The sequence below is a fragment of the Zootoca vivipara genome, chromosome 8, assembly GCF_965207765.1.
Source record: "Zootoca vivipara chromosome 8, rZooViv2.hap1.1, whole genome shotgun sequence".
Taxonomy (NCBI): domain Eukaryota; kingdom Metazoa; phylum Chordata; class Lepidosauria; order Squamata; family Lacertidae; genus Zootoca; species Zootoca vivipara.
This window is the reverse complement of record NC_142591.1, coordinates 24,664,664-24,794,769: the sequence shown is the minus strand read 5'-3', so window position 1 is coordinate 24,794,769 and position 130,106 is coordinate 24,664,664. Positions and strand designations below refer to the sequence as shown.

Below are 130,106 nucleotides of genomic sequence, written 5' to 3'. Positions count from 1 at the left end.
ATAATATGTGATAGCATTTTGGTGAGAGTGCTGTGCAAAGCTCCCATGCAGCGGCGTTGTTGTTGTTGTTGTTGTTGTTGTTAAAATTATATACCACCCTTCATCAACAGATCTCAGGGCAGTTCACAGAATAAAATACAAGATAAAACACAAGTAAATAATTAAATCAAAACAACAACACAATAATACCCACTTCCCACAGACACATTTAAAAGGCTGCAGAATATTAATCAGTCAATGGCCTGGTTGAACAGGAATGTTTTTGGCTGATGCATAAAAACGTATAAAGAAGGCACCTGCCCAAGCAAGCCTCCCTGGGGAACAGCATTCTACAAATGGGGAGCCACTACAGAGAAGGCCCATTCTCATGTTGCCACCCTCCAGACCTCATGGGGAGGAGGCACACAAAGAAGGGCCTCAGATGAATGCAGAGTCTAGGGTGGTTTACATAAGCAGCACAGAGTTCCCAATAAACTGCCACATCTTTTGTTTATTTTTCTACGTAAATGATGCAGTAGCATCTCCCTTTGGGCAGTCTTTTAGATTGCACGACACGGAGGTGGTGCTGAGAACAAGAAATCACATTTTAAACTCTGTGTCACTGTCACATTAATCCCGAGAGTTAAAAGGAGGGAACCTCCCTCATTCCCTCCCTTACAATACGGTGGAGTGAATTTTGTTCCATAAAAGCAATTCTTTTAGGTATGCCTTTAAAGAATGGCTTTTATAGTCACATTGGATCTGAGAAGCTACAGTAAAGGAACTGAAATTACCCATGCCTGATGTGCGAATGAATAACAAAGATGTTATCATATGCTTCTTTTCTTTTGTTTGCCTCTCCTGGCCAGGCATACAAATATTTCCTTCCCACCTTTTCTAGAGGGGTAAAAATCTATGTGTGCACAAATCTAAAACAGGATTCTTTCATAAAGCAGCAAGCTTGTGTGTGGCTTCCAGTTGTGAAAAATAGCCTTTGTTAGGCTCAGGCTTGAGTTGATGCACTGAGGAGTATTTGATTTTGCCTTATGAAATATAAATCTAGTAAATCTATCCTTTATGGCAAGCCTCCAGTCCTGTTTAAATCTCAGTTTTCTAGCAGCTAGGCAGAACAGGACTGGAATACAAGGCAAAATAATTTTGAGAGCATTTCTAGGAGAAGCTGCTGTTGATGCTATGTTAAATTACCATTATCTCCCTAATGCGACCAAAAGAACCAAATTACAGTCATACCTCAGGTTGCGTCCGCTGCGGGTTGTGTTCTTTCAGGATACGAACGCGGTGTGTTTACTTCCGGGTTCCACCATGCGCGCATGCGCAGATGCATTCTGCGTGCTTCACGCATGCGTGAAAGCGCCGCTCGGGTTGTGGACCTTTCGGGTTGCCGGAATGAATTGGGTCCGCAACCCTAGGTACCACTGTACATATATCCTTCGTTGCTTCAGTTTCAGAAAGGATGCTCAGCAAACTTTATATTATGGCTACAAACGTTTCATAGTTTCAATCACAAAATGTTTTCTGCTGTTTTTACATGTTCTAACTGCTGGAAATTCTTCTGATTTATATTCTTTTCTTTTCTTTTTTGCATCTTGTGTTAATTATGAACTCTCTTTTTTGTGTGTGTTAATTATGAACTCTCATTTTTCTTCTTCTTCCACCCTCCCATCTCCGGTTATTGCAGTATTTTCATTTAGTGCAAAAGTTAAAGTTCAGTTTTTATGGAAAGAAGGAAGAGGAGAGAGTTAGAAATGTGGTCAGTTCAGCAACCCTAAGAGTATCATCTTAACACTGAAGGAAGAGCAATAGCTCAGCACAAGAACAAAATTACTGTATTCTTGTCTCACAATTTGAGGTGTTGAATCTCTTGCCCAGTGCTTTGGTCAATTCTTCAGCAGTCATTTCTCAGTTGGATGGCCTTTAATTTTGAACTCAGCTTGATCTTTTATTTCCCTTCTTTCTCCCCCCTCCTCTTTTTATGAAGATTAACCACTCTGGGACCCCACAGCTAATTCTCCCCTGGCCTCCTCGCTGGCCCAAGTAGGTCTAATTTAGCCAGGTAGCCCTGGTGACTATCTAATGTTTATTGCATGGATTTCCCCCAAATTGATTTTTGAACTTTGAATTTTATTGTTATTCATGCTTTTATACTGTATTTTATGTTTATACTGTATTTTATGTTGTATTACAATTAAGTGTTTTAAATTTGTTGTTAGCCACCCTGAGCCTAGGTTTCTCAACCGGGAAGGGCGGGGTATGTATGTATGTATGTATGTATGTATGTATGTATGTATGTATAAATAAATAAATAAATATTATTATTATTATTATTGTATGTCAACATTAGAGGTCCCTTGTCCTGCATATCTCTTATAAAGAAACCTGTTCTCTCTCCTTTTTTGAGGGGGGGGGGGTAATAATAAAGTACAGAAAGATTAAACTGGCTGGCAAACTCATGACCAAACTTTTTTCCAAATACATCCCACCCGATACTCTTTGTAAAGTGTTCAGAATGGTGACCCAACAATTCTTACAATACTTCTGGTTAAAAGAAAGCTGTCTGTATAGCATACCAGATGAGAAGCTGCTTTTTGGCAAGGAATGATGACAGCTAGAGAGTTTTTGGCATGTGCATTGGGAAAAGCGGAGAACAATAGCTAAGAATGGAGGAAAAAAAACTTCCATGGAAAAAAGCACACTCATGTCTTTTCAGTGGGCAATTTTCGAAAAGCTTGCTCCAGTTCATGAGAGGTAATCAATGAGGTTCTCTCCAGATGTTTTGGGCTACAATTCCCCCTATCCTCCAATAGCATGACCAATGGTCAGGATGAAAGGAACTATAGCCCCAAACATATGGAGGGCATGATATTGATCTCTCCTGGTCTATAGCACACACAAACAACAACAATAACCACTGGATGCCACCCCCTCATTAGGGTTAAATTGAAATCCTCGTCTTGATCGACCACACCTGCTGGTAAAAGTAAAAAAATCAACCATATCACATTGTAAAAACCCTTCTTTCAGTTACAGAGCATACCCTCCAACATTTCTCTGATGAAAATAGGGATGATGATAATAATAATAATAATAATAATAATAACATGGCCATCTGAGTGGGTCACCTAAATCACTCTGGGTGGCTTCCAATATATATAAAAACACAATTAAACATTAAACATTAAAAAACTTCCCTATACAGGGCTGCCTTTAGATGTCTTCTAAAGTTTGTATAGTTACTTATCTCCTTGACTCTGGGTTGCATAAGTCCATACCCTCCAACATTTCTCCGATGAAAATAGGGACGTCTTAAGGAAAAGCGGGGCATTCCAGGATCAAATCAGAAACCAGGACGGCTTCTGTAAATCCAGGACTGTCCTTGGAAAATAGGGACACTTTGAGGGTCTGACAAAGGACTCTGAAGCACCAAGTTCTAGACAGAAGGCCAGAATAAAGCACAGCCGATAGTTATTATAGCTTTAGTTTTACAAGGGGAAATTAGTCCAGGAGAGAGCAAGGTTTTTATTTTATTTTATGGGTGCTGGAGTGAAAGATATTCCTGGAAAAGGTCTATAAAGTCTTCCAGTAATCGTCCCCAATTGTGAATTGCTTGATTACTGCTTTTGTGTTTTATTTCATACAGTGAATGAAAGCCCCAGAAGAGGATAGTTGTTTCAACAGACTCAGAGTCACATTGCTGCTAGTGCCTCCTTGCCTTCAGTTTGGGCTGCCTCCACTGATGTCGACCTAGTTATTATAGACCCAAGGGAGATGAGATGCAGGTTTTGATCGGTGTCTCCACTTAGGGTACCACAAAGACAACCCACTGCCTCAGTAATCTGCATGCCAAGGTGTGAATAGCAGTGCCAATGCTTAACTAATTACAATTATTTATACGCCTGAGAATAAACCTTGAAACCTGCTCTGACACTGCACCGGCACTGTGTGTGTGTGTGACCTAGCTAAGCCTGGCAGGACAGCTTACTCTATGGTCTTAACCCCTTTCATGCATTAATTATAGGAGGCTGCTTACCCCACAATGCTTTGGACCACGACTCCCATAATCCTTGACCTTGGACTTGATGGGAGCTCTAGTCCAGAAACATATGGAAGGCACCAGGTTAAGGAAAGCTGGTGTAAACAAGACTAAGCTGGACCTGGAAACAGACTATGAGCCAGAGCCATGATTGATGATATCAAAAGAAGAACTGACATAGTCACACTCCTCCTGTCTCTCCTCCATCAAAGGGCATCCCACAAAGTAATCAAGGCAGTTTCATCCCAAAACTGGGCCTGATGCTCAAGTGAAATGGATCTATGGATCTAGAGATCTGTTTCATTCAAGAATGACTGCAATTGCCTGGCCTCTGCTCTCTCAAGACACTTGCCCAAGAAAGAAACAACACCCTTGAAAAATACTCGGAGTCGAGAGTGAATTTCATGCTCTTTATTCAGCTCATAGTCATCAAAGGAGAAGAAGAGAAGAATGGCTCTTTTCCCAAAAACATCTGCTTACATACATTATTTACACAATGGGCCTTGCGTGATTGGCTACTTCAGGGCTACACCTGTGGGCCAATCAGATTGTGGATTGACTTCTGCCAGCAGCCTGACTGGCTGCTCCTGCAGGCCAATCAGGTTGCTGATTCACTTCCACCTGGAGTTGGATTGGGTGGCTCCTGCGGACCAATCAGGTTGCTGATTCTGGATCCTATTGTTCTAGGGTTGAGCTCAGTACATAACACCCCTGTAGTTGTTAACATATTCTGGGGGCAGTTTCGGTTTCTTCAGGAGTGGGTAAAGAAACATTTTCTCTCTTGATAAGGAAGACCCCCTGAGCCAGCCAATCACCCCCTTCTTGCTAGATTTTGTAGAGTACACAAGTGGTTGGCTGGACTCAAAAAAGCACTTTGTCTAAAGTCCCAGTAACTGAAATTCACCCAAGAAAACTGAACCGGACAGTGCTCAGGACCATTTCACTAACGACACACTACGTGACACTAATTTGGGCGTTCTGTCCTTTCCTTAAAGAGATCTATCAGAGCAGTGTAAAATATGGCTAAAGGTATTTGTGTTTTAAGATATTATCAGTCTTGCTAATGGAAATGCTTCCCTTTTCTCTTGCACCAGGTGTACCCTTTTAAGTATGAAACTTGAAAGCGAATATATTTTTTAAGTCCCAAAAATGGAGCCAAGCAGAGTGCTTATTGGAGACATTTATCCTGCTAATGAGAAACTAATCAGGTTTGGACAGAAATTTGTTGGAGCTTTTACAGTTTTACACACTGGGAATACTGGCTGAAGCTATTTTTAAAGGAATTGGATGTGGAACCGCAATTGATTTTTGTAAATAATAATAATAAAATCTTGAAAATATCTTAATTACTTTTGGCTACAGTTCCTTCTTTTCAATATGCCTTCCAATAGCAATTTACTCTCCTTTGAAATTTCATTAATCTTTTTACAAAAGGACAAGACAAACCAAATCTGAAGGACTCTGCTAATTCCTTAGGCTTTATTTATTTATTTGAAGCAGCAACAGTGCTTCCCATAGAGATAGATTTGCTTTTCCTGAATAATTGTTACATGCAACATTTCTCATTCTCATTTCGGGGGAACAAAAAATATCCAAAATCTACTTCTTCTGACCAACCCACAAGATAGTGAGCAAGGAGTCTTTATCAAGCTGAAAATGTTAAGCAAACTCATGGCATAGCTGCCAAGTTATCCCTTTTTTAAAGGGATTTTCCCTTATGCTGAATAGGCTTCCTCGCGAGAAAAGGGAAAACTTGGCAGCTATGGCTCATGGGTAGGTGGGGAAGTTGGGAGGTGAGGAACTGACTTGGTATCGAAGCCATACTCCCCGCATTGGTAAAAAGTTACTTTTTATTGTACAGCCTTAGAAGATATGAGGTTATGGGAACCTGGGTATGGCAAGTATCTACACTTCAAAATTCACCATGACAAATTTTACAAATTCTAGAAAGCCATTCTGTGACCGGGATCAGGAATTCCGGAACTCTAAATTTGGAAGGCCTTTCATGAATACAGTAGATGGTTACACTAAAAACAGAATAGAGACACCCCCTATTTTGGTTACTTTGTGTACAGTTACTGTAGAAATAGTAACTTCTTCCAAGTAAGCATCCAGTTTATGAAGCCCCTAACACTATGGATAGGTAGATTGGAAATTCAGAGCCTTGACTGCGATTTTGGCATTGTTTCACAAGACCTTCAAATCAGACTCTTAGCTCACCAGTTCCTTCCCCTTCCTGCTTTTTTAAAAAACCCTTAGCTATGGATTCATTTATTTCGTTCCCCTTCTTATTCCTGTGGCTGACTATCATGTTTCAACTTCAGGAAAAGATAAGCACACTTATCTATTTCAACCCTTGCCCAGAGCTATAATTCTGAGTGGTTTAACAATCAGTCCTTTTTCACAGGGAACTCTGGGAATTGTAGCTCTGTGAGGGGAATTGGGGGGGGGGTCTCTTAACAACTCTCAGGGCCCTTAACAAACTACAGCTCCCAGAATTCTTTGGGGGAAGCCATGACTGTTTAAAGTGGTATCATAGTACTTTAAAGGCACACCTTTTCCTCCATCATCTCCCAACAACTTCTCAAGAAATATGTGACTAAGCATGGATTTCAAATCGCGCCTTAGTCAAATAATGCTGTTTGTTGGACCATTTCCATTTCCATGCTATGACTCCTTTACCACAGCAGCTTAATAACAAACAGAGGAACATCTGGGATGCTTTTGTGTTCAGGCCGAAACATAAGAATGAGCATTTTACCTATGTTGCTTGGGATTTCTTAGCCATAGTCTTCTTTAATGCACATGTATAAGTGAAGGAAAATCTCTTTTCCTTTTCCTGCTTAAATACCCAAATTAATCTTCTCAAACTTAACGGATATCAATGGGGGGGGGGGGGAACAGGTGAAATTAAGACTTCAATCAGAGCTGTTTTCCACATGCTTGCAGCCAAGTTTCCCTTGTTTTTAATTGATCTAATAGCTCTGTCTGGTGTAAAATAAAGGCCCTCTGGTTAATATTTTACACTCTGGAAAGGTTGGGATCAATATATCTTACTCCATCCTTTTAAAATTTAATTTCTACTGAGCCGCTCCTTTATCAGGGATGCCAATATTCCTTTACAGCACTACTGACCATTGGAGAAGAGTGCTGGAAACTGGAATTGATTTGTCTCTCCCATTTTTTATGTTGAAATTTTAAATATATTTCAATGAATCATATAGGGACACCAGGTTCGTCTCAGAGATTCTTAGTGGTGAGTAGGGTGCTATGGTTGTGGTCTTGGGCTTCTTAGAAATGCATGTATGTTTATCTGGTTGCCCGTATAAGCATCAATGCTCTGGAGAGGGGGGTCCAAATTATTGTTTTCAACTGGATGATCCTGCCATGATTCACATGTCTGTGCAAGGAACTTTTCTCACAATGCTGCTGTAGCTTGCTTGTTTGAAGCAACCCAGATACCCCTCTTTGTCTTCCAGGGAAAGACAACTCCACCAGTAAAATTTATAGATCTTGACCTTCAAAGAAGTTCACAATGACCAGGAGACTTGAGGGAGAAGCTATCTCCATATGTTGAGATGTTCTATATAGAGTGCCTTCTGTAGGTACCCCCACCATCCGAAGTGAGGGGGGGGAAAGGATCTTCTCAGTGGTGGCACCCTAATTATGGAATCCGCTTCCCAGAGAGGTTTGTCTGGCACCTGCACAGATGTCATTTTGGTGCTGGGCAAAGAGCTATTTATTTTCCTAGGGCGTTCTGCATGCATAGGTAGCACCAGATGTTCCACTTACAGGACAGAGAGTGTGCTCTGACTTCAGAGAGGGTTTAGAACAGGCACCCCCAAACTTTGGCCCTCCAGATGTTTTGGACTACAATTCCCATCTTCCCCAACCACTGGTCCTGTTAGCTAGGGATCATGGGAGTTGTAGGCCAAAACATCTGGAGGGCCGCAGTTTGGGGATGCCTGGTTTAGAACTACAGAAGAGATGTTGGATCCCTTCCCTCTGCAGCTGCTGCAGCTCTTACTCTGCCATCATTGGAGCTCCAGTATCAGCACAACTGAAAAGAGAAGGGAATCATTCAGATCTGATGCCTTCCCAATCCTCTGACATGTTCCCAAGCCATGGAGAACATGGTTGTAGTTTACTCCCAGCTGAGAAGTCACCAACTTTGGGCTGTTTGTCTTTGACGTTTTCCACTCCAGGAGGTTATTATAAGAACCTGTAGCCAGGAACTTAAACCTGAATCTGCTTATTCCCTCCTCCCTCCTATTTTCCTTTGGTATCATATCTTTAGAGATTGAAAGCCTGAATGCAGGGACTATCTTGTTTGCGCTGATTTAGAAGCCTTTCTTCGCTGAAGAAGAAGAAGAGTTTGCATTTGATATCCTGCTTTATCACTACCCTAAGGAGTCTCAAAGTGGCACAACAACCACTCTGAGAGACTTCAGAGAGAAGTGTGACTAGCCCAAGGTCACCCAGCAGCTGCATGTGGAGGAGGCGCGGGGACACGAACCCAGTTCACCAGATCACGGGTCTACCGCTCTTAACCACTACACCACACTGGCTCTCAAGATGGTATAGCAATTCTTTAAAGAAACAAATAAAAATATCAAGAGCCATGCTGCTTTGGCCCATTGAATCTACCTTTCTATTCTCAGATTTGCCAACTAGTTGCGTACAAGAAGCTCACAAGCACCTACCAGCATGTGCACAGAACCCAAAGTGAAAACGAACCTGTAGTGGGTTGCACTTGTTCCCGATATGTATTTGGCTTTGAATCTTCTCTATTGGAGCTCTAAGCCTTGAGATTACAAATGTATGTTGCTATCCTGTTGCTGTTTAGCCCTCACTTGCTCTATCATCCAGTGTACTGGAAGAAGCAAAGATCACCAGTGTCAAAGCAATGATTATTCAACATCAACTTCATTGGACTGGTCATGTTGTGGGGATGCCTGATTATCGTCTTCCAAAGCAGCTACTCTATTCTGAACTTGAAAACAGAATGTGTAATGCTGGCGGTCAACAAAAGAGGTTTAAAGACTCTCTCAAGGCAAATAAAAAAAAAAGTAGTATAAACAACAACAATTGGGAAACACTGGCCTGTGAACGCTCCAGTTGGAGAACAACCTTTACCAAAGGTGTCATGGACTAAGATGCTCGAACTCAGGATAAAAGGGAGAAATGTGCTGAGAGGAATGCATGCTTGGCAAACCCTCACCATGATCAACTCCCACCCGGAAACCTATCTCCCCACTGGTAAATTATGTGTCAAGGGGTGTGAACTGTGCAAGGCCACATCATCATGGTTGCGGCAGTTGTCGATTGGTGCCTTCCCTGCCTGGCGAATGTGCCTCATTGATGTGCATCATTGTGGTTGGTAGGTAATGGCAGAATTTTGAAGGGTGCTATGGGAGTGGCTGTCGCTGCTGCTATGTCACAACAGCTGTTGCTGTCTGCATTTGGATTACAACTCTATTACGCTGGTGTAAACCCTGGTGCAGCAGAAGCCCAGAATAGCAGCAAATAAAATTCGCTTGCTCATACGTCAGCGACTGATAAAGACTTGTCAACCAGTTCTTCCAAAGTCTTCCTAAATTATAAAGCTCCAAAATACAGGCCAAAAGAGAGCAGGTCTGGGAAGAGCAAGCCATACAATGGGCACCACCAGTGAAAAGGCCCTGCTCCATGTAGCTCCTGCCCTGTCATTTGCCCTCCTTGCCATGGAATGCTCTCTATTGGAGTCTCCAGGTCCAGTATAAAGATCATAAGAAGGGAGAGCAGGGACCTTGAAGTTCCCAACAGCTGTTGTGCTGGCCCTGTAAGCTAGGTGTCAGAGGGTCTTCGTGGCTACTCTAGAGTAGCTCTGCCTGAGTCCAGTTTGTCTTCAAAGACGTTTATTGTGCTATTTATTTACAGTGTAGAGACAGCTTAAAACATGATCTCTCATCCCAAATCAGAATCCGGCAATGGTGTACGTCTGTTCCTATGCCAGCAAAGTAGTCTGGGCACCCCAAAACGCCGCCCCCTTGACCTGCATTGCGGCGCTCTCCTTACTTCTGGCGCCGGAAGGAGTGATGCCCTTTCAGCTTCCTCCCTCAGCCATCGGTGCCCTGGCTCTGCAGCATCCCTAAGCGTCTGCCTGCATCCCTCTGCCCCCGAGCTTTCCCATTGTTCCTCCCTCTGATTTCTCTCCTCCTCCGAGTCTCCCCCTCCCCCTCTGGCTGCTTCAGAACCACTGGTGCTCTCTGTACTTGACGAGGTGGACATCAGGATGATGGGGGCTGGCTCCCTGTAGGAAGTCACCCTTACACTAGGGATCATGGGAGTTGTAAGCCAAAACATCTGGAGGGCTGCAGGTTGGAGATGCCTGCCCTAGACAGTGACAATGGAACCCAGTCTTGATTGTAACTGAAGAATTACCCACGTTAATTTTATACCACTTTAAGTGTTTTCGATTCCATCTAAGAACCCTGGGAATTGGGATTGGGGTGTTTATGTTTGTTGTGACTTATTTATTTATAACTGATAAATTTATAGGCTGCTTACAGTATATATAAAAAAATCTTAAGTGGTTTACAGTAGAAAGTCGATGTCGAAACATTCAATAAGGCAAAACCAGTAACACAACACCACAAAACCAAAGCTGTCTTAACCCCCCACTCTCCCCAAGTATCACAGAAACAGGGCAATGTGATCTAGTATTAATGGCTAGGAAATGGCAAGCAAAAATCTATGTTTGTGTGGCGATATGCCCTCCTTCCCCAGAATAAAGACTCATGACGCCAGGTTAAGATTTAATTAATTGGGTGGTTAAGGCCACAACTTTATTAAATATGCATGTAGAGCGGAATTGGCTTAGGCGTTGGAACCTACCAGACTATATCCGACTCCAACCCGTGTGTTGAAGTCTGTGAGAAGTTAACCACCAGAAAGGAGCCCCGCGACGTAGATCTACTAGAGCTCCTCCTGTGGCCACCGATGGGGCGTGCCTTACGGCCCAGGCAACTCCCGGCTCAGGACCAAGCCTCGCCCCCGGAATCCTTTAACGGAATTACCTCTCCAAGATAGGGCAGCTGATGACGTACTTGCCCCTCCTCCACTGATTGTTATGCAAATTTCCAACGCCTAACCGCCTAACCTAAGTTGTGACGACATGCTACGAGGTAGGCGAAAAACCCATCATGGCTAACCCAGTATGGGAAAAATCCTACCCAGCCCCCTGGCCAGCCAGGGCAACCAACTGACGTCCATAGCAGCGTCCCCTTGCCTCTTATTAAGGGGTGGGCGGGCGGGTGAATTGTTCGCTCCGGCGAACAGCGAAGGGAAGAGGAAGCTCTCCCGCCTGCGGGGGCCTTTAAACGGTGTGGCCCCGCCCCGACCAGCCTCATTGGCTGGTCGGGGTGTGACGCAGGCGGGAGCGCACCATCGCGCAGGGGCTGAACTCTCAGCCCCTACGCGATGGTACAGTCGGGCTGGCCCACAACCCCACCTCCGACGCAAGCGCGGAAGTGGCTTTGTGTGGCGATATGCCCTCCTTCCCCAGAATAAAGACTCATGACGCCAGGTTAAGATTTAATTAATTGGGTGGTTAAGGCCACAACTTTATTAAATATGCATGTAGAGCGGAATTGGCTTAGGCGTTGGAACCTACCAGACTATATCCGACTCCAACCCGTGTGTTGAAGTCTGTGAGAAGTTAACCACCAGAAAGGAGCCCCGCGACGTAGATCTACTAGAGCTCCTCCTGTGGCCACCGATGGGGCGTGCCTTACGGCCCAGGCAACTCCCGGCTCAGGACCAAGCCTCGCCCCCGGAATCCTTTAACGGAATTACCTCTCCAAGATAGGGCAGCTGATGACGTACTTGCCCCTCCTCCACTGATTGTTATGCAAATTTCCAACGCCTAACCGCCACTCGAGCCCACCCTGGCTCGCCGCCAATCCGCTCACATGTAGTCATCTCTTGCCAATTCGTGGGTATAACATAAACATTATTCAATTATTTAATATTATAACGTTATTAAGGGGGGCTGTGGTCCTAATCTCTTATTCGCCTAGTTATGTACACTAACATGTAGCCAATCGTGGATTGCTGTAATTATGTTTTCGAGCCAGATATCATTCCCCATAGGCGATAGATGCACACCGTCATGACGATACAGGGCTGCTTCACTCTGTTTTAGGGTTGGGTGCGAGACTACGCGGCCATTCAAGGCTAACACTCTGCGGATCACGAAAGAATTCAAGCGCCGCCTAGTTCTGTTCATAGCGATCGGGCAACGTCCATCGCGCCAAATGCGCCTCTCCAGCAAGGATGACCAAAGCACCGTCATCCCCGGGCAGGAATCCAATAGGGTATCAAAATCACGGAATATTTGCAACTTCAAGTCCACTGCGTTACGGTAGGCAAGGTCGTTTTCCCCTAACTGCAGCACAAGCAGGTCAGGGTAGCCAAGTGAAGCAGCCCGGCTTTCGAGGGTCGGCAACAGCTCGTTCCACTTCATGCCTCTCTTTGCAATCCAAGACACTCTCACGGATGCTGGGAGGCCCAGCCCGTGCCCCAGGCCCACTTCCATCGCCCTTTCGCGGGCCCAATGAACCACGCTGTGCCCGGCTATCCAAACGCGCACTATCCGGCCACCTGGAAAACAAAGTGACAACCTGGGATCAGCTGTATGCTACGTACGAATGTACTTTTTGTATGCGTTTGATTTCCACCTTCCCAGGTCCTGAATCCTCTCGGAAGAAAGGCCCAGGTGCATGGCTGAAGTAGCTGCACCAATCCTGAAGGAGTGGGGTGAGAATTCGGTAGGGTTATACCCGCAAGAGGCGATGGCCTTGCGCATGACCCTGGTGAACTGCTGGCGGGTAAGCCTGGCCTTGTCCGGGTGAATAAGGAAGGGACCTGGGCCTGCCGGACGCAGATGAAGGAACCTCCTGGTATCTTTTACTGGACACGGACCCGCGGCCCCTGTCGCAGGGAGGCGTACAACGGCACCCTTTCCCTTCTGGTCGGTCTTTGAACGTCGGATGTGTACTAGAACCTGGGTGTCGGACAGTGACACATCCCCTATTAGAATACCCCGTGTGACACCATCCGATTGGTCCTCGCAGACCACCTCCCCTACTCTGAGCGCCCCAAGTAGGCAATCGAAAACGCAGCTGAAAATAAGCGCGCCTCGAATTTCGACCAGCAAAGGATTCTCAATTGCTTGTGTATCTGAACCAACATGTCAAACGTGATAGGCCGCCTGTTGTCACTGGCTGGAGGCTGGAGCCGACGCCAGCCCTCCATAGCCCTGCGTAAGTGGAAGTTATCGCACGGGTCTATGAAATAAAGTGATTTTGAGAAGAATGTTATGGCTGCTGCGTGAATTTGAAGGGTCCTAGCGGCTCGCCCCAGATTCCTCAAATGCACCATGAATTGCATAACCTCTTCCTGGGAAGGCGGACCAGGAGAAGGACCCGTGGTTCCTTTCTGCCTAAACTTATTGAAATCTGACCAGGCCCGCTTATACGAGTTAAGGGTAGAGGGGGCAACCGACGCAAATACTCCCTTCAGAATTTCGCGCTCCCAAGGTTCCATAGATGTTCCGGGAACGGCTCTGGCCACAGGCGTGCCTCTGGTGCCAACGAGCGGAAGCGGTCCATCTGGAAGCGAGACAAAGCATCTGCGATATTATTGTTAAGCCCAGGCACAAATTTGGCTGAGAAATGCATGTTGAATTTCAAGCTGAGTAGGACAAAATGGCGTAAGAGAGATGACACTCTCGGAGATCTTGATGATTGGCGAGCGAGGACGCTGACCACCGCTTGGTTGTCGGTTCTGAAGCAGACTCGCCGATCCCTGAATTCCGCGGACCATAGGTGCACTGCTACAACTATGGGGAAAAACTCTAAGAAAGTTAAATCGCGTGTAATGTCTGTGCCCTGCCAGCTGGCCGGCCAATGCTGCGCACACCATTTACCTTTGAAATAGACTCCGAAACCCAAAGAACCAGCCGCGTCTGACTGTACCTGAAAATCGGAATGCAGAACCAAGCTGTCCTGCCACAGGGAAACTCCGTTATAATTCTCCAGAAATGTAAGCCAGGACTCCAGGTCAGCCTTAACGCCTCGAGGGAGTCGCTTCCTGTGGAAGGGCTTTGTTAAACCTGCCGTAAGTCTGGCTAATCGCAGGCAGAAGGGGCGGCCTGGTGATATTACCTTGCACGCGAAATTCAGGTGACCCAAGAGAGATTGGATCTGTCTAAGTGTAAGTTTTTTGCAGGGGATGAGCTGTCTAATAGTCTCCTTAAGGCCCTTAATTTTGTCCGCAGGCAAACGAGACGTTTGCTCTACTGTGTCTAATTCTATACCTAAATAAGTTAAACGTGAGACGGGCCCTTCAGTTTTATCTGCTGCTAACGGCACCCCCAGCTCGTAAGCAAGGGCCGAAAATGCTTGCATCAGGCCTGCACACTCCGTACTATTTGCCCTAGCCACGAAGAGAAAGTCATCCAAATAATGCGAGACTCCAGAAAGGCCAGTTTTAAAGCGCAGGGCCCAATCCAGGAACGTGCTAAAGGCCTCAAATGCAGAGCATGCCACGGAACAACCCATAGGCATGGCTTTGTCGATGAAATATGCCCCGTCGAACCTAAAGCCCAGCCATCTGAAGTCCTGTGGGTGAACCGGCAGGAGGCGAAATGCTGATTCGATGTCACACTTTGCCAACAAGGCACCCTTACCAAATTGCCTTACAAGCTTCACTGCCTGGTCAAAGGAGGCATATTTCACCGTGCAAAGCTCCTGGGGTATGCCATCATTTACGGATCTGCCCTTCGGATGAGAGAGATTATGAATGAGCCTAAATTCGCCTGGCGCTTTCTTAGGGACTATTCCCAAAGGGGAAATGTGGAGTTCGGGTATGGGAGGCACTGCAAAAGGACCCGCCACGCGACCCGCCGTAATCTCCTTGTTGATTTTCCTAATCGCTATGTCGGGTCTTTCCCTAACAGATTTCTGATTGGGGGGGTTGCTCGAAAGGGGTGGGATTTTTACTGGGATTCTAAAACCGGAGGAGAACCCCTCCCAGAGGTAGGTAGCCGCCTTTCTATTGGGATAGTGATCTAAAAGGAGTTTCAGGGGGCCGAGCTTTATAGGGGAGAGAGACAGAGTGAGTGATGTATTAGAACCGATTGCTGCCTGTTCCCTGGGGGGCGCCACCTGCGTGCCTGGGGCCCTGGTGAGAATTGCCTCGCCCGCCGCGAAAGGACTGCCTCCCTTTGAAACATGACACTCCAGGGTGCTGTCCTAGACATTTCTCGCATTCATGCGTATATTTACAATTGGGCCGCTGACAGATGCCCTTATTATATTCCCAGCAGACCCTGCGGCGCGGGTCCCTCCTGGGTTCAAACCTGCCAGACTTAGGGGGATCCGTCTGCTTCCTTTCCACGTATGGGACCACGTGGTAACTCCAAAAATGCTGGTTGCGCTGATCCCATCTGGTCTTTGGATTCTGAGACGCGTTCCTACGAAAGTCTTCATCGTAGTTTAAAGCCGCCGCCTCCCCGGCCATCTTATTTGCCAACCTAACGTCAGCTACATAGGCCCACAAGTGCAAGGCCCTCTTGGGGTATGCAGCAGAGATAACTGCCGCCCAGATGTGGATGCCATCTAACCAGTTTTCGAACGTACGGTCGGCGCGGGGGGTCTTATATCTGCGCCTACCGTAGTCCTTCCTCTTTTCGCCCTTTCCCAATGTGCGCGACAAAGGCAAAAGGGTGAAAACATCAATAAAATCCCCGTTCAAAATCTTTTCCCTCTTTTTATTTGACAAATGCGAACCCAAGAAAATGTCAGTGTCAGAGTTGGTGGAATATTTTGAATCTGGCACTAAGGCGCCATCCCTCCATTCTAAGGTCCCTCTAAAACCCTTGCGATGGGCGCTTGATCTCCGCCTATGTATCCAAAGAGGAAGGCCCGTCTGGTCTTCCGCAATCCCCCAATAATCCTCCATCGGTATGTCGCCATCCGATTCGGAGGTCGTACCTGAATCGTCCGAGTCGTCCTTGCTCCTCTTGCGCTTTTCGGTCTTCTTCCTGGCTTTCCCTCCTTGACGCTCTTCCTCGATCCTCGGCTCATTCTCGGTACCTCCTCCAGGTCTGGAAGTACCATCGTCCCCAGACGTATCGGAATCCCCGGGCCCCTGCTGCACCAGGGCTTGCTCAAGCTGGGCCGCCCGGTGACCTGCCGACGGCTGAGTGGAAGAACCTGCAGAATGAGACCCCTCCCCCTGCCCTTGTGAGTTGGAGGCATTAGCGCGCGCCTTCTGCCTTCGTGTCCGCGGGGCTTGGCTCACGTTGCTACCCCGGTCGGAACTAGAGCTGGAAAAAAGAGAAGCAGAGGTACAGGGCAAATCGCTTTCTGTCAAACCGGTGTCAAGGATGAAATCCTGCGACTCACCTGGCTCGTCCTGTAACTCGCGAGGATCCTCCTGTGTGTCGGTGGCCGCAGGCGCAAGCGTTTTTGCAATGGCCGCAAGCTGCTTGCAAACGTCCAGCTGAGTTTTTTGCAGTGTGGAGACCACTCGCACCAGGGCCTCGGTCTTGTCACGGGCCGCAGGGCCCTTAGAAGGGGCCTTAAGCTGCGCACGCTTAGGAGCCATGCTCGGAAAGGTGCTGGACCAAGCTCGCGAGAATTACGCCCAAACTTTCCTGATCTCCCCTATATGTGTTTGTGTATATGTGCTAGTGTGTCGGTGTGCGTGTGTGTATGCGTGTGTATGTGTTATGTGTGCCTGTGTATGTATTTATATATGTATATATGTGTATGTCTGCGTGTGTGTATGTGCGTGCCTTAATCTATATGTATATATATATATATAGTTATTTAATTTTTTTTTTTATTCTATTATTATTATCAATTTATTATTTGATTTATAATTTATTATTATTTAGTTATTATTTTTTTTTTGTTTATTATTTTTTTATTTATTTATTTAAATTTTATATACATATATTTTTTATTATTATTATTATTTTATTTATTTATTAAATTCACGCTACCTTGATAATTAATTAATTAATTAATTAATGTATCCGAGAAGTATGCCCAATCAATTATGCCTCATCCGAATAAATTCAAATTCTGAAATAATGAAATTCCGTATCATATAATTAGCAAATTACTACTTTAATTAGCAAATTTATTAGCAAATTAATACTTTATCTCACGATCAACTGGTAAGGTAATGCAATGGAGGCTTAACGTGAATTTAAAATTGCAAATCTAATTAAAACCATTAAGCTCAGCTACCCCTTAGAGAAATGCCACTAACTTAATTATATTCCGCCAAGCAATTCCTATGCAGACAGGGTAAACAGTTAATGTGTTTCCCCTGATAGCCTTAATCAAAACCGGAATCCAATCAAGGTTAACAAACTAATTTAGAAATTAAGTCCTACACTTGGCTTGAATTATTCAAAATTAGTTAAGGCGCAGAAAATGGGCTGCTGCCGATGCTGGCCACTCAAAAGCCGCACTCAAAATGACTGCCAAACGTGAGCCACAAGGAACTCCCTCTCAAAATGGCGGCCGCCAGTAGACGCACGTGGACACACTCAAAATGGCCCCCGGTCCCCTGTAGCTCACTAGCAAGCCATTTTTTATTTTGTTAAATCCTTAATTAGCTAATTTATAATCTGCAATTTAATTCCGCTATGGTAAACTCAAGGACTCACTTAATTTTTCTGATAATTAATTGAGCAATGTAATTAACCACTGATAAGATGCAATAGATCACCAACCAATTTAATCTAGGGTCACTAATTACTTCAAGGCTACAGCACTTATACCGATGCCTAGATCACTTTATTGTAATAAAGGTGAATTAATACGCGGGCAATGCAGGCCTTAAACCGAGATAGCTGCTGATGCCGGTAACAAAAGCTCCCAAGTACTGTTTCTTATTGTGGTAAATGCACGCCTCGATTCAAAGCGGCTACCGGGACTGCTAACAAAAGGCCACACTCAAAATGGCTGCCAGACCGAACTCTTAAAGCCTCACTCAAGATGGCGTCCGCCAGCAGACACACGTGGCCACACACGAAATGGCCTCCCAGGCAAAGACAGCACTCTTAAAGCCTCATTCAAGATGGCGGCCGCCAGCATACACACGTGGCCACACACAAAATGGCCTCACAGGCAGAGACACCACGCACACAGACCCACTCAAGATGGCCGACGGGACCCGGCGCAGGTTGCAAGGCTATGTTGGGGGTAATTTTAAGCAGCCATGCAATGAGGCTCCTAGGAGACCCAGGTAAGGGAAAAGAGAACCGCAAGCAGAAAGCGGGGTCGGAGCCGCACTAGCGCTGGAGGGCTTACCCTGAAGCTACGAAAAGGGGACCTGGAACTGCTGGGGGGGAGATTGGGGCCACAGAAGCGGCTGGCTAAGGCTCAAGGAAATAAAGTAATTCAAAGGGGGTTAACTAAAGGGGTGAGTGGAAATCTTCACCGCTAATGCGGCTAGCTCACCAAACCACGCGGGCAAAGGCTCCCAAGCACGACGTCGGCGCTGTAAACGTTGCGGGGAGGCAGCCGCCTCAAACCCAGCAACCGGATGAATGGATGAACTCCCTCAGACGCTTAAACAGCTGACGGGCGATTGCAGGAACAGCTGACTGGCGGTAGCCGGCTCCTCGGCGCTGTAAACGTTGCGGGGAGGCAGCCGCCTCAAACCCAGCAACCGGATGGATGGATGAATGGAGGAACCCCACCTCCGCAGGCAGGCTCCTCTCCCTCAGACGTTTAAACAGCTGACGGGCGATTGCAGAAAAGTAGCCGGCTCCCGCACGAAGTTGCTGCGTTCCTGTTAGAAACCTGCAAACAAAAAACAGCTAAGAAACAGGGGAGAAAGCAAACGCAAAAAGAAGGCAAATATAAAGGAATTGTTCGCTCCGGCGAACAGCGAAGGGAAGAGGAAGCTCTCCCGCCTGCGGGGGCCTTTAAACGGTGTGGCCCCGCCCCGACCAGCCTCATTGGCTGGTCGGGGTGTGACGCAGGCGGGAGCGCACCATCGCGCAGGGGCTGAACTCTCAGCCCCTACGCGATGGTACAGTCGGGCTGGCCCACAACCCCACCTCCGACGCAAGCGCGGAAGTGGCTTTTTAACAAATGCCAAAAGCACACACCGCACTTTGTGAAAATTTTTATCTGTGGTGGTGGTGGTGGTGGGCAGGTGAATATTCCAAAGGAATGCTGTTTCTAGATTGCCTCCCTAGTGCACTCCCTAGTGCCTCCCCAAGGCACCTGAGAGAAATGAAGGGCTCTTAAAACCAGTTTAAGTCAGCAGTACAGATAAGCCCAGTGTGGATAAGATAAGAGTTCTTATTGCATGATGTCATGCTGGTTGACATACAGTGTGAAAAGAAGCAGAAGTTGATCTCCTCATGTGGAACTCTTTCTTTCTTAGCCTCTTGGGAATCTAAAGCGGGAACAAAATCCCAAACTGGCCAGAAATAGTGTTATTTGGCTATATTCTATGCTAAAGGGATATTCCTCTATAGATAGCATTGATTAAGTGCTATATTGACGTTTTCCAGGCCTGGAAAGTATGCACAAACAGTCATACACAGCTGAATTTAATTCCTATATTTGATCTTTTCGGTATTCAAACAATGCGCAAATGCAGAAAAATGAAATGAAAGCAAGTATCGGGTGGACCTGCATAACTCAGGTGGTGTGTCACTTTGAGAAAAAAAACCATAATTTCGCAATATTTATAGTTTAAATAACAAAAATGTATAATTGTAATATATAACTGTATTTAATAAACCAAAAACTAATTATTTAACCAAACCAAAAACCCCTTATTTATCACAAAGTGCCCAGAGTTGTTGAGCTTTTTTGGGGAAGCTGCTGACCAAAGTTTTGGAGGTTTTTTGGGGGGGGGGGCAAAAGTTGCTTTTTGGGGGGGGCATGCCCCAAAGCTGCTGCACTTTTGGGGGGGGAAAGAGAACAGAAATAAATGACGAATAATACCTTCGCTGGAACTAACATGCAGCACCGACATAGTCTGCCAAAGCGCAAAAAAAAAAGACCCAACAGCACAGAACAGGTTAAAAAATGAACGCTGTTACACCCGATCATCGTCTGCCAAAGCGCCAGAAAAAACAACACAGAATGGGTTAAAAAACCTATCTCTGGTACAACAACAAAAAAGGATCTGGGTTTCGACAGCGGAGACAACGGGTTTTAACAGCGGAGACAAGCTGTAGCATGAGGAGGAGCGGGAGAACAAATGGGGGGGGAAACAACAACAACAGCGTGAATGGGCTGATGGGGTGTGTGCCAGCAGTGAGGGCTCTGCGTGTCACGTCTGACACGCATGTCATAGGTTCGCCATCACTGGCCTAGGTGGTATAAGCCCCCCCCCAAAGGTCATTCCAAGTGGGTGTGAAGGGTATATGGAGTGGGCAGGCAGTGGCAGACTTTGGGCTCACAAATGTCAGTGGAGCCCTGCGTGATGCTAAAATTCAGTGGCCCCTGCCTCTCATGCTCTGTTGTACAGCATTGTTGGGGCGCCCCCTTTAGCACAGCACCCAAGGTGGGCCAAACCGGTTGCCCTACCCTAAAACCGCCTTTGGGACAGGACAGGGCAAGAAGAAACATACATCTGTTTCAAACTCATTTCAGCTTCACCTAGCAAGCCAGTGGAACTAAGCCAGCAAAAAGTCAAATTCCTCCTGAACAGAGTTTGGAATAGGGGTAGCTTACGCCGGCTTTCTGTAGCAAGGGAGTGCTCTGTATATCTCATGTAACAGAATGCTGCCGAAAAAAATATCCTCTCCTCTTCTTTCCCCCATTAATTGGGCTGCCATACATCTGGGGTTTCTTGGATATATCTGGGATTCGTCCTTCAGAAATAGCGTTGGGGCGGAATTTCCAAAAACTGGGGAAAAAATGTCTGGGGCAACCTATGTCAGAAGTGCTGATTTTTTGGTGAAATTCCTCAAACAACTCAACAACTTTTGTCTCCAAATTTTCACTTTTTGAAATATGGCAACCCTACAATGTCCAGTAATGCACAATTTCTGTGATATGAATATGAAGTTGCTGTGCTCCGTTTTAATGACCCTAACTTCTGGGAGTGAGGAAACGCAAAGAAAAGCCCCACCTTGCCATCCACTTAGCATTATTAGGCCCTGGAAGGGGAGGGAGAACGGGACATTCCAGGCTCAAATCAGAAGCTGGGGTGCCTTCCATAATTCCAGGATGTCCTGGGAAAATTGGGACACTTGAAGGGCATGATACTGGTGAAGAACAGAGAAGAAGCAGGCCAGGTATGCATCATCTGAAATGTCAGCCTCCACACTCTAAAACCTATATGGTGGCTCCAGAGACTTACATCTTTGAATGTGGCACTAGTACCCAGGCAAGTGTGAGGTGGCACTTGCTATTTAAAGGACCAAAGAGGTACATGCATGCAGCAGCACCCCCCAACCCTCACCGCATGTCCCTCTTTGTCTGCCCCACACAAATGGGGCAGACCTGCCAGTCTGGGTCTTGGCAGCCACTCCATCCTGGTATAAGCGAGAGTTGCAGATGTAAATTTCCAGCGTGATCTAACTTTAAAAGGAAGAGAGAAGACAGTGAGTCTAGCTGGGCCCTGTGGTGGCCTGGACAGTAATGAAAACAGGAGCATGTTTGACACCAGTACTTCTAAGACACCCTTGGGATTTTTTTTAAAAAATGTGCCCTTTTTATGGTGCCAATAAATTTGTCAGTTACACAGGGAAACATTGTGAAAAACGACCAAGTTTTACTGCATTTGGGGTGATTGCACCATATTCAGGGCAGGATAATGGCCAATAAAAGTTTGCGGTAGATGATCTTGTTGTGCATTTCTGGAATACTTATTAAGTGCAGTTTTGGGAAATGTTACAAGGTGCTCCAGAAGTTGTGCATTTAACTTTCGGGGACTCAAAATCTGCAAGGTGTGTCTGTGGTCCCAGCAATTAAAGGCAGAATTAGTTCCTGATGGTCCTGTTGTTTGTGTATGGAACAAATATACATGCAATATTATTCATGGCAGTGTTATTTTTATGGTGAGTTTTCATGGTCTAATAATAGGACTGCATGAGATGCAGAGCAGCCCAAATCGGGTCCCGGGTCTGCAGTGGCTCCAAAGGGCATTTTTTTATGCGTGATGTTAAGAATGCTTTCAGTCTGGGATGCACGTCGCTGTTGAGTGTGGTGGATGCAATACAGAGTGCAGAGGGGAAGCCATTTTGTGCATGCTGGTAGATGTGGCGCTCTAGTTTTACGTGTAGGCACAGGAAATTTGGACACCTATTTTAGAGTCATTTGGGTGAAGACAGTTGTACCTTGGTTCTTGAATGCCTTGGTATGTGTACATTTTAGCTCCCAAACACCGCAAACCCAGAAGTGTGTGTTTCAGTTTGCTAACTTTTTTGGAAGCTGAACGTCCGACGTGGCTTCTGTGGCTTCCGCAGCTTCCGATTGAGTGCAGGAAGCTCTTGCAGCCAATTGGAAATCGCGCCTTGGTTTTCGAATGTTTTTGGAAGTCGAATGGACTTTTGGAACTGATTCCGTTCGAGAACCAAGGTATGACTGTACTCCAAAGGAAGTACAGTGGTACCTCTACTTACGAATTTAATGCGTTCCGAACGCACATTTGTAAGTTGAAAAAATTGTAAGTCGAATCCCATAGGAATGCATTGGGAGAAAAAATTCGTAAGTAGAAGCAACCCTATCTAAAAATTCATAAGTAGAAAAAATCCTATCTAAACTGCATCCAAGATGGCGGACGGAGCTCCATTCGTAAGTAGAAACATTCGTAAATAGATTTATTCGTAAGTAGAGGTACCACTGTATGGAGACTTTGGAGAAATGGACATTATATATTTCCCTGCCCACCTCCACTAAACCCAGTTGCTTTGCTCATAGATGTACAGAACTCCTTTTAAGGTGATGTGCAGCTGAGAGGAGGATCATTCCTCCCATTGAAGAAGATTTCCAGGCAGCCTCTCAATCCCTGTGTTAAAATGATAGGCTTGCACACCCTGCTAACCAAATGCCATACTTTGGACATGAGACTAGCAGAAGCAATGATGTCACAGACACTAGCCAATAAGGGCAAGGGCAAGAGGCAGCTCTACAGGACTTATCAAAGTGATAAGTGGCAATCTGAGAAGGTTTCTGGATGTGTAGGGTTTTTTGTTTGGAATGTTGTTTAGGTGCCCATTCTTCATTCTCTGTCATAGGCAACCGATAGGGATGCAGGTGGCACTGTGGTCTAAACCACTGAGCCTCTTGGGCTTGTCAATCGGAAGGTCGGCGGTTCAAATCCCCATAACGGAATGAGCTCCTGTTGCTCTGTCCAGCTCCTGCCAACCTAGCAGTTCGGAAGCACACCAGTTCAAGTAAATAGGTACTGCTGCGGCAAGAAGGTAAACAACATTTCTGTGTGCTCTGGTTTCCGTCACAGTGTTCCGTTGTGCCAGAACCAGTTTAGTCATGTTGGCTACATGACCCAGAAAGCTGTCTGCAGACAAACACCGGTTCCCTCGGCCTGAAAGCAGAGATGAGCGCCGCAACCCCATAGTCGCCTTTGACTGGACTTAACCGTCTAGGGGTCCTTTACCTTTACCATTACCCCATTCATCTCTCTGATAGATTAGTCACATCTACAATCACACCTATAAAAACCTCTGGCCTTCCAGATGTTGCCAGACTACAACTCCCATCATCCTGAACTATTATGGGCCATGCTGAGAACTGGGATCCAGTAACACCTGGAGGACAACAGCCCCCCCCCCAATCCCTGCCATAGACAATTGAAGTGCATAAGAGGCGAACTCTGATGAACCCAACCTTAAGAGGTTGAAAGGAGACCTCTTGCATGTGTAACCTGCAAGGCTGAGGGTCGGCTCCTAAATGGTAAGAGTAAACCAGAAGTGCACTGCTTGGAAGTTGAACTGAAAATTTATTGTTGAAGTGAAAGAGGGTAAAAGAGGTGAGGTGGGGAATCTGGGGAAAAGTACAAGGAACCCTGTTTATAAGCAATTTTAAGGAGTGGTTTAGGAAGTGGGGCAAATCTCTCTCAAGATGTTCCCCAGAGCTCACAAGATCCGATTTTAGATGTTAACATCAGGTTTTAACAGGAGCACACAGGGGTAACAGAAAATAGCTCTTGAACCCAGGATAAGTAATTGATATAGAATACAACCAAAACATGGCATAAAGAAAAATATGGATGAGCTCTTAGTTCAGATGTGAGAGTGGGTAAACAAATATTGCTAGCTGCTCTACAAATTACAGCGGTACCTCTACTTACGAATTTAATGCGTTCCGAACGCACATTTGTAAGTCGAAAAAATGTGTAAGTCGAATCCCGTAGGAATGCATTGGGAGAAAAAATTTGTAAGTCGAAGCAACCCTATCTAAAAATTCGTAAGTAGAAAAAATCCTATCTAAATCGCATCCAAGATGGCGGACGGAGCTCCATTCGTAAGTAGAAACATTCGTAAGTAGAGTTATTCGTAAGTAGAGGTACCATTGTATTCCTTGTTTTGTTTTTAACATAACCACTTGCACAACCATGGTCAGGATTAGTCAGGCTTCACACACAGATGTTCAGATGTCCAGGCGAAATGTATTTTTAATGCATTTTAAGATGTATTTTAGAAACATTTTGCTACCTCACCCCCTGCTCAAATCAAGTGAGCTGAATGCGCAGTTTACTTTAGATATCCTGTCATGTCTGCTCTCAGATCAGCTCTACTGTGACTAAAGTTTAATGGAGCCCAAACGCATGTAACTGAAACAACTGCATATCCTTTTCCTGCTGACGTCTGTCTACTGGTAGCAAGGTGACAGAAAAACTGACCAGGTGAAGCCAGAGCTAATGGCAGGCAGAGCCCACTCCCCCCCCCCGACTTTTTGTAAATAAGAAGACAGGCAAGCAGTGACTGATGGAGGGAAGACAGAAGTTGGTCTGTGCCCCATTTGCCCTAGATAGCAGACTTCTGCCAGCCCCTTCTCTGCTGTTCCCCACTCCCTGTGTTAAATTTAGATAGCAAGCTCCTTGGAGCAGGACCTGTCGCCCTTGTATTCTGTAAAGTGCCGTGTGTGTTGATTTGCGCATTAACTAACTAAATAATGCTAAGGAAAAGAAAGTTCCCCGGTACATTTTACAGCAGTTGTTCAATGTACATACCTGTATTACTTGAAATTCTGAGGAAGGAGGAGGAGGAGGAGGAGGAGGAGGAGGAGGAGGAGGAGAAGGAGGAGGAGGAGAAAGAGCACAATGTTTGGAGGTTGCAGAGCTAGCATTTTTGGTTTTTACGGAAAGAACAGTCCCTGACAGTTCCTCTTTCCAGTTACAATTTGATCAATAAAGTTGTTGGCTGCAAGAACCCAACAGCAGTAAAACAAACTAAAACCCCACTGAATGTAAAGGCATATACATAATCCAAGGAGAGGTGTAAATTCTAATAAGCACAGGAGTTCTGAAAAGAGAGTTTTCGACATACTGAAAACGCTTCTCTTTTCTAGAGCATAGTAAAAGGTGTTCCTGCCACCTCAAACTTGGAACTTCGTGGGTACAAATGCATTCAACTAAAGAATGGCGACATAAACGATGGGTTTTAGTTCACAATCATCCAAGAGACAAAAATTTCAGATCAAGCACTTAACTCAAACTGTCAAAAGCATATATTCTAGGAGTCTGAACAGGCTTCGAGAGTCATCCTGTATCTGTACATTAAAATAAAATAAAATTCCAATCTGCGTATGCACTGTTTTGTGCCCTCTATGCTTTGATTTGTAATTTGTCACCTGAACTTCTCAGTATAAAATGAAGGTCTGTGTTCCCCATTCACTACAATGAGGATTTAAATATATATATATAATGGCTATAACCTCCTGCCTTTTCGCTAAACTAGGTGAAATCTGCAAGTGTGGATGAAGCCTGCCAAACAAAGAGATCCATGGAATTTTTGTGCGGAAAGTAAAAATGATTCATTTCCTCTATAATCCCTTATGTGGGGAGAATTGGGTGTTTGATGTATGCTTAGCTTACCTTAAAATAATTAAGTGGCTAAGTGGTGTGTATTCCTGTTTTGTTTTGTTTGTTTTTTAAAAAAACATTTGCAGCTTCCTGTGTCCAGATATGCCTTATAATGTGTAGCTTTTAAGAATGCTGCCTGCAGAGCCCATAGAAGCTCTGTTTTGTTTTGTTTTGTTTTTGTTTGTTTGTTAAAACACAGCAACATTGGATTAAAAACTTAACTTCCAAAATGAAGCTTTTAACTTAAAAAAAACCCTTCTAGTTTGTGGGGTTCTTGATCTGACTTGGTGTGTGTGTTTGTTGATATACATCAACTCAGGACAAGGGAAAGACCCCCAAATTACTCTAATTTGCCTAATGATTGGGCTCCCCAACAGAATTGATACATTTGACCAAAAAGAAAAGATTTTTTTAAAAAAACCAACATAATTATACGTAGTTCTTTCATTTTTTCCTAGGGAAAACGTTCGTGTTTATGCAGCTATGACACATTATTTATGTGGTTTCCTAAAAAATCTTACAGGTTGTCACATTTAGTGGACTAAACATATGCCTTATTCTTATTCTTATTTAGTGTTACTGGGCCCTGCATAGTGGTGGCCCTCTGTGAACAGTTCATATTGCTAAGCTACGCACTACGGCTGGCGCAAAAGTTGGGTTTGTTGGCAACCAGATCCACGCTGCAGGCGTTTGTTAATCATGTTTGATCTTCCATTTTTGGCAAATAGGTTGTGTGCATCTTAACGGTGCAGCTCTGCGTGCCTGTCTGATTTTTTAGGGGGAGCTGGTTCAAAGAATCATATAATCTTAGAGTCGGAAGGGACCCAAGGGTCATCTAGTCCAACCCCCAGCAATGCACGAGTCTCAGCTAAAGCATTCATGACAGCTTCTCTCAGATTTCTTTACTGATTCCTGGCTTTAGCTCCTGCTTTTGCACTTTCCAGAGACAAGCAATTTGCTCCTCGGCATTTTTACTTGTCTGTGGAGAAATAACCTCTGGCAGGGATGATGGGCAAATTCTGTCAGGGCCAAAGCAATAATCCCGACTCCTTGCATTTCCACTGAAGGGAAATTTAAACAATGTTCAGACTGAAGACACCTTCGAATCCTTCCCAGCACCTTTTACAATTTGGTGTGTGTGTGTGTGTGTGTAAATTCCCTCCATTCCACATGCTTTATTAATCTAGCTAGAAGTGTGCAGGTGAAGTCAATAAACTTTGCAAGGAACAGAAGTTGCACTTTTTAAAACATACAAACAAAAAGCATTTGTTAGCAAGGACAGGGTTTAATATGAGCTCATGTTTAGTCATGAAAACTGTTCCCGCTGCCAGGCCTTTGCTCTGCAGGGTGGAAAGGGAAAACCTGTCAATTTCAGTTTCTCATTTCCCACCCCACCCCCAGTCTTTTATTTGGTTCTCCACATTTCCATATCCGTTTTCAATTTTCTAAAAAAGAGAGAGAATTCCTTGTGAAAATTCATTCTCAATTTAGTGTGATTTTCTTCTATTATACCCAATGTTGCATGCAATTTTGCTTAACGTACCAATTTTTGCAAGCCTTTATTCCATCTATGAAACATGGGACATCTATAACCTGGAAGGAGCAGAAAGGGTCCAGGGATGTGCACAGACCACTTGGGACTTGGGACTCTTCCATGGACGACAAGAAGATCTGGGAGGCATTGCCATTCTGTTCCTCCTCATTCCCAGCCTTCAAGGAGGTGGCAGAGGAAGTGCTGGTTCTGAAGCTGACCAAACCACCAACTGGTGTAGCTCAGATGTCTCTGGTTTTTTTCCCAGCAGTGAGGGAAAGGCAGTTTCGCACACGGTCACGCCACACCAGGGTTTCTCAAACTTGGGTCTCCAGCTGTTTTGGGATTACAGTTCTCATCATCCCTGACCTAACTGTCCCTGCTAGCTAGGAATGATGGGAGTTCTAGTCCAAGAAAAGCAGAAGACCCAAGTTTGGGAAACCCCGTGCTGGACATTCTCTTTACTCATTCTGTCATGTGACTCTGTCCAATTTGCATGCCAAAGGCGCCAGGCAGGGTCTGTACAGAATCGTAGGCCTTCTCTGTGCCCTTTCTCGCAGCTTTCATAACTCACCCATGCGCTGAAACATAATGTTCCTATTGTAAACGAAAGTGCTCCATATGCTGCAAGAGGTTCAAGTAACAGCTGCTTTGGGGACCATAACTCTGAATTCCCTGATCCTGGGTTTTTTTGTATTTTTAAGCAGCACATTTCTTTGCATATATTTCCTGCGAGGGTGTACGGCAGCGCTTCGCGCTTGCTAAGATGCTCTGAAATTTTGTTCCGATGGATCAGATCCCGGTCTGTTCCTCACAATCCTCTTCCCTTTTAATTTTTTCAGAAGTGTTGCAAATATACAGAACTCTCAGCTGACCATGTAGAGAACCAGGGATTTTTTTTCCCAGCCGGAACTCGCCAGAACTCAGTTCCAGCACCTTTCAGGTGGGCGCCATTGCCATTCTAAGAGAACGAGGGAGGCATTTGTGGTGAGTTCTGGCACCTCTTTTTCTAGAAAAAATACCACTGCAGAGGAAAATCTTCTATCTGAAGGGCTGGCCACGTCTAGTTTCAAGATAAAGCACTATCATAAATGAAAGCAGGGGCCTTGAAGTTTCCCATCAACAGGTAAGCATTTGGACAGCAGCCTGAGCAGCAGACTGGTCACAGTTTACCCGACTATGGTGAAATCCATTGCATTTTTATTTAAGCTATAGATATTATTTCCAAATGTGCTTCTATATATACATTAGCACATGCACACACACCCAACCTGTCCCCTCTTGTGTGTGTGATACATTTCCTTCTTTTTGGCAATGTGGACAGGATATATTCCGATGAAGATACCCTGGAGCTCTCTGTATCATGCCCATAATTGAAATATAGCTGGGAGGCATGGTGCTTTTATGGCTCCAGAGCTGTGATTAAGAACGGCATCATCATGTGGCATAATTACCAGTGCAGGCCCCATGGCAGAACAAGCCTTGCTTTTTCTGTGAGACGAGTAATCGTGCTGTGCGGCGCTGAGCATAGAAATCTTGCACTCTTACCCTAGATATGCAGCTGTGGTGTCTCAGAAAGGAGAGAAGCACTCCTTGCCTGCAGATGGGGGACAACGTCCAGCTGAGGCATTTTATTGTATTGCAAACAGATTCTATGGCTGGGGACACGCAATACGTCCAAACCATGTTCAGTGGCAGTGCAATGGGAGTGGGGTGGGTGGGTGTTGGTGCGCTCCCAGTGGCACGTCTCCGGGGGTGACAAGGTGACACCCCTGAGTAGCCATCGCGCCTCCGCAGCAGCATGTTGAGGATCCTCCGTTCACGGCTGCAGCCGTGAGCAGAGGATCCTGCCCCTCCCAGCCTCCCTCCCTTCCCGGCTCACTGTAAGCAGCTCCTGCTTTGCTGCTTTACAGCGAGCCAGGGAGGGGTGGACGGGAGCCACGGGCCCCCCTCCCAGCCTCCCTCCCACCCTGGCTCACTGTAAGCGGCTCCCGCTTTGCCACTTTACAGCGAGCTGGGGAGGGAGGGGGACAGACGGGAGCCGTGGCTCCCAAGAGGGCGCAGCTTTGCCAGCGCCCTGGCAAAGTGGCGTGGGGGGGGGTGACAAGAAATTCTGCACCGGGTACCACCTGGGCTTGCTACGCCTCTGACCACGTTCTTTCCTTTAGAGAAACCTGGGCACTACAGTTTACCCATCACAGAATTATAGTTCCTAGCAGCCCAAACTACAGTATCCAGAATTCTTTGAGGGAAAGAATGTGCTTCGAATATGCTTTAAAGGTGTAATAATTAATTAATTAATTAATAATAATAATAATAATAATAATAATAATATTTTATTTGTATTCTGTCCTCCCCTGAGCTGGGCTCAGAGCAGCTAACATCATATTAATAACACAATATACCTAAAAACAAGCAACCAGTCGATTAAAATGCATCTCAAAATTAATTCAAATAAATTAAAATTAAACTAAATGGCAGTCCTCAGGTTAAATTGAAAGTGGTTAATACTTGCCAGGACGAACTGTTTCCACTGATATTATAAGGACCTGTGAGTGGGCTGGGAAACCTCCTTTGTGCTTGTTCTGGAAGTACAGCTCTATCTTGCAGGCCCTGCGAAAAGATGTCAAATCTCGCAGGGCCCTGGTCTCTTGTGAGAGAGTGTTCCACCAGGCTGGGGCCACGACTGAAAAGGCCCTGGCTCTGGTCGAGTGTATTGTGTACTCCCAGGCTAGGCTGCCAGAGGCCTGAACTTCCAAAGCCAAAGCAAACCACTTTGCAGTACCATCCAGCTCCTTTGTGAGCGCTCCTTTGCAATCTGTGGCGGATTTGAAATGACATTAATATCCCAGCTGGCAGGTTTCATTTGCCCAGCTGTTGCTCTATTCCCATTAATTTCAACGGGGATTGCACAGGAAGATGTCCTTAGTGGTGAGCTGTAGCCTAACAGTCACCCATGACTTTAGCAACAAACTCCACACTTTGGAAGATTGAGGAAGGTCAAATTGGTTGCCAGAATGTGTTAACGTCTAAAATAAGAAAGAGCTGCTCTCATGCTCTAATGACTGAACCTGCTGCAAGTCCCAATGAAAGCAGCATTGCATCAAGCAGCTCACACTTTGTCTTGGCTTCCTGTCTCACATCCACGCCCACAGAGGATACAAAGGAAAGTCTGTCTTTACAGTTTTTATTATCTTAACTATGAGCTACCAAGAGCATCGGTGTGTGTGTGTGTGTGTGTGTGTGTGTGTGTGTGTGTGTTATTTGCCTGGAAAACAGATGTATCAGTTCATCAACATTTCATAGAATCATAGAGTTGGAAGAGACCACAAGGGCCATCCAGTCCAACCCCCTGCCGAGCAGGAAACACCATCAAAGCATTCTTGACATATGCCTGTCAAGCCTCTGCTTAAAGACCTCCAAAGAAGGAGACTCCACCACACTCCTTGGCAGCAAATTCCACTGCCGAACAGCTCTTACTGTCAGGAAGTTCTTCCTAATGTTTAGGTGGAATCTTCTTTCTTGTAGTTTGAATCCATTGCTCTGTGTCCGCTTCTCTGGGCCAGCAGAAAACAACCTTTCTCCGTTCTAAAGACCTTTCTAAAGACTGAAATTGCACAGAAGTGACACAGAATGCTATAAATAGGGACATTCCTTTCCTTCAGCCTTCCTTTGCCTTGTGTTCTTGTGCAAAATGATTTAGAGCCATTCTGCAGATATTAAAATATTTCCCATACCATAGGGTGATTTGTTTTTTTAATACCTTGTAACATTTTTTGGCCCTAACAAGCTTCCCTCCTCCTGAAAAAAGAGCTTTACATAACAGAACTGAACCAACCAAACCACCAGCAAAGGAGCCCAGGGTTGTTGTTTTTGTTTTAAAGAAGAGGAGCAGAATCCAAAGGCTTTTGAACAAATGTTGCTGTGAAGAACATGACTGCCTTTTGGGGTGCCAGCTCTCAAAACATGAACTTCTTACAGAAAGATTGAAAGTCTCCAAGCCCTCTGGCCTAGCTGACCTGTTACGTTGTGCCGCCTGAAATGTTGCCTTTATATGAGAATTGAATCCAATTTCCTCCTCTTCCCTCTTGTTGTATCACCTCCTCTCAAACAAATCAGAATTAATGCTCAGTAAAGGCTGGGTCTAATCTGAGCTCCGGGTAAGCTTTGTACAAGCAAATCAGGATGAATGCTCAATAAATAAGTTGGCTGGAAGAGCCCTCAGTTCTCCCCAAGCAATATGAACTCCCAACCTTTCTACCAAAGCTTGTTCAAGCACTTTGCACCCCCTCAAAGTACTTGTCTTTGGGGGAATCTCTTCCACTCCTCTCACTAGTGTGGTAATTTCTATGGGGCAAAGTTTTGTGCTTTGTGCTCCTGTCTGAGAGTTCTTCTCCAGGCAATGTTAAAACCCTGTTTTCACAGGTGAGCGAGGAACATCGTGGTGGAACCAAGCCTTTAATACCCTGCTTAGCTGAGAGCAGAATTCGTATCACCCACCTCCTTGAGTGTTTCCCTCCCTTGGCTGGCACCCGTGAACTCCCTGTGAAGTAGATTGAGCAAATCCCAAGTGCAAATATTTAACACCAGAGAGACAGTGGCTTCTTATAGTCAACTCCACAGTGCTGCTAAAATCCAATTACCGGAGAGTCAATCACCGCACATGCTCCACTGTTGTGGTACAGCAGCTTTTGGGCTGGCTCTGCTGGGTTTTTTTCTTCATATAACAGATCTGAGGGCTTTGTGGGGTCTAATTGGCTGTTAGATCTTTGGTACTCTGTCTATTTGCTAGGATGCCTGTTGGGGGCATTTGCAGTTGGATGCAAAGCATCCGAGCTCCTGAGCTGCATTTATGAATAATACCAAGGCTTTTAAAAGAGGAGAGGAAGGTTTCCGGATTGTAGTTTTGAAGGTATTCTCAATTGCACGCACATACCTTGGACGCGGGTGGCGCTGTGGTCTAAACCACAGAGCCTAGGGCTTGCTGATCAGAAGGTCGGCGGTTCAAATCCCCACGACGGGATGAGCTCCCGTTGCTGGGTCCCTGCTCCTGCCAACCTACCAGTCCAAAAGCATGTCAAAGTGCAAGTAGATAAATAGGTACTGTTCCAGTGGGAAGGTAAACGGTGTTTCTGTGCGCTGCTCTGGTTTGACAGAAGCGGCTTAGTCATGCTGGCCACATGACCCGGAAGCTGTACGCCTCCTCCCTCTGCCAGTAAAGCGAGATGAGCGCGCAACCCCAGAGTCGTCCGCGACTGGACCTAATGGTCAGGGATCCCTTTACCTTTACCTTTACCTTGGCCTGTAAACATGCTATGGGCTTGGCCTTCTCCACCATTCTGACTGCCAAGCCAATGACAGGCCATCTTAAGGCTTATTGTGCCCCACTGAGCTGATGGAGTTATTAAGGAACATATCAAAAGCTCCTTATATGCCAGACTGATGGTTAAGCAAAATCAGCAATGCCTATCCCAGCTAGCAGCGACTTTCCATGGTTTCCCCCTCCTACTAGAATCCCAGTTTAAAATGAAGTGCTCAATGCTGCTGCCTCTGATTGCATAGCTCACTCAGTAGAGCATGAGGCTCTTAATGTCAAAGTGGTGGGTTCAATCCCCACCTTGGGCAAAAGATTCCTGCACTCTATGTACAGCTGGCTTGGACGCAGAGAGGCAGAAGCAGGAAGGTCAGGGTGGCTATAGAGGAGGACAGAGAGGTATGGTAGGCACTGAGCCTAGTTTGGGCAGGTACCAACCTAACACAGCCTGACTTGCAGCAGCAGAGCCAGGATAGGTGTGTATGTGCGTGTTTTACCTTAGGGTGTGAAAGATGAATGCTGGCACTAACGCCAAGAAATTGGAGGTCAAAAGAAGCTTCTCAGCTCCTAAACCCCTTAGTTTGTTCATCAGATCATGTCTATGTTTTCAAACATTTGTTTATTTCACTTGATGCAGAAGATGGAGACAAATGGGGGTCCTTGCCAATGTCTTTTTATTGTGCATTCATGATGGTTTGTGTTCATTATGGTATCTGGGCTGTTATGAATGATCCTGCTTTCGATACTGTCTGAGCATGCAAAGGTTCAGGGATGGACATACTGTTTCATTTCCAATCAATGCATGCCACATAACTTCCTGACTGTTGAAATCCTGTAACTTTTTTGTGGTTTGTGTAAGTGTGCCCAGCTTTAGTTGTGCTGTAGTGCAAGAGCGCCCCTGTAGATGGCAATAATATGGAAACATTGGGGGAGAATAGCAGAACATTGAATAAAGCAGAAGGATGTGTGGGCAGCTCAGTATAAATCCAGCACTGATGTGCTGTTACTGCATCAATGACATGTTGCAGAATACAGTACACCTAAAAACAACAACCCACCGGTCTGGAGGGGCCTTGAGGCAAGCGAGAAGCACAAAGAGTCAGAGGCAAGCTGTGTTGTACCAAGAACTTGCAGGAACAATATGTTTTCCAGACTTCTAATATGGGACCTGTATATGCTCTCCATTCTGCAACTTTTGAAAGTTCCGGCATCAAGTTCCACTACAGAACCGTCCCTGTTTTGTCATGTTCCCATTTGTGACTTCAGGGAATGGCTTGTGAAAGTGCTGTCTTTGTGAGTTGCCAGAGTTGCTAACCAGCTCTTCAGTCTGGCTTCCTCCCAGGGTCTCCAGAAGTCAAATTTCCGTGTGGGGAAATACATATACTGTATCTAATTTCTAGTGTGCATGCGCATGCACACATTAACATGTGAGCAGGAATACTTGGGCACTTGGCTCTGGCTCACATTAAGCCCTGTTTCTAAATTGTTTCCAGGGTCTCCTGGGTGTGTGGGCGGGGTGTGTCTTGGAAGCTGATTACATGTTCCTCGGAGATTAGTGGATGAGTTTCCCCCGGAGTATATTTAATTTGCCAATACTGAACTTCCCTGGTAGTGCATAGCTACAACTGTATTGTTGGATTTACTGTAATTTTCTGCAAGGTAAAAAGGCAAAGTCTCAAAGACCACAAAGTGGCCTTGAATCCTTTGCAATGTGCTTGAGTTCTGTAGCAGATGAGTTGGCACTGGAGTTCAAACGTTCCCTGAATGCATAAAATGTGAAAACCACAATTCTGGGCTCTTCTAAGCATTAATACCCAACACAGTCCTCCTTTGTTTAAATGAATACATGGTTGCATGCCAGGGATGGAAAACCTGTAGCCCTCCAGATGTTATTGGACTCCAGAGCCCATCAGTCCTAGCCAGCATGGCCAATGGTCAGGGTGATGGAAGTTGTAGTTCAGAAGCATCCGGAAGACAATACATTCCCCATCACTGCTGCATAATAGAGTATTCTAGGGTAAGGGACCAGATGTCGAAAGATATTGCTGGGCTTTAAGTATTCAGCACTGAACACAATTTAAAAATAATTACACTGTACGAGGCTTTTCACAAGCAGCAAAGGACATGTCTGAAGCATGACTCATATGTTCTAAAGCTGGATCTAAGCTCTGTATATCATTAAGTCAGTGTTGTGATGATCAGACTTTTATCATTAAAAACTTTTCCAAAAGTGTGGGATGAGATCTTTTGCTAAAAATTCTTCTGATCTTTGGAGATGCCCCTGCCCACCGGCTAGTACAATCATTGCTGTACGGTTCCCACCTGAAATATGGTTGCTGAAGTGTCATGGGCACCTATTGGTTAGTGCATGTGACATCATGGATAACTGGTGAAAGTCTTCTTCCCCTCATTCATAACAATTATTTATTATTGACAAAGAGCTACACCACTTTTAGAAGACATCTGAAGGCAGCCCTTTATCAGGAAGTTTTTCAATGTTTGACATTTTATTATTTTTTATATTATGCTGAAAGCAGCCAAATGAGCAGGGTATAAGTAATTCGTTCATTCATTCATTCCCACGCCATTCTGAAATGTTCTTTATAGGAGAGTGAGCGCTCTTCATTGTAACACTCTGCAGGAAGTGCACATGTAGACTCTGCAGGAAGTGCATAGGGGTAGGTAATATGGTGGGCCCTCTAGATATTGTTAGACTGTGATGCCCATCACCTCTGCCCATTGGCCACACTGGTATGGACAGCTGAGAGTTGTAGCCCATCAGCATCTGAAGGGCACCATGTTGGCTACCCTAATGTAGACTTTTGAAACTTTGTTTGCTTCCAGGTGACCTGCTTACAGAGCAGTTGTTGCGATATGCTTCCAGGGAAGTTGAATGAGGACGTGGGTGGCACTGTGGTCTAAACCACTGAGCCTCTTGGGCTTGCCAATCAGAAGGTCGGTGGTGTGAATCCATGTGATGGGGTGAGCTCCCGTTGCTCTGTCCCAACCTAGCATGCCAGTGCAAGTAGATAAACAGGTACTGCTGTGGCGGTAAAGTAAACGGCGTTTCCGTGCGCTCTGGTTTCTGTCACTGTATTCCATTGCGCCAGAAACGGTTTAGCCACATGACCCAGAAAGCTGTCTGTGGACAAACGCCGGCTCCCTCAGTCTGAAAGCAAGATGAGCTCCTCACCCCATAGTCGCCTTTGACTGGACTACTTAACCGTCCAGGGCTCCTTTTTTATGAGGTCATGTCAAGCAATCACAATCCTGCACTTTCCAGTGCATGTTCCCATCACTTTCCTTACTGCAAAGAGCCCCATTTTTAAAAGCTTTATTTTTGTTTTTGTGCAGGAGACCAGATCCACTTTAATTGCGCAACCTGAATCTGTCAATATGTGATTGAGTCCTGCCTCCAAAATAGGGAGAGTTTGGAAGCACCCAATGAAACAGTGAGTACTGGTAACATGAGTCCATCCTTTTCATGGCACCATCTCTGTCAGTTTTTAGGAACCAGGCTAAGATTTTTCTGTTGACCATGGCCTTCAGTTGTTGTTGTTAACGACAACAACAACAACAGAACAACAACAACAACAGAACAACAACAACAACAACAACAACAACAACAACAACAACAACAGAACAACAACAACAACATTATTTATATCCCACCTATCTGGCTGGGTTGCCTCAGACACTTGGGGCAGCTCCCAGCTCATTTAAAAACATAATATAATAAATCTTCCCAGTACATGGCTGCCTTCAGATGTCTTCTAAAAGTTGTGTAGTTCTTTATCTCCTTGACATCTGGTGAGGAGGGTGCTCCACAGGGAGGGTGCCACTGCTGAGAAAGGCCTCATCTTTTTCTGGAGTGGGCAGGACTTGGCCCTTATTAATTCATTTTTGGACGAGCTTTTAACATCTCTTGCATTGTTAGTGTTTTAAATTTTCTCTGGTTTTGTTTTTATATGCTGCATTCTTTGGTTGTAAAGTTGTTTTGAGATTTTTTTGCTGTGAAAAGTGACTGATAAATTAAATGCATAATAATATGAAAAACTTCTGGTGGGGAGCCATTTCCTGTCAAAGGAGACAGTACTAAACTAGGTGGTTAATGACTTGCTGGTAGGAAGCACATTTTGATGGAAGTGTCGGTATTAGTCTCACGGTATTAGGAAAGAAGTAGGGGGCACCAGGATAATAGAAGCCTGAAATAGTACTGTAGAAGACTTGTTCCTGTGGTTTCCTCAAGCGTGTTCTTGTTTCTCGCAGTGAAGGTTGCTGACTTGGAGAACAGGAAGTTGAACCCGCCTTTTTTTTTCCTGCCTCGGACAAAGTTGCGCAATAATCTATGGCACAAACAGGAAACAGACCCAAAGAAAAGCATGCTGACTTCAAGGAAAGTGAACAAACTAGCACATACTGGTTATGAAAATCTTTGCAATTTCTTCTCACAATTAGTCTGACTCATGGATCAAAGGTTCACCAGCTGGATCAAAAGTTTACAGTTTGTGGAATAACTGTTGCCCAAGTAGGAAACCACATAGCAGCACTCAGGCAGTGCAAATCAGTCATTTGTGGATGGCTGTGGACTCACTGTACATTTAAAGCACATTCCTCCTCTGAAAGAACCTTAGAAACTGTAATTTCCTACAGTTCTCAGGTTCTTTTGTGTGTGTGTGTGTGTGTGTGTGTGACTTTAAATGTATGGCTGCCTCAGGCAAAGGAAGCTTGGCATCCCTTCCCTATTCTATTTGCAAAACCCCAAACCAAACTGGCAGTAGTGGTGATGGGGACAGCAACCTTCACAACACTTGAGGGCAACAGGCTAGCTTAGGTTGTGCTGCGCATGTTGCATAGCACACATGGCTATGGCTTCCAAAAACTCGCCACCACTTCCTGCTCTCTAGCACTTGGTGCAGCTGCCTCACTCTCTGAAATGGTAGGACCAGCCTTGGAATAATAGCATCATTTTGCGCAGCTGTCATGGATCCCTCTTTGAAGAAATGCCCACGTGTTCTTTAGTTAGTTGCTATGCTGCTTTCTGGCACAGAGCAGAGGTGGCATTAATTATAATTGTTGTTATTTTATTTATGATTACATTTGCATTGTGCCCTTCCTCCCAAGGGAGCCTCCTCCTCCTCCTCCTCCTCAATATCTTGTCTCAGGATTCCCTGTCTACGTGGATTAGTCTGCCAAAGAATCCCTGTACAGTATGACCATTGCAACTATTGTGGTCGTTGTGCATTGCAGAGCATCCTGGGGCATGTTCTACGATGCACAGTCTGTTTACATGGAAAGCTGGCCATGTCTTTGGCATGTCACACCATTCGATGCTGCACCTGTGCATCCTTCTTAAGCAGATCGTAGGAAGTTACTTTATCCTGAGTCAGACTATTGGTCCATATAGCAGGGGTCTCTCCTAGCCCTACCTGGGGACGCCAGTGGTTGATCTACGGACCTTCTGCCTGCAAAGCAGATGCTCTACCCCCGAGCCACAGTCTCGGGGGATGACCCAGATGCCTTGTGACATCAATTTGCTCTCCTCTGTCACTTGCCTTCCGCTCCCATGTCAGCAGCAGAACTGAGTCATCCATCCATCCATCCGTTGCTTTGCAGGGACAGGATGCGCTGCTCGATAGAGTCTAATAGACCAAGCAGCTCCACTGCCAGGAAGACAAAGCCACAAGGGGGAAGGACGACTCTTGTCCTCTGGAGTTGTCAAAAGAGTGAGCGCTTGCCAGTCCGTTCCCATCACAAAATAAATAAATTAAGGACTAGGGAACATGAGTCTCCCAGGACTCAAAGCCCTGGAGTTTGCTGCTGTTTTTTGGGGAGTGGAGTTTGGTTCCTTCGTTTTCAATTGTCCTTGTCAGATTCTGTGAAAGGCTCCCTGGTGGGTGGCTGCGAATGTGCACAGAGGAGCAATTGTACATGACGCATGGCTAAGCACAAGGGACTGTATGTGATTGCACTGTCATGCCTAGCCCCCTGTCTCTCGGTGTGTCCTGTCCCAAAATGAAACTCCTCCGCAACACTTTCCTCAGGCAGAAGGCTCCTGGGGGGAGAAAGACACGGCTTCCTCCAAAGGTTGAATTTTGCATTTGCTCAGCAGGTCAGCGACGGGGGTCACACTTTTAAACGAATGTTTTTTGATTCCGAGTCTCTCTTTGTGATATAACACACACACATAGTTTGGGGGTCTATCTAGAAAGACATTCGAGGTGGCTCCCAAATTTACATGTCAAAACAAGGATCAAACAGTGAAACAGAAGGAAAACTAACAACATTTAAAATAAGCAGAAGTCAAATAAAACCAACAGAAGCAATCAGACAAAGAATTTTCCCCCAGTCTAGGATGGTATCACAGACTTTCTGGAAAACCACAGCTTTCACCTGGTGTCTAAATGAAACAAAGAGGGTGGAGTGGGATTTTTCAGAGAGAAAGCGCCACAGACCTGGTGCCACTGTTGAAAAGGCCTTGCACCTTTAACCTACCAGTAGCCAATGGTTACCAGTGTGCTCACCAGTTCCTCTTATGGCACCCATGAAAGGTCTCTGTAAATATCCCTTCTACTACGCACAAGAGACTGTTTGCTCTTCTTGCTCCATTCCTGCTTGCACAGGCTCAGCCTCTCCTATATTAAACATGCCATTGTAAACATGCTTACATTTCATGGGATGCCAGGACTGGACAGCATCCCTCCCTTCCATCCTCAGCAGAGAAGAGCTGCAAAGGGTTTATTTCTCTGTGTGAGCATGATGCTTGCTGACACAGGTGCCTTCCCTCCTCCCATTCATGTGGGGGCTGCCTGTTGGAAGTGCATCTCCAGGAAGGGCTGGGAGATACTTTCATCTGAAACCCTAGGGAGTTCCAGGCAGCGGAGACGATTCTTTGTGAGATGGACCAATGGTCTGATTCGGTACAAAGCAGCGTCTTATGTTCTCGCATAACCACACTCTCTGTATGTGTTTGACTAGGCATCTATCCTCCATGCAGAGAAGAAAGAAGCATGACCAGATCCAGGGACGGATTTAGGTTTGAGGAGGCCCTAAGCTACTGAAGGTAATGGGGCCCTTTATATGTCCAGCTGTCCTTTGTCAACAACAAATTGTCACTGTTTTTTGTGTTGAATATATGCTATGCTATATGGTAATTTATAGACCTAATAGGTATCTAAAGCCATTTGCACATAACAAAATATGTATTTCATCTTTTTTTTAAAAAAAAATACATTTTATTCCAGTTTTCCAAATTCAACAAATTAACAAAACCAATCTTTTATACAAAATCTTATATTCACATCTTTTACCTTGCTCCGCCGAGCTATGACTTCCCCCCCTCCCTTCATGCGGGTTTCTTGTTAATTCCCTTTTTTGCAGTTCCTTTTTTGACATATTGGTCAATTCGTAAGGTTTATTTTAATCCTGCGAGAGTTTTTAATGATCTACAGTTTTTCTCCATATAGTCCACATATTTACTCCAGTCCTTTTGAAACCTTGTCTCCCCCTGGTCACGAATCTTGCATGTCAATCTAGCAAGTTCAGCATAGTCCATCATTTTTATCTGCCACTCCACAATTGTAGGTAATTCCTGTAATTTCCATTTTTGGGCTAACAAAGTCCTAGCCGCGGTTGTTGCATACATAAACAGTGTTTGATCTTCTTTTCTAATCTCTCCTCCCATTATTCCTAACAAAAATGCTTCTGGTTTTTTTGGAAAAGTATATCTAAACATCTTTTTCAATTCGTTATATAAACTTTCCCAAAATCTTTTAACTTTTTCGCATGTCCACCACATATGATAAAATTCACCATTTTTCTCTTTACATTTCCAGCAACTTTTATCACTCATTCTATACATTTTAGCTAATTTAACTGGAGTTAAATACCATCTGTACATCATCTTATATACATTTTCTTTCAAGGCAGTACATGCTGTAAATCTTAAAGTTTGATTCCATAATTTCAACCACGCATCATATTCAATATTATGCCCCAAATCTTTTGCCCATTTAATCATCACTTCTTTTGTCAACTCATCTTTTGTATACCACTCCAACAACAAATCATACATCTTTGCCAAAAGCTTTGTTTTGCCTTCTAGCACTTCTATTTGAAATTTGGATCTTTTATCCTCAAAACCTATTTTTCTATCTTCTTTAAGCACATCATTTATTTGATGGTATTCTATCCATCCTGTTAACACTCCTTTAATGTCCTCAAAAGGTTTTAAACTCCATCCTTTTTCAGTTTTCGTCAAGATTTCCTCATACGTGGCCCGCCTCTTCTCCATATTTACTTTCTTAACTGTTAATACCTCTGCTGGTGAGACCCACCAGGGTGTTTTAGTCTCTAACAGCCTTTTATTTCTTTCCCACACCTCGTACAGAGATCTTCTTATCACATGATTCGTAAACCCGGTATGTGATTTCTTTTTGTCATAACATAAATATGCATGCCATCCAAATCTATTGTTAAAACCTTCCAAATCTAACAAGTCCGTATTCTCTAGAGTTATCCATTCTTTTATCCAACAGATACAAGACGCTTCATAATAAAGTCTCAAGTCTGGCAGGGCGAATCCACCTCTTTCTTTCTTATCTACCAAAATTTTATTCTTTATTCTAGGTTTTTTCCCCTGCCAGACAAATCTTGATAAAATCTTTTGCCACTCTTGGAATTGCCTCGTACCTTTAACCACAGGTATAGTTTGAAATAGGAATAACATCTTAGGTAATACATTCATCTTTATTGTTGCGATTCTTCCTAAGAATGACATTTTCATATTAGTCCATCTTTCCAGGTCTTTCTTTATTTCCTTCCATACTTGTTCGTAATTATCACTATAAAGATTAATATTCTTTGCTGTCATCCATATTCCCAGATATTTTACCTTTTTAGCCACGTCGAGTCCATGTTTTAACTGTAATTCCTGTTTTTCTTCTTTCGTCATATTCATTGCCATAACCTTGGTTTTTTGTCTATTTAATTTGAATCCTGCTAATTGGCCAAATTTCTCCATTACTTCTATAGCTTCTGCAACACTTTCCTTTGGATTTTCCAATGTTAAAACTAAATCGTCTGCGAAGGCTTTCACTTTAAATTGCTTTGCACCTACAAAATATGTATTTCATCAAAGTAAATGTTGAACTGAAATACAATTAAGAAGAAGTATATTAATAGTGAAATACAATTAAGAAGAAGTATATTAATATCTTACATTTTGGAAATGTACATCCATATTTTTCGTTTAATTTTTTCGGGAGCCCCAAGAGAGTAGGACCCTAAACTATGGCTTGCTTATCTTATACGTAAATCTGGCATTGACCAGAACTCAATGACACATTCCTGCCAAGCAAAGGCATCCACGATCCTGGATGTCAAGACACAAAGAGATCCAAGATGCTGGGCCATTCCAAGGTATGGTTGGGGAGGAGATAGAGGGCTAGAGGAAGTCCTAAGGGTCAGACAGAGATGCTTAGAAACAGTGGTGCCTTCCTCAGGGATTCCCATCTCTCTGCCTTCCTACTTGTACCCAATCCAAATGGTAGCATTGCCTTCTTTCTCCTCCTCAGTCTCTATGTTGTTTGAAGGATACATAGACCTGTGGTTTTCCACCCCGGCTGTAAAACCAAAGTCTTCGAGGAGTAGAACCCAACCCCCAGGCCGCCAATACTCCCAGCAACTATTATGTCTAACTTGGCTGCGCTAGGCTTGCTTGTTTGTCCTCTCTCATTCAGTCCATCCCTGACACAACTCTTATTCAGAATTTCCATTGCCTCCCCAAGACCAGATAGAAAAGAGAGACACCCAGAGAGCTGGGTGTCATTAGCATCCGGATGATGCAACACCCCAAATTTCTGCATGATCTCACCCAATTAAACCTTGCAACAGAGTTTGGAGACTGAAACCCTTTGAGCCCATGAATGCCATGGAATCAGAACTTGGTTCAAAATGCATCGAGCTTAATTAGATGGAGTTCTGCACAACTAGAGGTTTTGAACCTTTCTTTGACCACACTCCGAGGCCTTTCTCATCTTTGCTTTTCAATGGCATTAAAAAAATGGTGCTGAGAAATTCAAGAGAAATAACAAGTGCCAAACTCCTCTTTCCATCTGCTGGCAGTGTGGTGACCAAATCAGCCTCTTTTCCTAAAACCACATCAAAAGATAGATAATGATGGCCTCTGTTTCATCTACAAGCTGGTTAATGATTCTGGTATTTTGGTAGGTTCTCCAGTTTTCTAACTAGCCCTTTTATACGATAAGTTGACTACAGTCAGGGCACCATTCAAGTCCTGAGTTCGCTATTAGAAGGAGTGGAACACATATAGTGTCCTCTTTGTCTTTATATCTGCTGTTGGCTTGTCTCTCTATAGAATTTTTCTTCCTGTAGGATTTTCTTAGGTTTATGCATAAGCCAACTACCATTTGTTAGGAGCATTTCTGAAGGAGATGGGAAGGCATGCATTGAGTTCCTATGGCCCCAATTGAAGGGAAGGGAGTCAATTATCACCCCTTTTCTTTTTTTAGGCAGTGGCAGGCTTGGGTACTTGTGTTTCTATCTAGACCAATGATTTAGAAACATTTTGCCAATTTCTGTAGCCTAAATTTTGCTGCCTGTGTTTTCTGACTGCTATGTGGAAAAGCACATGAATCTGACCTTTGAAGAGTTTGTAAGTAAAAACCAATTTTAACTTACCAAACTGTGTGGTCTTTTCTGTGCTAAAGAGGAAGGAACTTAAAAGGGATATTTTAAAGATCTAACAACCTATATTTCAACGCTTCCTTTTGCTGCATGTTCTATGATTTTAAATCTCTGCTGGGGCTCTCTCACCATGAGAATATTTGCCCCAAACCTGGATCCAAGAATTCGCAGAATTCTCATTTTATTCTTTATCAAACTATTAAATAACCCACACTTCCAAGCTGCTCAAGGCCTTATCAGTCCACAGCAAAATGATAAACTTGGCTCAGTGGTAAATTGAGTTCCAAGTTCTGTATATGTTTTTTAAAAGAGAGTTTGCACCTGCCTATCTTAGGTGGAAAATGTGGCCCAACAAAGCTCAGTTAAAACATAGTTCTGTTTTACTCCTGTTTGGGGGGGATGTTATGTTATCTCTGTCACTTTTGAGAATTTCTTTTGTTTTGCCTTTATATCATTTGCGTATATTTTGTTCAAAGTTTGGAACACCAGAGTGTTGTTGCTTTTACATATATTTACTAATATACCTATATATCTACTACTTAATTAGATAGTGTCTAACCATAATAGGTGGCTAACATTCTAAATGTTAGCCTGGCGTGCTATGGTCCATGGGGTCACGAAGAGTCGGACACGACTAAAGGACTAAGCAACAAACATTCTAAATTGCATTCACATACTTTACTAGGTAGGCTATTCTTAACTGTTTGTGTGTCCTTAATAGCAACTTGCATGTGTGCCTCTCTGATGTGCTGTGATTCCAGTTGAGAAAGTTCACACTTAATACTCTGAGATTCTGAATGAATTACCATCTAGCTCTGCAGGTATTACAGAGACATTGTTCCCAAGGACTATTCATTATATTTCTTGTCAGAGGATTGCTAATGATATGACAGTCCTTGCTAATTAATTTCCAAAATGCAATGCCGTCTTTAAACCTGATGACAAAACCAAGGCTTTTAAAAATGTTTTCTTGTGCAATCTTTTATTTATTTCCCCCCCAAATCTCACCGATTCAGATTTTTTTATTGAAAAAAATCTAGTTGCATGACCCCCCCCTCTTTTTTCTTTTTTTGCATGGAGAAGCAGGGAGGCGTGGAATAGAGGGGCTTATTCAAACCCATTCAAACTATGCAGCGAGGTTTCGGTGTCTTGACAATGCTCTCTGGTTCCACAAGGACAGAATTAATCTTATTAAGTGTCTGTTGCAAGACTAGGAAAACATTTTGCGGTGGAGTCAGTGAGCCAAAAAATGAGGCACGCAATTGTAACATATCATCAGAGGAAAGCAGACTGCTAATGACTTCTGCTGTTCTGCTGTCACATTTTAATCATTTGATGTCGACTAATTCAGCTTCCCCTATAGATACACAGTGCCTGCGATTAGCTGATCTCTTGGTAATGGAAACCATGGGAATTATCCTTAATTGCTTGGTGATCATTATTGGTAAGATGTCAAAAACCTATGCAAAATGATCATTAATTTGGTTTCATAAGTATTTCATTAATTTTTCAGAAAAAGACATAAACGTAAACAATACAATTGTTTCCCCCCCCCACCGCACTCCCCAAACAGAAGGCTAATGTGTCAAATTTGCTGATAAATCTATATGGGTGGGGGCCAGTCATCAGGATGTTCATTGGAATATTTTATAAAGGGGTGCCATATTTCAACAAAATCATCGGTATCAAATACATCATTCGGGCTGTGGACTCTCCTAGTTAATTTCTCATGTAAAGCGATTGTTACCGGTTAAGGTAAATGGACTTCCCTATGACCTCTGACAAGGATGTCTCTGGGTCCATTTAGGGCAATATCATCAGCAAAGAGGTTCAATGCTATTATACGTCCATTTCTCAATATTCCTGTTATTTTCTGATTAGTTCGAATAGCATAAGCCAATGTTTCCATTCAAATAATAGTGGTGATCAGTGGCATCCTTGTTTGGTGCCTCTTTGCATGTTTTGGTATTCTGAATCCATTCACCTGAACTACTGCTGTGCTATTGCTGTACAATTTATACAAAAATAATATAAAGTAATTTCCAAAGATCCTTTTAGATAAAAATTCGAATAAATGTTTCCATTGAACTTTGGCAAAAGTCTAGGGAGGCTATTGTTCAAGGTATTCCTGAGGCTTTTCCATAGTACACAGCATTGCATACAGGGTCCATAATATGTCTATTTTTTAACAAATCCTGTTTGATCAATCCCGTAAAAATTATCAAATCCAGTAAAATCAAATCAAATCCTGTAAAATTTATCAAGATTGTGTATGTATACTTATCCCTGTAGCTGAGATGAAGATAAAACTTCTGTTTAGAGCTTCAGACTTTTTTTCCTATACAGTGGTACCTCAGTTTAAGAACAGTCCTGTTTAAGAACAATTCAGTTTACAAACTCTGCAAAACCGGAAGTAGTGTGCGAACTTTACCTCGGTCTAAGAATGGAATCCGAACGGTGGAAGGGCACCGGCGGCGGGAGGCCTCATTAGGGACACCGCGCCTCAGTTTAAGAACGGTTTCGGTTTAAGAACATACTTCCAGAACTGATTAAGTTCATAACCCGAGGTACCACTCGGTTTACTATGTGTTATCATTAATTGTATACCAGCAGAATTGATTTTAGCATATCCTCAAACTGCAAGGAGGACAAAAGAATACATCAGCTTCACTCTCCCCCAATAAGCATTCTGATGACGTATCTCCATTGTCAGTCCTTCCAGTGAAGTCACCTGACGAAATCGTTATGGAGTCAGTGGGCTGTATCTGATGCTGCTGTTCTGTCCACACAACAGGCTCCCATTTGTGCTACGGAGCGCCACCCTCCTCTTCCATTCCCTGCAGCCAGTGGAGGCTGTTGCGCTAGGCAGTGACACACCTGCCTTCTGACAGACAACAAGATGCCCCTCTCTTGGCCTCGCTGACATGATCCAGAGGAAAGCAGAGCAATACGTTTGACACCAGCTTGCCTGCGGGAGTTGCCGGAAGGAGGCGTTCAAGACCCCATCCAACCGCCTTAGGGACTCTGCTCCAGATTTCTGTAGGGTTTCCTCCTTAGCCTTTTCTTCTCCTGAAGGTGCCTCACAAGGCAGTGGAAGTTTAGAGTCAGTTTCCTTTCTCCTCGATGGGCTACCTTCCCAGGTGGATGAGCCCCATCTGCCCCTGTGTGTAGGAAGGAGGCAATGAAGAGCAAGCTGTCTTTGGGAGGGATAAAAATTACACCCCCCAACTCCCCCCAATAAAAGCAGCAAAAGTGATTCATAGTCTCTGGGGAAAGTCTGGCTGCCATTACTGATTTTCTCATTCAAAAGAATCCATAGTTCCCTAAAAGACACTTTGGAAACTATCGCTGTATCATAGTTGGAAATACTGGCTTGCAATAGCATTTGCTGACGGGCACAATATTTAATAGCTGACATAACATGTGACTGGATGGCTGCAATATCACCAAGTAAATGATGTGTTTATAAATGATAAAAAATAGGTTTTGAAGATAAAAGGTCCAAATTTCAAATAGATTTGTTGGAAGGCAGAACAAAATTGTTGTCAAAAATGTATGATTTGTTGTTAGAATGGTATACGAAAGATGAATTGACAAAAGATGTGATGATGAAATGGGCAAAAGATTTTGGGTATAATATTGAATATGATGCATGGTTGAAATTGTGGAATCAAACATTGAAATTTACTGCATGTACTGCCCTGAAAGAGAATGTTTTGAAGATGATGTATAGATGGTATTTAACACCAGTAAAATTGGCTAAGATGTTTAGGATGAGTAGCAAAACATGCTGGAAATGTAAAGAGAAGGATGGTGAATTTTATCATATGTGGTGGACATGCGAAAAAATCAAAAGATTTTGGGAAATGATATATAATGAACTGAAAAAGATTTTTAAATACACCTTTCCCCCCAAAACCGGAAGCTTTTCTATTAGGACTTATAGGACAAGAGATAGTGAAAGCAGATCAAGTATTATTTATGTATGCGACAACTGCGGCTAGGACTTTGTTAGCCCAAAAATGGAAAACCCAGGAGTTACTGACGATTGAAGAGTGGCAGACGAAAATGATGGACTATGCGGAATTAGCAAGACTGACTAGTAGGATTCAAAACCAGCGAGAGTCAAAGTTCCAAAAGGATTGGAGTAAATTTGTGGACTATACGGAGAAGAACTGTAGAAGTTTAAAGACACTTGCAGGACTGAAATAAATCCTACGAATTGACTTTAAGTAGAAGGAATAAAGGAACTGTGAGATAAGAATGGATAAGAAAACCGATTGGGGGGAAGGAGGGAAGTCAAAGCTCCGCAGAGCAATGAAAATTGTAATAGTTGATAAGATGTTAAGAAGAAATTTTTTTGTGTTTATTATGTTTATTACGTGTTGTTGTGTTTGTGGTTGTATGTTTTGTTTTTGTTTAAATGTGTTTAATTGGAAAATTTAATAAATTGTCTTTCACAAAATTTAATAAATTGTCTTTCACATAACATGTAATGCTATTTTTTTTAATAAAATAAATAAATCTGGCAGCAATTGGTAGATAACATGCAGTGCTAATTAGTGTTTGACAGCTGATGCCTTTATGAGATGGGTGTACTGGCTTAAACTGAATCTGACCATGAATCCAGGCTTGTCTTTAACGGCTTGCCTGGTAGTCATAGGTGAGCAGAAATCACATGCAGGCGAGTGAACGAGCTAGTGGGGAAAGGAATGATCACTTCTGTTCTCCCAGCCTGCTTGGCTTCTGGGCTAACCATAGATGAAGGAAAGTCTCTTCCTGCACAATCAGGAGGAAGCAGGACAGAGTGATATGACCTTCCTCCACCAGTCAATCAAATTATAGGGTGGCTAATAATAAAAGACTACCAAGCACAATGGAGGAGATATTAGCCGATGTGTTCTGTCCATGGATGGAAGGAATCTGGGCTAAAGGACACAATTTGTGGGTGGTTGCCCCCCCTCCCCTGCAGCCCCCTGCTTTCCCCTAAATCCGCTCTGGAAAGTGACATCAGATTTGGGAGGAGGTCACAGGGGGCTGCACAGAGGGGGTGGATGAATCACAAAAACGCCTCCTGCCCCAGTTTTGCTGACGGATTCCCCTCATTAGCACATGGAAAGCCATAGTTGCAATCCATTAAAATAGCCAGCACACAAAAACATGCTTAAAAGTTGCATTAAAGCATAGCTGCCAAGTTTTCCCTTTTCTCGCGAGGAAGCCTATTCAGCATAATGGAAAATCCCTTAAAAAAAGGGATAACTTGGCAGCTATGTTAAAGTAATATACAAAGCAGAATAAGAGAGATCTTCCAAAGGTGAAACACCCGGGGAAATTGAAAGGAAATAGATTCAAGGAGGTACTATCGGCTAAGGCTCCAACCCTGAATGATGGCCTCTTCAACATCTTTCGTTACCTGCCAAAATCAAAGCTATTGAGGGATGCCAGCAAGCCTGAAGCAGCTGAATTTCAGATTCTCAGTCAAACAAAATTTCACGTTCAGAATGCAGACTTTTGGATCCGAATGGTTAAAGTTTATTCATTGTGTGAAGTTTTCAGTATACATTCAATTTTCTATTTGGGTAGCTGCTATTAAAGTACACGAAACTATCCTTGAAGGCGCAGGGCATTCATGCCAGATTCATGAGCAGACACTTCCAGCTCTGACTTAACTGGAAAACGTTTTGGTACTTGCATATCCAAGATTTGGGACGGTCCCATCCCAAATACTGTGCATCATCCGACAGGGACATGCAGATTGTTTTAATGGTTCAGGACAGCGACTAACTCCCATTGTTCTTTGTATTTTAGCACGGCCACACTCCTTATTTCCCAGGCACACCCCTGAGGTTTGGGACTAATTTTCCCACTTGGGAGAAGTACCAAGGGATTTCCCACCAATTAATCTGAACATTCCTTTTCTGTGAAGGCAGGACAGAGTAGCAAGGAGCGAGAGCAAAGCAAGTCTCAGCTGCAGTGGCTGGTATCAGATGGGAGCTGTCCTGTTGCAGGCGTGAAGGGGAGGGAGTGGAGGGGGTGGGTGGGTGGGGGAAGGTTGAGGCCATATATAGCAATTGCTCAAGGATATCTTACGTCAGAGTTTGCTGTACTTGTGAAACAGAGGAGAAACTACACCGAACACAAGGTATCTCTCTTCTAGCTGACTGTATGCCTCCCGTTATTTAATTAATACTTGGTTAAAAATCGCTTGACTTGGGGCTTGAGAGTAGTTGAGCTGCTCTAACCCAAAGCATTTTGTGAGCAAGATTTTCCAGGTTCTTTCTAGGAAGTGTGCTCTACACATGCTGTTCCATTAAGAGGGTCATTTCTAGTGAGTTGTACTATATGGTGTGTGTGTGTTTCTTTTGGTTGTTGGGGAGGATTATATTTCTAGGTAGACGAATTTCTCATTTCACCTTCCAAATGTGTATGTGTGTGTGTGTAATCTGTTGCATGGGATTTTTCCCAAAAGTTTGGAATTTTGATTCCCCCCAGATGCCCCTTGAGTTTTAAAAATGTAGATATCCTTTCCAACTTTGCACCTATCGCCAGATGAACTTGGGGGGGGGGAGTAATATTCTGACATTGCTCTGAAGCTGCTCTGTTTTTTGATATATTTTTGATGTCCACAAAAATACCCCTCCTATCTTGGTGGCATCGCACAGTCGGTACACTGCTGATTCGCTCAGATTTCCCCTTTTATCTCCCCGCTTCCTCCCTTTCAAGAGGATATCAGAGACCAAGTTGCAATGATGGAGCCAACGGCCGCAGAGAGGCAAAAGAAGAAAGGGCTTCCCACAGGTCCGAGTGGGCGAAGAGCTCTCCCACCCAATGTCTCCAATGCAGAAGAAGATGAAGTTCCTGAAATGGAGACAATTGGCTTGGTGCCGAGAGGATATAAGCCACAAGGTATGCCAAGGAGCCTCACAGTTTAGAAAGAGCAAAACATGCTTCAGGGTTCCCCTGGCACCTGCATCAGGGGTTGGGCATGTTGTCAAATGTTGAGGTTTGGTAAAGGCTGTTCTCCAATTGGAGCACTCGCAGTCAAGTGTTTCCCAATTGTTGGGTGTTTATACTACATTTTTAAAGATTTGCTTTGAGAGAGTCTTTAAACCTCTAATGTGGAGGTTGCTTTGCCTTCGGTTCAGGGCAGGTTTGGCTTAGTGTGTTGTCTGAACGTGATCCACCTTAACCATGATCTGTAGCCAATGTTTGTTATATGGTTACAGTGAAGGAGGAGACACTTGATCCGCAACCCCAGGTTCGGATGATCTGGACGTGCCAGGGAATTGGACCTGAGGCCACTCCACTGGGACAGCAATGGTGTTTTAGTGGACTGTAGACTATGAAAGTCTATAGGCACCCACAAGAAAATAAAAGGGTTGGGGTGAGGTGGAGTTTCAGTATGGTGAAACTTGAGATCTCACCTCATATGAAACAGCCAGGCTGGATAGCTCAGTTGGCTAGAGCACGGTGCTGATAATGCCAAGTTTGCAGGTTTGATCCCCATATGAGACAACTGCATTACTCTGTATTGCATGGGGTTGGACTAGATGATTTTCAGTGTCCCTTCCAACTCTACAATTTTATGATTCTATGATTTTGCAGAAACCTGAAGTCCAGGGTTAGGTACTAAAGGACAACACATAACCCTCTGCTCGTACCACAGTGGGAGGAGGGGATTAGGGGTCCTCACCTCTTGCTGCAGGCCTTTCATGCTCCTGCAAAGGTATTATTGAAGGTCAGGGGACTCTTCCAAGTGGCATCCAAAACAGAGGAAGGCCCAAACTACCTGCTTTCAAACAAGTGTCACAGTCTCTCCTTTTTAATGAAGAAAAAGGCTGATCTGCTGAGGGTCAGGGTCCATGGCTGTTTTTTCTTCACAATAAAAGTCTTTAATTAAAAAGTGTGAGTCGTGTTTCGCGTGGCCTTGGCCCGGAGAGACTGCAGCAGGGGAAGGCAATGGGCAGAGCCTTCAAGTGTGCAAACAAACTCTTAAGTGCTCCACAAGCTAATCCAAGTTTCTCCTTCATTGCTAGTCCATTAAAAATTGCAGGGTGTTGTAATAGTCTTATGAAGTCAGAAGCCTGTCCCCATGGTGTACTGTATCTAAACTACGCCAGAACAGCTGCACATTGTGTCCCTGTATCTCCTTGCTTCCACTTCCTTCCTCTCCTTCTGCTTCACCCTTTTCCAATTTTAGGGACTGTTCGTCTGCTATACTGCAATGCATACTGCTCATGGGCTGCAAATATCTATCTATCTATCTATCTATCTATCTATCTATCTATCATCTATCTATCATCTATAATAAACAACAAATAATATGCATATCACGATGATGACCTTCTTCCTCTTTTACTTCTTCATTTCATCACCACCACATTAATAACCAGTGTTTAAAAAATTAATTTTATTGATATTTTTTTTAAAAAAAAAACATTCCAAAGCACAAGCATTACAAAGAGAGAGAAAAAGAGAGACACTTAATCCCACCCCCCAGTCCTGCAACTTTGGTTCACACACATAGTAGAAAAAGCCACCACAATTTTACATATCTGTGTACAGTGGAACCTCGGTTTACGAACACCTCGGTTTACGAATTTTCGGTTTACGAACGCCGCGGACCCATCTGGAATGGATTAATTCACTTTCCATTACTTTCAATGGGAAAGTTCGCTTCAGTTTATGAACGCTTCAGTTTAAGTACTCCGCAGACCGTCTGGAACAGATTAATCCACTTTCCATTACTTTCAATGGGAAAGTTCGCTTCAGTTTATGAAAGCTTCAGTTTATGAACAGACTCCCGGAACCAATTGTGTTCATAAACCTAGGTACCACTGTATATCAGCATACGGAGAATTAAGGTAAGTTGTCGCTAAATGAAAAGCAGGTGCCCAGAGAAGTGAAAATACGTTGATAATCATTAGAAGGGTGCGACCTGCGTTTGAAAACTATTCTCAGTTTTGCTTATGGGACTGAAGTATTGACGCCCCCACCCCCACCCCCACAAATAAACGTCACCCTGATCAGCTCTGTGTAAACGTACTCCATTCAAATAAGATCTTCTGCTTTGGGGTTTCTGCATTTGCCCTTGGCATTTTGCCCGAGCTGGCATCGAGGATGCAGGAGGGAATTACTCCAGGCACTGCCATCATCCTGGTAAAAATCCCCCATGGGGGTTTCCTCCTCGCATAAATTATCAACACTCTTGATGTGGCGCGGGGGGGGGGGGCGTTGTTGTAAATAGGCTGCTGGCATGTGTACAAGGGAGCAAGGGGAGCAGATGGTCCTGGCGTGAAGAATCGGTGGGGGTGTGATTGCGAGGAGAATCAGCTACCATGGAGATGGGGAATATCACGGAGGGCTGAGCCACTGGGGACTCGGAGCTGAACACATCCCTGACTTGCTCCGTGACCTCCTGGCTTCCCTCCCTGGCCCCCTCCCGTCAGGAGGGAGGTAACATTTCAAGGTGAGGTGGCTCATGGACTCCCAGGGTCACATACTTGGAGCTGTTATGAATTTATTAGACAGCGTTGTGGATTGATTCCATGCCTTGCAAGAACTTTGGCTGGTGTTTCTCCTTGAGGCAGGTTGAGGTGTTAACATGAGACATGGGGCTGCTGCCAGAGCTGGAGCCCGTCCCCCCACTCCGTAGCACACAGTACTTAGGAAGTTTCTAAATAATAATAATAATAATAATAATAATAATAATAATAAATTTATTATTTATACCCCGCCCATCTGGCTGGGTTTACCCAGCCACTCTGGGTGGTCCCAACAGATTAAAAAAACAGAATAAAACTTCAAACCTTAAAAACTTCCCTAAACAGCAGAGGCGTCTTTCCCATAGGGTCTAGTGGTGCGTTGCGCCAGGGCGCCGGCCTCTCAGGGGTGCTGGCGGGGCGCAACCAGCCACTAAGCCCTATGACGCCCGCGGCTGCCTCCTCCTCTGCTCATGGCACGGCACTGCTCCGAGAAGTCCGCCGGAGGGAAGAAGCCACCCACCACAGAGGGAGAGAGAGGAAGAGAGAGCGCTCTTCTCCGGGCGGCGGGACTGGCATCTGCAGTGAGACCCTCCAGCTAGGGCAATTCACAAGCGCCGAGACCACGTGGGAGAGCGGGGGGGAGCACACCGACCCAGTCCACCACCCAGTGTGGCTTTCTGCTTAAAGCGTGATGGCCCCAGAAAAGGGGAGTGGCTGCCCATTGGGAGCTTCTGCAAGGAGAGGGGGCGCCTCCTGAGCCACTCTGACCCTGGGAGTGGGCTTTGTTTCCCCCCTGGTTAGCTTCTTAGCCACGATCGGGGGCATTTCTCTGACGGAGTGCCCTGGGCTGTGGGCCGCCTCTGCCCACACCTCCCTCCTCCCACCCAGGTTGGGACGCACAAAGGAAGAAAAGATGGGAACCGAGCTGAGCGCTGGTTTCAAAGAGCCTTCCTTCTGCTGGAGTGGGAGGGCCAGAGGAGCATGGGACAGAGCAGGAGAACGAGGCTGGCTACCAACGTGCATGCACAGCACCCAAGCGACTCTTGCTGGTCCCTCCGTGGCGACTCCTCCTTTTCCCCATGCCATGTGCATGCTGGTGGTGAAGCTCTAAATTTTGGGAAAGGGAGGGGGCGCTGGAGGGATCTTTGCGCTACGGCGCTGGCTGTGCTTAAGACGGCCCTGCTAAACAGGGCTGCCTTCAGATGTCTTCTAAAAGTCACTCACTGTGGGAAGTGAGGTTACAGGGAACCAGGCAGAGGGCCTTCTCGGTAGTGGGACCCGCCCTGTGGAACACCCTCCCATCAGATGTCAAGGAAATAAACAACTATCTGATTTTTAGAAGACATCTGAAGGCAGCCCTGGTTCGGGAAGCTTTTGATGTTTTATCGTGTTTTAAATATTCTGTTGGGGGCCGCCCAGAGTGGCTGTGGAAACCCAGCCAGATGGGCGGGGTATAAATTAATTTTTTTTATTATATCCTTCTAGGCTCACTTTGAGTCTTTCGTTGCAGACTTGATCCTTAACCCCCCCTAGCACAGTCCAAGCTCTCTATATATAGCTACACCACCTTCTTGTCAGGACACAAATGGGAGTGATCTCACAGAGTCCTCTCTAGCAAGTTCACAGGAAAGCTCTGTGAGCCTCAGCCCCTTCTGGCAAAACATGAATTGTTTATTTGACTGCATTTGACATCCTACAGATACTTGGCTCGCCAAACAAATAGTCTGACCTGGCATGAGAAACTGCAGTTTCTGTGACCCCACTGAAATCATTGGGACTTTTCCCCAAGTACTTGTGCATAGTCGTGCAGCCCTAGTATAATAAACTGAGGTGTGTTTTTTTAAGCCCAGAGAGCTTAAAATTCAATTCATACCCTGATCTAGGCAGCAGAATGAAGTTCAAATCCTACTTTTAATGGCATGGAAATAGTCAGCCGGGAATAGGTGTTATGAAGCTGGAACCAGCTTTCAAACGTGGTTTTATGATGATGGTACTGCGTGATTAATCCTCCGGGAACCTATTGGCGTGGCTTTCTCTAGTCTGCCCAAGGACAAGCCTTATTAGAGTGTTCCTGTAATGAGAAGCAGCATACAGGGCAGTATATTTTCTCAGGGCAGCCACAGGGCTCTTTTGTTTGACATTACAATAAGGGCGCTCAGCTGTTGCATTAAAATTTGATTCGAAGGTAGTGGGGATTGCCTCCAGTATGCATTACGGGCCTTCAAAGAGGCTGCATCATTCATGAGGCCTCATTCACGTCCCGTAAGGTCAGGAGTCAGATGTTCAGAAGTCGAGAATGGGAAATTCAAATGACTTGACTGGAGAGGGACTGCCGTTAATAAGGGCCGTATAATTGCCGGCACGGTGAGGATGTTTACTGGTATTCCCCTTCGCTATTAAGTACCTCCCCTCCCCACCAACGTACTCAGATAATAGCTAGCTGTTCATGCGGAGAACGGTCCCTGCCTACCATAAATACTGACAGGAAACTTGCTTCTTGCACCAGCCACACAGAAGAGGGAGTGAGCAGTAGGCTCAAAGTTTTGCAAATTGTTAGAAAAATCCCTTAGGCTGCGTGTGTGTGTGTGTGTGTGTGTGTGTGTGAAATCCAGGGCAACTCAAAGAGAAATGAGTCTCTTCAGTGGGCGCAAACTGCTGACGGAGGGCTTGTCCGCACTTTTGCTTGTGTTTGCTACTTTACCCGGGGGGGGGGGGACCTGCAATTCACCGCTGACTCAGAACAAACGCCAGTGGGTTTTTCCTGCGGATTTAAGTTTCTTCTGGTTCAATGGTAAACAGTGGATTTTCCCGGGTAATAATAATTTTGTAATAATAATTTTATCATTTATACCCCACCCATCTGGCTTGGTTGCCCGAGCCACTCTGGGCAGCTAGGACCAAAAAGCAAAAACATATTAGACCCATGCCAGAAAGAATGGGACAAGCAGAAAAGCTCTTGGACCCATGCTTGGGAAAATAGAACCCCGTGGGGAGGGGGGATGGAGCAAGGTATCTTGAGGAAGGCAGGACTGGCTAGAACTCTGAAGCGGAGCGCTCTGTTCACAGCTGAAGCTTCTAAATCCAATTCATCGTCCTGAGATCCATCCAGCTTTGGGAATCTAGACCAGCAATAGGGCTGGGCTCCTGGGTTCGTAAGCAAAACTGAGCTCATTGATGTGAAATAGTGCCTTTTACGCTTATAGCGTTGACGCTAATGTTGAGCAGGCTTCATGTCTCTCAAGAGCCTTTTTCCAGTTTTCTAACAGAAATCTCTTAACTGAAGATAATAATAAAAAGCAAACCTGCCCTGAGTTGAACAGACAGTAGTGATAGCTAGAAAAAATCACACAATCAAAGCAAGGAGCATTGAAAGAATAATGCAGTCAGGCTTCTAAAACCAAGTCAGTCTGTAAACAGCGGAAGTTTCGAAATTTGGTAATCTGAAAACTCTTTCATTAAGGAATCTCTCCCCCCCCCCCCGTCACCATTTCACAGACCCCAAAATCACCCTTAGTTTATGTGGCAACTCTCTTGCTTCCTGCCCAATCATAAAGCAAAATGTAAAAAATACATTTTTGGGGGGGCTCAATCCTAACAGAAAGGAGCCTGGTTCTCTGCTGAAAAGTCTCGACTGCCCTTTAATGAAACCTCACCCAAACACTTGTATTCCATGGGAATTTCAAATACTGTTTATATGGCTTTAGTACCCACCCCCCAAATCATGAGGTCTAGAAACATGCTGGATGGCTCAGCATCCCTTAGCAGCTACTAGATTTTGCCTCAAAAACCACAGGACAATCCTTTGGGCGAACATTTCTGGACTCCTTATCTAAATAAAAGTTGCTAAAATAGATTGTTCAAGACTGAACTGGTTACATTATAGGAGGACGTTAATCCTAAATTAAAAGCCATCTCTTAGCATCCATTAAGCAAAAGGGTCACTTTAACCAGCATTGTGTCTAGAGCCAATATCATAAAAACAGCAATGTGTTGTTGATTTCATCTTCATTCCAGTGCCATATTTGTTGTGAAATTAAAAACAGATACCAAAAAAAGCAGCCAATTTGCATCATGTGCTAAACTTGAAGCACCCTTTGAGTGGACTCCAAAATGAAAAGCAACCCCTATTCTGCCACGCAACAGATATTGATGCAATATCCTTTTGAGCAGGGATTTGGGAGGTAATGACAAATATGATAATACAATCTATTGAGTCCTGTTTCTGAATGCTAATCGCTGTAGAGCAGCTGGGGGGGGGGGAGAGACACCTCCTTCCCCAGTACATAGAATCTCTACATTACACAGCCTGTAGGGAATTGAGCTTGTCTGGAGTTTCCAAGTCGTACTGGTAATCCCAATTCATTATCTGATGAAGCACAGCTCTGCCCAATGCATAATGAATGGCAGGCAGTAGAGAACTGGTGAGAAAGCTCCAGCCCATAGGCAAAAATAGACCTGGTAGGGGCTTAAACAAAAAACCAAAAAAAGCTGTGTGCCTAATAATTGAATAGCTCCTGCACCATGAGCTGGCATTCAATAGCACTTGCAAACATCACAAGGACCTGGAAGACCTGAATTGGTCGTCAGAGGCCTGAATTCAAGCTGCCACTTTGCTTGTGCATGAGCCATGCCCCCCCCCCCCATTCTCATCTGACTTCTGATCTTTGGAAATGAATGAGGGAAACTTTGAACCTATATAGCTCAGGACTGCTGCCATTTCATATCAACATGCAGAATTATGAACTCTACCTTTTGAACTCCTTCTCAGGAGCCACATCCATGTTGGTGTAAGACGGGGCCTTTTTGGTTGTGGCACTCCATCCCTGGAGCATTTCCCCAGGCAAGTGTGCCTGAGGCCAATACTGAAGAACATAAGAAATGTCTTGTTGGATCAAGCCAAATGTCTTATCTAGTCCAACATTCTGTTTGCTCATCAGCTAACCAGATGCCTCAGAGAAGCCCATGTGTAGAACATGAGAACCCCCAACAGCTGGTTTTCAGAGGCACACTGCCTCTGATACCAGAGATACTAGACAGCTGATAGCCATTGATATGATAGCCAGATCTTATATGAAAAAAGCCTTATCCTCCTTGTGCCTTTGAGGGACCAGGTGAATATTTACCCAGGCTCTTTAGATCATTTGCATGCTAACGCTGAATGCCTGCTGCTCAATGAGCTTAATCTTTATGTTGCTGTTGTTATTGTTGTTGTTGTTGTTAGAATTTATTTACCACCCTTTGCCTGTGGGTTTCAGGGTGGTTCACAGAATAAAATCAAGATAGAAAACCACAAAATACATAATAATAATAATAATAATAATAATAATAATAATAATAATAACAACAACAACAACCCAATAGCCTCCGCCCTCCCAAAAAAACCCACACATTTTAAAAGGGCGTAGGATGTAAATCAGATCAACCCAAGGCCTGGTTAAAAAGGAATGTTTTTGCCTGGCGCTTAAACGTGTACAATGAAGGCGTGCCAGGCGAACTTCCCTGGGGAGAGCATTCCACAGAAAGGGAGCCACTGCAGAGAAGGCCTTTTCTCGTGTTGCCACCCTCTGGAATTCTCAAGGAGGAGGCATATAAAGGAGGGCCTCAGAAGATGATCTCAGGGTCCAGGTAGGTTCATATGGAAAGAGCTGGTCCTTGAGGTATTGCGGTCCTTGAGTTTGATTTAATTTATGGTTGATTGTCCTGCAAGTGGGTTTCTTTAAAAAAATAAAAAATTAAGAATTAAAGGGCAGGGTCTGAAATTTGTGAGATAAAATGGTAAAGGGAAAGGAATTAATTCTGGGATCCAAGTGACAAGAAGGAGCTAAAGATGCCGTGTTGGTCATCCCTTTGTGCACCTGCAGATGTTCTGGAAGTGCAGGGCGTCCATTTGTTCAACCGTGAAGATGACATTAATAAGAGAGAACACCACACGGAGCGATACTACAACCTCAAGCTGATTGTGCGCCGAGGGCAGCCCTTCCACATCCAACTCTCATTCAACCGTCCGTACAATCCAGAAAAGGACCAATTCTGGATTGAGTACATTATAGGTAAGTGTCAAACGGTGATGTTCACCAAACCACCCTTGTCTTCACGAGATTCTTATACTAGACGGGGTGGGGGGGTGGGGTGGATAAGGTGGGAGTGGAGGAGGGTGTCCTTACAGATGGCAAAGACTGCTGGGTATGCAGAACATATTGGTCTTTGCTTTGAAAAGCAAAAAATAAAGCAAAAACAAATTATTTCTCAGTGCTTCAAACTGGGGTGGGTGGAACCGGAAATGGCAGGCTGTGCATCTACATTTGAAATGAGCCAGGGCAGGAGACAGAGAAGGTTGAGCAATTTGCTTATTTATTAAATTTGTATACCGCCCTTCGTCCGTAGATCTCAGGGTAGTTCACAGCATAATAATACGAGATAAAAAACACAAAATACATAAAGGTTTGTCCAGGCAGAAAGTGAGTGGAGTTATTTCCAACACAAATGAACTTCATCCCCCGTGAATCAGTTGTTAATGCCTCACCTTTCCTAAACACTGGGGAGGAAGGGGACAAAATGGCTTGGTTTTAGACATAGCCATAGTTTAGCGTTACAAGAACCAACACCCTACATTTCATGTGAGGAGGATACCAGAAGCTTCCACTTTCTGTTTAGAGCTAACCACAGTTCCTTGTGCCATCCAGGAAGAGGAAAGTTCACATGAAGAACCCTTTCGATAGCCAGAGAGGAGTCAGATTGGGATAATAAGGAAGGTTAAAAGAAGGTCAGGGGATTCAGACATGGAAATGACTTGGGAGGAACAGAAAGAAAATGCTAGATCATCTCTTGAATTTTCACAATTAGTTGAGGGCCACAGCTAGCCTTGGATGTTCCAAAAAGGCTTTTGCCGTTTCAGATCATCCTTCCACCTATCAAAGTAGTGGTCCCATCCTAAGCAGGCAGCTGGCGGCGGAGAGCAGGGGGTGATGCTTGGGCTAATCATATTGATTCTAGGGTCAGATTTCAAACCTTCCTGATCCTGTTATAAGATAGAAAAACCTTCTCTTTGGAAAGTGCCTCCCCACGGGGGGAGCCCTGCTGACTAATCTCAAAGAAAATAGCAAATCGCATTCCCTGCCCATCAAATCTCATTTTAATAAGGTGCCCTGAAAGAGGATGAGCTTGGACCTCTTCAGAAAATGCAAATGGACAAGATATGCAAGATATGCTTGCCAGCTGGCACCTGTTTGCTCACAGGGAATGATGAATGGCCAAATCCTAGGTGATACTTGCACTAGATCTGGCACTGGGTTCAGGGGATTCAATTATGCATATGCAGCCAGTTTCTGGCTGGCTGGCATGTATTTGGATCAGCTCTGGCCTCAACAAAGGGTCTCTCTCTCTCTCTCTCTCTCACCACAATTGTTGTTTAGTCGTTTAGTCGTGTCCGACTCTTCGTGACCCCATGGACCATAGCATGCCAGGCACTCCTGTCTTCCACTGCCTCCTGCAGTTTGGTCAAACTCATGTTCGTAGCTTCGAGAACACTGTCCAACCATCTCATCCTCTGTCGTCCCCTTCTCCTTGTGCCCTCAATCTTTCCCAACATCAGGGTCTTTTCCAGGGAGTCTTCTCTTCTCATGAGGTGGCCAAAGTATTGGAGCCTCAGCTTCACGATCTGTCCTTCCAGTGAGCGCTCAGGGCTGATTTCCTTCAGAATGGATAGGTTTGATCTTCTTGCAGTCCATGGGACTCTCAAGAGTCTCCTCCAGCACCATAATTCAAAAGCATCAATTCTTCGGTGATCAGCCTTCTTTATGGTCCAGCTCTCACTTCCATACATCGCTACTGGGAAAACCACAATGGCACACAGCAAAGCTAAGTCACACAGAGCCTTGGGGCATGTACAGAGTTCCAGCCAGACCGCGAGCATCTCAGTAACATGAGCACCTGGTAATCATTAGCATACTGATCTAAAGACTGAAGTTCCATTCAACTGCTATGGATTATTGCCATTTTTTAAAAAAATCTATCCTCCATGAACTGTCACAATTTTTAAAGCCATCCAAGCTAGTGGCTATTGCTACATCTTTTTGGTAACGAGTTATGTGAGTTTTTATTGTACAAAAGAAATAGTCCTTTTCTTCTTTGGTCGGCTCAGAACATGCTGCATGTTGCATCGATTACTTGCTGATTACTCAATGCTTGATTCGTAATGGAAGAACAGTCTGCTTATGAAAAACATTTGTGCTGTGTTAAAGTTGTTGTTGACTAATCAGTTAATTCTGTGTGCTGCAGTTATATATGTAGGGCAGTATTCAACCACATCTTACCTAGAGTAAACCCACTGAAATTAACGTTACATTTGCGTTCTCTTCCTGCATCTGAATGCCTGCAAACTACTGAGTCCATGACATTTGTGGCAAATTTACTATTCAGTCTACATGACTTACTGATGCAAATCTTTCTCCACAGCCATCTCCCCTACTGTTATAAACTCTTTGAGAATTATTTTTGATTTGGCATTTAATTTGTCTTCCTAGGAACTAGCTGTATTTTTGCATTTGTATTATTGTCTGCCCAACCCCAACCCCCTTTCTGTTGCTGCACAATAATCGTGTAGCCATTTATTAAATCTGATAGTTAGGAAATAGCATGCATTTAGCTTTTTCATTTCTATATGGCGAAAAGGTGTGCCTTTTCAGGTTTTCCTTACAGGTTCTTTTACAGTTGGAGGGAAGGATAGTCCATGTATGTTTGGATGAAATTGTTTGCAATGTCAATTAAATAATACAGGCGGAGTCCAGAGAGAAAAGAAACTCCGATAAGACTTTACTGAGGAAGGCTGAATAAAAACAGCGTATAACTTGAGGAGAACGAAACAGAGAGGTTTTGTCTTTCTTACTTGTACATACCAGGGAGACATTCAACTAAACATACAGAGGGAAACTCCCTCAGAAGTATCTAGCCAATCAGAGCACATGCCACACGAAAGATCATGCTATGGCCCAGGTGCTAAGCAACACCTCCATCCCGCCTCCTGGCTAGCTGACTTTCTGATAACAGAAGTAACCGTTAAACTAGAAACTGGAATGATCCCCGCTGTTGCACTTTCAACAAAAGGAGGTTGAATCTTGGGTAGTGTTAGAGACTGATGTCTCCATCTATCCCTGTGTTCACAATACATAACTGGGTTTTCACCGTGAATTCCTTGGTGAACTACCCACCACATTCCATTCCATTGTTCCCTATTCCTGTTCAGGGCTCAGATCTGGTAACTTGGTGGTGACCAAACAGCTGCTAAATACAGGTGGGAGGCATGATGTGCACCCCCCACTCTGCTGCTTTGCAGGAATGGAGAGAAGTTGGAGGCATGGAGATGCTGGGCCCACCTGCCATGTTCTCCCTGCAATCTGCAGGACTCACAGCAGAGATGGGGAAAACTATGGCCCTCGAGATGTAGTTGAACCACAACTCCCCTCATCCCTGACCATTGGCTGTGCTGGGTGAGGCTGAAGGGAGTGGAAGACCAACAACATCTGGAGGACCGGAATTCCCCCATCTCTGACCTGCAATTTAGCCTCATCCCTTGGACACTCAGCCTCCAGTGCATACCTTACCCTCCCACTCTTGGGCACAGAGCATACAAAACCCTGTCTGTTGAGTATATCCATAGTAGGCGATGTTGTGTCAGTTCCATGTTGAAAATATGAGTCCTCCTAATAATGGCTTGTTCAAAAGGCATCTAAAAGATCACATCTGCTAATGAGGCCTTCAATCTCCCCTTTTATTGCGTCTTCCTGGGTCCGACATTAAAATCTGTTGATAAATTTATATGCCACCTCCTTGCATTAATGATCTCTTTCTGTGCACGGCTGTAAATCTTAGGATCCATTTGACCTCTGCCAAACTGGCTTCGTAAAATCCATACATATTGGTCTAAACGCCCTAAACACTTTTGTTATTAGCCAATTGACTGATATACATAACAGCATCCATAAAAGAGCTCTTAGGTTAAAGTTGGCGTTTTCTTGGCTCCTGTATTCCTGTAAATCCATGGATTCTTGGACAAAGATAACTTTTTCTTTCTCTTCTTCACTGTGGTACTCGGTCTTGTTGCTCTTGATAACTGTGTAGCCAGAGCTGTAAAGAAAAGGTGAGGACAGACCTATATGGGCTGGCTGGAATAAGAATTCTCTACCACTGCGGTGGGCTGAAGGTAGGGATGTTGGAGGGCAGCATTTTTATTTCCTCATTAATATTTGTCATAGAACTGAAGAGTTGGAAGGTACCCTAAGGATCATCTAGTCCAACCCCCTGCAATTCAGGAATATGCAGCTCTCCCATATGGGGATTGAACCTGCAAACTTGGTGTTATCAACAACTGACTGATCTACCCATGACTCACATGAATCACTGTTTCAGTTCCACCCACTCATCTTTTGACCAGTGTGTCAAAATTGCATGACTTACGTAATTTACATTGTAATTATGATACTCCACCCCCTGCAAAAGGCCATCCGTTTCACTGCAAAGGAATTCCCGTGCAAGTGGAGAGGAATAGCAATCCATTGCATATTGTTTGTGGACTGAAAGTGACAAAATCCAATAGGATTTTCTGAATTGATATCTGCTCAGGACATGGGATGAATAAGAGAACATGGGCAATTTCCACTTCTGTTTCTGTTGGCAATTTCCAGCATCCCTAGCTGAAGGTAAATTAAAATCTACTGGGAGAGCTCTGGGCCTTTTGTAGTCTATCAGCAAGGGCGTTTGACTCCCAGGCGTTGCAATAGCAAAACTACCTTCCCCCCCTAAATGAGGCTGTAGAAACGAAGAAAAATAACCAGGGCTGAGTGGACTTTTGTGTGAAAGGACTATGAGCTCAGGTCAGTTCTGGTACCGAAAACAAATCCCTAGGTTTAGAATGTGCTCAGGGGCATCCCGCTCCTTAATTCTGAATTTGGGTGCTTCCAGGCAGTGACTGCTTTGGGGTTGGGAGTCAGTCAAATACCGACAAATTCGGATTGTGTTCTTATAGTCAATTGGGAGGTTTTGCACAACAAATCCACTTCCCCCAACGACTGGACTTCCTGTGATATGGAAAGTGATGGGAAAATGCACTGGAAAGTGTGGGTTAATTACACTTGCTGGATCAGGATGAGTATCAGAATTGCACACAGTGGTCACATATTTGTCTCTCCTAGCTTAGCAGCTGGCGGGTGGTACTGTGGTCTAAACCACAGAGCCTAGGGCTTGCCAATCAGAAGGTCGGCAGTTTGAATCCCCTCGACGGGGTGAGCTCCCGTTGCTCAGTCTCTGCTCTTGCCAACCTAGCAGTTTGAAAGCACGCCAAAAGTGCAAGTAGATAAATAGGTACCACTTTGGCGGGAAGGTAAACATCATTTCTGTGCGCTGCTCTGGTTCGCCAGAAGCAGCTTAGTCATGCTGGCCACATGACCCGGAAGCTGTATGCCGGCTCCCTTGGCCAATAAAGCGAGATGAGCACTGCAACCCCAGAGTCGTCCGCAACTGGACCTAATGGTCAGGGGTCCCTTTAGCAGCTGGCATGCAACATTTTTCCTCTTTTTTTTGAGTGAGAGTGTGTGGCTCACAATTTTTAAGAAACAATGATTCAACAGTAATAAATGACATCTTCTTCAAAGGGTGGAGTCTTTTGCAGAGTATGAGAACAATATGGTGCATGGTCAAGTCACGAAGACCATTATTGAACTAATGAGTCTCTTCTTCTTCTTCTATTCATTTAACAGAAACTTGGCATTTGATTAATTAGCCATGCAACAGGGACTTAGCTGCAAATGGCAAGATGTGAAAAGCACATTTTTTCTTTTTTTTAAAAAAAATGTCATAATGAGTAAGATGTGTGCTGGCTGGGGCTGAAGGGACTTCTGGTTCAAAACATCTGGAGAGCACCACTGGTGGAGGAAGGGGGTGCAGTGGGGGCGGCCCACCTCCGGTGTCATCCTTGGGGGTGGGGGTGACATCACCGCCCCACCCCCCTGGGACGCTCGCCCCGCCGCCGGCTGCACAGCATGTGCGCTCCTCCGGGTGCCGGAGCAGCTAGCTCCACCTCTGGAGACCCCTAGAATGGCAAATACTAATAGCTGTTTGACACCATGATTCAGAGCAATTATGACAGTGATTTCTGTACACTTTGACAAAATAGAGAGAGCTGTGATTGTGGTAGGGGAGGATCAGTCTCAGGTCTTCAACACAGCTGAGACTTATAGGTATAGCTGCTACAGCATTGTTTATACTGTACTTTGGTTTACTGTCTGGTTTTATTTGTGGAATTAACTGGGTCCTTTCTCTTAAGAGAAGGGTAGGAAACTGCAGACACCCCCAAGTGTTCCTGTTTTCCAGGGACAATCCCAGATTTACAGAAGCCGTCCCAGTTTCTGATTTGATCCCTGAATGTCCCGGTTTTCCTTAGGATGTCCCAATTTTCTTCAGAGAAATGTTGAAGGGTATGGAGTTATGTGACCCCATAAGCCAAGGAGATAAGTAGCTATACAACCTTCAGAAGACATAAGAAGGCACATGGAAGTTTTTAAATGTTTAATATTTTATTATGTTTTTATATATGTTGGAAGCTGCCCAGGGTGGCTAGGGCAACCCAGTCAGATTGGTGGGGTATAAATAAAATAAAAGGATAGTGGATGGAGATGGTGATGGAATAGGACGTCTTTATTTTCATCAGAGAAATGTTGGAGGATATGGAACTGGACCTGACTGGTGGGCCAGATCCTTCTCTCCCTTACCCACCCTCTGCCCCCGTGGGCCACATTTCACAAGTGAGTGGGTGGCCCAAGTGTCACACACACCTGACATCATAAGGACATCAGATGACATGGCACTTTTGCCAGGACTTCAAAGCAGGACTTCAAAGCAACAATCAGCTGGTTGCCTCGACTTCAGAGCATCATGAAGGGTTCTTTGAAAGGAATCATAGAATCCTAGAGTTGGTACTACCGGTATGAGGATCATCTAGTCCAAACCGCTGCAGTGCAGGAATCTTTTGCCCAACATGGGGCTCAAACTCAAAACCCTGAGATTAAGAAGGTTGCAAAAAGCATTGTGCTGTGCTTTGAAGGCCTGCTGGCCAGCTGATACATATAGTGCTTCAGAGAACCCTTTTGATCCAGCCCAGAATATTTCATGTTAGGTGCTTGGCAAGTGGGTGTGGCTTGGCAGAAATGGCCTATTAGGTTCAATAGGGAGGCCCAGCATGCCCCATGGGTCAGAGGTTCTCCACCCCTGTATTCCTAGTACCACCAGAGGGTGGCAACGTGAGAACTGGCCTTCTCTGCAGTGGCTCCCCGTCTATGGAATGCTCTCCCCGGGGAAGTTCACCGGGCACTTTCATTATATACCTTTAGGCGCCAGGCAAAAACGTTCCTTTTTAAACCAGGCCTTTGGTTGATCTTATTGACATCCAACACCCTTTTAGAATGTGGCTCGGGAGGGGGGTGTTACTGGGTTGCTGCTTTTGGTTTGATTTTGTATGTTGTGGTCTTGTTGTGAACCGCCGAGAGACCTCCGGGTATAGGGCAGTGTATAAGTTGAATAAATAAATAATAATAAATAATATTCAAAATGAATTTTGGTGATACTCCCTACTCTTGTCCTCCTCGTAACATACCCTCCAACATTTTTCCTGATGAAAACATGGATGTGCTATTCAACAACAACAACATCAACAACTATTTTACAACTTATACCCTACTAATTAGACTGGGTTGCCCCAGCCTCTCTGGGGAGCTTCTAACATATATATAAAAACATAATAAAACATTTTAAAAAACACCCTTCTTTATACGGGGCTGCCTTCAGATGGCTCGGGGGTCAGATAACTCCATACCTTCCAACATTGATGGAAATAGGGACGTCCTCCCCCTGCCTCCCATCTAAGAAAGCTTTCTTGGCTATTTATAAACCTGTCACAATTATTATATTTCCTGGACGTGCCTGGAAGCCAGTGATATGGATGAAGGGCCAAATAAATAGTTAAATAAAGAGAGGGAGAGAGCCCTGTCCTATCTATCTATCTATCTATCTATCTATCTATCTATCTCAGTGTTTCCCAAAACAGTGCCTCCAGCTGTTTTCGGACTACAATTCCCATAATTCCTGACCACTGGTCTTGCTAGCTAGGGATGATGGGAATTGTAGTCTCAAAAGATCTATCTGATCTGTGGTGGTGGCTGGGGCGGGCGGGGTGAGCACCTTCTGCATTCAAAAATACTGCTTGAAGGGATGGAGAGGAATAGCTGAAAAGGGAAGCAGCAACCAGGAAGCCCGTTTACAGCTGTTGTTTTGAGGCTTGCTGCTCCCTCTGCTGGTTGCATGGAGCCAGGCACCCTGGTTGCTGAGCTGGCTGTGGACAAAGGCTGGATTTGAGATGGATGAGATTGAGGATGATGTAATCGAAACCTTGTTGCCTGCAGATGGTAGCAGCACCACTATCCCTTTCCTTCATACGGTAGGTTCTGAAGGATTTTTTGTTTCGTTTTTTGTACTGCTTCATAAGCCCGCAAGCTTCACCAGCAGGGATGTAAGAAATATGTGTGTATCTGCCCTGTTCAGGAAGTGATTACTCTGCTGTACCAATGCTCAGCCAAGTATTTGTTATTTTTTTTATTTCTTTATTTCTTTATCCTTCATCCGTAGATCTCATGGCAGTTTGCAATACAAAAATACAAGATAAAAACGCAAAATGCATAATAAAAACAATGGCAACAACAAAAGCCACAAGCCAAAAACGCCCCTCCTCCTCCCACCCCCACAAACACATTTAAAGGGATATAAAATGTTAACCAGCCAAAGGCCTGGTTGAAGAGGAACGGTTTTGCCTGGCACCTAAAGGTGTATAATGAAGGTGCCATGCAAGCCTGCCTGGGGAGAGCATTCAACAAATGGGGAGCCACTGCAGAAAAGGCCCATTCTCGTGTTGCCACCCTCCGGACCTCTCACGGAGGAGTAACATGAAGAAGGGCCTCAGAAGATGATCTCAGGGTCCAGGCAGGTTCATATGGGAAGAGGCAGTCCTTGAGGTATTGCGGTCCTAAGCTGTTTAAAGCTTTATAGGTCAAAACCAGCACTCTGAATTGGACTCAGAAGCTAATCAGCAGTCAGTGCAGTTGGGTCAGGATCCGTGTAAAGAAGAAGAAGAAGAAGAGTTTGGATTTGATATCCCGCTTTATCACTACCCTAAGGAGTCTCAAAGCGGCTAACAATCTCCTTTCCCTTCCTCCCCCCACAACAAACACTCTGTGAGGTGAGTGAGGCTGAGAGACTTCAGAGAGAAGTGTGACCAGCCCAAGGTCACCCAGCAGCTGCATGTGGCGGAGCGGAGACACGAACCCGGTTCCCCAGATTACGAGTCTACCGCTCCTAACCACTACACCACACTGGCTCTCAAGCCATCTTCTTTTGGTGATCAATCTGACTCCTGAATTCTGCACCAGCTGAAGTTTCTGAACCACCTTCAGAGACAGCCCTACATAGAACACATTGCATTAATCTAGCCTACCTAACTAGATGGCAAAAGTTAGGCTATCCCTGTTTAGATAGGGGTGCAGCTGGGCCACCAGCCAAAGGTGATGGAAGGCACTCTGAGCCACTGAGGCCACTTGAGCCTCAAGCGACAGCAAAGGATCCAGAAGTACCCCCAAGACATGTACTCTCTCCTTCAGAAGGAGTGTAACCCCTTCAAGAGCAGGCAATCTCCCAGCCATCTGGGCTCAGGAACTGCCCACTAACAATGCCTCAGTCTTATCTGAATTGAGCTTCAATTTGTTGGCTCTCAAGCAGCCCACGACATAGCTGCCAAGTTATCCCTTTTTTAAAGGGATTTTCCATTATGCTGAATAGGCTTCCTCGCGAGAAAAGGGAAAACTTGGCAGCTATGGCCCACGATCAAGGATAAAGACTCGTCTCTGCTGCCCCCAGAGGGCAGGAGGACTAGATCTAATGGTCTTCACTTGCAGGCAAGTAGATTCTGGTTAAACATGAGGAGAAACGTGTTGATGATAAGAGTGGAGGCAATTACCTAGGAATTGTGGGGGTCTTTGTTGGAGATCTCTGAGCAGCCATCTCTGTGGGATGGGACGGCTCTGGATTTTCTGCCTCAAGCAGGGGAGGTGGCCTGGAATACTTCCAAGGTTCTTTCCAACTCTAGGATTCATTAGTAGTTGCAGTAGAAGGATCGTTCTGTTGCACGATGTGATCATGCTTTGTGTTGAACAGGTTCCAAAGTAGCACCAGAATTGTATTTATGCAAGGTGCCTTGGAGATCCATCTGGTTCAAAAGTTAAGATAGATATAAAATTCTTGATGGAAACTAGGGATGGAAGAGAATTTTGTCCAGTCTGTGTTGTAAAGCAAACCGACCCAATTCACACCTTCCAGGCTACTACATCAATACGAAAACAATTCTCCTTTTGATTTTGCACTTCTCCAAATTTGGTGAAATATTTCTCAGCTCAGTGCACCAAAATGCATTCCTCTTTTAGAAGAAAACGTCTTTAGGAATGTGTATATTAAGATACTCTATGTGTTTAGATGGCCATCAATGCTGGGAGGATGGAGTCAATCTATGGTTTTAAAGATCGTTGCTTGTTTAATGGGGTTTTATCTGTGACAGTACATTGAGTACATTGAGATACAGAAATTACGGTTTTAAATCGAGTACTTTCTTATGCTGTATCCAACAAGGTATTTGTTTTTTGAGGAAGGCTGTGTTAGAAATGTTTTAAGTGAATAAATATGCACAAAACTGTTATCTTGATCTACATATGTAGTTTGAGTTCAGAATTCACTGGATGCAAACAGTAGCCTAAAGATCAATGAACAAATGATGATGAAAAGCTTGAATCAAGAAGCCCTAATTATGCAAGGCTCTCTTTTTTTACGTTCAGCTTGATTCGCCTTCAAATTACCCCGTTTCTAAATATAAATGTCAAAGATTAAAGCAACCAAAAGGTGCTGTGATAACAAGCTGCATAAACAAACTTTTCAGATGTGCTTCTGCTTTAAATCTGTATCATTTTTGTGGCACTGAATACTGAGCAGGCACTTTGCAGTTTTAAATTGTTCCCACAACCCTCAACTACAAGATATTTATCTGTCTATTTGCTCAACGCCATCAAGGCGCATGGCGTCTTACAGAGTGGATGAGGAGAGTTGTCTACCCCAAGGAGCTTCCAGTAATCTCAAATTTGACCGGTGGAAATAGTGGAAGGGGAGCGGAAGGAGACAGGAGTAAGCACAGGAAAAAAAAGGTGTGATCCAATTACAAGTGTTTGGGCCTTGTTACAGTCTTTGCTGCAGCAAGAAGGTGGGAGTTAGGAGGTTGAGCAAAAGTCTTCATGAGACAGGTGGGACCTGAGAGGTGTGGCATCATGCAGGGAAGGAGGCAGGTCCTCCACTGCAGGTGGTTGGACTAGATGAGCCTTGGGACCCTTCCAACTCTACAGCTCTATGATACAGGGCAACAGGAGAGAATGGGCAGAGGTTGGTTTTTTCTGGACTACAGTTCCCATCATCCTTGGCCATGTTGGGTGGGGCTGATGGGAGTTGTAGTCCAGAAGCATGTGGAGGAGGCCATGCTGATTATCCCTAGACCACATAGCAGTGCTGCATCTCATATTGATGGCCCTGTTGCCCCTGAATGCATGCATGCTTCCTACAAGTGAGTAAGTTAAAAGTATGAACTATGAAAGAGAAATCAAATACATTCCTCACCCACAAAAGGAGGACATTAGAGGGGCCTCCTCCTCCTCCTCCTCCTTCCAAATATGCAGGTTCAGCAAGCTGATTTTTCTCTTGGCATTTCACTTTCTTTAGCAGTTGGGTTTTCTTCTGGGCTTGGCTTGCCATTAAACTGAAGAGCAGAGCTGAAGCTGAGCCCCTACTGTAGAGAGAGGAAAGGTCAGGCCCAGCCACCATTCAAAGAACGAGTCGGCATTCAACTTGCTGATCCCATTGTTAGCTGCCACCGGCCTCTCATCTTGGTTGCCTCTTTAGCATCTCCCCCTCCACCTGATTCCCTTTGAAGCCCCCTTTTAAAGCATCCTTTGCTATATCTTCCCAAATGTGCTATTGATTTGGCTTTTCTTTCTTGTGTTGCTTCTTTTGAAGGTCTCTTTCTTCTTCCATATGGCCCAAATATTCTGGGTTAGATGGAAGGTTTCCTGAGTTGTGTCAACCAAGGCCACAGGAACCAAAATATAAACTAGAATTGCACTGGAGATTAAAGTAGAAGAACCCTGTCAATAGAGATAAATCCAGGGCTTTATAGGGGCTGTATCTAATCTCTAGATATACCACGTTCAGTGCCAAAGTTCAGGTCCCAAAAATGTGTTTCTGCAATTATATCTCCTGCTAAACCAGGAAAATATCCCTGTCTTTGCTCTGTGCACCTTTCCTGAGCACAGCAGTTCCTACTCTACAGGAATATGCTGAGAGGGACAATTCTGGGGTATTGGAACCTGCATTATACCAAGTTAGGTCCATGTAGCTCAGCATAATCCAAGGATGGTGAACCTTTGGCCCTTCGGATGTTGCTAGACTACAACTCCCATAATCCCTGCACCTGCTTTGCCCCACCCCCAAGTGAAGGGCACATGAGCAGCTAACTACACTGCTGCCATTGGCCAGGCTGCCTGGGACTGATTGGAGCTAGTGTCCATCAACATCTGGAATACCACATGTCCTCCACCCTTGATATACAAGTTGGTAATCATGAGAGGACAACATGTTCACCAGCTCAATTGATATGGGCAGGTGATGTTTGTAGCTAATCTTAGGGAAGAGCCCAATTTGCTGGCTATTTTCAGATAGTGCCCATTGGTAGCAAATCCTAACATTTGTAGAATTTAATATTGAGGTCTGCAACCTTTCTGTGACTAGGGCAGGGTGGCAAATTCTCTCTCTTTTTCCCTACTGAGGGCTGCATATGCTTGGGGGCAATCTGTGTGCCAGAGCAAAACATTGGTCAGATCCACCCCTTTCCTTCCTTCCTTCCTTCCTTCCTTCCTTCCTTCCTTCCTTCCTTCCTTCCTTCCTTCCTTCCTTCCTTCCTTCCTTCCTTCCTTCCCTCCCTCCCCCTTTTGGCTTTCCCCCATTTTTAACCCCTAGTTCGTCTTCTCTCTCTCTCTCTCTCTCTCTCTCTCTCTCTCTCTCTCTCTCTCTCTCTCTCTCTCTCTCTCTCTCCAGGCTTCCCTCCCTACATGAATTTAGGGGGAGGGCCACAGATTCTCAACTCCAATATAGGGAGACTTGCAAGGATATTGGTGGTAGAAGATCCTTCAGTGTACTTGATGAAGGAATTTGTTACTTCCAAATCTTGGGTTCCTTTGACCCTGTTTTATGTAAACAATACAAAGTTCTGCATGGCTGCAAGTTGGTTTTAAGGAGCACACAGATGTTAAAGATAAAAACGTTGACAAGAAAGCTAAATTATGCAGACAGTAAAAAGTAAATCTACTGTAATCCTACTGACTTCCGTTGGACAGTTCCCAGCCCAGATTTTGCTGCACCGTCAAAATGTAAGACAACGATTCATCCGCTGCCACTCATACACAGAACCATATTTCTGCCTTTTCTCTTCCCATCTCCGCAGGGCGATATCCACAACAAAGCAAAGGCACATATATCATCGTCCCTTTGGTTCAAGAGCTGGAAAGCGGCAAATGGGGTGCTAAGATCACTCACAGGGACGGAAGTTCTGTTGGCCTGAATATCATGCCAGCTGCTGACTGCATTGTGGGGAAATTCCGCATGTATGTCGCCGTCTTGACTCCGATTGGCATTCTCAGGACAAGGAGAAACCCAGACACAGATACGTACATCCTGTTCAACCCCTGGTGTTCAGGTAAGGCATGTGCAGGGTGTAGATACCTGGGGAAGAGGACTGTCCTGTCAACATATTTGGTATTCGATAGCATGAGCAAAAACCCTGCCTCAATGACTGTAGGATGTGTACACTGGACACTGAGGTCCAGCGCCGGTTCCCTCACTGCGAGAAGCGATGTTACATGGAACCAGGCAGAGGGCCTTCTCGGTAGTGGCGCCCGCCCTGTGGAACGCCCTCCCATCAGATGTCAAGGAAATAAACAACTATCTGACTTTTAGAAGACATCTGAAGGTAGCCTTGTTTAGGGAAGTTTTTAATGTTTGATGTTTTATTATGTTTTTAATATTCTGTTGGGAGCTGCCCAGAGAGGCTGGAGAAACCTAGCCAGATGAGTGTGGTATAAATAATAAGTTGTTGTTGTTGTTGTTGTTGTTGTTGTTGTTGTTGTTGTTGTTGAATGACTCCCCTATGACTGCAGCATTTGCTGGGGAAACCTAGCCAGATGGGCGGGGTATAAAAAAATTATTATTATTATTATTAGTAGTAGTATATACACATTTCCATTTCTTTTGGCTCTAGTGCACTTCTGCCACTGGGGTTTGAAGCCGTGGAAAATTAGCCACAATCTATATCTACCCTGTAGTTTCTTGAGAAATACTCCTGTTCGATGCATTCCCCCTCAAACCAGCTTCCATCAGATTTGAAAATGCAAGCCACATTTACTTTGCATTTAAGCTGAAGTGCGTACATTTGTGTGTACAGCCATTGCACATCCTCAGGCGATAGCTTCATGAATAGGAGTTGTGGTTTGTTTTTGTGTGTGTGTGTGTGTGTGCATGGGAAACCAAACAGGTAAGGGTGCATCAGACGAAGACATCCTCACCCCTTCTCTGGTGTGTACAGCAATGTGCAAACGTCACTTGAAACACAATGCAGCGGGGGGTGGGGGTGGGAACCTCACTGTATTTTAAGCTACTAATGCATACACAGTTGTGGAGAACCATCCTCTATATACATAAAGAATACGAAGATGAAGAGCCATATACATTTTTAAGCGTCATGCCAAACAGATTTCAACAGATTCTTTTTCATGTGTTCACTGGTTGGATGCAGGCAAACCATAAAACAACCCAAAAAATCATGGGGCAAAATAAATCCTCTGATTTTTACCTCGTGCTTACCCTTACAAGATGGCCAAGGGTTTTCAGATTTCCCCCCCCTTGCCTTAAAAAAAAAACCTTTTTAAAAAAGAGGCTTTCCCCATAGCTTCCCGCCAGCCAAGAATGACTTGGAAGTGATATTGTTTCGTGTTGTAGCACATCACTCCCAAGGCATTTGGGGACATGTGATTGGCAGGATGTGGCATGAGGCTCTCTCCACAGGTTTCCATGGACTGAACTTCCCACTAAGTCCTAGGAAAGGAAGTGGCAACCACCTCCTAAAATTCTCCTCCAAGCCAACACACACATGACTTAACAGAATCAACCAACAAGCTGATTTAATTTTTGATAAGGTTGTGTTGTTGTTGTTTTTAAAAAAGAAAGAAATGTGAGTAGAACCCAAAATTATTTCTCCCTTTGTATCACACATTAATTATCTGGTGTGCCTCACAAACACCACTGTGCAGTTGGGTCGATATTTTCCTACATTTTATAGATTGAGGAAAAGGCTGTCTGTTGAGCCCGTAATGTGTCAAATGGATCGTACTAGCACTCAGATAGGCTAACTCTCTCACACACAATCTTATAAAAATTTCCATTGATTTAAGAAAAGCATGGAAGGGTCTCTTCTCATTAGCATCCATATGCATCCATTACTTTGGCCACCTCATGAGAAGAGAAGAATCCTTGGAAAAGACCCTGATGTTGGGAAAGATTGAGGGCACTAGGAGAAGGGGACGTCAGAGGACAAGATGGTTGGACAGTGTTCTCGAAGCTACGAACATGAGTTTGACCAAACTGCGGGAGGCAGTGCAAGACAGGAGTGCCTGGCGTGCTATGGTCCATGGGGTCACGAAGAGTCGGACACGACTAAACAACAACAAACAAAAATGCATCCATTTGGTAGATCTAGAGACAATTCCACGTTTAGCCATGAAAATCACTTGGATGACTTTGCACAGGTCATTATGGGGAACGGACTATAGCTTGGTAGTAGGGACCATTCCTTCCATGCATAAGGCTTCATTTGATAAGGCCATGTATCCGTGAAATAGTTCCCCTACATCAGTAGCAGGGCTCCATCAGTGCACAGCAGTTACCTGGAGGGAACTCGCATCAGATTTCTGGATTTCTTGCTCAAACCAATCTCAGTTGTCGTAATAGCTGTCAAAAATCAAAGGCCTTGTTTTCTGGAGCAGTCTTCCCTTCTTGCTGAGAATTCAAAGACCTGTCTCTCTCAGTCTCGGTCTCTTTCAACCACACTTCACTGAATACTGAAAAACTGAGCACCTTTGACAAAGCAAGGGAAATTCATTAATCTCTACCTCATTTCACAAATATTTGTGAAGCGGGGGTTAGCAATGAAAAGCAAACTTGATTGAAAACCTCTAATATTTCTTGAGTAGAAGAGAAATATGGACAAAACAAAAAATGCGCCACAGCGGTAGAAGGATCGTGGATATCGAGCAAATAATGTATTTGCCCACAGACCTTCCCAGCTCACTCGGCCTCTGCTGTCTGCTGAATTTACCACCATACCAGATATGTGGACTGGCTCTTGCAGTTTCCTTTTTTGAAATTCTGCTTCTGTGAGCCCAGATATAGCAACTAGAAGGGGGAAAACCCATCTGCTGAACTCTGTGGAATTGTGCGTGCAAACGAAGATAAGACATTACAGTGGTACCTCAGTTTAAGTACTCAGTTGGTACTTTCTATAAAAGTATGAAAAGAGTTTACTTACATTACACATCTGTTCACAATAGGATCCCAGAAGACAGACTTAAGCTTAGAAAAGTTACATACACCTGGAAACTATCCCATAAGGAGACAGCTCCTTTGTCCTCTCTTGGCTGGAAGCCAAGAGGGCATCTCAGGCTAAGCATATGTTGCTTCCCCCACGAAATGTAGTCACACAGAGAGAGAGATGGCGGCCAGCCCTGTGCTTTTGTTACCTGCACAGGTGAGGCCACGCCCACCTCTAGTTACATGCAGAGGAAGTTTGTCCCAGCCCAGGAGAAATAGGAAGTTCCGACTGGCTGGTCCAGACATCCCCTTCTATGTCTGCTCTAGGGATGTTGTACATGACTGCTCTTGTGTTTCACATCCCACAGTCTGTGCAAGTCTGGGGGTGGTATGATGTGGGCAACCAATGGCGACTTATCTTTCCCATTTGAACAATCTGAATCAACGCAGGCCATACATGCTAGTGGGACTGAATGTGCTACTGGGGACATTCCAGAAAATACCCCTCGCAGAGTCGCTATCCCTCTGTGGACAGAGACAAATGGAATCAGTAGTGCATGTTCCCCCCCCCCCCCTGTCCCTTGTATCATTAAGTTCATTAAGCAGTTAGCAGGGAATGGCGTTCAGATGAATGTAAAGTTTGTTTACTCAGGATGCAGCGAGGATGGTATAGTAGCCAGGTTTCTGCAGAGGATTTGTGAATATTATCCAACATTAACTTAAATGTTAGATCCAGGTTTTGCTGAGTCATTTTATTGTACTGAACCTTACTGGACCCTTGTCTATAGCCCAATAAAAGGTTTGCGAATTTGAGTTCTTGTGCAAAGGATTACAGCCTTGCTAGCCTGTCTGCTCACAGCTGCCTTTATCGGGGTATATTCACACAGCCTTTTATTATATCTTGCAAGTATTGGCATGCTGCGTGTGGCACAGTCTGGTGTAGTTGCTGATCGGCGCTTCACTTCAGGGTTAGTTGGGGAGGAGGGTATGTAAAAAAGGAGCTTTCTCCATGACGATCTACATGGTGTCTGAACAGAGACAGTGCACGGGGGAAACTTAGATCTGCTGGCTGGGAGAGCTTCAACCACCTGCTTGAAACGGAGCCCTTGGCTGCTGACAGCTCTATTGCAGCCATGCAAATCAAAAAGAGCCCGAGGCTTGAAACAGATTCTTATCACCCACCCCCCTCGGCAGCTGGAAGGAAGCCTCCATTTCAAAAGAGAAGACGGAGCTTTCCATAGGGACGCTTGAGGAGCTTGGTTTCTGTGAATTCCGTGGCAAACTGGGGAAGTGCCATAGCTCAGCAGCAAAGCATTTACCTGCATGCAGAGGATTCTGGGTTCAATCCCCAATTTCTCCAGGGAGGGCTGGGATTGTCCCCCATCTATAACCCGGAGAGCTGCTGCAAAACAAAAAGCTTGAGTGCTTTCTAGGTTCCTGACCTTTACTAACCTGTGGCTCAGAATGTATCTTATATTTCTGTTTTCCTGCTTTCTTGAATTTTGCAATGCATTTTTCAGCTTGAAAAAAAATGGATCAGGATGCATTGAAAATATATATATATTACAATAATGTGCTTTAGAAGTGCAAAGAGACCAAACACATATTAAAAGTACGTGTTTCAAAATTAACATTTCTGTGCAGATTCCGTCCGTCCCCCCGCCATCCCAAATTGCAGATTAATCTGGAGATGGGGCAGAATGGCCTTATGAATAAGCACATGTGAAACTGACACAGATCATAAACAGACTGATTTGATTAAGCAAACTGAGGCTTTTGGCTTCTTACTCAATTAGATTTTGCTGCTCTTGTCTGCAGGCAAAAATTACACAGTAGCAGGAAAATGTTTTGGGATGAGGAGGGATAGCTTGCCTCTCCTCCTCCCTGAATGGGGGAGGGATGGGGGTTGGAGGGGGTTGGTGTGCAGGCTCATTCCCATTTGTTGCCACAGTCATAAAACTGCCTTGCCTAGTCTCCTGGAATCAATCCTTAGTCATCACGTCAAGTCAGGTTCCATTAGGGGGAAAGGGAACTTCAGGCCTGGGGCCCTCTCAGGATGCAACCCAAGCCACACCCCTTCTCTCCAAGCCACACCCCTCACTCACCTGGTTTCATAGCTGTCAAGTTCTCCCTTTTTAAAAGGGAAATTCCCTTATGCTGAATAGGCTTCCTCGCGAGAAAAGGGAAAACTTGACAGCTATGCCTGGTTTCACAATTTCATTGGGTGTTTTTGCCTGACTGGAAGGTGTGTCTTAGACAGGGGTAGAGGACAGAGAGCAATGTGTGTAGAGACCATACCTGCCAAGTTCCTGCCGGAAAAATAAAGGATCGGCAGACTGGAAGTAGCGCTGCCGCCATTTTGGAACTGGGCGGAGCATGCTCAGAAGCGACTTTCGATGCTGCTCTGCCCAGTTCCAAAATGGCTGCCATGCCAGAAATCGCTTCTACGCATGTCCAGAGACTCCAGACATGCGCAGAAGGAGCCGCCCCTGGCCGGTAAGTAAACCAGGAAAAAACAAAAAAATCCGTTTTTCCAGCTGGAAACGGCTGGAAAAACGGGGTTTCCCCAGGGAATACGGGAGACTTGGCAGCTATGGTAGAGACCAGCCTAGTGTACAAAGGTAACGTTTACAGCTGTTGCTCCACCCACGTTTGCCTCTGGCCCCACCCACCACTAGCATGCGCCTACCCTTGAAGGGGATGTGACTTAGTCTGAAAAAAGTTCCCCGTCCCTGTGCTGTTATTTACATAGATCAGTGGACCACACCCTCAGCCTCCTCCAGCATCTTTCAACTCCAGGGCAGGGTTTTCCCTTTAAATCTTTTGACATTGACTCGCTCTCTGTCACCGATTAAGAAGTTTCAAAATTGTTCTTTGATCTGCTATGCAGATGCCTAATTGCATCATGGCACTCTGGACTCCTCAACTTAGCAATGCAAAATCATAAAATGCTTGATGAGAGGTGACATTTTAATCACGCTTTACAGATCCTGCTCAAAGCAGGGCAGATTTGCCTTCTTCCCCCCTCCCCTTTTCTCCTTTTAAGTTAAAGAATACCTGGCTCCCAATTACAAGGAATTGTGCGAGGAAGGAAGGATATCCTACTGCTCTGCTTGATGAACAAAAACAAAAAACAAACAAAAAAACCCCCAGCCTTTTCATTAGCGTCATATCATTCTGCAGTACTAAATGCTGGCATCTATTATAAGCAAAACAACTGTATTGACGAGCTTTCGCACACAACGTTTTGTTGCAGAGGATGCTGTGTTTCTGGATGAAGAAAAGCAAAGGCAAGAGTATGTCCTGAATGACCTTGGGGTTATTTTCTATGGAGATCCTGATAGCATAAGATCCAGGAGTTGGAATTATGGCCAGGTGAGTTTTTTTGAATGGACATGTTGGAACTTCTGCCACTCATGCTGCTGTCTTAAGATCTTGCGCGCCAGCAAATGAACACTTAAGGTTGAAGGCGGGGTCGTGTCTGCTGGGCCAGGGTGATACCACAGACCACAGTGTGTTGTGTGACATAACTGGAACCTTGATCTCTCTCAGGCTTCAGGCAGATACACTGGTGCAATTTTTTTTTAACACTGAAGTATTAAGACTGCTATGTTTAACTGAATTACTCCACACGTGAGGACTTGCAAAACCTGAGCTGCACCTGGGTCCTAAACATTTGCACCAATGTTCTCCGTAGATATTTTCAGAAACCGTTTTTGACATGTGCGCATCTGATGCATAAGGATAGGACAGGCAGGTGGATAACATACGTTGATTCTTCCATATGCGCTTCTGTACGCTTTGATCCACATATGAGTGCTTTCAGTTTTATGCTTCCCAAATCTAGCTGATGTTTTGCATCCACCCTAGTGGGCAGTGTGTGTTCTGTCCCCTCAAAGACTACTTCCCACTCTCCAAAAGTTCCAGAAACTGAGGTATCAGTTTGTGTGTGCACACCTCTTTTTTTTAAAAAGGGGGGGGGGATTGCCCACCGGTCAATCACTCAATGTTATTATCACATCAGGCGACAACTTCATTATGCCAGTTTCCATCCCGCTCAGTGGGTTAGAGCATGGTGTTGACAACGCCAAGGTTGCAGGTTCAATATGGGACAGCTGCATATTCCTGCATTGCAGCTAATTGGACTAGATGATCGTCAGGGTCCCTTCCAACTCTACACTTCTGTGATTCTATGATTCAGCTCGTTGGTAGGCAAATGACATCAAAAGGCCTCTTCAAAGTCCATTAGCAGGTGCAGGTGCGTTCCAACCATTTGAATGCAAACCACACCCCCAATGGACATTCCCCCTCTCCATTTGCAGACGTGGTTTGAGTCAGAGCACATGTGCTCTTTGCTCTCACTCATTCTTCTCATTCACAAACACACAGCTCCCTTTCTTTCTTCCCCTTCTGCTGCTCGGCGAATGGGTACCCTCTTACCTGGAGTGAACAAACAGGAGAGCCAAATCAGGACACAGAGTCTTACTCTTGCCTCAATCTTTGTATTCCTCTTTCTTCCCACTGGTGCTTCTCTCAAGCCAATAGGAGATGGGAGAGGAGTAGGTAGCCTTAATTTTCAGCGATGGAGACAGGCAAAGGGGCTGGAAAGGCAGATGTTGTAAGAGTGGGTCATCTGGCTGGATAAGGCAAGGGGAGGATTGACCTCAAGAAGCCCTGTGACCTACTGGCCAATTGCAGGTAGCATTCTGCCAACCCTACTCAGGATTTCCTACCAGCAGTATCTCCACCACATCCAGATTCAATTTCATCCTGTTTTAAGAGCTCATCTATTTAACCACAGCCTCAAGACAGTGGTTTAATACTGAGAAAACTGACATTGGATGCTTCATTAATGAAATATGGAACTCGAGGGAAAGTGTATTGTCTAATTTATGACACCCACCAGCAAAGCTCTGGATGATTTTTGTCAGAAGCTTCCTATGGATGATAGATGTTAAAAGGCACCAGTGATAAATATCAAACCGTGTGGGACACAATAAGTCAACTGCTAGAGGGCTGAGCTGGGATCAGCAGTGATGACCACTGAGTTCATTCTGGGGGGAAAGGAATCATTCGACAGTTAGATTTGATATCCCCGCAAGCTGTTCAAGCCAGGCCAACAAAATTTAGTGAACTGCTGCCACTGAGACATCCAAAATCATTGAGAAGGGAGAATGCCTTGTCAACTTCCAGATGTAAGTAATCTGTGAAAGTTGGCAAAGGTGGAAGTCAGACTGAAATAGACCCAGAAGTGATGTGTTATATGGTTTTTTTATTAATCATTCTCCCTATTCTGTGTTTCCTCAAAAGTGAAGACCTGAAAGAAGTCTAGGAATGGTTTTGTCAGGTGGGCCCCCTTCCAAAGTGAGATGTTCGCTATTTTAACCAGCAAGTCTCAAACTCCTCTCACTTGGTCTTAACTGGCCAAGATAGACTATTTGAAATGGGCATCGCCTTCACAACCCTAGTCAACCAGTCAGCATTCTTGAGAGAAAGCACCTAGGCTGAAGCAATCCTAGTGATTGCAAAAAGTGGCTGCTTCTGACTGTTCTGGTCTATGATCTGTCACAAACAAATCAGACTGGATCTGAACAACTTCACCATCTTCAAAAGTTATCTCAACAAGCAACTGATGTCTCACTCACCAGCAAATGCCCATTTTCAGTGGAAGACTGAAAATTACAGTACTTGGAACAGCCTCTGGAGCACAACCCTACAGATGCAGTTGTGGCAGAGAAGAATGTTTTCCCGCTTACCATCATTGCTGTCGCCTCCTAGGCTTCAAAATGGGCTCTTGACATACATGGGCAGATTTGCCTTATGCCCCAAGTGAGCTCTTATCTCCTCTCCATACTGGGTGGCTAAGGTCATTTGAAACGGCAGCAGGGAAAGCGGACAAGCAGGGGTTAACAATGTTTCTTGCTCCAGTCGATCATTCATTCAAAAATGTCACTGAAGCATCAACATATTTGCTGCTGGTATCTCCTCTATATGCCCAACAACCATTAGTTTCTGTAAGTCCCCATGGGCAGAACATTTTAGTGGGCCAGGCAGCCTTTTCCTAATAGACCTTGACCAGGTAACAATCTATAATACGTAATAGTAATAGTAATATAATAATAATAATAATAATAATAATAATAATAATAATAATAATAATAATTTATTAATTATACCCCGCACATCTGGCTGGGTTTCCCCAGCCACTCTGGGCAGCTTCCAACAGAAAAATGAAACAAAATAATCTATTAAACATTAAAAGCCTCCCTGAACAGGGCTGCCTTCAGATGTCTTCTAAAAATCTGGTAGCTGTTTTTCTCTTTGACATCTGATGGGAGGGCGTTCCGCAGGGCGGGCGCCACCACCGAGAAGGCCCTAACAATGACAATGACGAAGGTCTAATCTTAGTGCTTCCTATTGCCAGGGGATTGCTATACCTGCTGAGGGTACACTCAGAGACAAACTCAGGCATGGTACTGCATAATGTGTGGAATTATATTTTGGGTATAATTTCTTATGGTTATCATCCTTGGAGTTTGGCCAATGCTGCAGAGTTCTGATAGATAGTCAATGGAATATGGGGAGGAATAACCAGGAGAAGTTGTGGCTCGAGGAATGGAAAGGGCACCTGCCATCTCAATACTGGGCACTGCCAGATATTGATGTCGTTATGATGGATCGTTTGTTGCTTGAAATGAAAAGTCCTTCTTAAACTAATGTGATCAAAATGAAGTTCTTCGTGTAGCAAGAGGAGAGCATTATAAGAAAGAAAGGTAAAGGAACCATGGACGGTTAAGTCCAGTCAAAGACTGGGGTTGCGGCGCTCATCTCGCTTTCAGGCCGAGGGAGCTGGCGTTTGTCCACAGGCAGCTTTCCGGGTCATGTGTCCAGTATGACTAAACTGCTTCAGGTGCAACAGAACTCTGTGACGGAAACTAGAGCACATGGAAACGCCATTTACCTTCCCGCCACAGTGGTACCTATTTATCTACTTGCTCTGGTGTGCTTTCAAACTGCTAGGTTGGCAGGAGCTGGGACATCGCGGGGATTCCAACCACCGACCTTCTGATCAGCAAGCCCAAGAGGCTCAGTGGTTTAGACCGCAGCACCACCCACGTCCCACTGGGAGAGCATTATAAACCCCTGGTGACAATAGTTTTGGGGCAAAGTCTGCACTTTATTCACCTACCCTGCATTACTGACACCAGGGATGGCTTGGTGTTAAGAAATCCGGCTCGCTTAGACTCTGATGAAAGTGGGGCAGACTAAGGACTGCCTCAACCAGCAGCACAGAGATAAACAAAAACTTTTATTTGATGAAGCATCTGGCAAATATGGTGAGCTCAAAAATGGATCCACGTCCCCAGTTGTGAAAGGGACCATTTTCCAAGACCAAAGCATTTTTCTTACTACAGGATTGTTTACACCAATGAACTCTTGTACACCATTGAGATTTATGGGCCAATTCCTAGAATAAACATTCGGCTTTTTGAAGATGATATTGTTGCTGGAAGCATCTCCTTTGGGAAAGTGTTGACCTCCACTACGAACCCTGTTTCACACTATAGGATTATAACTCATTATTTAGTAATGAGCTTCTGTTCCATTCCAAAAGAGGGAGAAAAAAGTAATGCAATTATAGGTAACAGAGCCAAGGAGATGAATGATGATAAATGTGTCATGTCCAACCTGGATGCAATTGCATTAGATAGTTCATCGCCATGTCGGTATGTTAACTAATCAGTGATGCAATCAATTTATTGTTGCTATTTTTAACCAACTAACTTTTTTTGTTAAAAAAAAGAAAAGAAACAGAGGCAAACCCGAACGCATGTCAACAATTGTGATGGTCCAGCTTGCAACAGAAATATAATCTGCTCATTTGTTTACCACCGCTTAGAGAGGCTCATAATTGAATTCATGTGCCTTTGCCACCATCTCGGCAATTGTTTTCCAAGAGACAGTGTCATTTTTTGGTTGCTATGCAATTTCTTCTGAGCAAATTGGACTGTATCACAGGGCAGGCTCTTTCATAATGAATTCCGCTCTATTTAGGCACTTCTGCCCCCTATTTATTCCTGTCCTTGTTGTCATTGGATCCCAGAATTTAGACTCCTTTATTAGAGTTCATTCTCAAAGAAGACAGTTTCAGGCCACATGCCGGGGCTGGTCTCTCTTTGCAAGGCTTGCTAGGCTCCTGCCCATCAATAATCAGAAGTGCAACTAGTGGCAAACTATCTATATTTGGCAAACTATCTATATTTGAAACTTTTGCCAGTGCAACAGTATTGAAAACAGGATTGTCTATAACTGCCCTGATAGTATCATGATGACAAATAATCACAAATGCACAATAGAAAGGGCATCTGGAAGGGCTCCTTAGAATCATAGAGTTGAGAGGGACCCTGAGGGTCATCTAGTCCTACCCCCTACAATGCAGGAATCTCAACTAAAGCATCCATGACAGATGGCCATCCAACCTCATCTTAAAAACTTCCAACGAAGGTTCACCTACCTTCTGAGAGAGTCTGTTTCACTGTTGAACAGTTCTTACTGTCAGAAAGGTTTTCCTAATGTTTAGTTGGAATCTTCTTTCTTGTAACTTGAAGCCATCGGTCCAAGTTCTACCCTTCAGAGCAGGAGAAAATAAGCTTGTTCCCTCTTCCATGTGACAGTCCTTGAGATAGTTGAAGATGGCTATCATATCACTCCTCAGCCTCCTCTTTCCCAGGCTAAACATACCCAACTCTCTCAACCGCTATTCAAAAGGCTTCGTTTCCAGACCCTTGATCATCTTGGTTGCCCTCCTCTGCACACATTCCAGCTTGTCAAAATCCATCTTAAACTGTGGTGCCCAGAACGGGACATGCGGCCCCAGGTGTGGTCTGACCTTATTCAACAGAACAACTACATATACGGAAGAGACCAAAAGTGCAATCTCCATGTGTGACTCTTGTGTAAAACAGCCAGAATCTCCCCTTGCGAGTTTGGATGGGTCTGATATGCAGCTAATTTGCCCAAGCCACTTTTGAACTGCGGCACTATGCCTTTCTTGTCATGCACCAGTAGCAACCATAGTTTAAAACAGTGGCGTACAGCCTTTCAGGGCTCTGGAGCCACCTTTAGGTCTAAGCTGCAGAATCCCAGCCACTTTAATTTTATATATATTTTCACCTTTATAATACATGACTCTCCCCATATGAACTCTACCACTTGTGAGCTGCAAATTGAGCTCTGCTCCCTGTTATGTACAACACAGGAAGTGACAGTGAACTGGTATTCAAAGGCAGCTTGCTTCTAATCGTGGAGGTAGTACGTAGACATGATGATGACTAGCTGTTATCTTCATCTTTCTAGTTTTTGGAGAGCTTGCACCCTCTCTCTTTCAGAAAGGCCTTTGGCTGCTGAAATTTTTAATTAAAGCTTTGTACTACTGCTGCTGAGATATGTTGGTTTTGTAGTATATTAATGGGGGTGCTTAATGATAATTTTTATTGCAGTTTTATGGTTTTATATTATCATTTTAAGGTGCCTCAAGCCATAGAGGGGCGGGGTTTAAATGGCTAAGGATTGTTTGTTGTTTGTGTAAAGATTTATATCAAACATCTTCTAATAATAATAAAAAAAATTATTTATACCCTGCCCTCCCCAGTCAGAGCCGGGCTCAGGGCGGCTCACACCAATAAAATTACAATAAAACATAAAAAGCAATTAATTAAAATACAGATTAAAATACAATATTAAAATTTAAAATGCAGTCCATAAATCCAGCCATGAGGGAGGAAAACACAGGGGTCAACCCAAAGGCCAGGCAGAACAGCTCTGTCTTGCAGGCCCTGCAGAAAGATGACAAATCCCGCAGGGCCCTGGTCTCCTGTGAGAGAGCGTTCCACCAAGTTGGGGCCAATACTGAAAAGGCCCTGGCCCTAGTAGAGGCCAATCTAGCCACCTTATGGCTCGGGATCTCCAGAGTATTGTTGTTTGTGGACCTTAAGGTCCTTCGTGGGGCATACCAGGAAAGGCGGTCCCGTAGGTACGGAGGTCCCAAGCCGCATAGGGCTTTAAAGGTCAAAACCAGCACCTTAAACCTGATCCTGTACTCCACCGGGAGCCAGTGCAGCTGGTAAAGCACTGGATGAATGTGATCCCACGGCCGGGACCCTTCTGGTGTTTTGATCTGAAGTGGCACAGCTGAAGTTATAGTTCATGTATAGGAAAATTGGTGTTTCCTACATGGGATTGAAAAATAATTGTACTCCCTCTTTTGGAGGAAAAAGCGTTTGTTTCCTGTTTGTGTTCTAGAATGAGCACTGAATCCATTCTCTGTTTCTTTCTTTTCCCTCCCTTTTATTTAGTTTGAAGAAGGTGTTTTGGATGCATGCCTATACCTGATGGACAGAGCACAGTTGGATCTCTCAGGCCGAGGGAATCCAGTCAAAATCAGCCGCGTTGGCTCTGCAGTGGTACGTAATGAACATATGGCGGATGCAATGTGTGGTGTTAATGAACCACTTGCTTGTTATTTGGCTTAGGACGGTCAATATGCCCCCACCTCTCTCTCTCTCTCTCTCTCTCTCTCTCTCTCTCTCTCTCTCTCTCTCTCTCTCTCTCACACACACACACACACACACACACACACACACACACACACACACACTTCAGTTTTAAAGCCCCAGGGCTGGCTCTACAGCTGAGTAGAGCAACAGATCATGCAGTACCCACTGAAAGGCAGTGCTGGATTTACATATAAGCTAAACAAGCTATAGCTTAGGGTCCCACTCTCTTGGGGGCTCCGAAAATATTTAAAGGGGAAAAAAATGGATGTACATATTTCCAAAATATAAGATAAAAAAAACCAAATAAAATAAAAGCCTACATACAGCAACAGTGTTTTGTGTTGCGTAGGCTCCTATTTGTTATGTGCAAATGGCTTTAGATACCTATTAGGTCCATAAATTACCTTAAGGCATATATTCAACACAAAAAACCAGCGACAATGTGTTGTTGACAAAGGACAGCTGGACATATAAAGGGCCCCATGACCTTCAGTCGCTTAGGGCCTCCTCAAACCTAAATCCGGCCCTGCTGAAAGGCAGCAAACTGACACATGAGAGTATTTCATCCCCCCAGTATTTCATTTTTGGTGGTTATACTCAGTAGTGTAGTGGCAAATATAGGTGGCTTGCAAAACAACAACAACAACAACAACAACAACAACAACAACAACAACAACAACAATCAGTGCAGATCTCCATGCATTCCAGCTAGATTTTCTATGCATGTACCTGACCAAATGCTTGGGAGTGCTCCGATATCGTAGTCCATGTAGCAGAAGTTGCACACCGTTCTCTTGAAACTGAAGCCCCTTGTGTTTTGAGTGTTCCTCAGTACTTAGCTTTGGAACATACAGAACAATTTCTCCTTGGCATCTTTCTCTGGAGTCAACCTAGGAGCCAGGGGTGCCAACTCCCTGTGGCCCAACGGATTCAAAAGAATCAGGGCCAAGCATGGAGCTGAATGTGGTGCGTCTTCAGTGACCGGCTCCTTCTCCTTCTCCTTCTCCTTCTCCTTCTCCTTCTCCTTCTCCTTCTCCTTCTCCTTCTCCTTCTCCTCCTCCTCCTCCTCCTCCTCCTCCTCCTCCTCCTCCTCCTCCTGCCATGGAGAAGAGGGGGAAGCAGCCCTCAACCCGTGGCAGTGGCAGGAGGAGAAGGAGACACTGGCCATTGAAACTATGGTGCCACCATGTTCAGCTCTGCTCCCTGGCTCCTCCCGATGTCCTGATGCCACATTGGGACGTCGTGTGCATGACGTCACACACTATGCCACAGGCACAACATTGTCCCATCCCCGTCCCCTGCAACCTCAGACCACTACGTCTCTGACTATGCTGCACATTTTGACACAGGCTAGAGAGAAGTGCATTCCATAAATTCAAGTCACCAGGATCGTGACAGCAGTGCAGTTTTGGACTGCAACACAGTGGTTTCCCCCTTTCATTAATGAAAGTGTTTTGGCCTAGAGGAAATTTATCGACTTTTCTTTAAAATTAGGACTACAGTGATAATTAGACTTTAAAAAAGAAGAAGAAGAGGGGATGGGAGTGGGGAGGGAGTGTGTCCTGGTAAAAATCAGAAATAGCCTGAAATGCTTCAGAGCTTGAGGCAGACAATTCAAATAGCATCCCCGCTGAAAATAACATATATATAATAAAAAAACCAAATTTTGCTCACCCACAGCTTTGGACTGTCTCCTAGCTCATTTTAGATAAATTAGGTAATTGAGATTGTAATGCCTTTTATTAGCACTTCTCAAATCTACACCCTGAGGCAAGCTGCGTCACCCTGGCTCATTGTAGATCCAGTTCTGTCTAAAATAATAGGGTCTCAAAAAATAAAATAAAAGCGGGTTAGGTTCCCCAAAAAGTCTAGTGACAGAGACTACAACCCCAATCATGTCTACTCAGAAGTAAGTCTCATTCCATTCAATGGTGTTTACTTCCAAGTAAGTGTGGTTATAGTGTAAGAGACTGAGCTATCAATCAAGAGGTCCTTGGGTTGACTCTTGCCTATATGTAGGCCACTTGTGCATCACCAAAAGAAAGGATGAAAGAAGACAGATTTGCATACAATTTGCATATGATAATTTGTATGTATATATGCAGATTTGGGGGTGAAATCTCTGTAATTTAAGTAGAAATACAATACGTCTCGCTGTTGTGGGGAAGGCTGTGACCAGATGACCTGTGTCAAAGTCCCTGCTCTCTTCTTCTGCTTCTTTATCACTCTCCTTCCTCGGAGGTTTTTAATCAGAGGTTGGATGGCCATCTCTCATAGAAGCTTTAGCTGAGATTCCTGCATTGCAGGGGGTTGGACTAAATGACCCTTGGGTCCATTCCAACTCTATGATTCTATGAACATCCCTTCAACTAGAGGATTTTTAATCTGTAAATAACATGGCCATTCTACCTCTGCCATGAGCACACTTTAAGCAAGCCATTCTCTCACTCAGTTTGCAATATAATAAGTGGATTCTAAGGGGATAAAAGGGACACGGGTGGCACTGTGGGTTAAACCACAGAGCCTAGGGCTTGCCAATCAGAAGGTCAGCGGTTCGAATCCCCGCGACGGGTTGAGCTCCCGTTGCTCGGTCCCAGCTCCTGTCAACCTAGCAGTTCGAAAGCATGTCAAAGTGCAAGTAGATAAATAGGTACCGCTCTGGCGGGAAGGTAAACGGCATTTCCGTGCGCTGCTCTGGTTTTGCCAGAAGCGGCTTAGTCATGCTGGCCATATGACCTGGAAGCTGTATGCCGGCTCCCTCGGCCAGTAAAGCGAGATGAGTGCCGCAACCCCAGAGTCTTCTGCGACTGGGCCTAACGGTCAGGGGTCCCTTTACCTTTACCTTTAAGGGGATAATAATGCAGACTTAACCTTACAGGCTTGTTTTAAGGATGGGCTAGGAACTGTTGTGACTTGTCTGCCCCAGTGTTCCATCCCACAGCAGGAATATGCAGCTGTTCCTTAAGGGGGTTGAACCTGCAACCTTGGTGTTATCAGCACCATGCTCTAACCAACAGAGATATCCATTTGCTTATTGTGCTTTTATGTTTGTTCAAAGCCACCCAGAGTGGCAGGGGCAACCCAGTCAGATGGGCAGGATACAATTGTTGTTGTTGTTGTTTCTGTAGCCCCTTTCTAGTCCAAGGATGGGGAGCCCCAACTCCCACCAGCCCCAGCCAGGGTGGCCAACAGTGAGGGATGATGGGAGTTGCAGTCCAGCTACATCTGCAGGGCCACAAATTTGCCTTTCGGCAGGCACAGTGTGTTGGTTTTCCAGTGGTTTGGAAAGTGGAATGAAACTGCCATCCTGCCTGCTGAGTGCCTTTTTATTTCCTGGCGACGGCCACTCAGGGTCTCGCCCTGAAACCCCTTTAGGTCTGCTGCTGAATGCTTATCTCAGGGTTCACAGGAAGTCGATTTTCTAATTAGAAACCAGTACTTAATCCAGCCAAAAGCTTTTCAATGAGAGTCGTGATTTATTTGGCAAGAATGTAGCAACTCGGTATTAACATAATTACAAGGTACAGAGCAAAAGGAGCTTTTCCGCATAGCCTCCACTGATTTGGTTCAAATTGCTGGAAGGAAATGTATTGCTCACTAATAGCTATCCATTTAGTCATTAGTCAGCAAAACTCTCACTCCATACAGCCTTACCCCGAGCAAAGTTAGACAAGCAAAATCTTTCTTGTTCTCATGATGGGCACACAGTAGACAGCCTATTTCCAGAGAGAGAGAGAGAGAGAGAGAGAGAGAGAGAGAGAGAGAGAGAGAGAGAGAGAGACCGCTTACTCAGGATAAATTATATCAAAACCATTGGAATTGCAAGGGGGTCAAACTGGAGCAAACAGCAGAAGTTTTCTATTCTTTTCCTTGCAAAGCAGGTCAAATGTTTTCTGTGACATGTTTCGTTTCCCACTAAATGCTGACAAGTTTGAAGCTGAATCACACAACCATTTTGGTGTTGCTGAGGGGTTTGGGGTGTGTTTGAAAGCTCGCACTTTGAAGGCACACTAACTTCATACTCTCCCATTTTTCAGGAGCGTGTATCTTCCCAAAGAATGGTCACTACTAGATCCCTACTAGCTTCCCCACATCAGCTCACTCAAATCAGACCATTCCTTCAAATTTGCCATTAGTGACCAGAAGAAAGTCCTTTTGTAGCTTTCCTCATTAATACAGATCTTAGAACAACTTGTACGTGTGTAAATATAGCCTGATGTAGGCCCACAAGCCTGTAGGAACAAGTGCAGCTCAATTTGTGGTGGTGACCTGGCATTCACCCAATGAGCAGTGGAGGTTATCTGAGGATAGAATCACATTACGTATCTTCCTCTTCTTTGGCAATCACTTGTAGCCAAGTAAGATTGTCTTCCATGGACACGGTCTGTTTCAGTGTTTCAGTGTATCTGAAGAAGTGTGCATGCACACGAAAGCTCATACCAATGACAAACTTAGTTGGTCTCTAAGGTGCTACTGGAAGGAATTTTTAAATTTTGTTTCGACTACGTCAGACCAACACGGCTACCTGTAACGGTCTTAACAGTGAGTCCGTAAGTGACTGTGGAGGCCAATTCTGGATCCACACGTCCTTCCGCAGTGGGGACACAGGAGTTGATCATAGTAAGGGTTTACCAAACATGCCTTCCTCTTATAACGTTTCTCCCTCTCGTCTTGAGTTCCAGCGTCTTCAAAGTCCATGACACCTTTGTGTAAAGGCTGTTTATGAACGATGTATTGCGCGGTCAGGCGGAGTCACCCAAAGCCCCAGGCAACCCCTGAGCGGAATGATGACACAAGACCACGTTCTATGGGATTAAAATTGGCCACAACTTTCCACCACAACCAACTCCCCATCCCACCCACCTCTTTCCCCCCTTCCTCATAATGTCTCAATAAGTAGAATTGATGTGTTAAAATGTTGCATGAGCCACTGCACTACCTTTGTAACCCACGAAAATCCTTAATAAAATAGTTAACAAAAAAAGAAGAATTCAGATGTAGGGAGACCTTGGCTCAGGCATTGGGCATATATCCTTCCCATCCCCCAGCTGGGAATCTGGGTAATTTCAGGGTTATCCAGCATGTGTGGGGTTGGGCTAGCTCTGGAGAACATATGTTCAAGCAGATAGCCCTCCCCCACCTCGATCGCAGCTGCTGGAGACAGAGGGCAATGACAGCCTATTGCGTATGGTCAATGCCTCCCCCTTAGCCCCATTTACAGGAACCCTGTTATCGCCGCCACAATGGGGGCGGGGGCTCACTGCTCCACGCCCCCCATTTATGTAAAGGATTCCACCCAAAGCCTGCACCCACCAAAGTTGTGACAAATTGCTATGGGAAAGGCGAAACCTGCCAATGCAGGGGAAATTCCTTTCCGGCCCTTCAACAGCATCCTTGTCGTAGCAGCGCCTGCATGTGTGTACACCTGTGGAAGAAAATAAGCTGTAATGCAATCATTAATTTCTTGGGAGTGGAGGGTGGGAAAGCTCTGGAGCTGTCAACTGCTTCCCAGGAATGATTCTGCTTCAGCCGTGTGCAAGGTAAGGTTACCTCCTCCTACCTGGCCAACCCCCCCCCAGCAACGCCTCCCCGAGCTGGATTCGACAGGTAACTGCGTGGGCGGAGCCCAGGAAGGCAGCGCCGGCCTCCGAACTTCCAGGGCTGCCCCATGGGTTCCAGGGGGCTGCGCGCGACCGTGCAAAATGCACCTCCCCTTTTATGTGGGGAACGGTCATTATGGATCATTCCATTATGTGAGAATGCATTCTCACATAATCCTGCCTGTAAGAATGCATTCTTAACGGGCACCCTCCTCCCACCCCCACAACACAGACTCCCCACCTCCAGAACTGTTATTTGTGTGAGGAATTGCAGTCAAACATAACTATGCATCAGTCGTAGTTAATGCATAAACTAGGGTTCTTCTATGTAGATTGTGACTCAGGTTCAAATCCTAAACTATGTTTTTTCTGTGTGAATTTAGGGCCCCTCCAGATATCCCTTTTGTAGATGATAGTGCTCATGATGCTATCAGGGCAGTCAGGCACGATCCTTTCTTCAATACTGTTTGTGCCTGCAGTAGTTCTGCCCACTGCTTTGTTTCCAAGCAGTACATACCTCCTGAAATATCCAAACTTGTCATACCACAAATGTGCTGGTTCATTTATTTGTTTTATCCTGCTTTTGTTGCACTGTAGCTCTTCCAGACAGCAATATTGTGGTAGGGCTAGGGAAGCATTGCAGAACAACTAATAGAGCAGAATAAATCACCACTGATGCCCCTTTTCCTGTGTCAGGAACATGTTGCAGAATGCATTCTCAATAAAGCACCCGTCTGGCGGGGCTCTCGGTTCACTAGCCTGTTCTCCCTTCAGATCAATTCTAAAGATGATGACGGCGTGGTGTATGGCTCCTGGAACAGCGTCTATGAATACGGAGTGCCCCCCTCCTCTTGGACTGGAAGTGTAGAAATTCTGTTGGAATATCATAGTTCTAAAGAACCGGTGCGGTATGGTCAGTGCTGGGTCTTTGCTGGAGTCTTCAACACTTGTAAGTATGAGATAAAATAGGCAATGAATCTTTTCTGGCATGGGCACGGTTTCTTTTTCATATTGGAATGAATCCAAGCCCTCCCAGTACCCTTCTGAGATTGAATTGATGTTTGCACCGAATAAAAACAATCTTGTTGCACGCCACCCCAATCTCCAAGGGCTCCAGGTTTCCTCGGAATGGGGAACAGTGGACACTGTGGTGTCTTTATAATTTATGGCTTGTTTACACATGCATACAACTTCCTCCATGTCATAAATAATTTTATAAACTTCTATCATAGCACCTCTTATGTGCTTTTTCTGTAAACTAAAAGTTGCAAATGCTGCAGTCATAGGGGAGTCATTCAACAACAACAACAACTTATTATTTATACCACGCTCATCTGGCTAGGTTTCTCCAGCCTCTCTGGGCAGCTCCCAACAGAATATTAAAAACACAATAAAACATCAAACATTAAAAACTTCCCTAAACAGGGCTACCTTCAGATGTCTTCTAAAAGTCAGATAGTTGTTTATTTCCTTGACATCTGATGGGAGGGCGTTCCACAGGGCAGGCGCCACTACCGAGAAGGCCCTCTGCCTGGTTCCCTGTAACCTCACTTCTCGGAATGAGGGAACCGCCAGAAGTCCCTTGGAGCTGGACCTCAGTGTCCGGGCTGAACGATGGGGGTGGAGACGCTCCTTCAGGACCGAGGCCATCCCCTTTAACATTTTGGTTGCCCTTTTCCAAACCTTTTCCAACTCTACAATGTCATTTTTGAGGTGACCCTGCCTTACAAGGAGTGATGACCTGCAACACTGTGATGAACGGTGGGATATACATGCTGAAAGCAAATAAACCAATATTACCACTCACTGACTCTCTCAAATGAAAGGAAACCTTATGTTGCTGAAATGCCGACAGCAGAAGCTGGGCGCTTTTGGTACTGTTGTTGCAAAGCGACTTGGCCAAGTGATTAATAGCCAAGACATTAGCCTGTTGTGTGTGTTTTGTTTTGTTTTGAAAATGGAAGATGTTGGAATGTACATCTTGGTTTAAACATATATTGCCATATGTGGAAGTGACACAAACTGTAACAAACATCCTGTTTCTGTCACAGCTGGCAGAACTCCAGAGCAAAACCTATCTTTCACTTCATAGTCATGCCAATATAAGTAGGTATTGCCAGATCTAAAGAACAGTCACTCATTAAGAAACGGATGCACATGCACTTTCATTCCATGGGAGACGCCTTTCTGAAACTTTATTCAGAATGTGGTGAGAGTGGATTTACACAAATGCTGTAAGGACATATTAAAGTAAACCTTGAGCCATGTTCTGAAATAACACCACATGTCTGCAAGGAAATTAACATTTGAATGCTCTGAACTCGGTACATCTCTAACACAATTTACAGAAAGCATGCTCTACTTGCTACTCCCAGGCTCCCTTGCTACAGGGGCTTAGAAAGTCAAGAAAGGATAAGTAAAATACTTAGATATATAACCCAAAGAAGAACTGTATTAAGGCAGTTGATTCTGATCCATTATTAGGACAAATGGGGCACTGGCCCGACCAGTCTCAATCTGCCCTCAACCAACCCTATGCCTGCCTGCCTACCTTCTTACTTACGAATAGTTCAGGGGGTAGCACTATCTGCAAACTTCTTCCTCCTTAGCCTATGTAGAACTCAGTGGGAGCAGCTGGGTAAACATTGTTGCCTCCATGACCCTGGCTCCACCTATTGTTGGCCTCCTACTTTCTGTCCTGCTGGTTTCAATGGGCACCGGCAGCCACCACTGTTTGTGAGAATCAATAATCGTGAATGATCACACATAAAGCCCATCAAAAAATCTCCGAGAAGCTCATGAATGTTAGATGAAACCTTTGCATTTATTTCAGGCATTTGCTTTTCCAAAGCTCTAAATGGTTTGCATTTTTTTTTAAAAAAAAAAAACCATCCCAACAGCATTTACAATCACATATAAAATAAAATAAAAATCACAATAATTAATTACAATTCCATTTTAACAGAACTCCAGGAAAAGTTTCCACCAATAAAACCTCATCCTATGGCAATCACGTTCGTCTTTTAAAACGCACACTCCATGTTTAATATGCACAGCAATTTAATTTTCAGCTATTTGGGGTTTCTAATGCTGTATGGGTGCAACGATCCAGCTTCCCAAGGTTACCATATTGAATATTTTGGGACAGTCATCTGTTAAAAATGCTAAAACATTCTGAAAAAGAAGGAGCGGAGCCATTAATCTTGAAATTGTCAGCTGAATTATTTCCAATGAGCCTTGATGGCTTGCACACTAGAAGTCTGGGAGGGCATTCGAATTAAGCTTAATCAATAGGTGCATATGGCATTGGAGGAATCCAGGCAATTTGTCATCAAACCATTAAAATGAACGCGCAAGAAACATTACTCTCCTGCATGGAACTCTGTAGCCACCTTAGAGCTACAGAATATGAACTACGTACTGCAGGAGTGTCAAAAATGAGACCTCGGGTCTTGTTAGGTCCTTAGGGGGCCCCAGTGTGGCTTCTTCTATGCAAGAAGCTTCATTATACTGGTCTACCTAGCTCAGTATTGTCAACTGGCAGTGGCTCTTCAGTTGAATAATAAATTGATATCAAGATGAACATGTAATGAAAAATTCAACCTATAATAATGTACCATACAAATGTGTGTAACGAGCAATAAGAGACCTGTGTGTTAATAAAAATGCAAAAAAAGATCTAAGTCTCAGCAAGATTGAACTACCAATATCAATATACATATCAATGAAATGAGTACCACACACACACACACACACTCCATGCATCTGTAGAGATAATGTACAAACTAAAGTCGTTATGTACAGATAAAAACTCTGTTTCTGTACTTCCTTAGCTTTTTTGAAGGCGACAGGTGAAGTCCAATACATTGGCTGTAGCCATTTTTCCGCTCAGGAAATGCAAAAAGGTGTGAAATTGAAAAGGTGGCAACTTTGGGCTACAAAGGAAGGAAGCACACGCTCAAGTCTTCCTCCTGAGGATGCGAAGGAAGAAAGGAAGAACTGGGGGTGAAATTAGAGTTTTTCTTTTGGATGATTCTTTCCATTGGAGTAGAGTCACCAGGTGACTCTGGGGGTGCCAGGTGATTGACAGTTGGGTCGTGATGTCCACCTGTCAAAGTGGCCCATGGGGGGGGGGGGGTGATCATGGGAAGGTTATGCATGCAGGTCAGTGGCCCGTTCTAGTTTGTCAGCATTCACTATTCTGACAATCAATTTGCCAGGTATGTTTCTTGGATCTTTTATGACCACCCTAGAAAACAAAAAAAAACTTAGTTGCCATAGTTTATTGATGTGTTGTCCTTCCTAGAATACTCTCAGTAACCCTCATAGATTTATATCTGTTTAGTCTCATGCAAAAGCCACTGCATTGACTTGAACATTTTTCTTTTTAAAAAATCTCCTCTTCTAACAGTTTTGAGGTGCATAGGAATTCCTGCCAGGGTTGTCACCAACTATTCTTCAGCCCACGATAACGATGCCAATTTGCAGCTGGATGTCTTTGTTGATGAAGATGGAAAGGTGGATTCGAGACTCACAAAAGACTCAATCTGGTAAGGTATCTGGAGCAATGGAGGTTGTGTTGACTCTGAAATGTTAAAAATGTAATGAGAATAACCAATACTTCCCTTCTCTCCTGAATCAAACGCTACTATTTTATAGGAACACAGGGAGGATGCAGTATTAAAGACCAGTGCTTTCCCCCCCCCGGGGGTACGCAGGGGTACACATACCCCTAAACATTTTGTGAATCTAAGTTTGGCCTCATTGATGGGCCGTATTTCAATACAGTGGTGCCTCGCTTAACGAATGCCCTGCTTAACGAAATTTCCGCTTAATGAAAGGAATTTTCTAGTGGAGGTTGCCTCGCTAGATGAATTCGTTTTACGAAAAATTTGTCTAGCGAATTGCGGTTTCCCATAGGAATGCATTGAAATTCAATTAATGCGTTCCTATGGGCAAAAAAAAATTCAATGCATTCCTATGGGATTCGCTAGATGAATTTTTCGTTATAAGAAAAGACCCGTGGAACGAATTAAATTCGTCTAGCGAGGCACCACTGTATGAGTAGGGAAATGAGAGTACCCCTAAAATTTTCTAAGAAAAAAAAGCACTGTTAAAGGCCATAGTATTAGCAACATATAGGTCACTGAGGGTGTGATTCTGTCATTGCTTCCCAGAGAATACACCACATTGAACTCAGTAGGACTTACTTCTGGGTAGATATGCATAGAATTGTGCAGGGAGAGCCCAACCCTCTGCGTATAAAAATGTAAGATGCTTCCCTAGATCATTGTTGCACGATTGCAATGTTGCATGCAATCTCTGGTTAGTTGGCATCTGCCTGTTTCAAGAGACAATGGAGGAGTACACCTTTGGGGGTGAGGTCAAGCTGTTGGAAGGTTGCAGCGCCTGCTGTGGCTGTAGAGACTGATACAGGAGAGACAGGTTTTGTTGCAGCTGGGGCAGATGAAGGTGTTCAGTTTTGCTTCTACAGGTGCACCATGGTGTTCGTTCTCTCTGCACTACTCCCAGTAGTCATTCCATCTCTGGTCCCTGCTTTGGTTACAATACTTGGCTGGCTGTCTCCAGGCACTGCAGTCCAGGCACATGGTGAGGTTGAAGCTGCCAGACTTGCAGATATCTTGGTAACACAGAGTTGGTCTGCCAATGGGCCTGGTGCCGAAAGCCATCTCCCCTTAGAATACGTTCTTGGGGATCCCTGCCATCCCCATGGAAATCCCTAGGGAAACAGTGCAAAAATGCTCAGATAATTCATATCACTATTTGACAAAGGCTCTGTTCTTATATTGTTGCTTATAACTTCCATGAAATTGAGACAGTTCCACATTTTGTATTTCAAACCCCAATCGAGGGCCTTGTACACTTTCCATTTTTATTATTCTTTGTGTGTGTGTGTGTGTGTGTGTGTGTGTGTGTGTGTGTGTGTATGAAGCTTCGTTACGGAGGATGTACCAACTGACCCTTTAGCTATACTGTAACCGGAGTGGTGGAAAATGGGCACAACCTGCAGGGAGCATAAAGTCGATATCAAAAATAATGTAGTATACTATTGATCGATCTTATAACTCAAAACTAATTCTACTTCCCAAGAGGGTGGGATAGAAGTATGTGCATACAAGTGAGCATAGAAATATAGTGCAGTTACTTACCCACCCCTAGTTGTAACAGAAATTAACTTTTCTTTATGATTTATGTGTATTGATATACTGTCCTATAACCACATTGCAACAGAGCAGATCAATCACAAAATATACGAAAGAAGCATAAAAACAACTGGAAAGGAGAAAATGAGAACAGATTAAAAGAACTAGGAAAACTAGAAGTGGCCTTTACCTAGCGTTGAAATAAAATCAAGTCTGGGGTGCCACCACCAAAAAGGACATTTTGCAGTAAACATCTGCTGCACTATGCTTTCCAGGGCACCTATTTTTACAATTATTTTATTTATTTACTTAGGATTATGCCTATAACCCAGTCTTCCTCCAAGGTGCAACTTACACTTAGTTCCTTTTCTGGTAGTCCTCCCCACCCCCATGTAGGCAAGTTGCAGGGCCAGACCTTCTTAGCTTCAGCAGTGGAACTGTCCCATGTAGCATCAAGCAAGCCTCCCGCACCCTTGGGCCCCAAATTTTGTTAGACTACAACACACTCAACCCAGTATCCCCAGCCAACGCGGTCCATGTTCAGGAATGATGGGAGTTAAATTCCAACAACATCTGGGAACCAGATCTTGGGGCAGGCTGTTCTAAGGTGTAAGGGAATGCTTTGATCTTGCTTCTCCCCTATATATATATATATATATATATATATATATATATATATATATATATCTAATGCTTTCATATACTTTTCATTTCATGGAGCCATTCATTGCCCAGTGCTTCTCTTAAACCTAATTCAAAATTAAAGTAAATGGAGCTTCGCAGATCTATAACAATTGCGGTTAAGCTCCACAGTGGTTTAAATCTTGCTTTCTCTATGCTTCCTTTTGGGAACTTGATTACATTTTTGAACTCCCCCTTTAATCTTCTCTCTCCATGGTATATTTATTGCTACTTGATGTGCACAGCCTCTTGGGCCATACATTAATTTAACCTATAGTTCTTTCTATTCCTCCTCTGTGTCTTTTCTCTTCATTTGTACCACTCAGTGGAAGCTGTTCCCTAAAAATTTTTGTATCCTAATTTTGATGTGATATTAATGTGGTCCGTTTTTCATTCAAAGCCAAATTTAGACTATTTAAAAACATTTTAAACATCTCTGCTTCAGGAAAATGTATGGTACTATAGGTGGCATCTAATGAAGTTTTACTCAGAGTAGACACATTGAAATGAATAGACCTAACTTCCTCATGTTCATGAATTTCAATAGGTATACTCTGAGTAGGACTCATACTGGATATAACCCAGCATGTTTTTGTTGTTTCTGAATTATGCATTTTTCCAAAAATTTAAAATTCGTATTAAATGATGTTTGTTCTATGAATAGAGAAGATTTCATGCAGATCCAGTTTCAGGAATGCTCTCATCTTGGATCTCTCTCCCTGACTATAGCAAAGATCTAGCGCAGGGAAGGGGAACCTCTGCCCTCCAGATGATGTCAGTAATTATTGTTAATAAAAGATTTTATTATTTATAACCCGCCCATCTGAATGGGTTGCCTTAGCCACTCTGGGCAGCTCCCATCATAATAAAAAGACAGCAATTGTCAAACATTAAAAGCTTCCTGATACAAGACTGCCTTCAGACATCTTTGAAAAGTTGTGTAGTTGTTTACCTACAGGCATCGGATGGAAGCACATTCCTCCCTTCTAACATCAGCCCCAGCCAGCATGGCCAATGGTCAGAGATGATGGGAGTTGTAGTCCAGCAACATCTGAAGACCATCAGGTTCCCTACTCTTGATCAGGATTATTAAGCACACTGGGTTGAATTCATCAGTAGTTTTACGCCAGCTAAAATCGCTTCCATTTGTGTGGATTCTGCTATGGCTTTAGATCAGTCTTCCGGCAACCAATCTAGTGCCCCCCCAAATGTTTTTGACTGTAAAACTGTGCTAACTGGGACTGATGGGGATTGTAGAGGGCCTTCTCAGTAGTTACACCCACACTGTGGAATGCCCTCCTGCCAGGAGTCAAAGAAATAAATAGATTTCTGACTTGATAGAAGACATGTGTATGGGGAAGCCTTTTATCTTTGATGTTTTACTGTGTTTGATATTTTAATTTGCCAGAAGCTGCCCATAGTGGCTGGGACAACCCAGTCAGATGGGTGGCATATAAATATGTTGTTGTTGTTGTTCTAACCCAGACATCTGGAGAGCGCCAGGTTGGCAAGAAAGATAGTTTAGACTACGGCACAGCCTCTGGGAACCTCTTGGTGGCCTGTCTGTCTGTTTATGCCCCATTCCATTTTTACATTTATCTCTGAGTAGCCACAAAGCAGATAGTCATTCAGTTTGCGCCAGTTGGGCCTTCATGGTGCCTTAGGAAAGGAGACAGTTGCTGTCTTGCATGACAGCGAAAGTGCTATATCTCTCTGTCTCCCTCCTTCGCTGTTAGACGTCCAAATTCACCCACTCCAAAATGCCTCCTTCCCATCTGCTAGCCACCACCGGCGAGAATGATCCAACATCACAGCATTCCCAGCAGTATCAAAAATTCAGGCAGTGTGCATCACTTTCCTGGAATAATTCCCACAGACACACACACACCCATCCCGTCCTGCTTCATTAACTCACCTAACTGACAAGTTTCCCCCTCGTCCCGCCTTTCATTTCCACTTTGAAATGTCTCATTAAGGCAAGCCTCAGATTCACACCAATGCAAACTACTCGTCCGTCTTTCCCTCGGCCATTATGAATGAAACTGGCTGAGCTTAACGATCCTTATATTTTCCTAAGACATTATTGCTAATATTATTGCATTGGGTATCTGAGACAATTGGCCAGGGTTATGTAATTAGCTTTTCATCTACTGGGAGGGAGCGGGTAATTTTTTAAATATTTTTTTTTAAGGAAATTGCTGTATTCCCCTCCCTCCTCAAATTTCCTGAAGCTTGTCTGAAAAGTGTCTTCTGAGAGGCCTGTTCTCCCTTATTTGCACTCTTTCTGGAGCCTTATTGAACCAGTGGAATGAAAATGGCAAGGCTATTATTTTGTTTTTTGTTTTTTTTAAATATCCTGGACAGATTGCATGTGTGATGGTGACCCTGTGGTGTTTCTGTCAAGGCCGAGCTGAGAAGCCAGAATGTGAGGAGGCCAGGGCCAAGGGATGAGCCTGTTCCTTGGGCACAATCCCAGCCAAAGTCCTTGGCAGCCCTTCCTGTCCAGGAGGCCCTAGGAACCTGACTAGATTTGTGCAGCCAGACAGGAGACTTGAGTATATATCACTGCTGAGAAGGTATTCTGAGCTAGCTCACCACACAGAGCAGCCACCCTCAGCTCTGGAAGTTCCTAGCCCCAGCTGCTCCAAAGAAAGGCTTTCAATACTCAATTTATAGGGTCTATTTTTATTAGCAGTTGCATGGAGGTCAGCTCCAGAATCTCATTCAAGTAGCGGATTACCAACTGGTGCCACTCCCTCTAGCAGCTGCAGAATGTGCAAGCAATACGTAGCTGTGCCTGTCAGAGAAAGAGACTGTCTGCAGGGTGCTTTAAGTCTGGCCACTGAGTTTATGCATGATTTAGAACTAGCCAGCCAGTTCTAGGATTCAATTATTTCCATTAAATGTCCATTAACGGAACAGCCATAATAAAGATGCCCCTTTAGGTTTGGTACTGTTTAATATGTGAACGTTCTTCTTTTCCTCTCTAAAGGAACTATCATTGCTGGAATGAGGCCTGGATGACCAGACCTGACCTCCCTGTAGGTTTCGGAGGCTGGCAAGCTGTGGATAGCACCCCTCAAGAAAACAGTGATGGTAGGCATATTTCCTCCTTGCCCACACTGCAAGGTACAGCGGCACCTCGCAAGACGAAATTAATTCGTTCCACGAGTCATTTCATATTGCGAAAAGTTTGTCTTGCGAAGCGTGGTTTCCCAAAGGAATGCATTGAAATTTAATTAATGTGTCCCTATGGGCAAAAAAAGGAGCTCTCCTTTCAATGAAATGGCACCATAGCAAAGCAGCTTAAGGCGCAATCCAGCGCTCACAAACCCCAAATCACCTGTCGAGCCCAGGAGCAGCCGCAGCAGCCACATTGCCCCCAAGCGCCACAGCTGCTCCAGAAGTTTTAAGGCTCTGGGGAGGGGGAAGCAGGAGGGGGGCCATGGAGAGGCTCCCTCCCTTCTCCCCCAGCAGCTGGACCCTCACGCCCAACCAGACAGACAGCCCGTTCGCACGCAGGCAGGCAGACTGTCTGGTTGGCCTCTCCCGTTCGCGCGCAGGTGGCTTAAGGTGAGAGTGAGGGGGGGTCTAGCTGTTGCTCAGCTGCCGCCGGCCGTTTCGCCAATGTCCCTGCAGAAGCCGGGCGATGGCGGCGGCGGAAGCGCGAGGCAGACAGGCTCCCCGTAGAAAGCTCGGTCTGACTTTCTCCTCTTCGCGGTGCCCCTGCCCTGCTTCGTCTTGCGAGTCTGCCAAAAAATCGCAAAATGTTTTCGTCTTGCGATTTTTTCGTGCCATGAGGCATTTGTCTAGCGAGGTATCACTGTAAAGGTAAAGGACCCCTGGATGGTTAAGTCAAAGGCGACTATGGGGTTGTGGCGCTGATCTCGCTTTCGGGCTGAGGGAGCCAGCGTTTGTCCACAGACAGCTTTCCGGGTCAGGCGACCAGCATGACTAAACTGCTTCTAGCACAACGGAACACCGTGATAGAAGCCAGAGCGCACGGAAATGCCATTTACCTTCTCACTACAGCAGTACCTATTTATCTACTGGCACTGGCATGCTTTTGAACTGCTAGGTTGGCCGGAGCTGGGACAGAGAAATGGGAGCTCACCCCGTCGCGGGGATTTGAACCGCCGACCTTCTGATCGGCAAGCCCTAGAGGCTCAGTGGTTTAGACCACAGTGCTGCCCGCGTCCCTTAGCTACACTGCATGATGGTAGGTTCACATCAGACAGAAGGAATGAAAAAAACCCAACCGATATCTGATTCAAACGTAGAAATATAATGGGACGTTTCAATTTCACGTGCTAAGGAAAATATGCTTGGAAGGGATAGGGTTTCTCTTTTTTGCCTTTCACAAAAGTTGTTAAGAGTTCTTAAAGGGTGAGGGAATGACCCTTAGCTAGGCAGGGTGAAAGGCATACCCTCAAACATCCTAACAATAAAATTCCATGGAACAGAATAGCAATTGTGTCTTATATAACTCTCTATGAAGGTATAAAAGAGGAATTACTGAATGACCTTTTTGAAGAGATTTCATCGCTAGTATGACAGCAGCAGACTTAGTAGCATCTATATTCAAGAAAGCCAGAAGAGCCAACTTCAGAGATGAGACAGAGGAGTAGACCAGGCATCCCCAAACTGCGGCCCTCCAGATGTTTTGGGACTACAACTCCCATCATCCCTAGCTAACAGGACCAGTGGTCAGGGATGATGGGAATTGTAATTCCAAAACATCTGGAGGGCCGAGTTTGGGGATGCCTGGACTGGACTATCTGGATTATACTGGAATCAAATATTTTGAATCTCAGGAGCATTTTGGTCGAAGAATCAAGACAAAACAAGACTGGCTGGCCACTAATGGTTAGACAATTAGACCATTTAACTCCAAAATAACTCCTACCTTCACTGTCAGCAGGGATAATTGGTAATGCAGTTTCATCCATTTCAGAACAGGAGATTTGTCAAGTGAGTTCATAAGAAAAGCAGCCTAAGACAAATGGTTCTGAATTAGACCAAAGGTCCCCTGAGTCCAGCATTCTTTAAGAGTGACCACTCAAATGCCTCTGGGGAGGCCACAAGAAAGACAAAAACATTATAGCCTTCTTATATTGTTTGTCCCCAGTATCGAGTATTCAGAGGTACACTCCTGAAATTGAAAGTCCTAATCTGTTTTCATGACTTAGTAGTGGAATACTGGTTGCACTGTAATGATTTGGTCCAGGCAGTTCCGAGATCAGAGCCACAGTTTCTGAGCACCCAGTGCTTGCCATCAAAACATACGGGATCTGCTTCAACCTGTCCCCAGTCTGACAGCATTTGTTAGGGAGCATATGTGAAAGCCATAAATGATACGCTTGATCCTGGGAAACATCCCCAGCTCCTTCTGTGCTGGTGATCGTAAAGGGCACAGCAAATTCTGTGGCAATGTATTTATTGTTATTTATTTATTTTTTAAAAAATTAATGCTTTGGGCTTCTGTGCATTTTGGGATGACCAGTTTGAGATAAGTCCAAGAGGCCTTGGAGGGTTTTATTTTATTTTTTTTGGCTAGGAGAGGCAAAGTTGCATTATATAATCTTTTGGTAACTTGGCTTTCATAACGGTCTCTGGCTGACAGCTGACCAGGGCAGAAGTAATTTTGCAAGCAGGAGTGGAAGGGTTCAGGTAGCACAGCAGGAGACTCAATACATGTTTCCCCTTTTGGTTCTCCACATTCAGGCATGTATCGGTGTGGTCCAGCTTCCATCCAAGCCATTAAGCATGGCCATGTCTGCTTCCAGTTTGATACACCTTTCGTTTTTGCAGAGGTATGCATCCGTATTCTACTTTACATGGTCTCAGTGAGAAATATGATGGAGACTCCAAGATGTAAAGTCAAGTTAAGCCATCCACTTATTTTTTGTTTGTTTGTTATTTATAGACTACTTAATGCCAAGTTAGGCTTCTAAGCAGTTTACAAAGTATAAAAGCTTACTACACTAACACTAAGATGATAATATAAACACCTGCAATAAAACAATCCCATTACAGTGATACCTCGGGTTACAAACACTTCGGGTTACAAACTTTGCTAACCCGGAAGTAGTACCTCGGGTTGAGAACTTTGCCCCAGGATGAGAACAGAAATCGCACGCCACCGCTGGCGCGGCGACAGCAGGAGGCCCCATTAGCAAAAGCGCGCCTCAGGTTAAGAACGGACCTCCGAAACTAATTAAGTTTGTAACCCGAGGTACCACTGTAAAACAACACCACAGTTAACATAGGCAACTCACATTCAGAAATCAAGGGGATGTCTGTGTAAGCAGATGAATCTATAAAAGACGGCAGAATGCCAATACAGATGAAACCTCTCGGATTTCACCAGGGAGTATGTTCCATAACACTCATGCCACCAATGAAAAAGTCTGCCTCTGCATCATCACCAGCTGATGATCATTAGGCCATGGAAAGACTAACCATCTTGATCTTAATGCTCGTACCGGGCAATGGCAATTAATAGTCTTTATCAAGATAGTCAGCACAAAAAACAGAGACCTGGAGAAGACCTCATATAGGACAAGAGAAGCTTGGCAGCAGAAAATGAAAGGCTATAATTGGTTAGCCAGAGCTTAGTAAAAGAAGGGTTATTGAAAAGGATTTGAAGGATGAGAAAAGACTGAATTAACTCACATGGAATAGGAAGTTTCCTTGTGCACGCTGGATGAGCAGAAGGCATGATGGCTGGAGTGGGAAAAGGGTAATGAAGTGACACAGCATGAGAAAGTGAAAATGTGAATGGAAATAAGGGAAGAAAGCAAGATGGAGGCAAGATCATAGAAGTGATTCATGAAGTGACCCATCAGGCAGCCTCCCCTGTAAATTCATGCTTTGGGCTCATGGAAGTCTTTATACATTTGTAATTAATCTAATTCTTGTGGCACAGTTGTTGTTCTTTAATGGCCCACCGTTTGGGAATTAATGATCAACTGACTCATGAGATAGCCAGCAGATGGCTTCACGCTCTGCCTTTGCTTCATTTTTAGGTGAACAGTGATGTTGTATACTCAAAAGCAATGAAAAATGGAACTAAGGTGGTTCAACATGTTGACAAGACCCAGATTGGCAAATTAATCGTGACCAAAGAAGAGGGCGGGGATAAAGTGAGGGACATTACTGAGCTCTACAAATTCAAAGAAGGTAATTTCATGGCAAAACTCAATAATTACCTGAATGAAGTTTCATTTATATCAGTCCACAGATCCACAAAGCAACTCCACCCCTCTCCACCTATTGTCCATTCAAAGCAACTTTCCCCAATGATTACATTCGGACAATAGCACCACAGCTTAATAAGCTGGGATATGAGCAAGTCTTATGGGTGTTCATGCAGCCCTTGAGTTCCTCTTTTGACAAGAGCAAATAAACAAGGAACTCTTCAACTAGCGAGTTCATCTGATTAATCTGAACCATAAAGCTGTGATTCAGAAGCTGCCTTGATATTCCAAAGCTGTCAACTACAGGTTTCCAGGTTCAATGAAACAGGAAACTATTGCTAATTGGAGAGTTCCAGGTTTGTTTGTTTGTTTGTTTGTTTGTTTGCATGCACACCCTTGTTGTTTGCAAGAAAAGAACAGAGGGGTGGCATGCACACCCACAAGGCTAGTTCATATCTTAGCAGGCTTATAATTTTCTGAACCTGCTGAGACACCATGACTGGCCCAAACAGACCTACCGGTAGTGATTTGAACCTGGAACTCCCAATATTTAGTCTGAAATGCTAAGACGTTGCTCACTCTGATGAGGCACCTGAACAAATGTCAGGTATGTTTCTTCCAGCAAGGGCCAGATTTATCCTACGACCCACCAACTGCTGGGTTTGCTGCCCCTTTCTGCTTAAAACCCCTTCTAACTCACTTGCATGGTGCCTAGCTCTTCTGTGAATCTTCACTTTAACTCTTTGATTCTAACTAATATATATATGTATATATATATATTTATATCACTGTACTTCAACATATCTACCTCCTGTTACACTCATGTCTCTCCCTCTTCTTTCTCCATTGCCTCTGACATTTTTCTTCCTTAGATTTTCTAGACCATATACCGTAAATATGCTTTGAGTAATAAGGGGAGCTTGAGAATGTTGGCTGCCACTTTTAGTTAACCAAAGTTTGCCACGTCGTCTGGATATGTAACTGTAGCTAAACTGAACTAAGTTTTGTTTCAACAAGCCAGCTTCAGAAACTATAATTTGAAGTTGGGCTTGCTTATAATTAACTTGAGTTTAGTGCTAACCACAGTTTATCATAGCAAATCACACAACAAACTGTGGTTAAAGGGAAAGAGAAACACTTCTCCCAGGGAGAAGGAGAGTACATGAGTTCACTGTGGTTCTTTCTTGCTCACGGTTGAGCATGATGTGGGAACACGACCATGGTTCACATGTTTTTTAAAAAACCTATTTTCCATTTGTTTTGCAGGCACAGATGAAGAACGACTGGCCCTGGAGACTGCCCTGATGTATGGTGTTAAAAAATCTCACACCCAGGATGTTGTGTCTACTGCAGAGGTTGACATGGACTTTTCAGTGGAAGACTCAACACTTGGCAGTGATATCAATGTTAACATTACTTTTCGAAACAACACCCCAAATCTGTACACTGCCACATCTTACCTTTCTGGCAACATTGTGTTCTATACTGGAGTCCCAAAGGCTGAATTCAAGAACCACAGTTTTGATGTGAAACTGGAACCCATGAAAGGTAAGGCAAGAATATGTTTCTGCATTTTAATGATCACAGTAGAATATGATGCAAGAAACCAAAGGGAATGTTTTATGTATTTAAAATGTTCAAAGCATCTTACAGCAACTGTAATATAATATGAAATACTTAATCTATTGACAACATGTAAAAATTCAAATTAATTAAAGGGTTTTAAAAAGCTCAGGATTAGCAGCAACAGAAGGGAAGCAGCAGCAAACAGTAGAGACAGAATTACACAAAAGCCAGTTAGAACAGTAGTCTTCATCTGGTATAAGATTGAGACAGAGCCATGAGACCACTTCTCCTGGATCATGGCAGCTGAGGGAGCTGGGTTGCCACTCTGTGTTCTCTCCTCCATGCCACAATTCCCAGTTTTTTATTACATTAAAAAAAAACCTGATGCACATCAATGCTAACCTGCTTCTAAGTTTGCCTTCTGATGTAGTGGAGTGCCTCTGTGGTGACCTATGGGGGACTTGCTGCATGATGATGATGATGATGATGATAGCTGTCTAGTTTTCCCTTTTCTCACGAGGAAGCCTATTTAGCATAAGGGAATTTCCCTCAAAAAAGGGAGAACTTGACAGCTATGATGATGCTGATGATGAAAAGCAGCAAAGACACTGGGGATTGCAGGCTATTGTGGGGATGTCCACAGAGTTGTGCACCTTTGAATGGGTTGAGGGAGTGAGCCTTAAAATCATGATGTAATCACATGGGTTGGACGGACTCACATCCACAAGGCCTTGCATAGGTGTCAGGCTTCAGGGAATCGGCTTCCTCCTCTGTGGCAGAAAATAAGCAGATCAAACGAAAGGAAAGTCTTACCAGTTAGTTTCTTTAATAATCACAGTGAGAGACAAAAGAAAGCGTCTCCCTAGAATGGCGGTGCTCCCAATTAAGGCTCACCCCCCTGTCCCTATTAATCTGTGTCACTCCTACATCTTGTAATCTGAGTTTGTAGCTTCTGCGCTTTCTGTTCTGACACTCTCTGAACTCTCCATGTCCTTGGGGATTGTGGTGGTGGGGAATGCTGTCCAGAGACTGTGAATCTGTTAACCCTCTTTCTTCCCATGTTTCTTCTCCTAGCTGTTCCCTGTCCAGTATTTCCCAGCTTCTGCCTTCTGAACTACGCCCCTCTGCAAACCACTGTTCTAAATCTATACTGTCCTCCTGCTCCTGGGAAGACTCAGGGTCAGGGGGAAGGGGCGGCTCCCACCATTCCTCCTCAGTGCAATTCCTCCTCAGCATGGTCCCTGACAATAGGTATCAGTTCACACAAAATGTTTCTTTGCATAGAGGCAGAGGGTCCTGAAAGCCAATGGCTTGGGTTGCTCCTACAACTTACCCACATGCATACCCTATGCATGGAAGGCAGAGTTGAACAACCCATCTTGTTACATGTTGGCCAGACTTTTTGATAGGTACAAATGAAAAAGAACCCTACAGTGATCTATGTGCATTTGTGTTATGGAAAGAAAGGAGCAAAGCACATTTTCAAACAGAAACCGAGCACATGGTCTTCCAAATCATGATTAAAGGCATTGTGTAGGTGGAAATCAAGTTTAAGAATCTGAATACTTCAAATGTCTTCAAAGGGGCTATCAGTTCTGTTCAGTTAAATTTAGCTTTTTAAAGGACAGTAGGCACACAGGCACTGCTCAGGAGAGGGGGGGGTCATCCACTTTCTTTCCCCACAAGGGAGTCTTTGTCAGGAATGCCTATCTTTTTTCTGGCAACTCTCAGACTGTATGTTATAAAATGACCTTATGGAGTTTGAGGTTTCCCTGAGGTTAAAAGTGACTCTTTGACCAGTATCAATATGATTGTTAGCTATCGTGAGATAAATAAAACACAGAAGAAAACCTAACAATTATTCGTAAAAATATATGGCTGTTAAAAAATTTTTATCACTCATAGCAGCCCTTTAAAAGTTGCTAAGAATCTTGCCCCTCACTCAATGGAATCTCTTTGGCCCCTCTCAGACGGACATCTGAAATGGCACTGCATTTGAGGACACTTGTTGCCTCTCTTGGCTTTCCCGGGCCTAAGCAGAACTAGCAACTTCCTGGTCACAATTCTAGTCTCCTCTACATGTGCAGTCCTACGTGGCCTGTATTGCGTTTGCTGCTACTTCAGTATGGCATACTTCTGTTGCAGAAATTAATATTGCGCAGTTTGAAGCAACTGGAAGCATAAGAACTGACTCCTTTTGGGATTGAATCGTTGTCCAGGTCCATAAAAATATTTGTTCTTGTTTAGTCATTTAGTCATGTCCGACTCTTCGTGACCTCATGGACCAGAGCACGCCAGGCACTCCTGTCTTCCACTGCTTCCTGCAGTTTGGTCAAACTCATGTTAGTAGCTTCGGGAACACTGTCCAACCATCTCATCCTCTGTCGTCCCCTTCTCCTGGTGCCCTCAATCTTTCCCAACATCAGGGTCTTTTCCAGGGAGTCTTCTCTTCTCATGAGGTGGCCAAAGTATTGGAGCCTCAGGACCTGTCCTTCCAGTGAGCACTCAGTGCTGATTTCCTTAAGAATGGATAGGTTTGATCTTCTTGCACTCCATGGGACTCTCAAGAGTCTCCTCCAGCACCATAATTCAAAAGCATCAATTCTTCGGCAATCAGCCTTCTTTATGGTCCAGCTCTCACTTCCATAAAATATTATTCAAACTTTTACTGGCAGAACTCTTCAAAAAGAAAACATAAGCATCAAAAGATACATCACAAAATATCCATACTATGTCTTGTGCTGTCCAGCACAGGCTCGGCATCTTAGAAAATATGAAATAATCCAAACAGACCTATAAGCAAAGGCCTCTCTCTCTCTTTCTTGACTTAGGCTGTTTATTCTCCCTTCATGAGAGCTTCATTTGCATCCTTTTATTCTCAGTTGCCAGAGAAAGACTATCAGCTACCACCCTTTCAAGATGGTGAATTTGCAACTCAATATCTTTGTCACCTGATCCAAGGTCACAACAGTTTAGAGTAATAGAGAACTATCAACAGTTAAAAAATTCCTTCAGTAGCACCTTAAAGACCAACTAAGTTTATATTTTGGTATGAGCTTTCGTGTGCATGCACACGAAAGCTCATACCAAAATATAAACTTAGTTGGTCTTTAAGGTGCTACTGAAGGAATTTTTTTATTTTGCTTCGACTCAGACCAACACAGCTACCTACCTGTAACTATCAACAGTTATTCATTAACCCATTAAGGAGATCAGGATCCTTTAGAAAACAAGCTTGGAAGAAAACCCAATGTTAGCAATACACATTTAGCTATTTTTCATTTTAAACCTTCATTAATACACATACCTTTTCTTTCTGTGTGAATTAAATCAATTATACTTAACAACTTCTTAGGATGGTTAGGTTTGCAATCTTCTTCTCAGACTTCCAGAGGGCTATTCTTCCGAGTCTGTTGTGCCAAAAAACAACAAAAGAGGCTAGTAGCCACCTTAAAAATTGACAGATTCGTTTTGGCATAATATGTAGCCTACAAAATCTTATGCCACAATAACTTTGTTAATCTTGAAGGTTTCACGAGACTCCTTGTTGGTTTTATCTTGAAATGTTTCTCCCACTCACTCTTTTCTAAAGTGTGAAAAAATAAGATTTGCTCATCCCGTAGCAAATCTCCTTTCCCTTTCCCCCCCCTTTTTTTGGTGGAGGCAGGGAGTGTTAGACATGACTATTTCTAAGTTTCATCTAAGGTTAAGACTTAGAGGGGTATTGTGTAATTCCTTTGCAGCAGAGGGGCCACATCAAACAGCTCCTGACAGGTCTTGGAAATCTAGGTCAGATGGTTGCCTGGGAATAGTCATAAGAATGAAAGCAGGGGCTCCATTTTGATGTGGGTGGAACAAAGAGGGAGAATCAGCACATCTTTTTCACATGGCAGCCTGAGTGTGAAGGGTTGGGATTTTTTGTTACATCTGGAAATGTAGCTAGAGGTCAGAAGCATACAGTACTGCTCTTTGAGGCTGCTGACCAGCTCTGCAACTCTGAAAAAAATCCTATCCTATTATCATCCTAGGAGATGCATGTCAAAAAACAAAAAACCCTCTGTTATAGGGATTCAAAACCTCACAAGAGTATGGATGGGGGAGAAACTTGATTAAGTTCACATTTAAGGGAGAAACTACTTAATTTACACTTCATGAAACAATACACAAACCAAAATCATGGCCGTCCTTCGGAACTTGCGATTCTCAGAATTTTGCAGTGCGGTCCTCTGGTCAAGCAGTGCGTGCAAAATTCGCGTACTGGGATAAATTGTGCACATAACTGCATGTATAGTGCAAATAGCAAAAAAAAAAAAACCCACACATTAGTAGAAGCTGCTTTTCAAAAATGTTTAGACTAGGAGAAATTGCATATAAAAATGTGTCCATTAGAAGAAACTCACACTAAAATGCTGGTGGATTTTCACGATGACCTTTTTTTAAAAAAAAGAAAAGGGAAGGAAATCGCAAACTGGTGTGGAAATGTGGAAAACTGAACTGGAGAACAGAACCGAAATTGCCAGTTTGACCCATCCTTACACAAGGGGAAAGTGCCTCTCCAATGAAATGCCTTCTGCGTCAGGGGCTAACTTCCTATTACCGGCACTCCTAGCTGCAGAAATGGCTTTTATTTCCATGGGTTAAAAACGATCTGAATCTCCATTCTAGTCCTCCACCCCCAATGTCACTGCTGTGTTTAGATCACAGCAAAGAATCCAGCAGTTCTACAACTGGAAAGCTTCATTGTGCCTTTGAAAGCTTTGACCCTCCCTGTGAGCAGCATCTTTATTGCATCTGATGGCCTATGGGTAATACGGCATCAGCAGGACTGGAAGTAATAACTGGCAACTATATTGCTTTCAGGCTTCAGTTGTGTTTTCTCTGTTTGTTTGTTCCTCTTGTCAGCTCAAACTGTCGAGGTGCTAATCAAGTCGAGCGAGTACATGAGCCAGTTGCTGGAGCAAGCCTCCCTACATTTCTTTGTCACAGCCCGTGTCAAAGAAACCGAGAAGATCCTGGCCAGGCAGAAGAGCACTGTGTTGAAAATACCCCAGCTGCTCCTTAAGGTCAGTTTCAGGGGTGGCAACAAGTTGAGGAGGGTGGGCATCGATTTGATTCAGGCCGCATTTTTTAAAAGGCCAGCCTAGCTAATTTGCACTTTCTGAAGCAATACATGAACCCGGAACACAGCCCTCCTTCAAAAGGCTCCAGATTTTGCAATGCAGTCCTCCAGCCAACTCACCTGTATAAAAATGCATATCCTGCGGGGAAAGTCTACGTGAAAATTCATATACTGGTGAAAATAGCGTACAGAAATGCATTATGTTTGGGAGAATATGTGTCTATCTGGAGAGGTTTGCACGAAAATGCCAGTGGATTTTCATGAGGACTTATTTATTAAAATACTAATCATCAGAAAATGATGTGGAAATGTGAAGAACTGAACTTAAGAATGAAAGAAAATTAGAAACTTAGGAGAAATCAGAATCGACAGATTCACCCATCCCCAGCAGAGTGCTGCTGCTCTGATTCCAGTTGTATTCTGAGTCTCAGCTCATCTGTCCATTGGGACTTGGTATACTAGAACAGTGGTCCTCAACCTTGGGCCTCCAGATGTTTATGGCCTACAACTCCCATGATCCCTAGCTAGCAGGACCAGTGGTCAGGGGTGATGGGAATTGTAGTCTCAAAACATCTGGAGGCCCAAGGTTGAGGACCACTGTACTAGAAGATGAAGTGAGATGGATAAGGAAGCTCCAGAATCTGATAGGGGAGGGAATATATTATTCATTTTTTTGTTGCATATCCTGTCTTGCTTGCATAGAGGAACCCAAGATGGTGTCCGTGTGGTTACCAGATGATCACCCATCCAGGCACTGAACAGACCTGGATCCACTTCAGCAAGGTGGTGGCCTCATACATGGCAATACTTTGGTTTGGTAACCTATGGGCCCTCCAGATGTTGTTGACTCCCTTTAGTCCCAGCCAGCATGGCCAACTGTCAGGAATAATGGGAGGGGTCATCCAGCAACATCTGGAAAAACACACAGGTTCCTCAACCGTAGCTTGAGTGGGCACGCCAGAGTGACTATAGCACTTTTTCAGGCAACAGCCGTACGGGCTATGAGAAGCATGTGTGCACCAAAAGAAGCACAATATGTTCCACAAATACAAGCTCAGAAAATCTTGGAAGTTTGATGGGGAAATGGCTTCTTCTCACCAAACACGAAGGGTGGTTCAAAACTCTCCTCCAGCTGCAGCCTTTGTGTATCTAATTAGCCTGGGCAAATGTTGATCGGCAGTGTCCTCAAACCGATAGTGTGCCTTTTCCGAGCATTCCGCAGAGGAAGCCAATAAGTCAAATGAACTTTGCTTTCGAGCTTGTATCTTCAGTAACCACATTTTTAAAAATGTATAATCCATTTATTTATTTATTTATTTATTTACCTATTTATTTATTTATTTATTTATGGCCAAAGCTGAGCAGCATATATCAGCTTCCCTGGGTTAAACCTCCTAGATTGCTCAGGTCTCCCCATCTGCTGTGAAGCAGTGGTGGGGCTTCATGCTCTGGCACCAGAGGTGGAGAGCAGGCGGGGGCAGGGCTGGCATGTGCCCCGGGGGCATGGCACACCACCTGCGGGGGCATGGTGCCCAGCGTGGGCGGGGGGCAGCCACGATGGCACCCCACCGGGATTGTGCTACCGGGGGCGGTGCGCTCCCCCCCGCATTCCTCTTCCACCACCAGTGCTGTGAAGTAGGAATAGTAAACTTGGTGAATGGAAAGCAAAATCCAAATAAACACACCATTGGACTTACCTGGCCAGCTTTGTTACCCATCATTACTGCACTTCCTTTGCTTTTTGGAAGTCTTCTTCAAGCAAAAGGGCAAGGAACCAATGGTTAGGGGAGAAAAGAAGCCTGACACCCCTGGTTTCTGTCAAAAGAGTATCATGTGTATCTGAGTATGAGGGGAGGAGAGGTAAGATATTCTGAATACAAACTCAAATTGGTTCCTTCTGTGGAGCAGCTTGCCGTCTGATTCAACTGAGAAAGCATGATCCCTCTCTTTAAAAAAGAAAAAAGAAAGAGAAAAAAGACCAGGGAGGAAGAAATGAAGGTTTAATATAATTCATAAAGCCGTAACAAGCATAGGCTGAACTGACTGATTCTCATGTGTTAAGATAAATGTGACATACCACAGATGTTGCCATGAATTATGCATTGTGCACCGTGGCAGCATTTTTCTTTCTTCCCTTTTTGTTTCAAAAGTGCTAATTCCTTCTGTCCTTGTCAGACGAAAGACTCGCCAAACCACAGGAGGTATTGCCAGGGCGAGGTCTAAGGGTTATCACACTACGCCTGGAAGTCCAATAGCAATCTTCCTCCTCCTCCTCCTCTACCACATAGGCATTTTTGTGAAAGCCAAAATGAGCCATTGGGTTGGATCAATCACTGACAGCCAAATGCAACACGGACTACCGTTCATGTCAAATATACATTAATATAGACTTGTTTACATATTTAAGTTCATCTGATTTTTGATTTGCATCCTTTCCACAGGTTCCTGGGGAAAAGGTAGTTGGCAAGGAAATGGCAGTGATAGTGGAATTTGCCAACCCACTGAAACAGAAACTCACTGACGTCTGGGTCCGACTTGATGGGCCTGGTCTACTGAAACCAACCACAAAGCTGTTTAGGTAAGAAATCTGCGGTTATAGCATTGACTGCCCAACCTGCGTTGGGGTGTCCAAACTTTTTTCAAAGAGTGCCAGATTTGATGAAGTGAACATGCGTGAGGGCCGACCAAAGAATTGTTGACCTTTTTTTTAGGATTGAAGTTGTTGAGCTTTTTTTTTTAGGATTTTACCACAGGAAATAAACTGCCATGGGCCGGATTAAATTGACTGGCGGGCCAGATTAGGCCCCCGAAACGGACTTTGGACATGCCTGACTTACAGTGACGCAATGCATGCCGGTGCAATATAAAACATAACACTGTCATAGTATCTCCCTGAGATAATCTAAGGTTGCAATCCTAACTGCATTTATCTGGGAGTAAACACGATTGAATTCAACAGATCTTACCGGTACTTCTGTGTAGATGTGGTTAGGCTTGCAGACTAAAAGTGTGGATTGTGATCCAGGAGGTGCACTGTTAATATATCACCTAACAGCACAATCCTGATCATGTCAATTCAAAAGTAAATCCTATTGAATTCAATAGGGCTTAGTTCCAGGTTAGTCGGGGTTAGGATTGCAACCTAACTCATGAACCCCACCATCTTTAGTATGAAGATAGTCATACAAGGTTGCAGCGAAGGCTGCTAACAATGTTTATAAAGTGATCTGACTGCTATAAAGGCTGCTATATAAATGCTATGATGGTTTTCTTTCATAGTGATTTGACGGACTTGATGGACAGGTCTTGTTTTTACACACACCAGATTTTTATTTTAACAATAAATAAATAGTTCCGGCGGGTTTCTGGATTTGCGCAATTTCATGATCTTCTCCAAAACCATGAAGACTAGAAGCTGCCTTTTAGAAAAAGAAGAACACATAGTGCTGATTGAGTTCTCATTTGCCTTGGATAGAAGCTGCAAATTATACTTAGATAAAACAAATCATAGCAGATTATTTAAATAATAATCCCATTTGTTTCTGTGGATGGAAGATGATAAATGACCAGTCAGTGTTGATGGCTTAACACATTACTGAGAATCATCCATCACTAAGGTTACTCCAGGCAAATGGAATTAGTGGAGTTTTATTCTATTAGCAAAAAAAATTAAAATTAAAATAATCCTTTGGGATATATTGCAGGGTTTTTTAAAAAAATTATCTCCGGACAAGGTCCTGTTGGAAGTGCACCCTCCAGTCTTCTGTAACATATTATTATTATTATTATTATTATTATTATTATTATTATTATTATTGCTGCAAAATGATATTCTGGAGTGACACTTTTTTGCGATACTGACCAGGTTATTTCTTGTCATCTTGCTAGGGTTGAGATATTTGAAGGGTGGTTTCCCCCCTCCCAAAGCAGAGAGTCAATGTTAGAGAGAACGCATTTTCAGAATGGCTAATAATTAAGTGATATAACATGAGATGCGGGTGGCGCTGTGGGTTAAACCACAGAACCTAGGGATTGCTGATCAGAAGGTCAGCGGTTCGAATCCCTGTGACGAGGTGAGCTCCCGTTGCTCGGTCCCTGCTCCTGCCAACCTAGCAGTTTGAAAGTATGTCAAACTGCAAGTAAATAAATAGGTACTGCTCTGGCGGGAAGGTAAACTGTGTTTCTGTGCACTGCTCTGGTTCGCCAGAAGCGGCTTAGTCTTGCTTGCCACATGACCCGGAAGCTGTATGCCAGCTCCCTCGGCCAATAAAGCGAGATGAATGCCGCAACCCCAGAGTCATCCGTGACTGGACCTAATGGTCAGGGGTCCCTTTACCTTTACCTTTAAGTGATATAACAGATAGCACACTCTTCTTCAAGGAATGGATTTGCCCCATCCTCATTTATCCACAAAACAACACTGAGATGTAGGTTTAGCTAAGTTACAGTGACTGGTCCAAAGTCACCCTACAAGCTTGATGGCTGAGTGGGGATTTGAACCCTGGTGTCAACACTCTCACCACCATACCACACTGCCTCTCAGTTAACTTTAAACAATTCTGTTCTGCTTTGGGTTGTCTACTTTGCTTCTGAATGACAGCTGTGAATTCTCTAGGGGTATTCTGATGTATCTACTGTAGATTTCCCCCCTTTAGGGCAAAAAAAACCCCAAAACCCTCTTGGGAATAGGTCATTTCTTTAAAACATAGGTTATCTTTTCCATCACCAAGATACGTACTCATGTATTACAGTTCAGATTTATAGCCTATCTACCACCATGTTTACACTATTCTTTCTCACTGCAGAGAAGTTCCAAGGAATTCTACCTTGACCTGGGAAGAAAAATGTGTTCCAAAGCGGGCCGGCCCCCGAAAGCTGATTGCAAGTTTGAATTGCGATGCTCTCCGACATGTCTATGGCGAGCTGGATGTTAATATTGAAAGTGCTGTGTGAAAGGTTTTCTCCTTCTTCTTTCATCCCTATCCCCACCCCACCCCACCCCGTGCCACACATTGTATTTCAGAAATTTCATTACCGGGAAACATAAAGTAGAAGTATCTACCCTAATCCGAATTAATTCATAATCCAAATGTTGTATGTATACATTGTGTGTGGCTACTTGTATGGTTACTCTTATTTTGCAGTTTCCTTTGAAAAGCTATCCTACAGAAACCCTGAAACCACACTCTTTAAACACCCAGACTTTCAAAAGGGTGGGTGGCAGCAACATGTACTGAGAAATTATCTTGCACCAACATAACTTAAGATGCCGGAAAAGAGCAGCACAATAGCAAAATAGGTCTCTTCCACACCAGTGCCCATGCTTTTCAGGCAAGAAATGTGGTGGTTAATTTCATTTGCATCCTGCCGGTACTCCAAGGAGTTCAGGGTTAGAAATATGGTCCCTGTTATGTCGTGGGTGCGATTTCAGCTCTTCGTGAAGTCAGCTCTAGCAAGGAACTGCTAGGAGTCAAGTATAGCAAGAACAACCTTCTTTATTGCAGTAGGAATCTTGACTGACTGGAGGGAAAGGGTGAGCTCCTTTTATACTCTCAGGAGCAGGGGTTGGGGAAAGGATACGTTTAGATTTTGGCGGGACCCTATCAGAGTGAGGATCCAAATTGTGCTAACAAGTTAACTAATAGCAACTGTCACCGCACCCATTTGAATCGCCCTGGAGTGGGAAAGGTAGTTACAGGGCTAGCAGAGGAACTCATGTACACAAATTAAACCAATACATAACAGTCCCCTCCCACATGGCCTAGCCTAGTAAAAGGCCTCCTGCATTTTAGTCCAACTCTCTAGCCACTATACTACAATTGTAACCCCTACCCCAAAAATATAGGGGACCCCAAAAGGACACAGGCCCCAGGATCCAGCACCCCCGATCTACACCCATGAAAAATGTATTTCAAAGTGCAGAAAATTATTCAAGATTAGATTAATTTAGGCCAATGAAGCTGTAGGCCATATTCTTCCTGCTTGTTCATATGTAATTATGGCCTCTTACATTAAAGCCAGGACAATTTTAAGAGGTTCCAGTCTCTGGGGTACTTTGAACTTTAATTTTAATCAAGGCTTGATATTTTATATTTTTAAAAATTCTGCCAAGAGTAATAAAATGGCCTAAGTAGATATGAACCCGGAACAAGCTTGCCCATGCATAAATTTGGAGTTGATGCCACAAACAAATTCCGAACACTTCTTGGCACCTTCATGTCCAATACGTTTCTTCTGGATATTTTGAAAATGGTGGTCAATGTAAGGACATCACAAACTGAAGGGGGTGGGGTCAGGGGAGTCATGTGGCCTGTCATGCAAATACTTTAACACTTCACTGGACCATAGTTTTTCTAGATAGCCAGTTTGAGAAATGACAGAGTGTAGCAGGTCAGAGCTGAAAGGTGCATCCCTTATGCTGGCCTGCTAGGATGTTCCCTTGCAATGACCACTTGGGCCATCCTCCTGTCCCTAACACGGCTGCCATTCCATGGACCGGCATATATGGCTACATTGACAGAGAGTCTGGGGTTGAATTAAAACATTGTGTGGATGCACTGAGGCCCCCCATATTCAATCCTGCAAGTGAGTTAGGAGATAAGATTGAAGTTGTTATTAAGCCATGTCAGACATTATCTTTGACAAGCCCATGAGTCTCTTTCCTGAAATATAATCTAACTAAAATGTGTGCTGTTGATGAACTGCATTTGCTTAGAAGCTCTGATTCATGTTGCTATAATGAGCTGTATCACCTGCTTTCCATTTGTCTGAAGGACAGCCTTCTGAGGCTCGAAAGCTCACATTCCTTCAAGTTTATCAACCCAAATGTATGCAATAAAAGAATGAATTTTCCTGGATGCATCTCCCCTCTGCTGCACAGGTTCCTGCCTGACTTTTTCCTTGCAACCCCTACAAGCGAGGTACAGTATGACAACTTCAGGATTGATGCACAGCGATGTTTTCCTCAAGGTTCACATAGTGTGCTCAAAACCACACTGAGTGACAGTAAGGTCACAGAGGTTCCCGTCTGACAATCATGTTTGTTTCAAAGGTTATGGTAATTTGTAAAGCCTTTTGTTCTGGGACGCTCAAATTTCACTCCTACAGATGCTTCCCCTCCTCCCTTTACAACTGCAGCGAGATTTCATCATTTCATGTTGTAATATTCTAAAAGGGTTGTGTCTTCCATCTTCCAGTTTCAACAAAATGTCTTCGCATATTTCCCTCTTAAGAAACTGCTTGCATGCAATATTTAGAAGAAGGTGAAAGCAGCTGGGTATATATTTGAAGTTAGTATTCTTATGGATAGAATGCCAAATGGTCTATCCATTCCGTAGGAGCAGAGTGCAGATTTCAGCACTAACGTTTTTATGCTTTTCAGTTAAAATTCCCAGCTTTTATTATCTAATTATTTTAAATTAGGTGTGCGTTTCCTGCATAGTGTATTAAAGCTGTATTAGTTTTGCCTGGTACTTAAACTGAAGACAGGAAAGGGGGAAAATATGCATGTATGCATTTACATATATATAAGGCAATAAGAATATGGACTACCAGCTTTGGGGAGAAACTGTTCAGAAGTTTCACTCTCAACCATTAGATTAATTATTGTCTAGACTCAATCTGGTTTGCCTGCTCATCCTTTTCCAGAATTCAAATCCACAGAGACTTGAACCTTGTTTCTTGTTAGTAACATAACAGAGCACTCCTCTTTCTTCTGCGCATTCTTTCTGACAATAAACTCTGAGATTGTGCGTCAAAAAAATGTCATATATTTTACTTCACAGTAAATATATTTCACACCACAAAGATCACTGGGTGCTTGCTTTCCTATTACTTAGATACCAAGTTTCTGCAAAGTGGAAAAGGACTTGCAGCTAACATTTTAAAACATGCTTCCTCAACCTCGGCCCTCCAGATGTTCTTGGCCTACAACTCCCATGATTCCTAGCTCGCAGGACCAGTGGTCAGGGATGCTGGGAATTGTAGTCTCAAAACATCTGGAGGGCCGAGGTTGAGGAAGCCTGTTTTAAAAGTATTTTGGCATCCTTTGTTTTGCCGATCAGCAAAATTGTACTACTGAGTCTTTAAAATTGGGGATGCCATAGCCAAACACTGAAACATTCTGCTTTTTCACCAATAGCCTATGGCGCCGAAAACCCCTCCAGTGCACTTGATACCCTTCTGTATCTGAAGCTAAGCATCTATAGGTATCTATCCTGTATAATGGGGACATCTGGCCCTCCAGATGTTGTTGGACTCCAACTCCCATCATCCCTGTTCAATGTCCTTGTTGGCTGAGGCTGATGGGAGTTGTAGACCAACAACATCTGGAGGTCCACAGGTTGGCTGTTCGAATCCTCGCGACGGGGTGAGCTCCCATTGCTCGGTCCCAGCTCCTGCCAACCTAGCAGTTTGAAAGCACGTCAAAGTGCAAGTAGATAAATAGGCACCGCTCTGGCGGGAAGGTAAATGGCATTTCTATGCACTGCTCTGGTTCACCAGAAGTGGCTTAGTCATGCTGGCCACATGACTGTACGCCAGCTCCCTCAGCCAATAAAGCGAGATGAGTGCCACAACCCCAGAGTCCTCCGTGACTGGACCTAATGGTCCCGTTACCTTTACCTAGCACAATGGAAATGCCAAGCCTGGTTAATGCAGAACACTGGCTCTCTTCTTGTCTAAGCTGATGCCAGACCTTTCTAAGTGCTTCCCCCTGACCACAACACAGATTGCTGATATACATACAAACAAACCTTAAAACAGAGACTCTCAAGCAGCAAACCTGCACATTTTTCAACATGCATCTTACTCTTTGTCCTTTGCATCCGTATCTTCCTCCCAGACCTACACTCTGGGACATGGCATACAATGCAACCTGAAGCACTTTGCTGAGAAATAAATCCCACTGAGTCCAATGGGTGTATTCCCTAGTACGTGGTGTGCAGCTACAGCCTTCGACTGCATCTAGAATTTGGAGAACTAGGCTGATGTCATTGAAAACAGCAGCTCTCCATCTACTCCTCCTCGCAGCAAATCAAAACATGTGATGCGATGTCACCTCTGAAATCCCCCGCCTCCTCCACTTTGTTGGTTTCTGCTGGGGGGGGGGTGCTGCTGAAAATAAAAGCACAGTAAATCCTCACCACATATTTCTCTTTACAACACATTATCAGGGAGAGGAGGGAGAGGAGAGACAGACAGCCTCATGCCTCCTCCAGTAACATCCAGTCTTACTGAAGCACTTAAAGGGGGAAAGGAAGCTATTTCACATCATTGCGAATAAGCAAAAGCAAGCAAACAAACATGACAGAATAAAACATCCCCATAAATAAATCCTAATAAAACATCCAAACAAAACGTTTGTGCCTGGAACAGAAAACCTGTCCTGTTTCAAAAAGAAATCTCCCGGCCTTGAATTTCCATCTTTCTTTTGGCAAGCAGATTTTCGGTGCATTCAGCTGGAAGTGAGGATGATGGCTCCGGGGAACAGGGAGAGTGGAAGAGCCATACATTTGACATCATCGCAGGATGATCATAGGAACGTAAGAACTAGCTCAGTATTGTCCACACTGACAGGCAGCAGCTCTCCAGGGTGTCCGAGGGGGGTCGGTCCCACTCTGACCTGGAAACGCCAGGGATTGAACCCAGAGCCTTCTGCATGCAAAGCTGAATGTTCTGCCACTGGGCTGGGGCCAGATCATTCCCCTGCAACCCAAAAATCTGTGGCTTGATCTTCAAATGAAGGCTCCCAACGTAAGCCTCAATAAGAGTTACCCACGAGGTCATATGTTTTATGTCACAGCTAGAATGTAGGCTGAGCTATCTAATTATGGGCTCCCCTACACTTCTGTTTGTCCCATAATTTCTAGGCCTGGGTCTGAGAGGGATTGTTTTTTCCTGCCCCTCCGCTTTTCCTGGGAAGACCTGGATTTTACTGCTGAATCAGAACAAACATCAATCAGGTTTTCTGCAGGTTAACATTTGCCCTGATCCTGCAGTAAACGGCAGGTTTTCCTAGGGAAAAGTGGTGGGACAAAAGGAAAAAAACTTCTCAGACACATGCCTAGAAATTGAAGGGCAAAGTGAAGAAATTGTGGGACAAACAGAAGGGTGGATGAGCCCCAACTGAAGTTCACAGCTTTCTTTTGGGATTTACTTCTCTGGAAATTCAGCAGAAAGGTGCTTAATTATGGCAAGTTGCTGGATGTGCGCAGGAGCAAAGCACATGGCGCACAGGATGGGCCCAGTGAAAAGGTTCGCAAGGAGTATGGATAGATAAATCCAGGGCTTTTTTTTTTAGCCATAACTCTCCAGAACCGCTCAGGTGGGCACCATTGCCATTAAAAGAGAACAAGAGAGGCCTTCATGGTGAGTTCTGGCATGTCCTTTTCCTAGAAAAATAGCACTGTTTCTCAAATGGAATCAATTGTTGGACAAAGGGAAATGTGAATGAGCCTCTTCAATGGCAAGCCTGCTGGGACTGTCCTACTGTTCATTTTTGTAGGCCACCCTAGGAGCCTTTTCAGCTAAGGAACCCCTCTTTCTGGGTGGGCGTTTTGCTGACTACTGCCAGGAGAGATACCATTAATTAAGTGGCAGTTTCCACCTAACCCAACATTTGGGCACGTGCATTGGGATGCTTCTTGGCAGCTGGATCCAGGGTCGCCATATTTTGAAGAACAAAATAGAGGACCCATTTGCCGACTTCTACTTTTAACTATGGATTGCTGCGACGACACTTGTTTCACATACCCATGAAAAAGAGACCTTGCCCAGTGGAATAAGGCAGGGCAGGGCAGGGCTGGGCTTCATTCTACTCCTCCAGCAGAGCAAACGGGGCTTTTGGATTGCTAGTCAACAAATAGCTGGTCCACAGAGGTAATTCAATTAAAATGGAAGCATGGGGTGCTTTTCAACCAGGTTTTACTCAAGGTAGACCCACTGAAATTAATGAACATTGATAAATTAGGTCCATTAATTTCAAGGGGTCTACTCTGTGTAAAAACAAAATACTGCCCATGAGCTGGAGGAAGGGGTGGGTGAGAGATGCAATTTCCTAGGAGGAAATTATTATTATTTAACTAAGTGCTAGGAAAGGTCTGCGATTGTTTTGCCTTTGACATGTCACAAGTGCACAAGGGACCGGTGGAAGCTATGGAATCCAGTCCCAATTACACAATTACCTCAGTCACAGAATGTTTCACGTTGGCCACAGAGCCAATTTGACTCCTCTGATATTTTCCCATCCTGACCCTTTGCACTGGAGGCCTCCTCAAAGTCGCAGAGGGGATGCCATTGATTTTCACAAAGGAAGGGTTTTGCATTAGGTGATTTTATGTGAAACTTACAGGAAAGGCAAAAGCTTAGTCTAATGAGCTCAGTTCCTACCGACCTACCAAAGCACACAGGCACCAGCAATCTTCTCCTGCACAGGAGCTCTGGAGCCAAAGGAAGGCAGTGTGTTTGCTCTGAAATGTTCACTCTGCAGCCAATTATCCCAGACTTCTTTCGAAAACACTTGCTTTGTATAATTGTTCTTCCCTTCCTCTCTAATCTCCCTAATTGCGGGTGCAAAATGAGGCTGTGTTGAGAAGCAATTTTATTAGATGAATATCATAGGCATCTCTTTTGACCTCTTCACACGCAAGAGTTTCCTCTACATGGAAATCATCTCCTTGTCAGAAACACCTTGTTATTCTAAGGTGGCTCATTCTAGGCTTGAGGCAGCTAAGCAATCAAATAATAGCCAAGTTACAGAACAAAAAGGAAATGACAGACCTAACAGGCAAAACTAATAGTTGCAAAGCAACTAACTTCCCCTGATACAATGCATTTCTGTATGCTACTTTCACAAAAATATGTATCTTTGTAAGCATTACTTGACTGGAGAAATGCTCTGCAAAATTTCAAAAGTTGGCAGTGTTTTGGTTCAAGTAACGTTTTCGAAAGCACGAATCAGATAGGTTCACTTGTAAATGTGAACTGAATCACATTTCTGCCCCATCCCCATCTTAGAGTAGGGCCGTCCCTTGCAATTCATTTTATGGCTTGGGAGGCCATTGCACTAAGCAGAGGCATAGCAAGCCCGGGTGGTACCCGGCTCAGAATTTTTTTTGTCACCCCCCCCCCCCATGCGGCTCTGGCTCTGGTGAAAAGTGAAAAACATGAATTGCAAAAAAAAACTAGAGCTTACAGAACAAAACCGACTTCAGATATGAAATTAGCATTGAAAGAACAGATAAGAACAGTTGAAAAATGCAACAACAAAAAATAAAAAAAATTGTTCCCCACTAGGGGGCGCCGAGTTTCACCCCCCTCCAGGGTGGCACCCAGGGCAATCCGCCCCCATCGCCCCCCTTGCTACGCCACTGGCACTAAGCAACTTCCCCACCTGCATGCTTTTGACAGATATTATACATCAGCCAGACCTACTGTTTTCTGAATTGAGAGGAGTAAGCTTCTACTTACTCTCCAGTTGTTCGGAGAAAGGCTGTGCCTGAGTGGAAGAACACATGGCTTCCATGCAAAAGGTCATAGGTTGGGTATGAGATAGAACTCCTATCTGAAACTCTGCAGAACAGCTGCCAGTCAGCAAAGAGAAAACCAAGCTAGAAAGAATTGTAGAAATGTAGGGTTGGAAGGAACCAATGAGAGCCATCTACTCCAACCTACTGCAATGCAGGAAACTTTTGCCCAATGTGGGGCTCAAATCCACGACTCCGAGATTAAGAGTCTCCTGCTCTACCAACTGAGTTGGACCTATGGGTTGGCTTGGTCTAAGGCAGCTCTCCCCAACCCGTTCTCCTAGTAATTTGGACTATAGCTACACTTGCCTATTGGCCATCCTGGCTGGGCAACATGTTGGGGAAGGCTGATGTATGGCAGCTTGCACAGGGCATCAGGATCGGGGTACCCAGGTGTTCAGAGATGCAAGAAAAGGATGCAGCCTGATTCTTACTCTCTGGGGAAGTCGGGAAGTCTCAAACCCAGAGCCATAGGGGGTGTGCACAAAGAATTTGGATCAACATTTCTATAGAGGGGTATGCTTTGCATGCCGAATGCCCTAAATTCAATCTCTGGCATTTCAGATTTAAGAGGATCAAGCAGCAGGTGATGGGAAAGACCTTTACCTGGAGGAGAGCTGCTCCAGTTAGAAGAAACAAGATTAGGCTAGGTGGTCAAATCACTTGACCTGGTTTGAGGCAGCTTTTTATGATGCTAAGTGCTGCTTGGTGTGAGCTAAGGCAGTTTCACTGAGCCCGACCTTTATATTACAATTATGTAGCACAACAACCACGCCCCTAACATTGCAATCCTAACCACCTCATTGAAGGTTACTTGAAACCAAGAGTCCTTAAGAGGGTTAGGATGCGATCCTGGTGTCTGTTAACAGACAGGTATGCTTACTTGCTTGCAAATCAAGTTTCCCATTATTGCAAAGAATCCCGAAACTTCTGTAACGCTTAAAAACACTTAAGGGATATTTTTGCGCTTGTTTCTGGAAAATGTTGATTCCCTTTCAGCTGATAAAGACATTCAGCCCTTTCCTTGGTCCTCTGTGCTACAAGATCAATAGATACAGAGAAGGTCTTTTGTTTTTAAAGAAAGCATGGACAGAGTTTGTGTCTGCAAGGGCCTCCATATAGCAGGCCCTTGGTTCCAAGATGGGAGTCAGGTGAGGAGCTTGATCTGTATATCGGCATATAGGTCACACCGGGTGACTGCGGAGATGCTTCCTTGGCCTCTTGCCTCTAGATGGGGCTAAAGAGTCTCTGGTCAAATGACAGTAGCTAACAGGCCAGGCTGTGCACAGGAAACCTCATTTTGCCAGAGATCAGGAAATGCTGGTTGCAGGAGGTCTTCACTCCTTGTTGTAAACCCTGTTGCTGGATAAACTAGTTCTGCCAGCGTGTGCCCTGCAAATAACAGCTGACAGCAAAACCCAACTCTACCCCCCTTTGGGTTACAGCTAATCTTGTTTAATTGGACGGGGCTCGAGGTGTCACAGCTGAGCTGAGACACAATTCATTTATGTCTCTTCTGCGCAGTGCTCAAATAACCAGGTGGGGCCTGCCCCCACTTATCTTTTGTGATGTGCCTCAAAGCTGTTGCTTTCAGATGGCTACTGGGGTGGGCACGACTCAATTAGAATTGGGCAGAGTGACGGGTTAGGGCTTGTGGGTTGCATCAAGAGTCCCCCATACCTTTCCTTCGAAAATTCAAGCACTGATAGTGTGCTGCAATTTAAAACGTTGCATTTTTCATCTTGCTTTCTTGCTACAGACTAGTTTCTCGTGTAACTTCATGGTACCGATTCTAAGAAAACCACAGAACTCCGGGGAAAATTGCTGCTGCTGCTGCTCAATGGCCTTCATTCTCTATCCCTTGGCTGGTTTCACAGACATAGCTGCCAATACAGGGAGATACAGCTATAGATAGAACAGAAAATTGGATGGACCTTAATGAGGGAGCTGCTGAACTCATATGGCTTAAGCATAATAGCATGCAAGAAATGCCACATGCAAGGGCGAACCAATCCTTGGTTTCCTTTGTGCTCTTGCAAAGCTACAGTGCCTGCTGGCCCAGATGCATATTTAGCAGCCCTGCTCTCAAAAACCTGTTCTTTTTATCCCAGACCAGCTTAGAAATAGCCCATGAAAGTCTGCCCAGAGAGAGATATGAGCAAGCCCAAACATACATCAGATCAAGAGTTAAAATTCAGAAGGAACAACCAAGAGTTTTGGGGACCTTAAAGACTAACAAAATTTATTATGGCGTAAGTGTTCATGGCCCACAATCCACAGGTAAGTGTGTATACTATATAGGACTGCAGGTGTAAGGGGCAATCCTGTACTCGCTTACCTGGGGGAAGGACCCACTAAACTCTATGCATTTACTTCCGAGTAAACTGGCTAATCCAGGTGTGGGTCTCAAACTCTCGGCGAGTTAGGGACTTCCCCTGCATGCAAAGGCAGGCTCTGGTGGATTCAGCAGATGAGACCAAATAGTGGGTCCAACTGTCAAGAAGGTGGTTTCTGCATGTGTTGTAGAGGGAAGTGAGGGGCAGATGGGGCTCATCCACCTGGGAAGCGAGCCCATCTAGGAGAAGGAAAACTCTGGTTCCAAACCTCTGCTGCCATGTGGGATATCTTCAGGAGAAGAAAAGGCTAAGGAGTAAATCCTATACAAATCTGGAGTGGAGTCCTAAGATGGCTGGATGGCACCTCGTACGCCTCCTGCTGTCAACTCCTGCGGTCAAGTGGGGAGGGGTGTTTCAGATGCATTACTCTGCTCTCCTTTGTACCACATCAGCAAGGTTTTTTTGGGGGGGGTGTCTTGTTGTCTGGGCAGCCCAGGACCTCCATACAAGTGACCCAGGCTTGCACCCTGGGGAGGTCACTTCGGTGCTGCTAATATAGTGGCTTGACTTACCTCCTGGGAGGGCACTCCTTTTTCTCTTGAGACAGATGGATGACAACAACAAAGAAAGATTTGTATAATATTGCACTCCTAGATTGCACTCGTAGACTGCATTTGGAGAGGAATAGAGGGATGAGGTAGGCTGGGAAATGAGAATATGAGGGGGAAACTAAGATGTGGTGCAGACCTATTTAATATTTATCCCCCGCCCAATTATATTTTCATCCTGCTTTTCTTCTTTCATTGATTCCAAGGCTCCTACCTGGTCACCCATCTAGGCCTCCAACCAGTTTCAATAAGGGTGTACCGGGGGATGGGTGAAGAGGTTGCTGTTGGTTTCACTCCCTTTCTCATTTTTCCAAGCTTAACTTCAGCGTCACCCCTTTCTACATTACTTTGAATTCATCAGTTTTAGTGCGCATTTCTCCTAATAGGCAATTTTTTTGCAAGCATGTTTTCCCCCCCAAATGTGATGCATTTCGTCTGTTGCTTTCACTAATATTTGTGTCCTAATGCCCACTTTTCCCTAATATGCCTGCTTGTGAGACACATTTTTTGGTTGCAGGCTGAACACTGCAAAATTCAGAAAAGTGTAGTTTCGTATTATAATGCAAAGAGGACCATCTCCCCGCCCCCTCCATTCCCACCCAGAGCAAGAGGGATGGGAAGCAATGAAATGGATAGTGAACATTCTGTTGTTTTGAACGAATAGAAATGTAAAAGTGATTTGAGTTCTGCACCTCTGGCTGAAAAAGCCAGATTGCTTTTAAACGCCCTTGGCTCACGTGAAGGATAAAGCCGCCTCTCTCCTCTTTTCCCTTTCCCCAAGTCATCTGTAGCTCTACAGTGCTCTCGCCTCTCCCCTTTCATTCATCTTATTTTGCAAGAGATGCTCTGCTGAGTCAAAGCACTGAGCTTGCCTTTCCTCCTTTACGTAGCAGTTGCATTTTTCACAAATGTCAATGGTCTTGTATTTCTGCTCTTCTTCTCTTCTTCCTTTCCTAGCCCTTTCTTGAAAAAGCCCTAAGGGGGACAATTGAAAATTGAACCAGAGAAGAAGGCTAGGGAACAAAAAGGTGAAACATAATTTTTTTTAAAAAAAAAAAAACTCTTTCTAATCTATTTATTTTTTTAAGAACAAAATGGCAAAATGTTGCTGTTTAGGACGTGATATTGCCATGAGATTATCATCACAATCCTATACCTCCTCCCAAGATGTAGGATTTCTGCTAATGACACATTGTGATATAATGAGTATTTCTAGAGAAGGGACTGTACTTCATTGCTAGAATGAAAGTCTTCATAGCCTTGGCATTGCTACTTTGATGGATCAAGTATTTGTCAATGTGGAAGACCTCTGTACATGAGGCTACGCTCTGGCTGTGCAAAATCCAGAAGCTTGGACACACACACACACACACACACACACACACACACACACACTTCTCTGTATCAAGGTGAGCAAGAGGCATTATCATGGTTCAAGAAGACATTCTAGCCAGGCAAAAGCACCACTCAAGGAGGATGAAGATCAGGGCTGGTGAGGAGTGTGTCTTGCAGAGGGGAAATGGCCTAGAATGAGTTCTGAGGATGTAAAGAAAAGGAAGGAACTTTTTACCACATGTGGTGGACGTGCCCCAAAGTAAAAGACTTCTGGGAAAAGATTTATAATGAATTGAAAAAGGTGTTGAAAAACACATTTGTTAAAAAGCCAGAAGCCTTTTTACTTGGAAAAGTAGGGGGAGAAATCCCCCCAAAAGATAGAACATTCTTTTTGTATGCTACAACAGCTGCCAGGGTACTGCTGGCCAGGAATTGGAAGACACAAGAGTTACCTACAATAGACGACTAGCAGATGAAGATGATGGACTATATGGAACTTGCAGAACT

At 44.3% G+C, this 130,106-nt stretch overlaps 1 protein-coding gene across 2 annotated transcripts; it reads left to right on the top strand.

Moving 5' to 3' along the window:
• Positions 1–49,724: 49,724 nt before the first annotated feature.
• On the top strand, positions 49,725–119,653 carry F13A1 (coagulation factor XIII A chain). 2 transcript variants are annotated; one of them, XM_035125298.3, is made up of 15 exons: positions 49,725–49,807; positions 50,389–50,571; positions 59,012–59,200; positions 72,775–73,026; positions 79,168–79,286; positions 86,267–86,374; positions 92,842–93,016; positions 96,479–96,617; positions 101,905–102,008; positions 104,637–104,725; positions 105,941–106,094; positions 107,378–107,659; positions 112,580–112,740; positions 115,238–115,374; positions 117,602–119,653. In XM_035125298.3, exons 2-15 carry the CDS (start codon positions 50,412–50,414, stop codon positions 117,747–117,749), a joined length of 2,217 nt encoding a protein of 738 aa, XP_034981189.2. In that variant the 5' UTR covers positions 49,725–49,807; positions 50,389–50,411; the 3' UTR covers positions 117,750–119,653. The 2 variants fall into 2 exon arrangements, with proteins under 2 accessions (XP_034981189.2, XP_034981190.2); XM_035125299.3 differs by having other exon boundaries at positions 49,799–49,993.
• The last annotated feature ends 10,453 nt before the right edge of the window (positions 119,654–130,106 follow it).

Coding starts and splice junctions, on each gene's coding strand:
- F13A1 (XM_035125298.3), top strand. CDS start 50,412: ATGATGGAGCCAACGGCCGCAGAGAGGCAAAAGAAGAAAGGGCTTCCC. Junction 50,572..59,011: donor GAGAGGATATAAGCCACAAG/GTATGCCAAGGA, acceptor GTGCACCTGCAG/ATGTTCTGGAAGTGCAGGGC. Junction 104,726..105,940: donor CACCTTTCGTTTTTGCAGAG/GTATGCATCCGT, acceptor CTTCATTTTTAG/GTGAACAGTGATGTTGTATA.